General features: G+C 38.0%; 3 protein-coding genes across 8 annotated transcripts; all 3 read right to left on the bottom strand.

Moving 5' to 3' along the window:
• Positions 1-19251: 19251 nt before the first annotated feature.
• ankef1a (ankyrin repeat and EF-hand domain containing 1a) lies at positions 19252-59583 on the bottom strand. 2 transcript variants are annotated; one of them, XM_059025823.1, is made up of 10 exons: positions 59537-59583; positions 26084-26476; positions 25071-25270; positions 24629-24778; positions 24109-24232; positions 23045-23873; positions 22435-22661; positions 21695-21843; positions 21132-21275; positions 19252-20714 (listed from the first exon to the last, which is right to left on the bottom strand). In XM_059025823.1, exons 2-10 carry the CDS (start codon positions 26433-26435, stop codon positions 20562-20564), a joined length of 2328 nt encoding a protein of 775 aa, XP_058881806.1. In that variant the 5' UTR covers positions 26436-26476; positions 59537-59583; the 3' UTR covers positions 19252-20561. The 2 variants fall into 2 exon arrangements, with proteins under 2 accessions (XP_058881806.1, XP_033875018.2); XM_034019127.3 differs by lacking the exon at positions 59537-59583 and adding an exon at positions 31582-31797.
• On the bottom strand, positions 34097-42242 carry zgc:113142 (uncharacterized protein LOC503524 homolog). Its single transcript, XM_034921774.2, is given in 6 exon segments — positions 34097-35301; positions 36105-36203; positions 36205-36239; positions 40050-40202; positions 41959-41992; positions 41994-42242. Coding segments are annotated over 6 exon segments (945 nt in total). The 3' UTR covers positions 34097-34926.
• A 9172-nt stretch (positions 59584-68755) lies between the features above and the next one.
• LOC117411346 (peroxidasin homolog) lies at positions 68756-141070 on the bottom strand. Of its 5 annotated transcripts, none has more exons than XM_059025820.1 (23): positions 141015-141070; positions 116181-116252; positions 115035-115106; positions 102926-102997; positions 99748-99819; positions 99364-99435; positions 97962-98131; positions 95204-95321; positions 94616-94785; positions 94043-94315; positions 93242-93358; positions 92697-92855; positions 91366-91478; positions 90343-90499; positions 89422-89530; positions 86381-86541; positions 83951-85457; positions 81616-81750; positions 80590-80798; positions 74546-74666; positions 73588-73729; positions 72406-72519; positions 68756-71321 (listed from the first exon to the last, which is right to left on the bottom strand). In XM_059025820.1, exons 1-23 carry the CDS (start codon positions 141035-141037, stop codon positions 71196-71198), a joined length of 4284 nt encoding a protein of 1427 aa, XP_058881803.1. In that variant the 5' UTR covers positions 141038-141070; the 3' UTR covers positions 68756-71195. The 5 variants fall into 5 exon arrangements, with proteins under 5 accessions (XP_058881803.1, XP_033874603.3, XP_033874604.3 ...); XM_034018712.3 differs by lacking the exon at positions 141015-141070 and adding an exon at positions 139930-140357; XM_034018713.3 differs by lacking the exons at positions 102926-102997; positions 141015-141070 and adding an exon at positions 139930-140357.
• Between the last annotated feature and the right edge of the window lie 1693 nt (positions 141071-142763).

The raw sequence follows: 142763 nt of genomic DNA, 5'->3' as shown, positions 1-142763 counted from the left end.
CTGCACTCCACACGGAGCACTTTTACTGGATGCACCACACGGGAGCCCCATTTCTTTGGCGATTAATTTTTTTTAACGTGGTTTAAATCGCACTCCTCTGTCTTGACCCTCAGCGTAACTTACTGTAATTCATTCCCTGGGGCACCATTTTAACATACAGGTCGTGTTCTTGCAGAGCAGATTTCCGCACATCTGCACAGTTCTACACAGATGCGCGTTCTTCGAGGGCTGCTGCGTGACGTCATTAAGCTCCACCTGCTGAAAAAAGTTGCTGCGGGAGGCTGGATATGGCTGTGAACATAAGAGACGATGCAGAGATCATGAGTGACCTGCCAATCGTAATTCAAATAGCTACTAAAACTGCTGCTGCCCCCTTGTTTTTATGCAAAGAAGGGCGAATAGCCTTGTCAACGCTATATTAAATAAACGGTAACACTTAAAAATAAGTGTCTGTTCATATTGTAGCGATCTCGGTTCCCGCAGGCAGGCGCATCACACAGGGTGAGGCAATCCACACACAGGCGGAGAACGGGCGCGAACCCGGGACCTCTCGCACTAAAGCACAGCGTCGATACCGCTGTACAAAAGAGCCGGCTCCTTGCAAAGAGCGTATATCAGGCTTATGTCTCTGGGTGTGATTACGTCACCTACCAGCCCTGCTGCTGCCTTCCCCATGTAATTGAGAGATAAATATGCAAATGTATTGTAGTAAAATGTTTGTTATGATAAGGCTTCATTCTAATTTATATTCCAGTGGTTGATGTCTGCTGTTCTAATTTCACAGAATTCTATAATGACTGTGCTGGCAATAGCAGTAACCGGAGTCTAGTATTGCAAAGGAACTCAGCCACGGGCTGCACTACTTTCTTTTGCTCCTGTTTGGCAGCCAGTCATGATGTTCTGCATGGCAATGAATCAGAGGAGTCATTGCCACAACAGAATGGAATTCACCCACACCAACAAAGAATAGAATTACTGCCAGGCTCTGCTCCAAGCAACTTGATTGACTGTTGTTCTTTTGCCACAATTTCACATTTTAATATCTTACTGCAGGTACACTACTCTACATTAAAAAGTGTTGAGGAAGGGAACAGCAATTTCATTATCAAATGTACACAGTCCAACATTCACTTATGCCTTTCCTAATCGAACCAGCATGTGGTGTTTTGGAACAGAGCTCCAAGAATGTATAATATACTGTGCATATGCATTGTGTCTAGGATTTCCAGCTTGATTGAAGCAATTATCATTTTAAACTACATTTTATAATAATCAAGATGTACGCCTTATTGCATCGTAAAGAAACGGTTAAACGTATACTTTAGATTTGTATTTTATAAAACGCACTAGAATCACTATTGACAGTGACAGTGACACTGTAATTAGCAGCTCCAAAAGTGTGGGTTGCAAAAGGTCCCAAGGTGGGCCTCTCTGAACAGGGAGGGAATAGTTAAAATGTAAAGGACAGCATTCTTTTTTCATTTTTAATTAACAAAAAAAAAACACACACAACAAATCACTAGGGGGTCCCCGAGAGGCTCATCCAGTTAAAGCGCTGCTGCTGGGAGAGCAGGATGAGTCACACAGCTTGGACCACACTGGTTCATGTCTGGGCTGTGCAAAGAGGCCGAACCTTGCTGGGGACTCCGAAGGGACTCACATTGGCTCTGACGCTCCTGGGGTTGGGGATGGGAAATGGCAGGGACTTTTTCTCCTCATCGCGCAACCCTACTGGCCAGACACCAAGCACATTGAAAGTAGGTGAAAAGCAGGGCTGATCCCTGTTCTTCAGGATCGATAGCCCGCCCACCTCTGCTCTGGATTGCTCGGTGTAAAAGCGATTCTGGCTTTAGGCTTGTGAGATCGGAGGACTCTCACACGCCCTCAGACTGTCTGTGCTGTGTGGGGACTCACTGAGGTGAGGAAAAAAAAAACATAATTGGACATTTCAAATTGGAGGAAAAATAAATAAAAATAATAATTGGTCACTCTAAAAAAAAATAAAATAAAACATAAAAATCTTTTTACAAATAATTTGTTTAAAAATTCCCAGACTCAACCACAAATACCATGTGGGATATTATTACGAAGCTATGGTGGCTTATTGAGGCCATCAAAAAAAAAAAAACTTTGTTATGTCGAGATCACAAGATCATTGATCAAATTCTTCAAATTTAAGGTAGTAGTATTAGGTTAAGCCTGCATCACTTTTCCAATGGCAGTAAAACAGTTTATGTAACCATAGAGACAAGCTGTAAGCGTGATTTTTATGAGAGCTTCATTTATTAATTGTTTTGTAAGTTCTCAAGCTGGACCCCTCATCAGTCTTACTCCCAAAGTGGTCAAATAATTTTCAAATACTTGGCTTTAAGAAAGTCAGATTTTACACAATTCAGTTCTATCTCCAGATACCTGTTGTATGTATACAAACACATAAACTAATGGCTAATTGTAAGAATTTGAGGCGATTGATTAAGGACTGAGTTAACATTAGGTAGTCGAAGATTAGTACTAATCAGGGTCTGTGAAACCTTAGACTAGTGTACACTTTTGGTTTATGGATAGTACAGCTTCTGAAAAAAGTGCTTGTAGCCATATTTGCCAGTAATTTTCCCTGCCAAACCGCGTAAAACAAGATGATATGATATATACTCAGTACATTGTTTTTATTCAATTACACCGAAATCTAGACAAATTAAAAAAATGTATTGAAATGAAAGCCATGAAAACATAAAATATTAAAGGCTTACCCAGTTATATTGCTATAAATGAAAGTGGTCCATTGAGTTTACATCACTGGCCATGATCTAAATGATCTCATATTTTAAATGTAACATGGGATATAATTGGGTCTTTTTTAAATTATCTAAACAGTGGGTACCTTTCTGAAGTATTAACCTTCTGGTGTTTCACCCTAGGGGTGACTGATTGACCACCTGTTTAACGTTACTAAATGCAATGTAAATACATTGAAAGAAGATCTGCAAAACATGGGATTTATACATTTTAGGACAGTGTTTAGCTCTTTAAAATGGACTCCATTGTGCTCTTATTGAGCAGGGATTTTATTTTCACCTTGCATGACCTCAAATCTCCACAAGGCCAGAGACGGAGCCTCCAAACCCCTATCAGCAGGGGAGGACAGCATGATCAATCTCTTTCTTCCTGCAGCATCTGGTCAGAATGGCATTTTATGAGCTGTCTTGCTTTTCTAACAACCTCAGTGCAATTGATTTTACACATGTGAGCGTCACAAAGGACTGGGCAAGAGTCACATCCATTCAGAAGTACTGCTCCTGGAGGTTCCCTCTATTCATGTGTGGTACGCTTGCTATGTGTGGAACACACAGTCACTAATTAAGAACTGGAGTTTGTCTCACTGAAAACTGCTCTGTTTATGAAGTACACCATTTCAGTTTTAATGAATTCATGTGAACCAAGGGATCTACCTGAAATCTGTTTGTAGCCTTAAAGTCGGCTAAAGTTACCTGCAATGAACTGTGTTTTTCAGTAGATGAGTAAAAAGACTATAAAGATGTTTAAGGTGTTTAATATGGTTTGATGATGGTGGTGAATTAACAACATGCCCATAAAAGGTATTAATAATGAGGTCTTGTTTAGGAGGTTTTGTAATTTTAATATGAGGTTTTATTAGGTGTCATCCTCTCTAATCATTAAATCTACTGTCATCGCTACATTTTTTCAAGTTATTTATTTATTAATGTATTTATTTAAATGTTGTAATTCATATCCTGTCATGTATGTTCTTTAACTTACAGCTGTAATTCATATCCTCTCATGTATGTTCTTTAACTTTAATTTTTAATGAACACCTCACTTTAGCAGTTTAACTTTTAAGAGCCCTTTCTAAAGCAGAAGGTTGTCAAATTATTTGTGATGGAATATAGTTAGTAAGCTAAATCATCTAGGCAATCATAGCAATTGAGAATTATACTGAACACAGATAATATATTATTCAGATAAGAAATTCAATATTATAAAAATGTAGATTATATAAAGTATTCCTTTAAGATAATATTCCCTCGATATTTTTTGGCTTTGCTTACTGTAAACATTGCAGTTTGATTAGTATATGAGATGCCTGTTAATGAGGACACCATCTGGCAAACAAAAATATGCCTTTATCAGACTTTTTATACATCACTGTCCATTTTTATTTATTTCAAGGGCAAGATTTTTTTTTTCATTTAAATAGATCATTCCCATTATAGCGTCTTTGAGAATATTTTGAAGTTGTAAGCGCATTAGAAATTAAAGGTGAAGCTTAAAAATGCTAGAATAAATATGAAATTCCTCTTGGAAATATTAAATTCCCCAGTGGATTTGCTGGCTCCTTTCTCCTTGCTGTGTATTAAGTGTGAGAAGGAGGAACATAGCTGATAGATAGATAGATAGATCGATAGATAGATAGATAGATAGATAGATAGACAGTTGTATTGGGTTTGTTTGTGCCACAGTGACCCCTACTGGTCAGGACCAGATGAGGCCAGGGGGAGACTTACAGGTTTCCATGTCTTAACATAATCCTCTGCTTAGCTTGTCTGTTGATCTTCAAGCCTCAGTACATGGTTTGCAGTGGAGACGTGTTAAATAGTTTCGACTCCAAGGCATTGATAGACATCAGTAGCCAATGAGATCACTGAACTGCTATTGATACATTGGCAAAATGCCTTCACTAAGAAGCAGCATTTTCATGGATTCATAAGAAACATAAGAACATAAGAAAGTTTTATTGAGCTTTATTGAGATTTAAGATGTACAGTACAGGAATGGATGCCATTGACAAGTTTGTTATACTGTGCTGAAGGAGCCTTGTGTTAATGGGCTTATTCCTATGGTCAGCCAGATATAAAATTTGACAGTACTTTTACTTCTCTTTCTGTGGACAGCAGTGCTCTCTTTTCGCGAAGCAAACTCACCTCTGAACCTGAGGATTACTGCAGTACATTCTGTTATGTTAAGGATGCTGCTATAAGAGGTTCTTCACACTGCAGAAATGAGAAACCCTGATACCCCCAGACCGGAGTGCCTGCGTTTATCATTATGCATTCCTTCTCTTCTTGGCAGAGCCGCATACAAAAATACATGTGCATTAGGAGTAAACATTTCTCCAGTATTATTTATGTGGAGTAACATTGTGCTATGCAACAACCATTAGGCACATTTCCCAACAAAACCACAATTCATAGGTGGGTAAGAGCCTGGCCCTACTGAAAAAGCTTTGAATATTCATTATTCATTAGTTTATGCATATGTCCTTGGTACAGTATTAGCAGCCTTTGGATCAAACGTGGGCCGATGCACCCGTGAGAGAGAGAGAGAGAGAGAGAGAGAGAGAGAGAGAGAGAGAGAGAGAGAGAGAGAGAGAGAGAGAGAGAGACTCTGGATACTCGAACATAAATCACCCTGAGATAGTCCATAGGCAGAGTCAGACAGAATGTTTTTTTAAATTGCACATTATGGTGAATTTTGAGTTTTTTTTTTTTTTTATCACTACTCCACTCATTGTTTACTTTGTTTAGCAGTCAGACCTTCAGTATTACTTTTGTTGACAATACCGTTATACATCTGTGCGGTTTCATTATTCAAATGCAGCTGCAGTTTATAGTGCTAAGTGAAAGAGTGATTATTTATGTTGACCCAATCTATTGCTACCACAGAATGTTAAACAAATCAGCAACTTGCTGCATCATTTTGAAGATACGTTCCTGTCTGCTTTCAAATATACAAAATAGCAGACTACATTGCTTGAATTAAACAGCATTTATGCTAAATTAGGGTAACCAGACGTCCTGGTTTCCCATCAAAGGTCCCGGTGTGCCGACATTTTTCTCAAAATCTTAAAAAAGTCCCGGTTTTCAGCCACTACCTTTTGTCAAAATAAGGTAAACAACCGCTTCCCATATAACTGAGTTCATGGGCACCTGCAGTGAAAACTTTAGTATTTAAAAGTACTAGGGTAATCAAGAACATTGTTTTTTTATAAAGTGATTAACACAGACAGACATGTGCTTATTCCTCAGTGTGCCATGCGTTTTCATTTAGTTTATATTCAGTATGAATCTACAATTATGTGCAATATGGTAATTTTGTAGCTGTTCAATTCTGGCATGATTTAGCCCAAAAATGCCAAAACATAAATGTATTTTTAACAATGATAGACAGACTGTATTATTATTATTATTATTATTATTATTATTATTATTATTATTAATAATAATAATAATAATAATAATAATAGTAATAATAATAATAATAATAATAATAATAAAACAGTACCAAGGCGCATATAACACAATGCGTCAGTACCAAGACGCATATAACACAATAAAAAAGCTGGTCACCCTAGCTAAATGCTTAAAATACCTGAAGCATATTGGAACGCCCCTGGCCATGGCATCTGTGCTGGACTCTGTTTGTCTCGAGTCAGTTTGCCATGTCTTGTTCAGTGTTGCATGTACTGTACGGTTATAGGGCATGCGTTAGTGTTAGTGTGTGTGTGTGTGCGTGTGCCTATGGTGTGTTCAAAAAATAAATGGCATTGACCTGCATTTTTACAGGGATACTGTTCTTTCTTTTACAACAATAAAAAAGCAACATGTACTGTAGTAAGGCCCTGTTCCAGACTCCACCTCTCTCCTTTCAACAGCGACAAGACTGCCCCCTGGCCACATCACATGATACACTGGGCACTTGTTTTCTCTGATAATAATTCACAAATTCAGTTAATTCATGGTTGGGTCATATGGATTGTAAATTGTACTTTGCTTTAGTATATAAGAACTCTTTGCTAAAGTGAAATGCCCATGAGAGAATTAATAATAGGAATACAGAATGCAAACTAAATGGATTGATGAGGCCTGACAGAATATGGCAAATACAGTTACAGTGTTCTCCATTACTCATCAGTTACAGTGTTCTCCATTATTCATCAGTTACAGTGTTCTCCATTATTCATCAGTTACAGTGTTCTCCATTACTCATCAGTTACAGTGTTCTCCATTATTCATCAGTTACAGTGTTCTCCATTATTCATCAGTTACAGTGTTCTCCATTACTCATCAGTTACAGTGTTCTCCATTACTCACCAGTTACAGTGTTCTCCATTATTCATCAGTTACCTGGGAACTCCATTGCTATTTGGCTGTGTCAACTGGCTTTGAAAAAATTCTTCAAGAGACCCACCAGATGATGTAATGTTCTTTAAGACTCATTTCACAAACCTCATCAACTTGAACCAGCATACTTGATTGGAAAGTTGTTCCAGCATTTGATGCAACTAATTTTGAAATGAATACAGGTTGTCAGTATGTATACATGCCAAGTGAATGGTTTTCCGCAGCAGCATTGTAGTGGACTTCTGACTTTGCATATAGGGTTGTCCTACAGATAATGTATGGAAAAAATTGCCACTTCAAAATGTAGGTTTCTGAAAGATTTTCTTTGATTGTCTCACGGTAATGTCTTGTGCTATCTTTATTAAAAGTAAACAAATGTGCATAGTACCATTTTTACACCCTTAACATGTATGCATTTTTAAGAGTGTCACCACTTTTAGAGTTTTTTATCAATATATTTGTCTTCTTCATTTTGATGAATATGTCAAAAAAGGTCAGATTATTTTATTATTGAGGTAAATACATCTTAAACAAAAATATTTATTTGTAATATGTAGCAGTACTACAGTGATATGTTGCAAAATGTCTAGGCATGTTTTTAAAATGTGTGAATTATAGATCATGCCCATGACAGTCCAGTAACAAAACAGTATTTAAAGCCTATAAATATGTAAATGAATTTGTTCTTCACACGTTTTTCATTGTGATGAACTGCTCATTAAATGAGAAATATTTAAGCAGCGATTAACTATTGAACACATAAAAGAGATGTAAAGGATTGGTCAGGAGCAGATTTGATCTTGTGACAGAAGTATGAGAGAACAAGCAGGATCAGGGGCTTGCTGCAATCAAGCTGTGCCCACAGTTCTTGGTCTAACAAATCACTGCTGTGTGGCAGAATCGATGCATTGCACCACTGGCTTGGCACTCACAGTGACAATCTCTCCACTGCAATGCTTTTCTTGAGGGGGCTCCTGGCCTGCTCAAGTAGTCAGACAGAACATTAACAGCATGCTAGTTATTTCATTGTGTTTTTTGCTAATGCAAGCTGTTAGGCTCCCTAGTTATCTGCTGTAATATGTGCATGAAAGTGAAAATGCTTAACATGGCGTGGCCTTTGCAAATGCTGTATAATAATCTAACAATGCAGTGATTGATCTCACACAGGGTACAGTTAAATACCTGTGCTCTGATCATTATAAGCACTGCCTGGAGATCTTAACTATGAAATAGTGGTAAGAGCTGGTGCCATGGAGAATTGATGCAGCATTTTAATGTAGTGCCTCCCTGACTTTTAAACTACATCACTGGGCTTGCATTATGCATACAATTCAATAACACAGATGTAACAAAACTAATACATGTAGACACTGCAGTAAGATGTATTTCAGGAATCAATTTCTAATGCTGTGCAAGGGTGAACATCCCTGAATGACTTGGATTTCAATAATGTGGATGAGGGAAAATACAGAACAGCCTGTCATCCTTGTGCAAAAAAGTGCACAACAGATTACCATGTAAGGAGTCAGTCATGCAGCAATAAGAGTTGGTAAGCTAATTCATGTACTTCAATTTCTATATAAAAAAAACATATCCATGTGTTGTTCATAGGTGAATATCTCTCTCTATTGCACAATTGTTTTTATTGGCTATATTCAGCCGTCTATATATATATATATATATATATATATAAAGGTAAAAAAATATGTCTGCAGCAGATCACGTAAAGCAGTGTCCAGCAGAGGTTTACACAGTGATGGAGGTAAGCTCTTCTGTATGTCCTGCAACGTTACTGTAGATCACTACCGAAAATCGTCTCTTGACAAGCAAGTATTCACCGAAGAGAAAGCTAGACATCCACAGCAAAGAAACTTCCAAGTCCACTGAAAAGCGTGAAGCACAAAACACGTTATATTTTGACCTGACAGAGGCGTTTATTTCCTCAAGTAATATCCTTCTTGAAAAACTGTATAACCAAAAGTTACCTAAATTCTTCAGACTGAGTGTAGCAAATGGTGGAGTGATTCTTTCATCAGCCCAGCTGAGACGTGAATACTTACCTAAAGTTGCCGAGTTTCACAAGCAGGAGATTATGGAACTCTTAAAACAGTCTGGTGGTCACTGACGAGTCGTCTAATGCCCAAGATCAATATGTGTTACACATTGTATCTGTTTTGCAAGGCCTAAATGGTGAACATGCAGCTGTCCTTGCAGATTCACTTTACCTACAGGCTGTTAATTACAACACCGTTTCACAAGCTATTGTAAAGTGCTTGAGTAACTTTGACGTTGATTTTGATGCAGTGCATTTATCTCTCTATTTTTTTGTGTTGTTTTGTTTTTTTAAATCTGTACACATAATTTATAAAATAGCGCACATTCCGCGAATAACGATACTTTATCTGTGACACTGCCATAAATTTAAAAAAAAAACGAGCTGCTGAGCTTTCTGGTAAAATAACAAAACCACAGACCCATTATCCCCGGTGGGTGTTATATTATGCACTTGCTAATGCCTTTGTACTTTACTGCCTGGGGCTGAAGCTTTTATTTTTTTATACCTGTGGTCCATTTTGCATCATTTTGTGTTCTGTGTTCCCACAGATGTTTGAATATAAATTAAAATGGTCATTAACAGTAACATTTAATTATTATCACTCACATGTGATTTCTGTCATATGGCACAAGGCAATAAAGACATAAAGAGTTTAACACGCCTCATACCTTGAGTATCCTGGTTGTTGAGGAAGAGTGAGTATATAGGTGGCCCCCAAAATATGGCTTGGTATAGTTCCCAATGCAGGGCTGGATTAACCAATATGCCAATAACACCATACGCCATAATATGCATAGGGCCCCCAAGATACAGTGCCTATAGTAAGTATTCACCCCCCTTGGACGTTTTCACAGTTTGTTGTGTTAAAACCTGAAATCTTGATGTATTTAAATGGGATTTTTTTTCCTTTGATTTACACAACCTACTCAACACTTTCAATGTGTGAAAAAATGGGGGGATGAAAAAACAAATCAATTAAAAATAAAAACCTGAAAAGTCTTCATTAGATAAGTATTCACCCCCTTTGCTATTGAATTTAAATCAAGGGAAGTAATGTTAAAACTCTACAATGCATTAGTAAGACCTCACCTAGAATATTGTGTTCAGTTCTGGTCACCTCGTTACAAAAAGGATATTGCTGCTCTAGAAAGAGTGCAAAGAAGAGCAACCAGAATTATCCCGGGTTTAAAAGGCATGTCGTATGCAGACAGACTAAAAGAATTGAATCTATTCAGTCATGAACAAAGAAGACTACGCGGCGATCTGATTCAAACATTCAAAATCCTAAAAGGTATAGACAATGTCGACCCAGGGGACTTTGACCTGAAAAAAGAAACAAGGACCAGGGGTCACAAATGGAGATTAGATAAAGGGGCATTCAGAACAGAAAATAGGAGGCACTTTTTTACACAGAGAATTGTGAGGGTCTGGACCAACTCCTGAGTATTGTTGAAGCTGACACCCTGGGATCCTTCAAGAAGCTGCTTGATGAGATTCTGGGATCAATAAGCTACTAACAACCAAACGAGCAAGATGGGCTGAATGGCCTCCTCTCGTTTGTAAACTTTCTTATGTTCTTCTTATGTTCTTATGACACTCCTAAATAAGCTCAGGTGCAACCAATTGCCTTCAGAATTCACACAATAAGTTAAATGGAGTCCATCTGTGTGCAATAAAAGTGGTTCACATGATTTCAGATTAAATACACTTGTCTCTGTAAGGTCCCACAGTTGGGTAGTGCATTCAAAGCAAAGATACTACCATGAAGACCAAGGAGCTTTCAAAACAACTCTGGGATAAAGTTGTGGAAAGGCACAGATCAAGGGAGGGGTATAAAAAGATTTCAAAGGCATTGAATATCCCTTGGAGCACAGTCAAGTCGATCATTAAGAAGTGGAAGGTATACGGCACCACCCAGAATCTGCTTAGAGCAGGCCGTCCTCCCAAACTGAGCAGCCGGGTAAGAAGAGCATTGGTCAGAGAAGCCAGCAAGAGGCCAATGACAACTCTGAAAGACCTACAGCCTTCCATGGCTGAGATGGAAGAAACTGTCCATGTGTCAACAATAGCTCAGGTACTCCACAAATCTGGCCTGTATGGAAGAGTGGCAAGAAGGAAGCCATTTCTGAAAAAAGCCCATGTAAAATCCCGCTTGGAATTTGCAAAAAGGCATGTGGGAGACTCTGAAAAGATGTGGCAAAAGATTCTGTGGTCCGATGAAACAAAAATTGAACTATCTGGCCTAAATGCAAAGTGTTGTGTCTGGCGCAAACCCAACACAGCACATCACCCAGGTAACACCATCCCTACTGTGAAGCATGGTGGTGGTAGCATCATGCTATGGGGATGCTTTTCATCGGCAGGGACTGGGAAGCTTGTCAGGGTAGAGGGAAAAATTGATGGAGCTAAATACAGGCAAATCCTTGAGGAAAAGCTGCTTCAGTCTGCAAAAGACCTAAGACTGGGACAGAGATTCACCTTTCAGCAGGACAATGACCCCAAGCACACAGTCAAAGCAACACTGGAGTGGCTTAAAAAAAAGCCTGGACTTGAATCCGGTTGGGACATGAAGATTGCTGTCCACCAACGATCCCCATCCAACTTGACAGAGCTTGAACAATTTTGCCAAAAAGGATGGGCGAATATTGCATGATCCAGATGTGCAAACCTGGTAGAGACTTACCCCAAAAGACTCACAGCTGTAATTGCTGCCAAAGTTGGTTCTACCAAGTATTGACTCAGGGGGGTGAATACTTATCTAACCAAGACATTTCAGTTTTTTTTATTTTTCATTAACTGTTGTTTCACAATAAAAATTCTCTTGCCTCTTCAAAGTGTTGAATAGGTTGTGTAAATCAAAGGGAAAAAAAATCCAATTTAAATGCATTAAGATTTCAGGTTGTTGTAACACAACAAACTGTGAAAACGTCCAAGGGGGGGGGGGGTGAATACTTACTATAGGCACAGTATGGGTTAGTGTAGGGCCCTCACATCCTTTAACCCAGCCCTGGTTCGTGGTATATACACAGTGTTTATGATTTCAAACATTTGAAAGTTGTTATAATACAGTTATAGGTTGCAATAGTGCTTCAACTACCAAAGAGCAGCTCCGTCCTGAATTTCAGCAGAACATCACTGGACTGGAATGTAAGCAAAGACGCATTCAAACCCGGTAAGCATGTTATTCCACTTATGTTATTCCACTTATATATACAATTCATCACATCTATTCCATATGTAGTCTTTTGAAGGTATAAAAAGATCTACTGTAAATATATACCTGTTTTGAAGGGTAAACTTGACATTTTACAATTCAAAATGGCAGATACATGGTTGCTGCTGATTGTTACTGAACGTGTAGTAAAAGATCCAATATTGACGCAAAATGATGTTAAGGAGAGGTAGAAAACAGCGACCTCCAAGCTACTGCCAATTACCCAGGAGCTCGGCAGTGGGTGTCTGCGAGCTATCAGCACCTGGCCAATAGGGGGCTCTGTAGTGAGGCGCAGTGAAACTGATTTCAAAACAAATATTGCAATTCAAAGCTCTTGCTGCAAATATAAAAACAACCACATTCCTACTCCATTATTGGAAATGTTTTGAGACTTTATGCCATGTTTTACTCAGCTGTGCTTTTACATCACTATACCACAGTAGACATAATAACTTTTCTTTGCTAATGATGCTTGATTTTAAACCTGTTGTGTTTGTTCTTCTTGTAACCTGCATTGTATTACAAGCTGTTGACCTCTCATGGCCTTAGACAATATCTGTAAGGTGAGCTTTCTCTGAACTTGTTCATTCATTTGAACGTGTGTCTCTGTAGCTTACATCTTCTAACACTGATGGCGTTTTGAATGCTTTGTTTCTCATAGAATTTCTATATTGTGTAAGGTCCTTGTGTTCTAGAAGGATTAAATACAGTACTTTGTGAAGAGGACAGGCCTACGTGCTGCAGCTTGTGTTATGTAACAGTTAAAATGATGAGTAAGCTGCATGAAACAAAACACTGCAGTGCTTAGGGACCTGAACAATTCGAACTACAAACCTGAGCAATGTATTCTGGACTGGCTGGCCTATGCACATTAAATATAACACCATAAATGCCCCTGATTGATCAAAAGTGTTAGTGTATATCACAGAAAAGCATATTTTACAATCACTTTTGCTTTTCTTTATGGTCACCCTTCACACCAATTAAAGGTTTACATTTAATACATTGAACAATGAAATAAATATCTTTACTTACAGTACATTCATACTGTCCACATTTTACACTACATACCTTTGTTCAAGTTGAGAATCTTAGAATTAATTTCAATCATCACTGCCACTGTAAAAATACAGAAGGAAACATGGTGGATGCGGTCGTACCGTCCAGTACTACTTACTTTCTTCTCTTTTGTCTTCGTTGTGCCCCTGTACAATAGCTGCTGGTGGCACCTCCCTAGATCCTCTACAGCTGCTTCTGTCTTGAGCCATTAGCTCAGATTCTGGGGCCATGACAACCTTACTCTCCATTTGTGTTTGAACGGAACTCCTTCACGTCATCCTCTCTTTCCATGAGCTGTAAAATGGTCTCCATGTGATGTCCTTCTTTTCCTCCAGAGGTGATTCATTGTCCCTTCTATAAACGTCGCAAAAATACAGTAAAGAAAACACTGTAGAAAGAGACCTGTGATATAAAAGTAAAGGAGTTTCGGGATATTTAGACCCATCACTGTTTAGATAATTGAAATAGACTGACACATCTCCACTTTCTCCTGGCAATATCCACCATGATATCTTTCTTGTTCTTTCTCTCTGAGTTTCCAGTTGAAGTTACCATAGCACTGCTTTCCAACATTACATTTACTAAATCAATGATTAGCCTTTTCTGCTTATTGTTGCAAAAGAGATTCCATTGACATCAGGAAAGTTAATGGTTACACCTGATTTTCTATTGAGCAAAAATCTCCAAAAGGAGAGTTTTAGTGCCCTGTGTCTCAACTACCAATATGGTAATTTATTTGTGTGTGAGCTAGCACACTGTATAGCTACAGAGGAGAAAAGAAGGACTGAAAATACATATTCATGAAATAATGAAATAATGAGCTCTCCACAGAAATCAGGTGCTGACAATCAGGTGAGGGTCACTGGTGTTGATTGGGCTGATCTACCATTCAAAGTGAAACAAGAGAAGAAACAGCTGCTTGGGTTTGTGAAGATTGCTGCTTTTCTTTGAAGGACAAATAATTGGTTTGCACAGCTCTAGTATACAAGTATAAGCCCCTTATCTGTTCTGAGTATGATAAAAGACCATACTTTCTAATTTCAAAATCCTCCTTCCAACCTGGGTCGATAAACAAAACCACTCCCTGGTGTTGCAGGATCTGTGCCATTTATTTAGCATAGCACCCTGAAAATGAATACATTCACAGGGAGACACATCTATTTCCTTTTAACCACCTGTCTGTCTACAGAAAAACTGAGTATTCAGAAGATCAGTGCACACACAGACAGGAAAGCAGAGTTTTATTAATTTGAAAGAATATGGTTGGCTTGATCAGGTAAAAAATCTAATCTGCAAAGGTAACGATAAAAAAATCAAAAAGGGAAATATATACCAAAGCACTTCATTGAAACAGAAAAAAGTGTATTGATTTAATTAAACAGAACAGAAAGGGAAGCAAAGTGAGGAGTAACAAGAACCAGTGCTGTAGGTTTGGATTGAAACATATAAGCTGAAAATGTCATGAGCAACCTCATCCACATTTTTGAACATTTCCTTTTAATGACAACGATGACAATGATCTGCCCTTTCAACACCTCCTCCTTAAGAATAGAGTTCGTATCCTGTCAAACTAGGGGCAGGAGTCCGAATTTGGTCAATCTTAAGGTAAATGTCAACATTTACCTTACCTTAAGTTATTGTATTTCTTGCTCTTATTGTATTACTTGTATTGTAACACTTGAAATGTATTTGCTTACGATTGTAAGTCGCCCTGGATAAGGGCGTCTGCTAAGAAATAAATAATAATAAAATAATAATAATAATAACATTGACCAAATAAAGTGGTAAATGTCTGAAATGATGAAGAAATAGATTGTTTTTTGGACATTTGCTGGTTAATCTTAAGATTTACCAAGGCTTATTAAATGTCTGAAATGATGAAGAATTGGATTGCTTTTGAGACATTTACCGGTTAATCTTACAATCTTATTTAAATTGTCAATTAACAAAATAATCATTAATGTTGAACAAGATATGTATTTCTGCGTACGCATTTGCTTATTAAGAAAAAACATTGCCTAGCAATATATTTATTTTTGCATACGCATTTTACATAATGAAAAAAACATTAATGTTGAACAATATATGTATTTCTGCATACACATTTTCCATTAAGAAAATAATCATGAATGAGCTTACAGTAATGCATAATTGAGCAATTTAAACTAGTTCAACATGGTACTGAACAACATTGTGATCCACTTATGTAGAACAAACAACATTCTGGTAAATTTGCATATAAAACAATTCACAATGGTGTTGAATGATATTGTACTCCAAATACGCAGTAGTTTGATGAACAATAACATTATGTTAAATGCAAATTAAATCATTTAGGACCTTAGTGTTTTTCAACTGAATATTACTATTTGGTTATGAAACAGTATTGCACCCTGCTGGTACAAACGTCCTAGGAGTTACTGACTCCTCAAAACTGTCTAAAGGAAAAATAAAGCCTGTCTCTCCACCTTGATTGAAGTCTGTTAAATGTGCTGTATGTTCAGTTTGGACTTGAGGATTGTAATTTATAACCAGTTGGTGCAGCAAGAAAAGCCTTAAATACAGATTATGGATAGGTACCATGTTTCTCCCTTGATATATTGGGGTAGGTGTAAAGATACGCGCAAAGTTATTTGGGGGTGGAAAACCTGCGGCATAAAGAATGGTGTTCACCTGCCGTTCTAAGCCTGCTATCAAATTTGCGCTTTGCCATCGTTAATACATTAAAATTACATTGAAATCCATTAAAATAATGAAAAGAGCATGCAATTGGGCGGGATCTGGTTACGAAGCGGGCGCAAACATTATAATGTGATGTAAGGATTTTGACCCACCAAAACGTCACACCTCTTCTTACAAGGTGCAAACCATGGTGGAAGCGTGCAATTAAAAGCTGTATAAAAGCACACACCTGCAGAGACCTGTCATTGGCTTCAGGCTGCTGTGGTACACTTCCTGATGAGGCGACACCTGTCTCTGTTGAGGAGAGGCAGGAACACATTTGGAATACCCCGCATTTTTAAGGCCGGAGCGAACTCTCTTGAATTTAAAACTCTTACTGTGTGTCAGTTCAAATCGAGTTGCTGTCGCTCTGTTTTCATTCGACATCAATATCTTGGCACAGAAAGACATATGTATGGCTTGAAGGCTGACAACACACAAATTCAGTAGCTTTTAGAACTCGCTTTGAGCACATATCTACAAACTACATATGACAATCGGTGGGTCTCAATGAGTAGGTTAAAACGTTCTTTTTAACACACTTTCTGGTACATGGCTTTTGTTGTATCGTTTCAAACTTAATGTACAGTTGTATTGTGTCTCTTATGACGAACTTATCACAACACACACAAATCATATTCAGCGCACTGAATAACAAGCGTGACAGCTTTCCATAGAACAGGAGATAGCTGGAAACATTGCATTTGAGATAGCCAAATTACCTCTTGTAAGCACAGGTTTAGTCGATGCTCCAGGGTTCTGTATAGTGTAAACCGATAGGGTCAGACTCCATTAAGTCCAGTTCATGCAACGCTTATTTTCAGTTTTCAATTGCTGGCAGTGTAAAGGCTAGATGGTAACCAGGTCTTGTTAAAGTCAGGGTCTTATAATGAATGCAGGTTCTGTTCTACTAATTTACACAATCAGTAATTACATTGTTATTTTTAGCTATGGAGGGTAAACAACAGACAACTGGCTTAAGACACCAGTAGGGCAAACCTGGCGTTTGTTTGAAATAAAGATTCTGCAGAGATTGCAGGGGCTTACACCTGGCTGTGAGAAGATGGCTGCTCAACGCATCCACAACAGAAGGTGTGGGGGGAGGTGGTGTGAGGCCGTGCCAGCGCTGCACTGCCAAAGCTAGGGAAATGGGTTGCTAGGAATTTATCTAGCTTTCAGTTTCACTGATGAGCCTAATCTTTCAGGGGTGTGCCTGGGCACAGAAAGCAAAGGAGGCTGTGTGGTCCAGTGGTTAAAGAAATGGACTTGTAACCAGGAGGTCCCCGGTTCAAATCCCACCTCAGCCCCTGACTCATTGTGTGACCCTAAGCAAATCACTTAACCTCCTTGTGCTCCGTCTTTCAGGTGAGACGTAGTTGTAAGTGACTCTCCAGCTGATGCATAGTTCACACACCCTAGTCTCTGTAAGTTGCCTTGGATAAAGGTGTCTGCTAAATAAATAAATAATAATAAAAAGAAAACACAGATCAGTGCAATCTTAATAGTGCAAATGTAATCAATAATGCACATGGAATGTAGATTCTTCTTCTGCAACAATCAAGCCCAACCCGGTAATCATAAACGCATAGTAATTACCATATTATATTATGTGATCCCATGATCTTATAATAGGATCATTGTGTTTGTAATTATTCTAACAGTTCAACCTATTAGTACTACAAGAAAATGTATATATAGAAGGAAAAAAAGAATGACACAGTAAATCACAAAAAAGGGAGACATTTTCATACCTATCATTAGCATACCAACATTCTTAAAAATCCCATAATTACATGTCGACCTTTTGTTTTCCAGACTTTATGTTGAGCACCAACTCAGATGAAGCCGTTTTGTTTCTGTCACAACATTATAAATTCACTTCTGAAATACAGGTAATAATACCCCACCAAAGCACTACAATGATATTGTATTCATCATGACATTTTCACTTATTCATTTTATGATCCTATATTCCTCACTGGAGTGTGAAGAAGACCTTTGTTCAACTAACTAAGAAACCTATAATAAAAACGAGGAAAGGTTACCTGGTGTTGAGATATGGATTGATTCCTGAAGTGCTGACATTATATTGAAATTGGTGTGATATCCATTGGGAAATAATAGTCATCATAAAGAGGAAGCAACTGCTATAAAAAGGAGCATTACTAAGAGGTTATGCATTTGGGGATCGACTTGTTCTTCTGAAGCAGTACCATGAGTGCCAGGTCTGCTTTTTTTATCAGAATGGAGAGTTATTCCCTTTTATCTTTGCAGAAAATCAAAGATGTTCTTTTCTTTTCTTTAAAAAACAATATTCCTTGAGCCATAAAGCATGAGTCTCCCCACTTTTGGTCTTCCCCCTTGGTGAGGTCAGCATTCCTTAAGAACCATAACATCACTGAACCAAGGTTCCATGAGTTTGAAACTTGCTGTTGACTGCTTCTACCACCTGGTGGAAGTAGGAAGGAACTGAGGCAATAAGAAAGTTTAGTGGATAACCATGCATGACAATACATGAAATTGGGACAGAAAGATACAAATATACGAGACTAATTGCAAAGTAAAATAAAAAAAGATACACAGTACATTTCCAAGTATAGATCACTTCAACCGGAAGCAAATAATTCTTATTGTTAGACTGATCTAAATTTAAGGAAAACAATATTGAAAAATGAATTGATGACACGTTAAACAATGAGAGGATTCACAGCCTGTATTAAAACACACGGTGGTGGCAGTATGGCAAAGAGCCGATGATCAATATCAGAGTTTCAGGGAACACCACTAAACAGAGGCCCGAGGGCATTCTTCATCTCTACTTTTAAATTCTAATATTTTAGTGTCATTCTGCTAAAAACTTTTATTTAATTTCATTCGTAGTTAGTTTCCATCATTTCTTATTCATGATCGACCACCGGCACAGCTGAGATTATAACAGCCAATGTCATATCCATCTTGCAATGATGAACTGCTCAACCAAGGGTTTGGGGACTGTACTAAAACTTTGCAAATTGATCATTTATTGCAATACATTTGGACGGGAATATACATCAATAGATCTATATAATCAAATGCATTTTACTGTCTTGGTGTGTATTATTACCAATATCCATTATTAACACATACAGTTAAAGTCATATAGTATATACAGTACAACCTGTCTTTTATATTCACTGTTCTACCTTGTTGCACAATATGAGTGGCTAATTTATTCAATAAACTACATCTAATACTGTACTGGACTATGCTTGATTCTTGTGATGAATGCTAAAGTCTCTCTAAATTCAGGGGTAATAAAGTAAACTCCATTTTCAACACACACACACACACACACAAAAACCTGACAAAGCAAACATGAAAATTTGAAGAAAATAACTTTCAGAATACGTCCCTTTTTTTTACACTTCCCATTTTGATAATCCTATTGTCAGTCATAGTTCAATTGCTACCTGTTCATCTTTGCCATTAATCTCTGGATCAAAATCATCATGCTCTATACAGAATATTAATTATAGAGGAAACATATTATTTTAGATGATCCTCATTGTTCTGCTTAACAATGAATGCCGACTTGTCAGTTTATTATTATTTGTTGTATTTCCCACCATAATTGCTTTTCAGAACTACTAAACCAAATGCAACATTTTATCAAAAGAAACAGCAGTACAGAATACAAAATTAACATTAACCTGAGTATTTAAACAGGGATCAGTTCTGAATGGCCCTTATGCTGTGTTCAATTAAAATACCTCTAGCGCCCAAGGTTATGCACTGTTCTTTGTAAGTACTTTCTCTTTCATGTGATATTTAATGGCATTGTTAAATGATTATATCACAGTATAAAAAGCAACATGTGTCGGTTCTATGTCTTAGGGAAGCACATCAAAATCAAGATTCATTAATCATTCCAGACCTTTCGTACCAGACATCACAAGGTAGTGTGAATAAGTTACCACATTTATTAGTTTTGCATTGGACTACTACCATTGCCTCAAGAAACACATTTTTAAATGGTGTACGATTCCTTGTTATCTCCATTGATCACTATTAGAAATATGTAAACCATGCGAGGGAAATGATCACTTGTGGATATAGATTACAGTATTAAAATGTTACATTGTTTGGTAGTGTTGTTGTCCTGAGGTGCATTGTATTTATTAATAACTTTAAAAAATGAGCTTACACTGTCATCTCTATTTAAATAATTTCCCTAAAAAGTGTATAATAATTATTTTACCCTGTTTTAAAGCATCGCAGCTATTTGTTGCCTTTGCATTAATAATTGCACAGTATTTGCAAAAATGTTATCCTACAGTAATTTAATTGACAGTTGTGGCATTTTTACAATTAGCCATCTATTGTTTTATTATTATTATTCTGGACCCCCTAATTCAAGAGATTTCTCCATAATGTTCTTCTTAAATGGCATCATAAAATCCTCAAAATCCGATTCATAGGAAAGACGAGATCTGCGTTCTTCCTTCTTTTGAATTAGGTCTTTAGTTGTTGGCTGGTTAGTCCAAATCTACAGCAAAGAGAAGAATACACTGTAATGCAAGCATTATGTAACAAACAACACTGTTTAAGAGAAATATTGAGTTATCTTAAGTATGCTTACTCTTTAGGTTCACTTTGTATAATTTTCTGTTTCAGTCACTGAAACAGAAAATTATGGTCATGACTTTAAACCTTGTTTAAGACCTGAGGCATGTTATCAACACCACATATTTTAGCATTTTAAAGCTCAGAACACTAATGTGTACTGTACGTCTGTTGGAAGGACCACTAAACAGTGACACTGTAGATTTAACCTACATGTAGATAGTCACCCAAGCTACGTGTATTCTTCCCTTCAAGCAAATAATCCAAGTCATTTACCCAGTAATTAGGAGTTCCTGATTCATATAGAAACTCTACAGGTATATAAATTGAGAACACATACTGTTTTTGGCACAAAAGTGATGTCTATCTTCCTAGTAGCTCCACTGGCTATTCTTGCATTTTGATGCGTCACACTCTCCAAAAGAAATTGTTTCTTTAACCCTGTATCTGATGGTGATGGGGAAGCTGGTTTTGGAGTTGGTTCCTGTTGATACAAATGCACAGAGATAAAATACCCTAACAAGGTCAGTGGTGTCTACGAGTGTCTGTGGTGACAGAAGTTGCACAGTAAAGCACAACAAAAAAGAGTTAGACAAATACAATACTAATATTTTGAATAACAAACTAAAACTTTACATTGAAGAAATCATTGTTCAATAACCCTTGCCAAACAGACCAGGCTGCCAGCTGGAATGGTATGGTGTCATGTTCATATTTTGAAATACTAATCGTATTACAGGGGTATGGACTTTTACACACTAGTAATCCATTATGGTCTCTTGCTACCATATTGGTTCAAACGTGCTTTCATTCCAGCGTTGAACCGTTGCTAGTAAAGCTGTGATTTTTCAATAGTTTCTGCAGGATTTCAAGTTTTTCGTATTAATGCTTTTGAGTCTATACCTTGGGTTTTGCAGCTGTTTTTGGCTTAGCAGGTGCTTTTCCCTTTCCTTTTTTCTCCTTTGGTTTAGGAAGAGTATCAAACTTTGCTTGCACCAGGTCGACAATTTTAAAATCAGCATATGCCTTTGCAGTGTCCATTGCATTTTTCTCTGCAAAAACAATTATGTACGTGTTTTGATAAAAAAAAAAAAAGAAACATAACTGTCTCTTCTTCAAAAACATGCTAAATATTTGTCCTTTTATTTTACTCCCTCAATGGGTTTCTGCATCGGTGACCTAAGATGATGTTCTCAATAGGTCATTATAGGTGTAGAGGTATAATTTGTAATGCTAAAATTAAAAGCTAAGGTTGCTGATTTTTATATTTTTAATCAAATGCTCTTAATTAAGTGCTTATGATCATTATTTCCTGGCATTATCAGCATTGCAGTATACATTGTAACATGTTTTTTGTGACAAACTAGCATGGGGGGAAGGTTATTTAACAAATAGATACAAAAAAGTATGTTTCTTTCTTACTGCATTTGTTTCGAGGGCCAGGCAGGTGATATGGGAGCTTCCCCTCGCATCACAGCTCTGTCAGCGAGCACACCTCAGTCCTGACCTGAACCCCATGTCATTCAATCCCAGGCCTCTCTCAAGCAGAGACACCCAAAGGTGAAAGCTTGTGAATTAGCCTGCTGTGCCACCTAGTCCCTACTTGATTTGATGATTATTTTAAACATCCTTTGAACCAATACCTTGCTTGTTTTGAATCTGAACCTTTGCACCAGCTTTGATCAAGTATTCAACACATCCAGGCCTACAACTTTCTATTGCTCTCATCAGAGGAGTTGCTCCATTAATTGCAGCAGCATCGATTTCAGCACCAGACTCTACCAGTAGTTCAACAATATCCTGCTGCCCTGCATGACTTGCATGATGAAGTGGAGTCCACTTAAACTGGTCACATGCATTTACATTAGCTCTAGAAGAGAGAATGAAAACATATATATATATATATATATATACATATATATAGAGAGAGGGAGATATTCTCTTGCCTAAAAAAAGCTTAAATGCACTGCAATATACAACAGATTTTCCTAGGAGATTACAATTGGGACAGTTTTTTTCCATACAAATGAAAGCTCATACAAGCAGTAGAAATACAATCAACTATTCAAGAACCTTAAGGTCTGTCTTACGGAACATTTTCTTATGGACTGTGTTTTTTGTTTTTTTTTAAATGAGGTTTAACTATGCTTTGAAAATGTGATTATACTAATAAATCATATCTAAAATAGTTGTAAAGATTTCTGTGAATAAGTGCAATGGTATTTGTAAAGAATCTCAGGACACTTATCTTACCCCTTGCTTATAAGATATTTTGCAACATCATACTTTGCATGAGCACAAGCACACATGAGGGGCGTTTTGTAGAATTTGTCCAGGACGTCCACTGGTACTCCTTGGCTGAAGGCTAGATTTAGGGAGTCAAAATCCCCAGTTTTTACACAATAATTGATATTTGTGTAGAACGATTGTGGTTTATCAATGTACCACGCTGAATCATCTTCAATGGGGTGTCCAGGGGGGTGATCCCGATCAAACCGGTTTGAATCTGTATAGTGCTGATAACTTTCAATCATGAAGTGAGGGGGGCCACCATCATCCCGACGAAACATCATCTCCTGAGGAACAGTGCAGATCGGCATTGGGATTGAAAACTTGCCCTTTTTCTTGCCTTTCTTGCCTTTTTTTCCTTTTTTCTTTTTGGGGGCATATGAGGACATCAGAAATGCCTTCTGCAGCAGCTTGGTTCCTTTGAAGAATTCAGTGATATTGATTGACCCTTCTCGGCTCTTGTCATGTGCCAACACGACTTTTTCAATGTTCTCCTGCTCTACTGGTGCCCCCTTTTCCTGAAGAACTGCAACAAAATTGTCCTTTGAGACAGTATCAGTTTCAGTTTCTTCTGCAGATTCGAAAGCACTACGAAGCTCTGCCTCGTGCTCTAGGGCCCAGTCATACAGAGTAATTGCCCATGGATCGTTGGGGTTCTTCGCTCCAGGCTTGGCGTACTTGGCATAAAGTCTTTCTGCCTTGCGAAGTTCTTTCATGACGGCCTTGTGGCCATTCTCTTTAGCAACCATGCTTGCAGTGCTTCCTTCCAGGTTTTTGATTTTAGGATTGCAACCTAAAAGAACCCAAAGCATTTTATTAATGACCGAAATATACAAGAATGCTAGACAGTATAATGCATGATAAGATTTTTGCATGCAGACAATGATATGCAAAGGAGAAAAAGGCAATGAAAACGAGCCATGGTTCATGAAGAATGAGGTCTTATAAGCACGATAAAAAAGGGGATTAATGAGAATCAGAAATTTAAAAAAAAAGTATATGCTGTAGCATTGCAATTTTGTTACTACCTCTCTGGGCCAAGAATTTGCAGCAATCAGCAAACCCTCCTTTGGCAGCAGGGTGAAGTGGTGTGTTTCCTTGCATGTTAACAACACACAGATCAGCATTATATGCAGAAAGTACTCGGATTACCTGTAGAAGGCAGTCAACATTTACTTCTATTGATGTGTCAGACAAATATTTACATTTCAGCATTTGACACATTAAAGACACATTAGCTTCATCATCATCAGCTGCTGCCTCCCAGCGTTTTTCCCTTCTTAACATTACAGAATATTATAATTATAGCAGAAGTCTGCTGAACTTTGAATCCTGAAACTCTAACAGTTACAGCAGCGTACATGTATATTTAAGAACACCACTGCCATGCTGTGTCTGTTAGGAATGCATTACAAACATGACTTTATATTAACAACATATATTCTCTAGTTTATCTATATATTTCATACAATTTTGATCAGAAAGATGACACAAGCAATTGTGTAATGTGACTTTGCAGTAAACTGGAGTTATCTGTAAATACCGCACCTCAAAAAAGCCTCCTTCAGCTGCAAAATGAGAGGCATGGTTTCTCATCTTATCTAAAGAATTGATGTTTCCCCCTCTCTGAAGGATAGCACGAACAAGCTCCACGGCCCCTGCTCTTGTTGCTTCCATTAACGCTGTACATCCTGTAGACTACAAAGTAAATAACCAACTAGAACACAAGCAGATTAGTTATAAAATGTAAAATCAATCCATGATCTATTTCTACATACCCAGCTTGGATGACTGTGGCACAGATTTTATGTTTATCACAAAAATAAAAAAGCATTAATCAAGCTACATAGCTAGTATAATGACCACTGTAAATAGTGATTTCATATAGTGGGTGTATAGATGGAGATCTGTCAGATCACTATAGATCATGTGATCTTTCTAAACATGTTCCTGAACAGGAAAGTGAACATACTGATTATTTTTTCCTTACCTCATCGGTTGCATTGGGATCAGCCTCCCTTTCTAGAATGTTCAGACACATCGTGGAACAGTTCACAGCTTGCTCACACGCAACCATAAATACAGGTTTTCCTCCTAGCGAACAATTGTTAACATCAGCTCCATGTTTCAGGGCAATCTGGGCACAGCGCAGGTGTCTTTTGGAAGGGTAAATACAATAAAATAAAATGCCTAGGAAAATAAAACAATAAATACATTTGTAACATTACCAAAAATTCTATACTATCTAAATATCTTACAAATGTTGTCTAAAATTATCTATGGGCCTCTATAGTATTGTTAAGAAATAAAACAATACACAATGGGCAAGTACAAAGACAATTTTTATAAAAGGAATAAAAGTAGGAAGAAACAACTTAAGCCTAGTATTACATTTGAACTAAAGCGCCACAATCCAAAAAGCAAAAACAATGATAAATGCATGTGATAATGTAATGCTAATAATGAATAAAATGACCTCCTCCCGCTAAATAAACATTACTTATCTTTATCACAATAGTCATTGTAGGTTTTTTTTATTTACAATTATGGCTTTTTGTTTTTTTTTAACATAAGAGGTCTAATAAAAACAACTTTGAAACAACTTGGATTTCATAAGCTTGTGATGTTCTGAAACCGCTCCAAAAATAAGTCTCTCACCAAGTATCTCCCATATGTAGAGCTTTTACTGGGTTTGTCTCACTAACTAAGTGGGATCTGAAATATAATAGGGCAGCAGTGTGGAGTAGTGGTTAGGGCTCTGGACTCTTGACCGGACGGTCGTGGGTTCAATCCCAGGTGGGGGACACTGCTGGTGTATCCTTGAGCAAGGTACTTTACCTAGATTGCTCTAGTAAAAATCCAACTGTATAAATGGGTAATTGTATGTAAAAAATAATGTGATATCTTGTAACAATTGTAAGTCACCCTGGATAAGGGCATCTGCTAAGAAATAAATAATAATAATAGAAGGACTAAATGTTTCAAGACTACTTATCGGTGTACCTTTTCCTTCATTGTCCACTATAGTCATGTCTGCTCCTGCCTCGGTCAGTACTTCCACGATGTTATCATGCCCCAGCTCAGCTGCTTTCATCACAGGGGTACAGCCGCCCAGGTCCTGCACATTGGCATGCGCCCCCAGTGACAGTAAGAAGCTGCACATTCCAATGTTGTTAGCCACAGAGGCTAAATGCAGGGCACTTTCCCCACCATTGGGTTCAGTTGCGTTGATAAGGTTGGGGACTCCAAGACCAACCATCTTCTCTATTTGTGCCCTGTCCTCTTTCCGTACACACTGGAGGAGCTTATAAACCTGCAGGACTTCCAGTCGCCCTTGAGTCTGTGGCTTTTTCATGGTCGCAGACAGTCTAACTTTCTTTTTGCTGGTGCTAAATTCTGTTAAATACAATTAAAAAAAGAACGCTGTTGTGCATGACTGAATTGTGGAACAAAGAAGGCAGAAGCACTGAAAACACTGCATTAAGGTGTGGCCCTACAGTTAGAAAAATGGTTTAGTTATTTTGTATTTTTTAATTTGCAAACCTGTGCGGAAACATGAATGCTTTCTGTAAAATGTCAGCAATATAACCAAAGGGCAATCCCTTTTTTAAATTTCGATTTCGCTTTCTAAACTGTAGGAGACCTTAAAGATATCCTTTATGATATTTTACTGCTGCAAGTAGAAGGAGCACGGCTTTCAGATCATAGGAGTAAACACGTGTTAATACAGGGGAGAACGTTTGTGCCACTGCATATACAGTTGTAGTCAAAAGTTTACATACCCCAATGGAAATTTATCATTTCTAGGAATTTCTCAAAAACAAATAATTATAGAAAAATCTTTCGTAGCAAAAGTTTGGCTTTTGTGGATGAGGAAAAAAAAGTTACAAGAAATAGATGTTTACAATTATTTATATCAGCAATTTTTTTGCAAAACTCCAAAAATGCTAATTCAAAAGTATTCATACCCTGACAAGAAAAATTAAATGAATAACTGGTCGAGGCACCTTTAGCAATAATAACCTCTTTTAAAAGATTTGAATATTTGTCAATGAGCTTTTTGGCATGATTCTTTAATGATCTTTGACCATTCTTCAACACAGAATTGTTCCAGTTCATTCAAATTCCGAGGACTTCTCATGTGCACAGCCTTCTTCAACTCATACCAAAGACTCTCTTTGACTAGGACATTCCAGAACCTTGATTTTATTTTTCTTTACCCATTCTGAAGTAGATTTTGATGTGTGCTTTGGATCGTTGTTGTGTTGAAATGTCCAAGTTTTGTAGTGGAGGGTTTCAGATGATTGGCCAATATCTTTTGGTATGCTATGGAATCCATTTTAACATGTACTGGAACTAAATTTCCTGTGCCATTAGAGGAAAACAGCCCCATATAAGGATATTACCACCTCCATGCTTGACAGTAGGTATGGTGTTCTTTTCTTTGCACGCCTCACCAGACTTTCTCCAAACGTAATGACTATCAGCATGACCAAATACCTCGAATTTTATTTCATCACTCCACAAAACCTTTGACCAGAACTCATATCCATCATTCAAATGCCATTTTGCAAACTTTAAGCGATTGTCCTTGTGACATTTTCCTAAGAGTGGCTTTTTCCTTGGCCTGCAACCATTGAGACCTTCACCATGCAATACTTGACCTTAGATTGAAATGGAAACCCCAGTCTCACTTGCAGCCAATTCACTTAGAATATCGTTGGCAGTCAATCTCGGATTGTTATTAACCTTCCTCACAATTCTTCTACTTGTTCTTGGTGAAAGAACTTTCTTTCTTCCAGACCAAGGGAGCATTGTGACAGTACCATGAGTCTTGTACTTCTTGATAATAGAAACAATAGTTGAAATTGGATACTCAAATGCAGAGAGTATTACCATTTTTCACATAGCGTTTACACTGCAGTTGTGCCCTGAGCCGGCTAAGCTCTGAATGCATGAGCATACCATCTAAACTACAATATGTGCTTGGTGACGTCATAACGACCACTAAATGGATGACGAGTTTTCCCCTCCCCAAACCACAAAGGCAGAAGAGGCAGAGTAGTATTATAAACAAACCATACAGTGTCGTGTTCATATTGCGGGGATTAAACACTTGCAGTCTATGAGAAAAATGGTTATTCGTTTAGACACTGTTTGACACAACATAACAGTTCCTGACCCATTTGTTATGTGAAGGAATTCACCTTGAGTAAGATACGTCAATTTGCTGTTTATTACCTTTTATTTTATTATTATTTAGTAGTCGGCAATTATTTTTATTATTTTTCTCCCAATTTTAGAATATCCAATTATTTTTAAGCTCAGCTCACCGCTACCACCCCCACGCTGACGCGGGAGCGGTGAAGACGAACACACGCTGTCCTCCGAAGCGTGTGCCGTCAAGCGACCGTTTCTTTTCACACTGCAGACTCACCATGCAACCACCTCAGAACTACAGCGTTGGAGGACAACGCAGCTCTGGGCAACTTACAGGCAAGCCCGCAGGCTGTTTATTACTGTAATAATAACGACCCTTTTGTTTTCAAAAAAACTCTATTCTGTTTCTTTACCAATATTATCTCACCGTGTGTATATATATATATATTATATATATATATATATATATATATATATATATATAATTGTATTATGCATAAGTCCTTTATTTTTAGTTAAAATAGGCTAAGCAGCCACAGGAATGCAGGAGAAAAAACATTTACTGTATAAAATTGCAGTTAACAAATTTTATTTTTTCAAATTAGCCTTGTTACAAATAATACTACTACAAATGAATAAATAATAATAATAATAATAATAATAATAATAATAATAATAATAATAATAATAATAATAATAATAATAATAATGTGTTATAAGTACACTGCCAAAATTGTTTGTAATTATTGAAAACATTTCGTTCCTTTTTAAAAAAACGAAATGTCAGGGACCACAAATTATTTAAACAATCTTTATTTACAACTTAGAACACAACATGTAAAACGTAATTATAATCAAAAAGTGCAGAGAGCGGGTTGCACAGATGTTTCGCCAGACCTGCGCTACTTCTGGGTATATGTATTTATTTTCTGCTTAGAGACAGAGTGCACTCTGGATTTGAGTTCCGCCCCACAACGCTAAGACAGCTCTGCTTTCTTGCTCTCTCCAGTTCACGCTGCCAATGTCAGAAGCAAACAAACAAACAAACAAACAAACAAACCCACCTTTTCCGTGTTTTTAAGCAAATCATTGGTTCAATCAAAATATTTATTTAAATAAACAATAAAAACAAACAACAAAAAGACAGTGTGTTAAAGTGTGTTTGGAACTAAACCAATAACTAAGTGGTTTTCAATAAAATAACTGGGAAAAACACAATCCAGGACATTTTTTGTATAAAATTATTTTTGATAGCATTTTTTTAAATTATTAATTAATAATTCTCAGCGATACACTCAAATATTACACTTGTGTTTCTTTGACGTCCACCAGCGTCTGCACCTGTTTAACAAAGCAAAAACGTTATCGTCAAAAGTCTACAAAGCTCAATGTATGGATATTTAGGGTATGTAAACTTTTGACGACAACTTAATAATAAAACACAGATATTTACAAATACTCCCCAATATAAACAGTTAATAAATTCAAATCTTCAGGACGCTTGTGTCTCAAGTCGTTCTTCTCATTTTGTGACGCTGCAACGGCACTGCAGCTTCTTCCTGTTTAGATTCCGTGGGGGAGGAGCCAAGCGGCACTCACGTAGTGCGTGAGCCGTCCTAAAGTCAGGTGAGTTTACACTGCCTTTCCGACGGACCTAAACTGGCGCTGAGCCACGTCTTTAGGACAGCTGAGAGTCGGCCATGTGCGTTTACACTGCAGAAAAAAGACCTGAGATGGCCCAAAGCCGTCCTAAAAACGGCCAGTGTAAATGGACACTAAAGCATTTTCTGCCTAAGGTCTTCAGATAGCTCTTTACTTTTTCCAATATTGACTTATTGGTAATGACAGTAATCTTCCTATGCCAAACCCTTTTATACTCTCTAAGAATGTTCACCTACAATCCAGCATTTTCTAGAATTAAGTTCTGCATTATCATACTGCAATTTCTAGCACCTTGTAGACAATACTATCATAGCATCAAAGAGTATAAAAGTTGGAGAAACATACACTTTACAAGAAACTATAGTTTACAAAATTAACTTAGATTGAGTTAGTATTTGTGTTTTAGAATTAGTTAAGTTAGTTAGACAATTCTGAGTTCAATATTGATTGCTGGAGCAGGAAAGGTGGCAAGGAGAAAACTCTGAAGTGCACCTTATGGCAATTTAAAGGGGACCCTGTGTTTTCTCAGAGATAACATTTTGGGGCTAAAACTTACAATCTCCTACCTTCCCTTAACTTTATGACGTTATGACTTTGTGAGCAAAACATCTAAAAGGCTTTGATGTTAGGTTCACTTAAAGTAAGAAAAAGAAAGAGGACCCACGTGGTCAATGATATTATTGGTTGATAGGAGGCCTGTAAAACTTGCATCAGTATGTATTGCATTTTGTGATAGGTTAAGAAAAAAACGGGTGATGTCATAAGGGAAGCCTATATTAATTCAAACATTGTATTGTCTTGTTGATTGTATTATAACGTTGCTTAAGGGAAATAGAGCACCCAGCTGCTCCACTGTAGCTAAGAAAAATATCTTTGTTGAAATCTACAACCAAGTTCAGAATCACAATTATTTCTACTCATGGATGCATGAAGGAGAGAAGTCAGTTAACAAACTTTAATTTTTGAATTCTACAATGAATACTTTTGAATTAGCAAAGAAAAAAAAAACAACAACAAAACCCAGCTGTAATAAATAATTGTAGACATCTTGTAACTTTTTTTTCCCTCATCCACAAAAGCAAAACTTTTGCTACAAAAGATTTTCCCTAAAATTCTTTGTTTTTGAGAAATTTCTAGAAATTATAAATTTCCATTGGGGTATGTAAGCTTTTGACTACAGCTGTATATGGTTAACAAAGTTTGTTTTCTAAAAACAAGAAAATCCACAACAATGACATTCTTTTACCATGAGTCAGGCTGTCTACTTTCTGAAAAGTAAAGATAAACTTAGAAGGTAGGAAAAACAGGCACAAACAATGAACAGTTTAAAATGTAGCAGGTTTAAAGAACAACATTAGGCTATGTTAAACAAGCTTCCTAAATAACAACCTACATTTGCACTTGATATTGCTGAATTCAGAAAATCATTTACTTGTTTTAGACGGTGATATCCGCTGTGATTCAGAATAACTTGTAAATCTTACAAACATCAGACAAGTGTGTTTAAACTTAAAAAGTATTATTATTATGATTATTAGTAGTAGTAGTCGTAATAATAATAATAATAATAATAATAATAATAATAATAATAATAATACTATTGGACAATTCATTCTTCGACCCAAATCAAACACATGAATAGACACAACACTGTAAGTAAATAAATAGCCACAACATACCTTCGCTGGAAACTTCTTTTAGGAATATCACACAAGTTTCGGCTTTTCAGTCGGAAATAAATCGTGTGCAAAAACATAATACTCAAACTATATAACCCCCCTTTACGATGGAATTATTAAACAAGCATGTTACACAAGAAAAAAAGACAGAAGTATGACTAAAACAGCTTTGTGTCCTGGCAGAGCAGCCAGCCTAGACAGTGTGTTAGATTTGTAGCAGAGACGCTACAGGATTGTATCCTTAGCAACAGAATGTGAAATCACGTGGGAGGGAATGTTGGGTAGTTCTTAAGGAGCTGAAGACTTGGTATGGGTTATAGTTCTTGATTTGAGGAAGCCAGCAGACTGATTTGATTACCGATAGTAATGCACCTCGTATGGAATTTCATCGGTATGTTTAGGTTACTGTAATTTGTGTTAATGAATATCCGGTGTCAGGGTTGGGGCGAAGCGATGTCTGCGCGGTTGTATTATTTTGCCAGAGAAGACTGGAAACAAACCAGAAACTGATTTGGTTGGCAGACTACCAATGGCACCATGTGATTCATAAGAGTATCGTATCGGAAAAGTGGATATAACAAGTCACTGAAATATGTTGAATTACTATATATATATATATATATATATAATATATATATATATATATATATATATATATATATATATAAAATTCGAAATAATACTCATCATAACTAAAAACACGTGTTTCATTTCGGATTATTGTCTTGTTTTGCCTGGCACTCATTTGACTCAGCATGAATAGATTATTGATACACACGGTTTTCAGCGTCCCTGTGTTCTCTGTCAGTGCTCCCAGTGAAAGGAGAGTTGGCTTGAACGTCATATCAGTACTTACACGAAATCCTTGCCTCCTCTCTGCAGCCACATGGCACATGGCACATGGCACAGGTCTGCTACAGCGTCACACTGTTACACCGCATTCCCAGAGTGAAAGGGGCTGCTGTTTATACCCCCAAGTGCCACAAACTAACAGACATGCTGTTCCAGTTTCTTTAATCTCATTAGCATACATGCCAACAGTCCCTATATGGTCAGGACAGTCCCGATTTCCTAGCAAATGTCCCGCGTCCGATGCAGAGGAAGAAAGTTGCAATATTTACCCATAGAAAACAGAATATATATAACAGTAGAGTTAATGAAAACCACACACTGTGCTTTTCGTGCGGCTGACACATCTGCTGATCACTAACTTATACAAAGGTAAGAACGCTTTATTGTGTCAATTTTTACGGTCATGATGGTCGTGTTGTGTTGAGTTGGGGGGATACGTCTATTACATGATAATGAGTGTTTTTGCGTATGACTCCTTCCATGTGTATGATGCGTATGGGATCACACAACTACAAAACGCTGTGTGGAAACCAATCAAATTGCAAATCAACCTCTATTCAATTTAACCGCACTCACCTGGTACTAATCACAAACAGTAGACCACCTAATTAAACACAACCTTTATAATGTTACTTAAATACAGCTAATATTAAGAGTTGGAATGAGGCCTCTAGTAGCCACTGGGAGAGATTTGGAAAAGGTCCTCACTCTACCTGTCCTTGCTCTGACTGCCACAGCTCAGACTGTCCTTGGACTTGTGGCCCTTAGATTGCCACAGCTCAGACTGCCCTTGGACGTGTGGCCCTTAGACTGCCACAGCTCAGACTGTCCTTGGACGTGTGGCCCTTAGACTGCCACAGCTCAGACTGCCCTTCAACAGCTGGCGCTTAGAACGGCTGGTGTTCTAAGACACTGTTTGCCAATTGATACTGTCCTGCAGGTCTAGAGCTGGTCCAGTTTACATGCTATCTAAATTCGCTTCAATCTACCACAGCTCTGAACACTTTAGAAAATTAATCCATTCAAACAGCTAATGTAGTTACATCGGCAACAAGCATTCAATTGTACTTACCAAAATCGCAACTCAGGTTGTAAAACATTGTTACAGTAGTAATGGAAAGCAAAAACAGTTATTCATGAACGGAAAATGTAATGTGCTGTATTACTGTAAGTTTTTTTTTTATTACTGCCGCATCCTTTTTCTGGATGTACTTGTTACCGACCTCTCTGCTACCACCTAGTGGTCAATAAAGCAAACTGGCAAAGACAATTGATTCAAAAAAATTAAACACATTATTACCTGAATGCCACTGGAAAAGCTGTCTTTTCTGGCTGGTGATCTAAAAGATTAAATTACTGCTGTATTGCTTCTTAGAAAAAAGAGGGATTAAGGTGTCTGTTATGCAAGATGAGTCTGTGTGACAGATCTTACTTGACAATGTTGATGATAATGTGATCAAATTCACCCTGCACCCCATTAGTTGTAGAAGCCCCAATTCATAGAACCTGACAAAACTGCACCCCAGTAAAGTATGTCCTTTAATTCAGAACATACATTACTATACATGCAAAGTAGGATAATCAATTCATTTTGGACAATGTGACAATATATCAGCAGTAATGCAAGACACTGTAAAAATGTTTCTTTTTCTTTAATCGGACATCAGACCATCAGAAATATAGGCAACTAACAAAATAAATCTAACAAAAAAGGAAATAACTTAAAAAGCAAGCAAGATGTGTTGCCTTAACATAAAAATGATATACAAAGTGATCCTAAACAATCAGTAGAATACATTAGAAAGGAAAAGGCTGGGGGCAGGTACACCCTGTAATGTTTAGAGATGTGCCTATGGGCAGTGTGGCCGTAGCTCGTTCTGAACTGGGGACGAAGTCAACAGGCACAGTGCAGCGCGCTGTCAACTTAATAAAGGGGCGTCTAGAATAGGGTATATTAGGGAAATGTCCAACTCTGTGTAAAAATAGGGCTTCAAAACAGAAAGCTGAAAAAAGCTTCATTATTCCCCGTCCAGATTTTTTAGGGTTGACCACTGCCTCTGAGTCAGTTGTGTTAAAGACTGAACCTATCCGCTGGAAGCAGTTCATATATTTACTGTCTTGCTATTCAATCTGGAACACATTCATGTATTTTGTATGAGTGTCGGTTGCACAAGTCTCCCTTGGATAATTCATCTATTGCACTAAGATCAGAAGGCACGCAAAGTTGAAACCACCACACTAACTGCACTTGTAGCCTAAGCAGATCTCCAGCCCAGGCCATGCCTGCCCATGACATTGCATAGTATTTTGTGTTATACCTTTACACTGAGCAGGTGGGGCCAACAGGGTTAAACAAGGGATTCTCCAAGCAGGTAGGGCCATCCAGGGAAATCTAAACACTATAGCTGAAGAAATGAAACCAGAAGCACTCACAATGATTGGAAACACTGTAAAAGGTAAGGGGGAGCTGGAGTGCACTTAAATTACTTGCAGCTACTGTACCTGTTTAGAGAATAACATAGATTTTCTTTTTCTGTAAATCCCACTACAGGCAAAAAATGAATCAGCAGCACAGGTAGGCAAGTAAGGAAACATGAAAAAAAACCTCTTATTCATCCTGTTGTCAACGAGGTATCTTGTGTGTGGTGTAGGTGATACACGAGCATCTACCATGGCATCTATGACCAAATTAATGTTCTTATTTCCAGCCCTCAACTGTGTGTTTATATAATCAGTAATGATGTGTAAATATTCTTGGTTAAACATTTTTTTGTGTTCGTCATTGAACTGGTTCCAGATCTCTTCTGCTGCTTTCTCCTGCAGAACCTTAGTCACTGATCCAAAGTTGCCAGGTTCAATGATACAAACCTGGAAAATGGAACAAATATCAGTAAGGACCAAGTTTATGTACAGGATATGTTGTTGCTTGTTTGTAAGCTGGGTCTTTTAAATCTTGCCGTTTTTATTTCTGTTTCCAAGTGGTTTTCACGAGTCAGTACAGAAAATACATGTTACTAATTCTATCCTCTTTGCAGCTAACAAATTAAAATCAAACCCGACATCAGTGGAGTTTTACCTACAGTATATCAAGAAATTGTGATGGGTATAGAGTGTATTATGTAGACATATATAAACTATTATTTAGCCCTATAATCTAGGGTTATATGGAGGAGCCCTGTCTGTCACACATTTTTACATATAGAGAAGAGCTCATTTAATTGTGGATATTCTTTAGCTATTTAGTTACTGAGAGTATTATAATCTGTAAGTATATCTGTCTGCTCGTCTGTCTGTATGCCAAAGTTACATTTTGCAAACAGTAGATGTACAGTGATCTACTTTTTCATGTTACTGATGGCTCTAATTTTGTATTTCTAGACATGCTTCTTCATCTAGGTAGAACGAACTAAGAACAGATTCTCATTTGCAACGATGATCAGAGGAAGGTGTATTTTGAGAATTAGTCCTAGCTTTATTGACCTGTTTTGTGATTGGCATTTGTATTCTAAGGTGACACCCCTGCTCATCTTCACAAGTGCCACGGGATCTTTAATGTCTACCTATAGTCATCACTTTAACATCTCCCCTCCTGCACCTCCTAACACTAGGATGGGGACTGGTTCAGTTTATTGCAAATGGTTATTAAAAAATACATGAAGTGCTCATTTTACCTTCACACCAAAGGTGGCCAGTTCAACCCTTAAACAGTCTGCGAAAGCTTCAACAGCTCTTTTGGTTACACTGTACACACTCAGATTTGGAACTTAAAACAAAAGCCATAATGCTGGAGACAAAAACCATGCGACCTGAAATACAAAGATGCAGGCTATGCTGTGAGTTGTGTGAGTTTTTCATGTACCCACCGCTATGGGCTCTGACATGGACCTGTTTGAGCACTGCATAGATATTAAACAAGAGTTTTATCAAAAATCTTCCACAGGGTCCGTTATTGCAAGATAACCACAATATCGACATTAACAAAGACAGGTGAAGAAAACATTAAATGGCATGTTCAACATATACTAATATTAGCAGCTCTGTGTCTTTCATGATAAACTCATTGTTTACCATTATATGTATATATATATATTTTAGCTCAAAGAGCCAGCTGCCCAACGTTTCGATATGTTGTACATATCTTTCTCAAGGGAGCCTGTGTTTGAATCAAAACATTGGAGGTATTTATAGGTTTTTGACGGCATGACAACTATTTCTTATTGTTTATATTCAAATCCATGATTTATTCTTACATGATGTAATGGTGTTCTATATATTGTGACATCATTTTTACTTCTATCTTTGAATCTGTATTAATTCTAATTAACACTACTTTATATAAACTTATATTTTTATTATATCATGCGATGCTGGCTCTGAGGATCAGTCTAGATTTGGCCTCCCCAGCGCATCAGCATGCACAACTTTTGAATGAATTTTGTTTATTTATTTAAATGTTATATATTTATTGAAGTTAATTAGTTCATTCTTTTCTGTTGAGTCCCGCTGGCATAATCGTGTTCAGTCTATTTATCCATTTACTTTCTTTTATTCTTCTATATGTCGCATTGTCTAATTTGAGCTGTTCTAATACTACAAACTTTACGTCATTTATGTCATGTCCCTGACTGGTGAAGTGCTGTACTATTGGTTCATTCATTTTTTTTATTTCTAATTAATGAAAGGTGGTTCTGAATTCTTTTATATAAAAGTAGTTCCAGTCTCTCCAACATATTTGATTTCATCACATTTTTCACAGGCTATTCCATAAATGACATTGCTATTTTTACAGTAGGTATTAGTTTTTAGTGGATATGTGGTGTTCTTATGTTTAATTATATTTTTACTTTTGTCTATGTATTTACACACTTTACATTTACTGGTGCACATGTTCGTAGAACCTATTTTGTCAATTATTCTTTTATGTTTACTGTGAACTAAAATATCACCTAAATTAGCTTCTCTTTTGAATGCTACAACTGGGGCCTTAAGAAATACTTTTTTTAATTTTTCTGAATTATGTAAAATCCGCATGTGTTTCCAAACTATCTTAGAGATATTGGGCAAAAGTTTAGAGTAAGTCATTACTAATGGGACTCTTTTGACCTTTTTATCTCTATTTTTATAATCTAGTAGATCATCTCTTTTTAGTTTATCCACTTTTCTTAGCTCCGTCTCTATAATTCTTTCTTTGTATCCTCTGTTTTTAAGATTTGTTTTTAATACATTTCTTTGTTTTACATAGTCACTTTCTTTTGAGCATATTCTTCGTATTCTTATTACTAGACCCTTTGGGATTGCCCTTTTAGTGTGTATCACATGTGCAAAGGACATGTGTAAATACTGGTGCATGTCAGTAAGTTTACAGAAGAGGTCAGTCTCAATTGAACCTTCTTCAAGTTTTACTATGGTATCTAAAAATTCTATTTCTTTCCTTGTCCATCGAAGGTCCACCTTAATATTACTGTGTATTTCATTTGCCATTTTATGAAACTGGAAAAGCGACTCTTCTCCATGTGTCCAAACCCCAAAAATATCATCTACAAACCGAATGTATTCTAAAGGTTCTCTTTCCGATTTTCTAAGTAATTGTTCTTCCCATTTCCCCATGTATGTACTGGCAAAATGCATTCCTAATTTAGATCCTATTGCTGTACCATCATTTTGTTTGTAATTCTTATCAACAAATGTAAAATAACTGCTTTCTAAAACTATGTTGATCATGTTCAGTACCTCTGCTGTAGGTATTGATTTATCTAGTCTATTATCTAGTGCTTTTTGACAAGCTTCTAAAGTTTCTTTACGAGGGACACCTGGGTACAAGGATTTTACATCCATGCAAAATAAAATTGTATTCTCTGGAAGGTTGTGTTTTATTGATTGAAGTCTTTTTAAAAATTGTGTTGTATCCTTAACATAGCTTGGTAATTTCTCAACATGTGACCTAAGTTGTTTTTCTGCTATTTCAGCTATTATGTGTGTTGAATTATCAATTGTACTGACTATCATTCGCATAGGGTGATTGTGCATTTTAGGATTTCCTCTTGCTAGGCCTGTTCTTGCATTATGTGGCTGCATGTATTTTTTTAATTCTTTTGATATAATTCCTTTATTGTATAGTCTCTCCGCAATTTCCTTAACCTCTTTTACCGATTTATTGATCTTATTGCTTTTAACTTCTTCATATGTATCTGTATTATTTAATTCACATTCTACAGATTTCATATAGTCATCTGTGTTCATTATCACTATTCCTGAGCCTTTATCTGCTGGTCTTATCATTATATCATCATCATTTAACAACTCAGTCATAGCTTGTTCTTCAATATTATTAAATATTAAGTTTACATCTTTTCTTTAGTCCTACTATTATTTCTTGTTTAACTACTTCAATATACATATCTAACCATTTATCTCTTCCATCCAGAGGAGTCCATGTGCTTGTACTATTAACCTTAATCCCATGCTCCTAATTACCCTCTGAATCTGAGATATTTTCATTGAAAAAATATTCTGCTAATCTCATGCGTCTCTCCCACTCCTTTAATTCAGTGGCCAGTTTATCGATGTATCTTTTAGTCGGTATAAACTTAAGTCCTTTACTCAGTACCGCTTTTTGGGATGTGGTTAAAGTTTTACTTGATAAATTAAATACTATGTCTTCTGTCTTCTCTTTTGTGTATTTGGTACCATGTCTATTTTTGGGTCTCCTATCTTTCTGTTTTGAATTCTCTGTCTTAGTCATGTTTAATTCTCTATTTTGCATTTTATTATTTACTTTAACCTGGTTTATTTTTACTGTTTTAGATTTATTTTGATTATCTTTCTTAATTATGCCACAGTATTCAGATTTTCTTCCGGTTTCATTGTCTTTAAATACAATAACTGAGAAATGGTTATTGTTGTATAAAAGATTAATTGGATCGTTCTTATTTTTAATATATTCGATTGTGCCTTCGTATTTAAAACAGTCCTTATTCTTCAAGTCTATGTATACGTGTATGGGCCTATTTAGGAGGTCTACAGCTGCCAGAACTTCTGCCTCTGTAGCCCAAGAATCTATACTCCCATCACTTAATTTCATTTTTTCAATATGGGTCACTGAGTCGATGTACATTTCATATTGTTTTATATTGCTTTCCATTAGTTCTGTTATATCATGTCTAATTGTTTGATGGTCATTTTGTGAACCATATAAAACTACACCTAAACATCTAAAGAAACAGTTCCCGTCCTTCTTTATTTGAACTATGTTGTAGCCGTCATAACTCTTATACTCGCATTGCTCAAGCATTCTATTCGAAAGTTTTTCAGCAGTGTTTTCCTTATTCTCAGAATTGTTAGGATTTGAAATTTTAAACATCTAAAGAAAAAGTTCCCGTCCTTCTTTATTTGAACTATGTTGTAGTCGTCATAACTCTCACACTTGCATTGCTCAAGCATTCTATTCAAAAGTTTTTCAGCAATGTTTTCCTTATTTTCGAAATTGTTAGGATTCAACTAATGCCCCAAATTAAACCGGTAAAAATTTTAATCGTGCGACAGGCCTAATATATTCATAATACACATGTGGGCAAGCTGTTGGGCCTCTCTTGCACAGACGTTTTATCAGTGCTTACCTTCTGATGCTCTTATCAGAGGGATAAACGGTAAAGTTGTTCTAATGCTCCCAAACAAATTTACATCCGCCATTTTGTGATACTGCTGAATGGTATTCCATTCCGTTTCTGACCAGTCTGAAATGCCAGTGTTGTTTACTACTCCCCAAAGACCTAGAAAGAATGTGAGCAGGGATTTATCAAGTTACGTACTTGTATTATATTCAGATTGAATGGAATTTAACTGATAATGAATATTATGATGTACCATTAACCTTTAGTTAAGCCAGATATGTTCCATTGGGACCAGGTGGAGCACAGTGTTAATGGCCAAGAGGTGTAAAAGCAACTCTATTAGGTTGATTCCGTACTGATAAAGAGGCAGTCGCAGACTTTTTTCCTCCAAGAGCAGCACAGTAGAGTGTGGTTATGTTGTGCTTCATGCTGCCTGTAGGTACGTGCTGAACCCAAATCAACAGCACTGCAAGGCATCAAAGTGCCAGTTCACTGTCTTGTGCATTTTGTGTGTGTTGCTACATTACTATACTGATGCACAATGAAAACGCGACAGACTACGTTTTACATCAATAGCTCATTGGGCACATACATAAAGTTTTATTTACATTTTAAATAGTGAGCAGATAGGTTTGTTGATTATTTGAGTAGTATTGCTCCTTGGGATAACAAAATACTGAGCTCAAGTCATGTGATTTCATAAAAACGCCAAGTGCTCAGTGGTTGGTATTTGAATAGAGTTAAAATTGCCAACATGAGTTGATTAAGAATCTGTATAACGACCCATTCGAAAAAAACATGATTTTAATTAACGCAAGAACAGAGAAAGATCTGACCATGCCCCACTTGATTAATGAAGATCGCCTGGTTGCTATCGGCATGATTGAAGGCAGCCTGTCTGTGAGAGAAGTTGCCCGGAGAATGAGATGTTCTCCTTCAACAAATCAGCAGACTAGTCCAGAGAAACCAGGAAACTGGCTCTGTGAGGGACAGACCACTTTCTGGAAGGCAGAGGGTCACCACATCGGCCAAGGGCCATTATGCTGACTGTTGCGTTGTTCAAGCCAACCGGAGGGGCGGTGGAAGTGTGATGATGTGGGGAGGAATCTCCTTTAACACAAGAACGGCTTTGGTGCAGATTGAAGGTCACCTTGCTGCTCAGTGATACATTGACAAAGTTTTTCCATTCCTGGAAGCCAATCCGGAAGTGTCGATTTTCCAGCAGGAAAATGTTAGACCATACAGTGCTAGGATTACAATTGCATGACTTCAATTGTCCATTATACCTGAGTGTTGCGTTTCTTTTGTGCATCAGTATATATATAGCAATGCTAAAAGATCTAAAAGGTCTGTTAATTAGGAAAGGGAAACACAGTCCTTGGCAGTGGACTTCTTTGGAATCCTGAACGGGGCGGTGTGGAGTGGATTCATAAGCAGTATTTATTAATAACTAGTATACACAGTATCAGTCTATTCAACTTTAAGGTCCACAGCCCCAAGCCTGTTCACATGGAATATTATAGGACAAACCATGCTAAAGTTTTAGCATTTTAAGAAAATAAATACAGGACTTTTGGAAGGTAAAAAATTATTTTTGGCCATTGACAAAATATTGCCTGGTGAATTTGTTGTACGCCATTCTTCTCACTTCATCAATGATAAGCAAACACAAAATGCCCACAGATCTTTGGTTGTAAGTGAGATTTTCAGTCATTTTGGCTCCTGGACTACTCCTGTGTTTGTGCCTCACGAATAACACATAGCTAAGTTAAAGATAAGGTTTAAATTACCAGAAGTATATTTTATAGTTATTTATAATAACTTACAATTTAAGAGTAATTATGGCCCTCCCCTATATATACATGTTAATTTTACTTCAAGTGAGAACAATGTAATTCAATAATGTTGTACGTACCTTTCTCGGGCAAGTTGTTTTCAATGGTTTTTTTTAGCTTGTTCCACATCTTCGTCTTGTGTAACATCAACTTTAATAACCTTTAACTGACTCAAGCATTTCCTCACCAAACTCTGTGCTCCTTCACTGTCAGGGAATAAACAGGCAGCAAACACGACGAATCCCATGTGGTCTAATCTTTTAGCAAGCTCATGCCCGAAGCCGCTATCACAGCCTGTGATGAACACAGCTCTGCCTTGTGGATTGAAAACACAGCTTTTCTTCCAAAACAGAAGGAATAACATAACAGGTATCAGGCTAAGAGCTGAAGTCTTATAACCACGAGAATATAAAATGATCCCTAAAGTTAATACTACAGATACTGCTACTATAACTGTCATACAACCCATTTTCAAACTACAGTAAATCTGTACAGAAATAGTCTAACTGGGTGTTGAAGAAGTCCCTTCTGTCTTGGGTTGCAACCTAAGTTCTGCTACTATAAGATTCTGTAAAAAAATAACAAGTGGTATGCTTGAAATTTGTTTTTCTCGTAGCTGGATGTATGGTCCGTGGATAAATGCGGAACCAACTAAAAAACAACTAATCCTGAAAAGAAACCAGAGTTCCTGGGAACTAATTGATTTTATGTGAAGACGTTATCATTCCACGGTATGACTTTTCAGGAAGAAATACGTTTATAAAGTTCAATACACTGTCCCATTCCGGTTTCCAGTTTCTTTCTCTGGCAAACTGCATCCTCTTTTTGGTAGTTTTTATTCTTTGTTCAATGGTTTCTACTGGTTTCTTTACCCTCTTGACCAAGTTCCTGCAGCCACCACAATGAGACGTTGCTCGCAGGGTTTTCAGTCACTTCTGCACTAACTTTTCTGAAGCGTGGACACTCAGCTTGGTGCTCTTCTCTGCTCCCTTATATCAATTTTTCCGAAGTTCCAGAGATGCCAATCGGCTCAGTCTTCTGTGTTGAAAATGAGTTTGGGTTCACATTTATATCCGTGGGTTGGTGGGACTCCATCCCCAATTGATAAAGTGCAAATGATCTCTTAATGGTTCCATTAAAAGGAATGTGTGTGTGCTAATTAACCATGAACAGTACATACCTGCCGAGGTGTTAATGGATAGTTAGTGCAAGTCACGGAGGCAAGAAATTCAATGAAATACATTTATTTTCCTTTCCTTTCTTGCCTGTGACAAGCACTAACTAGCCATTTTTCTGTGATATTAGCAGAACCACATGGGGGACACCCCTATACATTGTTGGCTGGGTCAAACAATATTGTGAATGCACTAATGATCTTTTCAGAAGATTGCTGTATTGATAACAACATGTAATTACAACAAGCCGGGCTGACTTACCCTGAAGTTGCATATCGGTACACAAGCAATTTAAAGAAAGCGTGTTTCAGTTTAACTAAGCCCTTTGACTGTGTCAAGTTCCATCACAAGGCCTATTTGGATTTATAAACAAACATGATTGTTGCCGAAAATGTCCTTGTGATTCACATTCCTTTTCTTAAAGGAACATGTGTTAAAAAAACAACAAAAAAAAACATTATATGGAGAATGAACAAATCATATTCCACTTTGAACCACATAGGCTTAGTAAATTATTGTATGCTCCTTATTTTCATCCAAAAACTCACTGATGTGTTGGTCTTGCGTACACATTGCTGTATGAATCAGACTTCTAACCATACCAGTACTGTCTAGTTTCATTCTTCTTAGTGATAGTATGACTATAACACCCGTTTTAGCATCTCTCCACTGGTTACCAGTGAAATATAGAATTGACTAAAATCTTGCTGCTGACCTTCAAGGCCTTGAATAGCCTGGTCCGTCCATCTTACATCAAGGATCTGCTTTTGCTGCTACATTCCCCAACGCAACGTGCGGTCAGCTAAACATCATCTCCTTTCCGTGCCAAGAACAAAATTACAAACTATGGGAGATCGTGTCTTTTGCTCTTTGGCCCCTCGTCCCTGGAACTCCCTTCCAAGGTCTATCGGGGACTCGAGTCTGTGTCTGTTTAAATCACGCCTCAAGACTCATTTTTATACACTGGCTTACTGCACTGCATAGTTTTTATTTGATTGTTTTATATATATTCATGTATTTTTTTTTTAATGTAAAGCGCTTTGGGATTTCTTTTAATGAAAGGCGCTATACAAAATAAACGGTAGAGATCAGTGTTACCCAAAGACGGTTCTTATTGAGAAATAGTGCGGGCTCCCTTCTCCTGAACAAACAGCCACACACACACAGGGCCACCGAGAGCCGTCATGGGCCCCGGGGAAGGATTGGTATGTCCCGCTGCCGTTCCCCCTCCCCTCATTGGTACTACATTCATCCGACTTTGTAGTATACTGTAGTCCAGGGGTAGGCAACCCTGGTCCTGGAGTGCCACAGACACTTCTGCTTTTTGTTTTACCCAAGCCCTAACTGATTGATTGGCTTAATTGGTCAGAATTACCATGTGTTCCAGGTTTTTACTAATTGATGATTAAGAGATACCTACAAAACCTGCAGGATTGTGGCACTCCAGGACCAGGGTCTAAACCAAGCTTCTAGACCAAGCAATGATACTTGCAATCTTAGCAGTGTCTGAGGAAGATCATTTCAACCGATACAGTATTTTGATAATGGTTTTGAAGGAAACTGTCAACGCGTAGAAGTTTCAATATCACAATTAAAATCTGCAGGAGGATAGTTTACTCTTTCTGAAAGTATTTCTGTTTAAGTTATTTACAGTATTCAAACTTTTTTTTTTTTTTTAAGGTAAGTGAATAAAAAAAAATTTGTACAAACTCCACGTGTAATAATCATTAATTGGAAGCTTACTTAACATCAAATAACATACGTTTTAGCATAAACTACATTTTAATGTTGCTATACATTATTTAATTTATCCCATGCCAAAAATAAACCACTCATCTCTGCTCTTAACTAATAACCTGTATTTGTAAATATCTTTGTATTTTAAGCAATATAACGGATCATTCTCTAATTGTGTTTACCACCAGCTGAAGAAAGTACTTTATTTATTTTACACGATACCATTTTTCTAACAAACTGCTGCACCACGTTGTTTTGAGCAAATTATAGATCTTAATAATAGAATAATTCATACTGTGGTATATATTGTGCAACTTTAGGATTATTTTAAAGTTTTTAAAAGTCTTTAAAAAAATACATACAATTGCTATGCATTTTTTTCAGCTTTTTGGTGTAGTAAAATATGAAATGTGAAAGTTCAAATCATTGTGTGAAAGGAAGTGTTTGACAGCGCCTGGATACACAATCATTACACCACAGAAGCACATCGGCTCGGTGTGCAGTACGGGAGTTTTTCTTTTTAATGTGGTGGCGGGAACGCAAAGGGTATTGTGCAGGGCTAGTTGTTTTAAAATATTTTATATATATATATTAAAAAAAAAGAAAAAGAAAAAAAAAAGTTCCCCCTTCATCAGGGCCCCCCTCTTCGGAGAGTTGGGCCCCTTTCGAGGCGTTGGGCCCTGGGGAAATGTAAACAGGGAAACAGGTAAAATTCTCAGTTTTACATAAGAACAAAGAAAGTTTACAAACGAGAGGAGGCCATTTGGCCCATCTTGCTCTTTCGGTTGTTAGTAGCTTATTGATCCCAGAATCTCATCAAGCAGCTTCTTGAAGGTTCCCAGGGTGTCAGCTTCAACAACATTACTGGGGAGTTGGTTCCAGACCCTCACAATTCTGTGTAAAAAGTGCCTCCTATTTTCTGTTCTGAATGCCCCTTTATCTAATCTCCATTTGTGACCCCTGGTCCCTGTTTCTTTTTTCAGGTCCAAATGCCTTTTAAACCAGGGATAATCCTGGTCGCTCTTCTTTGCACTCTTTCTAGAGCAGCAATATCCTTTTTGTAACGAGGTGACCAGAACTGAACACAATATTCTAGAGGCGGTTTTACTAATGCATTGTAAAGTTTTAACATTACTTCCCTTGATTTAAATTCAACACTTTTCACAAAATATCTGAGCATCTTGTTGGCCTTTTTTATAGCTTCCCCACATTGTCTAGATGAAAACATTTCTGAGTCAATATAAATTCCTAGGTCTTTTACATAGATTCCTTCTTTCCATATCTCCCATATGATATTTATAATGCACATTTTTATTGCCTGCGTGCAGTACCTTACACTTTTTTCTATTAAATGTAATTTGTCATGTGTCTGCCCAGTTCTGAATGCTGTCTAGATCATTTTGAATGATCATTTTTGAATGACTTTGCTGCTGCAACAGTGTTTGCCACGAATCCTATTTTTGTGTCGTCTGCAAATTTAACAAGTTTGCTTACTATACCAGAATCTAAATCATTAATGTAGATTAGGAATACCAGAGGAGCGGGACTTGGTCACAGGAATATTGCGCCGTTTGCACGTCCAGCTATCTTTGAAAAACTGCATCTGCACAGACATATAATCGTCAATTTAGGCGCAAATCTGTATATGTAGAAACAAACAAACAAACAAACAAAAAAAAAACGTTTCTGCCCCCCCCCCCCCACCCCCCACGAGTTCGGGCCCGTTCGCCTATGCGTTATCTGGCCCTGTTGACTGTATATAGTTTAGATATAGTCAGTGTTCAGAATTTAGTATTAAAAGTACCAAGTAATATTTGGTGACGTCCACAAGGTGGCACTGTTGTTAAAAGGACCACGACTTTGATCTCAATGTGATATTAATATAGAAAACATATGGCAAGTCTATTAAACAAAAAAAAAACTAGTAATCATGAATTGTAAATTGATACATTTAACCAATAATAAAATAAAACATAAATGAGCACAGGCTCATTTTGAGAAACGGTGTTGGAATCTGGGGGAATGAACTTCGTCATATCATGCTGTTTAAATATGACACTTGGCGATTCCTGCTGCTTTACTTTTAAAAATCATGTGCGCCATTACAGAGAATCTAAAACTATCTATACGAGAATTCTTGGGCTGTGTGCCTAAGTTTGGTTTGTTTTTATGTTCAGGTAACAGTCTTATAAAGCAGAAAGTTTAGTTTTCTTTAATCCCTAATTAAACTAAAAAAAACTAAAAAGAAAGCATGCACAATGAGGGGACCAGTGATAATGCTGCCACTATTAATAAACAATACAATGCATTTTAAAACCTTGGTTATGACTCCTGTAATGAGGAGACACATCAATTAGGCCTGGACTCGGTGTGTTAAATGAGGAAAACCTGTCAGAATGTATTCAGCTGACAGAAAGCAGTGTATATGAAGTGTACTGTAATTAGAATACATTTTTTTTTTTGACCCAGCTAAATGTTAAATGTATGACATATATTCTGTGACATATTTATGTTTAACATATGTTTAAAATAAAAAGCTGGCACTTTTTCTACATACAGTAACATATTCCTGATATACAGTATTTGTTTCTCGTACAGGTCACACCCCTGTTTAAGTTGTACTACAAGGATTCTTGTGTTATGCTGAACTAATTGGTTCCTTTTAAGAACAGCTTGTTTATTTGTTTTGGCTCCCATCTGTCTATATAGGAATAAAAGAATGTGACCTAGGGTTATCTGCCAAGCATTTCAGGAAATGAACACTGTAAAGATAACCAGTACTTCCTTTATAATTACATCTAAAGCCAAATGCTGTAGGGGCTGTGACTACGGAAATACTGTAGATCTCATGAGTTCACACATGACACGAACACATACACATAAACCAGCATAGCAAAGTACAAGATGTTTTGAAAACTAACTAAAAACCTAAAATGTTTTTCTGTGTTACTACCTTACAGCTGTGACAGTGTGACCTTCAGTAAAATGGCTAACGAATGCATACCAACAGTGAGAACTGTTTAAAACAAAACTGCTTATTTAGTTTTTTTTGTGTGCGCTTGTTTTAGTACAAACAGGATGACAGATTGGCTGGTACCACTCCCTGAATTGAAAAGCTGGCCCACGATTGAGCATTGGAATAGAGTCAGTTAAAACTCAAGCAATTAGACAAACCAGGAAGTATGGTATTGATGTATAGGGCCATTAATTCATGGGGCTAATTTGAAGGTCAGCAGTCTGTCAGTAACATCCTCGGTAATGGCTATAAATTCACTCCAAACTAGAACTATGTTTCATGAAAGATTAGATCACTATGACCTACATCCTCGATATGCACAAAAACACACAGGCGGAACAGACAGGCACCTCCTCATCGTTTTTATAACTCCTTACTGCGTTTCAGAGTTTCATAAGCAGTTCAGTACTTTGAACAAGGCATTTCTTACCTAGCTAGATGATTTGAATACTTCTGAAAACCAGGGGCTTATCAAGTAAATCCACAGACGCAAACTCCACCTCCAGTGAATTACAAATTACACAGGAATAACAAGCATTTTATGAGTTTTAATTAAATTAGAAATGTTTGTATGGAATTTGTGCTCATCCAAACCTGTGGTAAAGCTATAAGTTAACTATCTATTTTACTAACATTTCTCTCAACTTCTGGGAAAAGCAAAGCAAAAAAGGACCACCCACTGCAAGGATGACCCCGTAGCTACAAGGAAGTCACAGTGGTCTATTTTATCGGTGAATCATATTCTATGGTTTTTATACAAAGCTATGCAGCAAACTACAGTATATCAATATATATATATATATATATATATATATATATATAAGTTGTAAGAAATACTGTACCAAATACAACAAATGTAGTATTTCTCAAGGACAGTGGAGTCAGATCGTGGCTATTGGTCTAGAGAGAGGGCATGCTTGAGAGCCCTGCCCGATTCAGAAAATGATATACAATGTGACTAACATACTCATACCAAGTTATTTTTTAGAGTACCGGTACCTGTATAGTTAGGATAGATACAGATTGTAGCTGTCTGTGGGTCAATAACAGTTGTGAACGTCCAACAACCCCAAAGTCCTATTCATTTCAAAACAAACATACATTTATGAGGAAATGCATTTGATTTACTGGTATATGTATTGTGCTAAAGTGGATTAGAAAGGCCTACTTTCAGCCCATCATCGTGGTTGTAAACAAAGATATTTCATTTCAGACATAAAAGAGCAGTCTTCACTGACACTTACACTCTAGATAGGCAAGGCAAAGGACTGGGAAGATCAAAGAAGTGACTGGAATGAATTACAAGCACAGCCACTCCTGCTGTCTAGATGTAATGTAGGCTTATCACTAAGGATTTCCATGACAAAGAGCCTCTTTCTCCCTGGTCTCGTGTCAGCCTAAGTGTGTCTTTCATTTTGAGGTTATTGGGTGTAAGCTGCAGCTGTAGCATGCAGTAAAAGTTGCAAAGTGATTGAACCCTTGTGGCTGTATGTGTAAAGTTTTGGATATAGTGTATAAGTAGTGTATAATACCTCTTTTTCACTGTACAACAGAGCCGCAACATGGCCGTACCGAGCCCTCAAGGTGTGGTTAAGGGGAGCCTGGGTTGTTTTTCCACTGCAGAGCTGAGCCGTGCTACTGACGTCACACGCAACGAAAGACCGTTATTATTAATTTTTGTTATTAATTAACTCAGTTTGCCAAAAGATGCGCAAACAAATGGTATTCAAAAACAAATAGACCAACAATACAGCTGTATCATGTATCACTATATTTTGTTCATATTATAGTCTTTCTTTATAATCCACAAATTTTACTGATTATATCGATTTAATAAAGTTCAATTAGTTCTGTTGGAGGAAAAAGAAGATTTTAAAAATATGATTTACCAAAGATATCTCGTTTAAGGATAGTTGTTGTTTTTTCTTAAGTTGTTTTTTGTTTGGGGGCTTAAAAAAACAAACAAACAAAAAAGCTGCGCAAGCGCGAGAGCTGTAGTCGTGTGTATGGTGCAGCTGGATTTTTCTGTAGTCGTGTGTATGGTACAGCTGGATTTTTCTGTAGTCGTGTGTATGGTGCAGCTGGATTTTTCTGTAGTCATGTGTATGGTGCAGCTGGATTTTTCTGTAGTCATGTGTATGGTGCAGCTGGATTTTTCTGTAGTCGTGTGTATGGTGCAGCTGGATTTTGTTATTTTTGTAAATAAGTTTATAATTTTTTTATTTTCTGCATTTTTTCCCTTTATATTAATATAATAACGGTCAAGGATGAGACATTTGATAGAATTTTGTGTTTGAGTGTATGAGTTAAAGTGTACCGTACCTGCGGTTTATGTCCATTTGCTTCAAATCATCAGAAATTCGGGCATGAACTTTCTCATTTCTGACTCACAACTCCAAATCTTTCTGAACACTTCAATCTGCCCACAGAGAAACTAGAGCCTACACTTCCTCAGCGTCCCAAGGCTGTACCTTTCTCTCATCACACTCGCTGCATGCCATGTTTGTTATTATTCTTTCTGGAGTGTACTGACTGATGCAACGTAATGATGAAAATCCTTAACCCCGCCCCTGGCTCGGCTCGCAGCTGGATTCAGATGTCTTGTGAGGCTGGAGTTTCACAGTTTGGTTCTCACTCGGCTCGATAGATATCCAGTGGAGAACCACCCGTACCCGTACCGTACCGAGCCCTCATGGGTTGGGTGTGCCAGTAGAGAAGGTGTACATGAGGCATCTGAGCCTGACCGCATTGTGGAATTCACAACTGTTTAAAATATGACATTAGTGCGTTCATTAGTGACATTGTCTTCTTTACTTCACATGCTGGTATATGTATGCACGCTGAGAGAATAAAACACACAGGTTTGCCCTGTGACTGATTTGGTAGGGCACAGACATGGTGTGGGGATAAAATACAAACCAAAACATGTTCTGGTAGCAACAACATGCTAAGAAGAAACAACACAGAACCCTTACTACCATTTCTGAACTTTTCGCATCCCCAGAGACAAATATGAATCACGTTAAGAGCATTATAAACTTGATTTGGTGACGTGCCTTTATAAATAACAATTCTTTTACATATATGTTAGGTATGTAATGTGTATGTCTATGTATGAGAGCAGCTACCTTTTTCATTTTCTCATTTATATCAATGTTTCACCTGCTTCTTAATGATGCTGCAGTGGGGTAGCTTGTCAGACAGCAGGACAGCTTAAGAGGTAACAAACGTTGTTTGATTTTCAGAGGTTTCCTCCCCTGAAAGAGTTTTCTTCCTCTGCCCGGTCATGGAGTCATGTTTTTAATTCATCAATGTATTAGCACAAGGCCCTGTGCTCCCCTGAGGCTTCTGATGTTAGTTTCCCCTTTCAAGTGCCTTTTGAGGAGCTACAGGACCTACAAGGAACCTAAGCTTCCTTCCTACTAAAACAGCCGTTCCACTCTGAAAGCTTTAGTAGGACTTACACATATAAAGAAACAATCCTCTTAATGTATTATTGAAAACGTTTTTAAACTGTACGAGTATACTACACACTTCTTTAATGTTATAGGTGTGATATTCCAAAACCAATTTGCTAATAAACAAACGTTTACAGACCAGTTTAATCTAAATTTGTATTTAATCCACAAAAAAAAAACATGTGAAGAGAGGCCATCATTTCACACCCTTCTTTAGACTGAGGTGCTGGAAGAGAGTTAAAATAATAAACCTGACTTCAGGTTTTTATAGTTGGTTAGGTTATATATTGGCAAATGTAACACTCCACTAGCCAAAGTAAGGACACTGGTTCGTTAACATGAATAATTTTGTCCTGCTAGACTCTAACCAGTTCTCCATCTGTTCAGTTTTCTTAAACAGGAAATACACATTGTATGTAAAATTCATTAACATTCTGTAGGGGTACATCACTGTAAAGTATGGTACCAGTACAGTACATTTCAAAGCCTTAAACAACAGTGCAAAACAGCATTACTCAAGTACCTGAAGTTTTTACTAAACCTGTCAATGAGTTAGATGTGCTACACAAGATAAGGTTTGGGATTTTATCAAATATATTGTTGAAAGTGCTGGTTAAAACTGTTTTGGAAGTACATCTAACTATACAGCATGAATTTAAAAATAGACTAATTTCAACAATTATGTTAGTAAAATAAGGTCCATGTACATGACCATGACATGCATCCAAAATCAACATACTGTGCATATGGACAGGTATCTCCATATCTGCTCAGATTTGGATATTCCCAAAATGCTGTGGTTAAAAACAATGACCTAAACAAATTTCGACACAATAATTACTAATCAAATCCTTCTCTCTAGAAAAATATGACACCACAGGCCTGTCTTTAACAAGCCAGTATCACGTCCATATAAGTTACTGTATATGGACGCGGATATCTTGAAATAACTTTCAGTACTTTATCTCCGATTTCTCTCCCAGATTGGTGGTATGTTTCCATTATTGACTGCAGTCCCAGTTAGTATATTCAATCTCTCACATTGAGATTCCCCCCGAGCTCGCTGATACAGACGGTAGCTGCTCAGGTTGCTAGGGTCTGACTGACATCATGTGCAGCAGTGCCATCTGGGATGAATGAACGCAATGGCCTATTAGTTTTAGACATGTTTCATTTTTGTATTTTTTAGAAACCATTAAAACTACATGTTTTAAGTTTTATATATAAAAAAAGCCAAAATGCAACGGTAGTTGTATGCAGTAAATTGAATACCAAGACTGCTCTGGTTGTGAGCTGAAATGAGAGCCAGTGTTCGCCTGTCATCTCCAAAAGTTCACTAACTGCACAACTGTCATTCCAGCATTTTACAAAGACGATTTATTCGTTACTTAATTCTTTACAATACCATTAGTGTAATAATGTAACATTACTGCAATTACTGTAATGATAAATACTAAATAAGAAGAATAAAAAAATACTTACAAACATTAAAATATCAACCAACTCAAAAAATATATTTTTGTATATTTTGGCAGCCATAAATAAAACAGAGCAGCATTTCACTTTCCTTTTTTTATCCTTGCAAATGAATATTCTAATAAATAAAAAAATATTTTATAAAAAGCTAACCCGGGTAGGCCCCCGAATGGCGCACCCAGTAAAAGCACTCGCTAGAGTGCAGGATGCACTCTATAACCTGGACGTCGTGAGTTCGAGTCCAGGCTATTCCACAGCCGACCGTGGACAGGAGCTCCCAGGGGGCGGCGCTCAATTGGCCGAGCGTCGCCCAGGGGGAGGGAGGGTTAGGTCGGCCAGGGTGTCCTCGGCTCAGCGCGCACCAGCGACCCCTGTAGTCTGGCCGGGCGCCTGCGGGCTTGCCTGTAAGCTGCCCAGAGCTGCGTTGTCCTCCGACGCTGTAGCTCTGAGCCGGCTACACGGGGAGTCTGCAGAGTGTAAAGAAGCGGGTGGCTGATGGCACACGCTTCGGAGGACAGCGTGTGTTCATCTTCGCCCCTCCCGAGTCAGCGCAGGGGTGGTAGCGGTGAGCTGAGCCTAAAAATAATTGGGCATTTCAAATTGGGGAGAAAATAATAAAAACTAATTGGCAACGACTAAATTAAAAAAAAAAAAAAAAACTAACCCGATTGTCATTCTCCTCCACCGATAAGGTGGCAGTATTGGAATGACAGGTTACTTCTATTGCAGTGAGCAGGTACATCTTGATTCCGGTAGGTTTTTTTAAATAATTTGGTGTTGTTTCAATTTGCACTTTGATGACTGGAATTGTATTTCTGGAATGTAAATCAAAACTGGTTTCACCGAAATGGGAAAACAAAAGAACAGCAAAACACAGAAGAACTGAAAGTTTTTAAGGTAAGGTACAATTGTTTATAATTGAAAAATAATGAATGTACAACACAATGAAGGTTAATCTATGATACTGGGTCTTTAAGGCTAGGCCATTTTAATTATCCACCATGAACCCCAAGATAATGGGGCCATATTTCTACTTAGCATCCAAACATACATACAGTACATATTCATTAGTGTTTTCTGAAGCAGACTTTCCCCAAATCTCAATAACTGTAAACAATTGTATCTTCATTTTTAACCTGCGCATTATCTAACTAGTTTACTTGCAGTAAGAAATCTCAAAAGATTAGTTACCATAACGATAACTAAGTCACCATGTGACCAAAAGAAGCAGTGCTTTTGCAACATGCCTCAGACCTTGTTCTTTGTTTATATAAGTCCATTGTTCTGGACTGTGCATTTTTTTTTTGTTTTGTCAACATGACTCATGGGAACACGTTTTGCTGAGCTTCTCATCTTGAAAAACAGATTTAAAACATAATACAATATATCCAGCCTTATCATCTCGCCACTGGTTTTAATAAGGCCTCTAACCACAGATCTGGGCTCACACTGTCATTGAGGGGGATGTTCATGGGAAACTGCAGCTGTGTCTTGTGTTTAAAAGAGTGAAAACTATGTTGAATACTTTGCTTTGTAATAATGTAACACTTGGCTGATAAACCTGTGATTGTGTAACTTTGTGTGAACAGAAGACACAAGGTATTAGTGTATGTAAGTGTTTAAACACCGTATGAACTCCCTTTGAAATGGCTAGTTATTATTAAATTGTGATCAAACTTGGGCAGGACAATTTAATCCTTTACTGGCAGATCACATGGTAAAACACACGACTGATGCGCAAAACAAAAAGTGATGTAAAGAGTAAAGTTCGATTGTGTCAATAGTTTCCATTCCTTGAAGTAAGCTTACAACATTACCCATTTCTAAATAGGCCACTACAACAGAAGTTATTCAATGTAGACCTGAAGCCTGGTCAGTTTTGGGCTTATTTCCTTTATTACACCAGTCATTACATTCAGACTTCTTTACAGCCTTGAGTCTAGTCTTTCTTCAGGAAATTAGGAAGCTCTTTTTAAAACCTTCATGGGGTCATACAGTATAGCAACAAAATTAATTAGTTGATAAAACAACACTTTTTGTGTGTATGTAGGAAATGGAAGTTTCCATGTCAGACCTCTACACACTACCCCTGTACTGTTCCTGCAGCTGTTTTCAAACCCATTTTTAATTGTAGATGAAATATTTTCCAGCTGAGAAGCATTGCCTCCTGATGCCAGTGTTTTATTACAGCCATGTGTGCCGAGATCATAACAAGACAATTGCATTGTTTTTTGTATGTGTTAATCTGCATTTATCCCCATGTGTTGATAACATTTTAAACAGCAGCATGTTCTACAATAGGCTACATTTTGTATTTAAAACAAATCTTCTGTAAACTTTGATCTCAGTTTGAATTTGAAGAATTATACAATATAACTTGCTTTTATACAGCGCTCTTCATGCGAAGCATCCCTGGGCGCTTTACAATAAAACCAAAAAATTAAAAGAACGCCAACGGCCAAGCAATCCAGCTAAAAATAAGCTAACAAAGAGATTTTAAAATTGATTTAAAAGTATGATTTGGGATGAGTCCAAAGGAAGGGTATCTCAGGGTATAACTAGGGGCATAAGGTACCAACAGTTCCTGTAAATAAAGTTCCTAAGCCATGAAGGGCCTTTTAAGTAGCAAGGAGGATTTTAAAATCAATCCTGAACTTAAGAGAGAGCCAATGTGGTGGTTTAAGAACCGGAGTAATGTGCTGTGAACGGCGAGTGCGAGTAAGCACTAGCTGCAGCATTATGAACCAGTTGGAGCGGCAGCAGTTTAGAAATGACCATAACACAGGTGCTAAAGAGTAAGTAGCGGGGTTCCGAAAAATATAGTGTTACACATCCCCACGTGTTGCTACAACTGTTTAAATAACGTACATTTTTGTTATAAGTGTAAAAAGTTGTCAGGATGTTAATGAAAAGAAAAATTACAGGTACGTTATTACAGGTAAGGTGAGGAGTGAGGACTACTGACTAAATACACAATAAATGCTACATTTCCTGTTATAGACTGCTAAGGGTCTTTCAGCCAATCAGAGTTAACATTTGGTTGCTGTGTTCCGGGACACATCACAGAGAAATCCAATTCATGAAATCATTCAGCGTTTTCATCGTGCTGTATTCTCCATATCATACACGAGGCACCCTTTGGAAATCCATTCAAAACGGTGACTTCACATTCAGCCACTGAACAGTATTCTCTTCCTCAACCTCTTTCAATGAAAATAACAATAGACTAAATAAAGGTTGGTAATAATTAGAAAACACATATAGCTGTCTTATATTAATAACAATCTGCAAGTGTCTGTGTATGTGTTATATCAGCACTCGCAACACGTAAACAGACTTCAGTTTTCAGCCTCTGCCCATTCACTTCTACCTGTGCCGATATTACCCTCGTACACAGGTGTTTGCTGTCCTGTACCTATACTCACACACACATTGTACAGTAATTGAACCTTCAGCCTTAATGCAAAGGGACATTTAGATATATATATATATATAAATTGGCATCCACCATTGTTTATTCCATATTTAATAGAAATCAGACTTTGCTTTTGATTTTTTATTCAACATAATATTGTAAATAAGAAAACAAATGAAAATGGCATGGACAAAAATGATGGGACCGCTATCCTAATATTTTGTTGCACAACCTTTAGAGGCAATCACTGCAATCAAACGTTTTCTGTAGCTCTCAATGAGACTTCTGCACCTGTTAACAGGTAGTTTGGCCCACTCTTCCTCAGCAAACTGCTCCAGCTGTCTCAGGTTGGATGGGTGCCTTCTCCAGACTGCAAGTTTCAGCTCTTTCCATAGATGTTCGATAGGATTCAGATCAGGACTCATAGAAGGCCACTACAGAATAGTCCAATGTTTTGTTCTTATCCATTCTTGGGTGCTTTTATCTGTGTGTTTTGGGTCATTATCCTGTTGGAGGACCCATGACCTGCGACTGAGACAGAGCTTTTTGACACTGGGCAGTACGTTTCGCTCCAGAATGCCTTGATAGTCTTGAGATTTCATTGTGCCCTGCACAGATTCAAGGCACCCTGTGCCAGGCGCAGCAAAGCAGCCCCAAAACATAACCGAGCCTCCTCCATGTTTCACTGTAGGTATGGTGTTCTTTTCTTTGAAAGCTTCATTTTTTCGTCTGTGAACATAGAGCTGATGTGACTTGCCAAAAAGCTCCAGTTTTGACTCATCTGTCCAAAGGACATTCTCCCAGAAGGATTGTGGCTTGTCAATATGCATTTTAGCAAATTCCAGTCTGGCTTTTTTATGTTTTTCTGTCAAAAGTGGAGTCCTCCTGGGTCTTCTTCCATGGAGCCCACTTTCGCTAAAGCAACGGATGGTGAGATCAGAAACTGACGTACCTTCACCTTGGAGTTCAGCTTGTATCTCTTTGGCAGTTATCCTTGGTTCTTTTTCTACCATTCGCACTATCCTTCTGTTCAATCTGGGGTCGATTTTCCTCTTGCGGCCGCGCCCAGGGAGGTTGGCTACAGTTCCATGGACCTTAAACTTCTTAATAATATTTGCAACTGTTGTCACAGGAACATCAAGCTGCTTGGAGATGGTCTTGTAGCCTTTACCTTTACCATGCTTGTCTATTATTTTCTTTCTGATCTCCTCAGACAACTCTCTCCTTTGCTTTCTCTGGTCCATGTTCAGTGTGGTGCACACAATGATACCAAACAGCACAGTGACTACTTTTCTCAATTTAAATAGTCTGAATGACTGATTACAAGATTGGAGACATGTGTGATACTAATTAAAGAAACTAATTAGTTTGAAATATCACTATAATCCAATTATTTATTATCTTTTCTAAGGGGTACCAACAAATGTGTCCAGGCCATTTTAGAATATCTTTGTAGAATAAGCAATAATTCATCTCTTTTCACAGCTTCTTTGCTTTATTCTATGACATACCAAAGGCATGCAAGTATACATGATAAAATAGCTTTTAATTTCATCACTTTTCAGGAGGAATGAAGCATTATTTCAATGAGCTGTAAGGGTACCAACAAATTTGAGCACGTCTGTATATATATATATATAGTAATAGTAGGAGTTGCAAGAAGGAACAGTTATTGTTCTGCTTCTTTATGTTTTAAGATATTTAAATGCTAGCTGGCTGGGAGTTTTGCCAGTTGTTTAATCTGGAACTAACATAGGGTATATGAACTTGTCTGTTGCCATATGTATTTTCCATTCTAGAGCCATCTTTACATCATCAGAGCTCATTTAGATTAGTCTTGAAAACAGATCCATTTGTGCCCCAAGGTTATGAAAACCGACAACGCTTGATAAACAGTACATGCAAGTCTCTGTATGTAGCTTTCAACAGGAGGGTCCTATTTTCATTAGTAAAATTGTAACCGCTTAGATTCACTGCTATTGTATGAATACATTCTCTTATACATTTCTCTATCCGCTTACACAGTGAATCATTTTAAACTATACCCAGAGCATCTACTTACGGATATTGTGTCTTGCATGCTTGTATAAATCCCTGTTTAGCCTTATTGGTGAAGTGTAAAGTGTTGTAAAGCATATTCAAATGAAAGCACTGTAAAGTGTAGACAACCATTCCTATATCAGTGCGAGTCCTGGTTCCAGCTGTTTTTCAATCAAATCTAAACTGGATAAAGTTGAGAACACAATGGAATGCTTCAGTCTTTATTGAAAAAACATTGTAATTGTCTGATGATGTAATACCATAAATCATCAGAGGCACTAAATAAATGTACTTCCAGATGACTTTCCCCTCCACAGACATGTATTAACTCACCCTGGTACAAAACCTTAATTACAGAGGGCTGTTTTCCCATAGGGCTTGATTGAAAGCTCAGCTGAGTTCTCTGAAGTATGTCAACTTTAGTGGGAATTTTCCATCCCGAGCAGAAAGCTTGGCAGATGGAAATGAAAACACCCAGCACACAGCTAAACTGTAAACTGAATCACCTGCAAAGCATTTCATTTTCACAGAGAATGCCTTTTATCTGTGCGCCAGGAGTGATACTAGGACTATTTGCAGTATTGTATTATGTTTTGGCATTCCTATATAAAATGACTTGTGAAATTCTTCCTTTCTCATAGAAAACATTCCCTATGTTTTACTTGTACAATGTGTTTCAAAGGCTTTCATATACAGACTGTGAAACCCTTTATATCTGCTGCACTTTTTTTCAAGAAGCAGAAAGTTAGACGACATATTTTTGATGGAAATCAGTAAAACTATTTCATGTGTTAAACAGTAAATTGAGCAATTAGCCTCAATTTAAGTTCACGATTAATGGACGTTGCAAAATGTACTAAATCGGCATACGAATAAAAGCGGCCATTACAACAGTTCACTGCAGACCACACATAGAACACCATAAATGAACAAAATGAATGTGTTTGTACTACTAGCCTTAGAAAATGCTAATTGTACCCATTCAATTATCAACATACAAAAAAGGGTACTTAACATTTGTTTTTCTCAACAAGGTGCTACATACAAATGGAATACTGTATTAACACACCTATAAATGCAGTAATTGATAAAGTTAATTGTTTATTAGTATTGACCCAAATTGGGATATATCATCATTTTCTAGATCAGAAGATCTCAAACAAGGGCGGTGCAGACTGTATCACACATAAAAGTATTATTTAACCATTTTATTTCATTGATTGGCGTTTTTCTTTTTCTAAGAACCCGATTAACAAATGTATTAAAAACATTCAACAGCTATAAATCAAGAAAAACAACAAATCCACAATCTGTGTACCCTCTCTCGTGTGCACTACTCACCTTTCTTCACCTGTTTCCTCTCACCAGCCAAACTGTTACCGGAAACTATATCCTGTTTTCAAAAAGTGCACGCATCAACTAATTAAGAAACATGACCGTCTTTTTTTTTTTTTTTTAAAGGACTACATACCTAAAAACAAATTTAACACAAAAAACATAATAAACAGGAAAACTGGCTTAAATAATTTGATATATGTATATATACAGTATATATACAGTATATATATATATATATATATATATATATATATATATATATATATATATATATATATATATATATATATATATTTCTTCCACTCAGAATGTGCTCAAACGGTACCGAATGCTATTTGCATGCTGCATTAAGCACTATTGGGATTATTGTGAGATATGCGCATGCATCAGTGTGATTTATTGCATTTTTTCCATGCGATTACTTACTCTGTTATTAATGTATTTTTTAAAATTTTTAACTTTCAGTATTATAAATGAGATGCACTTTTAATACATTAAAACACGTCTCAAAGTAATGCAGCATTCAGCATGACACTGTACTTAATACTTTTAGATGTGTCGTGCATTTATACGCAGAAAAGATTAAATTACTTCCGGATTGGCTAGCCTGCGCCCTGAAGTATAGTAATATTCCAGTTTTGAGGTGGCTGATGATGGCATGGAACAGTAAAACAATATAACAAGACCTTGTTTTTCTCCATTGATATTGTGAAGCAAAAGTTAGTTATTGCTTTTCTTATGTAAATATCTGTTTAACGTCTGTATGTATATATTGTAACGGCAGGCGCCGCCCACTTCTCCTAGCAGGGTCTTTCCAGGATCCCTGGGCTGGGGAGTTTCCCATCACCATCTGTCAGGCAGGGTATTTCCAGCCATGTGCGGATTGGCTGGGGCGGGCGCTGCCTCCCTCCAGCTCCCCTATAAAAGGGGCTGTGAGCAGGACCTCGGGGCGAGCCTGGAGAAAAATGAACTGTTACAAGAACCTGGATTGTTTAAACTGGTTATTTTGTTCGATTTATTTGTGTGAGAATAAACCAAGTGTTTACTTTAAGCAACTCTGTTTAGGTTCCTTCTTGACATCGCCACAATATGTTTCATATTGCATTTGTGTTATTATAATTCTGTGTTTTGGAAGACTTCTATATTATCGATATCGAAATACGTGCATGATATCGATGCCCACCCCTAAGTGTATATATATATATATATATATATATATATATATATATATATATATATATATATATATAAACAGCGCACATCTTAACCTATACCGTATAATGGGCAGAATTTATTGTGGCTTTATTAATTGGCGGTTTTGATTGGATCGCCAATAATACCTCCACCAAGCAAAGGGTTACATAAAGTACTCCTAGTAATCACACCCTCTGGCAGACTAGTATCCAAGAAACACTGAAGGAGGGAAAAAATGTGTCAGATGTCAAAGTGGATATGAGAATGGCAGTGACGAAGCCAATTTGCTTGAAAACATTAAAAGTAGACTGTACATTTCCATCAAATGATATAGTAGGACCGTTCTTTTTTATGTGAAGTCTATTTGTGTTACTTAATTGAACCCTTTAAAAAAAGTAACAGCCAAAATTGTTTGTGCCAGACTTGTTAGAAAGTCTGTAACAAAATGGTTGTTATTGTCGATATGACTATTACTAACGACATGTCGTGCTGGTATCGCACCATATAAAACTGATCTGATTTTGCCAGTGCTTGCTAGTCTATTAACCAGTAAATTAAAGCATTTTCGTTTCGGCTTTATTGTTAAAGTTTTCACACGTGGCAATACTGTCCTACAATTGCTACATGATACTGTGATCATTCCACTGTGTTATGTTGTGAACTGCTAGGTTTTAAAATTGAGATAAAGCAAATGCTTATCGTAAAAGTTTACCGGTACCTTAAAATTAAGGGCCATATAAGTACGATACATACTGTAACTGATTAGGTCTTCTTTGCTGTTCTCCAAGTTGCTGCAGTGACATTTTAGAGCCTATAACAAATTACTGTAAACGAGATACTGTTTAGCAGACATATTTCAGTAAGTAAACATTTATTTGAATGGTTTTTGGAATGAAAAGTATAAATGCAAAACTGTGGCATTTCTCTTTGTCAACGTGGCAAGTGAAATATTTAAAAAAAAATTGTCAAAATCCCCCAAAGTAGCAAATCCACAGATTTTAATACCAGACAAAATTTCCCGTTATACGGTATATATTAACTTAAAACAAATCTTTCTGCTGACACCTCCAGGCATGTCAAGGTTTGTAGATGGTGCTGTGCATCTTTTAAGCTTGCATATTTTTTGGATGAAGTCCGCTGCCATCTGGAAGTGGATGTTGTTTATTAGTACGTGATATGCACGTTAGTAAGGGTTTGTCACAATCGGTAAACTGTAATTTGCAGTGTTGTTTGCTCTTATTACGATGGATGGTTAGTGCAAAAGCAAAAAAAATCACAACAGCAGTGACATACAGAGAAACTAGAGGCAGCTGGATTTTCTTTTCTACTGGTACAAGTGTGTGTGTGTGTGTGTGTGTGTGTGTGTGTGTGTGTGTATGTTGGGGGGGGGGGGGGGGGGGGAGGTCAAATACCACAGATAAGAGGAAGGGGGTGAGGTCCAAAAAGTTTGAGAACCACTGATATAAATTACAGTATGCCCCCATCTGCTGTTTGCATAGTGGAAAACAGGAACAGTGTACATCCCATTCTACATTGCATACCAAATTTATTACAGTTGTACAGTGGCTTTCCTTTCAAAGTTGTGCATGTTCCAACTGAATTCAAATCCAGAATTGGTTATCGGTAAAGTGGATATGTACTGTTGACTAGAAAAGAAAGGTCATATAAATATTTAAATGATATTTTGTTGCAGAAATTCTCAACAGACCAAAGGGTTACACACACAATTGTAGGCCCCTCTGCAAACTCATTTCACATTGCTTCCTGTAGAACAGAACTAGAAAAAAAACAAAAACCTTAAAAGGCTCCCTGTAGGAATTTACTGGACTAAACAGAAAACTCCAGAGTAAAGATAACCGATTTTCTTTCATATGCGTGCTGACAAACCATGTTAACATTTGGGGAAAAAGTATCAGACATTAACCATTAAATACAAAGCCTTGTTTGTACAGGAGTCATGAGTCACGAAGTGGCACACTTTAAAACATGGGGTTAACAGAATCCCATTGCATTCAATGTAATGAAGTGGAAGCTAACATTACCAGGAACAGAAAGCATTTTCAGCCAATTCTTGAATTGGAAAGCATTTTGTATCTTTTTCCAAACAAGTCCACTGTGTCTGTGAAATAAATGTGCTGTGCAACCCCTGCATCTGTCGATGATGTCATGTCCTGTCTGGGGTTTATTTTCCCCACTCTCAAAACTAAATCCAAAAGGCACCAACATACAGAGGTACCCTTATTACATACAAATTGACTGACTTTGCCCATGTGCTTTGCCATTACTACAAATAATAAAATGTGGTTCTTTGGTATCCAGTTAACAGTAATGACAACAATAAAATAATAAAGGATGCATGTCCCTCTACTGTAAATGTTATTAAAATAAGGAAGGATATTTTCATACAGCACTTCTCTCCTGACACTTAGGGCACAGGCCATGTGTTCCTGTCAGTTCTGAAACGGAAGTTCTGATTAATTTCAGAATAGTTTCCAGAAATTCATGGGAAAATAAGAAACTACTGTAACAGTGTTTGCCAGTTTTGTAAACTCTGTACCACAGACTGGGCTATTGAGTAAAACATAAATTTAAAACATGTGATTTTGACTTTGGATGCTAATAAGGTAGTTATTGCATCGGAGGCATAAGGTCTCTGTACATGTGATATCGTTCTGTCACAACAGCTAACAGGAGCCATTCCAAGACCACTTATTTTTAAGTGCAATCCCAGGACAGCTACAGATAGGTGGTTTATGTTTCCAGGGTGATTCCCCAATGCTGTAAAAATCAAGCCATGTACAATAGCAACCAAAGACACTATATAGGTTTCACTCTTTGGGGCTCATCAGTTGGGAGTTGTTGTGCTCCGATACGTGAAAATGTTCCCACATACCGGTAAATGAAAAAAAGGAAATTAAGTAGAATAAGGCAGCATCTAAGCAATATATATATATATATTTTTTTGCAAGTTATCACTATGGCATGGCACAGTTCACTATCTGTATCTGTGTTTGTGTTTAAATATACAGAATTAAAAAGTGTCATAGCACTGGTGTAGAAAACATTTAAACGGCTGGATTAAATGATGGCATCCATCAAGGGGTGCTGAGTGTCCCTGAGGAAGTTCTGCTGTATAGAATGTTATCCCTCAGATGGAATCATTCCTCCTGATGATTGGGGATCATATTCAGCAGGGTGTACAGCAGCAACATTACTATCCCCTCCTGTAATTATACGGTGGTAGTCCATGTATATATATTGGTCTTGAACCCGTTCACTTTGGACACCTTCTGGATAGTCTTCAAGTTGCAGTGGTCTAGTGACAGTTCTTTACAACATTTAAAACAGTAAAATTAATGTAGAGCCCTTCTACAGTATAGAACATTTACTGTCAACATAAAGTTAATTATCAAATTGTGCAATAAATGAGGGAGCACTGTGGGGATGTATGTATGTATAAATTAGCAAAAAACTTCATTAATGCATCAGTTAGGGTTGACATTGAAACGACAAAAGTAGGGAAATGCGAGGTTAGTGTTTTTAACACCAAGTCTGCATTCCCTCCCACCCCTTTACAGTGGAAGGGGCAAAGCAACATAAGCAACCACAGACGAACAACATACAACTATCTGCAGATAACACAAGAGACATCCATCTGCACTGCATAAGGATGGATATTTACAGAACGCATGTGTATGCTATCTGCCGACATAATCCTAAAACACTGGAGAATACAGAACATACTGGTATTACAGCACAATGTATACAACTGTGACGATGAGGCCATCCCTCCCATTAAGCTGTATTCTGTTGCTCATCCAGTATTTGAGAATACATTTATAGCCAGAAAGCCTGTATAATTCTATTATGGAGCACAAAATGTAAAACAGACTATATTTGTAAACTTGATTAAACACGTCACAGGTAAAAATGGGCACATCCATATCATAACTATTCAGAACAAGGAGCACGACAACATTTTATTCTGAATGACAACACCTTCCATAGTAACAACAATAAAAAGTCCTACTGTAAGTTTGTTTTACACAGACACACCCACATCATCCTTAGCTTTAAAAGACAACTCCTTGGTTTGGTCCATCTAGTGTTTTGTAGAATTGGGTTTTGGATAACCGCATGGCAGCTGTACCTGCATTCAGATATACTGATGCACAAAAGAAAGCAACACTTAATCAAATATTTTAAACATAAACATCAAACAAAATCACAGAAAATGTGAGCAAAAATACAGATCAGCGAAGTTTTCAGTATGAAACGTGACACACTGTCAAAATGAAAACATTACAAAGTTAGTATCGGGTATGACCTCCCTGACCATTATCACAATCCTGGCAGCGTTGACACATACAGTGCCATGAAAGAGTATTTGCCCTGTCTGATTTTCTGCATTTTTGCATATTTTTGACACTGAATGGTATCAGATCTTCAACCAAAACCTAATATTAGATAAAAGGGACCCTGAGTGAACAAATAACACAAGAATTTGATACATATTTCATTTATTTATTAAAGGAAGTTATGCAACACCCAAAGCCCCCATGTGAAAAAGTAAATCGCCCCCTTAGACTCAATAACTGGTTACGCCACCTTTAGCAGCAATAACTGCAACCAAACGCTTCCTGTAGTTATTGATTAGTCTCTCACAGCGCCGTGGAGGAATTTTGGCCCACTCCTCCATGCAGAACTGCTTCAACTCAGTGACATTTGTGGGTTTTCGAGCATGAACTGCTCGTTTCAGGTCCTGCCACAACATCTCAATGGGGTTTAGGTCTGGACTTTGACTAGGCCATTCCAAACTTTAAATTTCTTGTTCTTCAACCATTCTGATGTAGACTTGCTTGTGTGTTTCGGATCATTGTCTTGCTGCATGACCCAGCTGCGCTTTAGCTTCAGCTCACGGACAGATGGCCTGACATTCTCCTGTAGAATTCTCTGATACAGAGCAGAATTCATGGTTCCTTCAATGATGGCAAGGCGTCCAGGTCCTGATGCAGCAAAGCATCCCCAAACCATGACACTACCACCACCATGCTTGACCATTGGTATGAGGTTCTTACTGTGGAATGCAGTGTTTGGTTTTCGCCAGACATAACTGGGCCCATGTCGGCCAAAAAGTTCCACTTTTGACATCTGTCCATAGAACATTGTTCCAGAACTCTTGAGGATCATCCAGGTGCTTTTTGGCAAACTTGAGACAAGCATTCATGTTCTTCTTAGTGAGCAACGTTTTCCGCCTTGCTACTCTGCCATGAATCCCATTTTTGCCCAGTGTCTTTTTGATGGTGGTCATGAACACTGACCTTAGCCGAGGCGAGAGAGGCCTGCAGATCCCTGGATGTTGTTCTAGGGTTCTTTGTGACTTCCTGGACGATTTTACGCCTTGCTCTTGGAGAGATTTTGGCAGGACGGCCACTCCTGGGAAGATTCACTACTGTCCCAAACGTTCTCCATTTGGACAATATGGCTCGGACTGTGGTTCGGTGGAGCCCCAGAGCCTTAGAAATGGCTTTGTAACCCTTTCCAGACTGATAGGCATCAACAACTTTTTTTCCCAGAGGTCTTCAGGAATTTCTTTTGTTCGTGTCATGATGTGCCTCTAGTTAGTCAGATTTATATTGGGCAAGGCTAGCCCAAATCAGGCCAGGTTGTTAACCAAAGTACTCAAACAGCTGACCCTAATTATCTCTTTAATTTGGTTGAGTTAACTAGGGGGGGCAAAAACTTTCACACCTGAAGATTGCATGTTTGATTACCTTGCACACCAAACAAATGAAAGCAGCACCAAACTTTGGTGTCATTTTTTCTCTCAGACTCCCTCTATATACTACATATACTACTACAACCCACAAAATAATCTGACCAAATACAATGTGAAAAATGCAGAAAATCACCGACAGGGGCCAAATACTTTTTCACGGCACTGTAGACCTGATCAGCCTCTGGATAGACTGCTGTGGGATGTTCCGCCACTCTTCCTGTGGAGCTGCAGCCAGCTGGTGAAGGTTGGCTGGTCACGGTTGTCTCCTGAGGATGTCACTGGTGATTTGGTCTCACAGATGTTCTATTGGACTCAGGTCAGGAGAAAAAGCTGGCCACATCAAGACCTCAATATTGTTTTCTTGAAGTTGTGCAATTATAATCCTAGCACTGTGTGGTCTTGTATTGTCCTGCTGGAAAATCGACACTTCCGGATTGGCATGCAGGAACGGGAAAACGTTGTCAATGTATCGCTGAGCAGTAAGGTTGCCCTCAATCTGCACCAAAGGCATTCTTGTGTTAAAGGAGATTCCTCCTCACATCATCACACTTCCACCTCCCCACCGGCTTGCTTGAACAACGCAACAGTCAGCATAACGTTCACCATGACGTGGTGGGCCCGTGTGGTGACCCTCTGCCTTCCAGGACGTGGCCTGTCCCTCACAGAGCCGGTTTCCTGGTTTCTCTGGACGTCTGCTGATTGTTGAAGCAGAACATCTCATCCTCCAGGCAACTTCTCTCACAGAGAGGGTGCCTTCAATCATGAAACCAGGCGCTCTTCATTACTCAGGTGAGGCATGGTCGTATCTTTCGCTGTTCTTGCGTTAATTAAAATCATTTCTTTTCAGATGGCTATTTATACAGATTCTTAAGCAACTCATTTTGGCAATTAACTCAAATACCAAACATTGAGCACCTGGCATTTTTATGAAATCACATGACTTGAGCTCAGTACTTTGCTATCCCAAGCACAATACCACTCAAACAAAATCAACAAACCTATCTGCTCACTATTTAAAACTTTATGTATGTGCCCAATGAGCTATTGATGTAAAACGTAGTCTGTCGCATTTTCATTGTGCATCAGTATAGTAATGTAGCAACACACACAAAATGCACAAGACAGTGAACTGGCACTTTGATGCCTTGCAGTGCTGTTGATTTGGGTTCAGCACGTACCTACAGGCAGCATGAAGCACAACATAACCACACTCTACTGTGCTGCTCTTGGAGGAAAAAAGTCTGCAGCTGCCTCTTTATCAGTACGGAATCAACCTAATAGAGTTGCTTTTACACCTCTTGCCCATTAACACTGTGCTCCACCTGGTCCCAATGGAACATATCTGGCTTTAAAAAAAAAAAAAAAAAAAAAAAAAAAAAATTATATATATATATATATATATATATATATATATATATATATATATATATATATATATATATATATATATATATTTGCGAGTTGGAAGAAACCAAGCCATGCACAATCATGTTTTAATGTGAAACGAGTGGGTCAGATTTGCATTCCCACCCCCTCTCTTTGGGATGTGGATTTTCCCAGAACTCTTTCTAGATAGGCTACTGCATGTTATTTATGTAAAGCTTGCTTAAAACTACTTCACGTGGTAACTTGAAACAATATTTACAATGAATTATGACTGCAGTATTACAGTGTACATATTCCTACTAAATGACAATGTGTAGCAATAAACACAAATTTACAAAAAGAAAAAAAAAAACATTGAGTATTTAAGCACATCCCAGGCATTTCTAAATAACGCCTTGTGGCACGGCAAAAACCCTGCCGATGCACGTGTGTGTGTGAAATACTGAGTGGCAGGGCCAGGGAGAGGGTTAAATTCCTCCCTGCAAAATCACGTGGTATGAAAAGGGAGATCACCGGTGTTAGTTGAGAATGAGTTTAAGGAATTAATGTTGGTGATAGAGGTGGAGGTCTGTGTGCGGTGTTGCTGTGTTGTGTATGTCTGTGACTTTTGTATAGACGTTTTGTTTTGGCCCTTGTGCCTTTTGTTTTGTTAATGTGTTTTGTTTCATCCACTGTCTTTGTTTATCAAGAGTGTGCATTTGCGCTTAAACTGCAGCTTTCTGTGTTCTGTCTCTCTTCCTGCCATTAACAGCCTGGTCGTGACACTAACCCTGTCACAATCCTCTAATGTAGAAATGCATTCCCTGCATGCGATCCTGAAACCTTCGGACCAAATTCCAAGCACAGAAAAGGAGTGCAATATGTTCATTTAAAATGCGGCCTATTTAATTTGGTTGAGAGGCATACATTACAGTGCAAACATTTCTTTGGCAAACAATGTTTTACAATACAAATATCAAAAGGTATTCGGTTAACTCTGTGTCATTTAAAAACAGTGTTGCTAAAACAATTTCACGCTTGCAGAACAGTGCATTCTGTTGACAGAGTGTGGAGAACAGGCTCTGACTTTTAGGAATTGGACAACACATTTTCAAAGTTGCCCAAATAGTCCTGTGATGAATTGATTTTATAATAACTGATTTTATGAGAAGAGACCACAAATACAAAAGCACAGGCAAAAGCTAGAACAGTTTCATACACTTCAAGCTGAGGCCTGGTCATAAAAGAGAAAGAAAATGTGAAACACAGATGCCAGGGGAATGTGAAAAGGCAGACAGTGCACACAATGTGTATTACATGAAGACAGTTAGATCCGAAATGCAGAGGGAAGCAGTTGAAGAAGTAGACCAGTTGCAGAAGCAAAGAGACAAATAAAACAATGTTAGATTAAATATTCTCTAGGCAGCCCAAACTATGAAAACTCTTCTTTGTTTGTATCAAGGGGAAGGGGGTCTAGTTTGTTTTTCAGCAGTCTAGAAATCTCACTTACTTATTTTTTTAAGATGGAATAAAACAGCTGCTGTTTATCTGGTTAAGAAGAAGTTGGCACTCGTGACTGAATTAACCTACTGCCTCAACATGAGGAAAGGTTGTGCCAAATAAACGTATTAAAAAATGTGTACTAGGCTACTGGTCTTTCAACGTATAGCTGCATGAACAGTTCTAAAAGCATGCAATAACTTCTTGTAAAAATATTAAGACACTAAATTGCTAAATGAAATCGACGGAGTTCTGCGTTTGATTTGAAACATTCGTTATTCTCCTTTCTCAATAAAAAAACAACAAAATAAATAAAAACTGCTCGTTGGAGAATCTAGAAAAGAGGATATGCACTGTTTAAAAGGTATTCTTTCTGAAAAAGATCTGAAGTGCCTAACTTACCTTTTGGACAATGTGAATCATTTGCAACTGTAAATATAGTGATCATATAAAAATGTAAGACTCAATAGCATTTTATAACATCTGGTTTCCATTAGTTGGAAATTAGCAGGCTGGAATTTAAAGCAAATCATCTGGAATGCAAGGATAATAAGAGCTACATAACCCTGCTTCTCTGATGTCATCACACCACACTGCACTGACAAAACTACAGGGGGCTCTCCGGTAACATAGATAAAAAAAACTGGTAAAGATTAGGACATGTGAACACATGTCCTTTCATCACTTCATATGTATTGTATTGCAGAATTCAGCCGCTTCTTAAAACCTGTAGATGTAGAATCGCCATGTACTGTAAACAGTCTGATCTGAGGTATGGTAGTTGTCCTTCAATTAAATGTTTCATAAAAAAAAATCTTGTTAATGTATGAAATAGCAACTAATGCATAATTAATTTTTTTTCTGTAACAGTAAATACTGCTTTGATAAGTCAGTCGGTAACCTACAAGTTAAGGCAATGCAGAAATTACTTTAAAAGCAAACCCGAATTTATAGTGGTACGTAATTACATTTTTCCATTTTTAAGGAGGAACCAAAAAACAAAAAACAAAACCAAAAAAAACGCCACAAAAAAATCCCATACCTTTCATTGAAAATGCCTTCAACTCCACAATACTGCAGTTCAAATTGTTAGCAGAGTACACGGGCCAAAAACTTTGGAACAACAAAACACAATGGCAGAGGTCGGGAAGAGAAATTTACATAAAAACAAAAAATCAGTAGACATTTTTGCATACAAAAAAGGTTAAAAAAAAGTCTCTTCACATTATCTTCATATGTAAGCCAGTATAATTTGTATAGAAGCACCTTAAACATTAGTAAAAGAAGCAGTAACTTTTGTCACTTTATACGTAAAATGTCTTAAGAGTACTTTAAAAAATATTTTCTCAAATGTGATTCAAGAATAAAGGCACATAATGTATATATGTAGCTATGCATATTTTGACCAAAAAAAATACACTTAAGGGGAAAATAGTAGCACCAATATTTGGCATTTCTAACCTGAGAAAGCTTTTATAAACAATAAAATATGGCAGACACAACAAAACCACCCTGTCACATTAACTACCTAATTCCCTTTCATACTCATGGCAGTTGTGATTCCCGCCTTAGTGACCAAGCTTGTGAATATCTGTAATAGAAGGTAACAGCACGTACACCACAACATTTAAACGTTTCCATGGTAACTGGCCTCTTGTGGGGAGGCCTGCAGGACCTCGGGCACCGCTGCCCTGTAGCGGCTGCATCAGACCTGCTCCCTTTGCGATTGAAGAACAGAAACAGTTCTGGAAGGGTTTCTTGTTACCAATTGAAACACTCCGACACAGGTGGCTGTAAAAAGGCAAGTCTTTCTGGTGTTTGGCTTTATACGTTTTCGTTCTTGCTCAATGCTGGGTTCAAGCAGATTGGACAACACGCTCCTTTAAGTTTCACTGGTCTTGGACATTCAACTGCCGGACAAGTCTCCACGAAACAGGTCACTTGTCCTTCCTAAAATAAACAAATAAATACATACACATTTAGAAAATAACTACTACACACACACACTTTGTAACTGAACAAGTATCAGAATTTGATCTCAACAAGAAGTCTTTAGCAATGTCATCAAGTCAAATTGGCATAACTCACAAGCACCTCATTGTTTTTGCTGTTGATATTTCACCTAGACTCAGGCTATTTTTTATGTTCACCTACTGTGTTACCTACTGTGTTAAATGCAGTAAGATCACACACTTGTAACTTGTATAATGTAATCTCCCAGAAGTAAAACAAACGGGCTATATATATCTATATATATAGATATATATAAAGCAAAGCTGGTTATTTTTGTATTTATTACACCTTTAAACATGGGAAAACCCTTAGATGCATCACCAGATAAATTGCCTCAAAGGAGATATACTTCAAACAATTAAGGGTTATATCAAGATGTGTACAGTATTGTAAAATACTAAAACCCTGTAATGATATCATGATGAACTATCCCTATGGAGTTTGATGTGGTGTCAGGTGATGGTAATATGATAGGAGGCTGTGGTCCAGTGGTTAAAGAAACAGGCTTGTAACCAGGAGGTCCGCGGTTCAAATCCCAGTTCAGTCGTCTTCGTCTTCTTCTTCGTCTTCTTAAAGTCTATGCTGGGAAAGGGGGTGCCAGTTGTCCACCCTCCAATATGGTGTGTGATCCACCAAGGACACTAATACAGACCTGGTAACTGTTATACAAGTGGTGCATACAGGCACTCATCTTCCACCAAGCAGATACATCTCTGAACATTAATTTATTAGAGCAGTGTATATTTTATCTTGTGCGCCTGACATTCGAATGAATGTTCAGACACTTTAAAAGCATGGTCTGATTCAGGGGAACAGGATAAGAAATACATCAGAATCTAAATTGAAACACAAGACAGAGGAAGGAAAAACAATACGCAGCAAAGGCACAGAGGGATCTGTTGTAAAAAGCCAGTCTGAAGTCAATTGAGGTAATTGCATTACATGTGTATACATCATTTGGTAGGGAAAATAAATAAATAACAGAAGAGCAAAAAATAAATAAATGAATACATGTACATACTTTGCATTCACATGTGGTACAAAGATCCCGTTTCCAACTCTCTGTACTGGATCGCTCTCTCCCAGTTTCATCAGTGCAGTCCGATTTACTCAGGCGAGACTCAAGCTTCTTAATCTAGTTCAAGATCAAAAGCAGACAGTGACGTTATAAAGCAGGTCTGTGATACTATAAAGCAGTCAGTGATATTATATGTTCATGCTATCAAGTTTTAACTCATTGGGCCTGATTTTGATAATGGAGCAAAACACATTTATCCTTGATTTTGATAAAAAAAATCAAGGTAAAAAAACAACAACCACAACTCTGCAAATGGGAGCAAATTGCCTTTGCCCTGAAATGCAATGTTAGTTGAGCGATTTTGATGATGGTGCAGACGGGTGAAAAAATACACTTGTGGTATAACCAGAATACTTAATGATCGTTCGTGGTATACTTGCAAATAAAAACCATATACCATGAACGATCATTCAATAGCCTCTATATGTACACTACAAGATAAAATAAATGTTCAACATGTACGGTATGTGCAAGATTTACATGAACATTTCAGATTTACTATGCCTTGTTCCAGTGTTACCACTGAAGGGAAGGACAATATTATGTAATCAGAAATGTTGTAGGTTTAATAATTCAAGTTTAAAAGTTGCTGAACATACCAGTACATTCGTACTCCTTGGGGACCAGAGGGCCTCGAACATACCGGTACGTTCGTAATACTCAAAGGGTTAATATCCCTTAGTTGAGTGACAACAATCCTTTAACAGTCAGATTTAAAACTTCAAGCGGACCGATTATTTATTTCTAAGCTCATGGCGACAACTAAATATTGCATTTAATATTAATGTTCAAAAGACATCAAAATCTTACTTTAGGCCAATGACAGGAAAACCATTGGGTGCAGGTTTCTTGTATTTCAAGTAGGAAGCAAGAGATTTGTGAACATAATGCTTGTTTTATATTTATAGCGCAGGTTTCTTGTATTTCAAGTAGGACGCATGACATTTGTGAACATAATGTTTTATATTCTAGTTTTCATGAGCACATTAATTTAAAAGCAATGCCCAAGGGCAGACTCAGTACCATTAGTAAACGAAGTTGTGTTAATTTAAAATGCAACAGAACAATATTAGTACAGTTACTTGCTTTAAAAACTGCATTGTATTTATTTCTAAATGAACTTACCTGCTTTTGTAGACTTGTGATTGTTTTTTGCATCTCTACCACAAAGTCTTTAAAGTCATTAAATGCAGTTTCAGGTTTTTGTTGGTCAGGACTTGTTGACAAGGTTACATTATTCATTGTTTCTGCACCATCTTCCACAGAGCTGCACAGATAAAACACTGAACAGTGTGAATTTACAGTCCACACATTATAGTCTAAAGGCTTCACTCGAGAAATAATTACGAGGAGATCTAAAACTCATTCTTCATTTTTATTTCAAAACACAAAAGACTAGAATATAAACCTAATGGACGAACTGAATTAATCCGACACGATTGCACAAGTCTTTCCACTCTGTTTTGTAAATATAAAAGCCAACTAAAAAGGAAATGAGTCTGAATTAAATAATTATAAAGTACTTGGCAATTGTTATGGTGTGGTTTATTTAACCCAAGCCTATAATGCAAATATGCCCATTAGCTCTACTATAGTTTAAAAAGGCGAAAACGCTTCTGTATTCCACCAGACACAATTAGGTGTTCAGGCAGACCAGATTCTGGGGATGTTTCCTCCATTTATGGTTGATGATACTGTACATAAACCACGTGATTTAGAGAAAAGGGTTCCACGGTAGGTGACACCAAAAGAAGAGCAGCCCAAATGTTAACAAATTCCATTGTGATAACCTTTGAACGTCTTTCTCCTTGAGTGGGGATGGGGGCCTAAACATTGGGATCGTTTATGAAACAACTAGACAAACCTCTGGGATCAATCCGATACTATGAACCGCACAGTCACTGATGGCCTTTGTTCATTTGTAACTTTTCTGAAATTATTCTTGAATAACGCCAGTTTCAAGGCCTTAGCTTGTAAGCTATTGAATCATGTGGTCGAGCACCTGAATTGGAATGACCCATTACTGAAATTTATATGCAAAGTTTCACACCAAAATCATCCATTAAAAATAAATAAATCTTACCTCAGACTGTTACTTTTGTCCTCTTGGCTGGAAATGTTTTCGTCAGCAAAACTGTATTCTGCAGAGCGTCTGCCACGGAAATGAAAAGAGAGGGCATTAAACTGCCCTTTGGTTTGACAGTCTAGAAAACAAAACAAAAACAGTTCATAACTAAAAAATACCTTACATTCTCAAACAACCCCTGGGGGCAAACTAAATATTTCCAAAGGCTGTTGGATCTAAAAAAAAAAAAAAAAAAAAAAACACATTACATAAGCAGTTGTCCTAAATCTGAAAGTACCGGAACGTGAATTAAAATATACATCTTCTAAAACTAAAATTATACAAAATTCCTGTTTTATTTGTTCATTGAGCCTGAGGTAACATTTAATAGGTAATGCATGCATCTCGCATGCAACTTTTATAGGCTACTCCCCCAGTCAGTTTTCCAGCCAAATTTGGCTTGTTTTGAAATAATCCAGCTGGTAAATACTGTCTTTGGTGGTTTGGTCACCAGCGCAGAACTTCTAATCACCACAGTGTCCTGTATAGTATATCATGTCCCCACCCCTGTCCTTTCTAGAGCTCTGCATCCAATAAAATTATGAATCATACAAACACTGTTATATTTTTTAAGAACTGTATCAGAACAATCTGAATGGTTTCAAAATGTATTTTTAAAAGACTGTATCCTCGGACACAGTTACATTAAATTAAATTTCACACGACATTCTGAACACATTTTCAGGACCTACTGGATTTGATCTCAGATAAAAAAAATAAATAAAAAAATAAAAAACTGTTTGTGAGAAAAAAAGCAAAGCAGATAAATAGTTTATAACGTTACTGTTTTTTTTTTTTTTAATAAATGTGTAGCACTTATTTATGCTTTTGTAATATATATTAAATCTTAAATGTAAGTGTGGTTTTTGGCTGATTTAAAAAACACAATTTGGCTACTTTTTGGTGGGGCGTTGCAAAAAAAAAAAATCTGCCACTGCTACCCTTGATGACGCGAGAAAAACATTGTCACACATTCTAGCCCATCGGCACCTAATTCCTCTCCCACCAAATCATAGCTTAGCATTTACTTTTTTCCCCTGCAAATTAACAATGTTGCCCCCAGGGTATAAAGTGCCATACTAAGCCAGTTGCAAGGGCAGTTGTTCATTCCAATACAGGGTTTAAACTGTAGTACTGTAGTTTGTAATAGAAGTTCCTAATTGATGGCATCACAAGGACGACTGACTGAAACATACAATTGTGGTTATCAGGAGATGTGCAAACATTTCAAGTTAGCTGATGGACAATGCTGTCGCACGAAGTCACCAACACACACCTCTCTGCAATAAACAGTGACTGCCCAGCAAAGCACAGCGCTCTGACCAGCTCATTAACACAGTCATTCTGCGCTATCTTTTATTAAAGCGTATAAAAGCCACATAAATGAATTGCTTGTCTCTCAGTTCACTTTTTTGTTATAGTTTAACGTGTCGCTTATTTTTCGGTAAGCTCATTTATTTTGTCAGCGCAAACATGTACCTCAATGCAACAGTATTTGCAGCGCTGTGCATCCACCTGGCCCACTTCTGCTATTTGGCTTTTTTATACTTCAAAACATATGTTTCTTTTGAATATTCATAAACTTATTTACATGTCGTGTAAGTATTTCAATTTAGTTTTTGATCAAGCTAGTTACTACGCCCAGCAATTCCCACAATAAATCAGACTTTGATTGGCAAACAGAATCAAGGGATAATGTGTTTGCGAACAGACAACCAATGTGCAACGTTTGAACGTTATTTGATCCTCCGACATCTAAACATACCTGCTGTATTCTAGGATGCAATGTAAGGCTGCTTATTACAATGTAAGAGTCAATATAAAAACAGCATTTTAAATCAAGACATTGTGTATTTCCTAGAAAATAGTACCAGGAAAGTATTGAATAGTAGGCAATAAAATCGGTTATAAAAATCAGGAAAAAATGACGTTTAGTTTATATAAAAAAAAAAAAAAAAATCCTGTAATTTTTCTGTAAAATTCGGAGCAAACCGGAAATGTGTAACTCTAAGTATACTGTATTTGCTCCAAAATGCACATACACTTTAAAATAACTTATTCCATTGTTATGCTAAGAACACATTCAGGTTTTAAAACGTTTTTTCTGCTACCTGCTGTTAAAAGTGTACAGAGGTCTTTCCTGAAGAAATCAATTTACTAAATTATTTCACAACTATGCAGTAGAATCCTGACACTTTTGCCTGCTACTGCAAACAGAAGTTAATCCGATTTGTAAAAATCTGATACAACGCCAAAATTGATTGTATTTAACAACATGGACAACAAACCTAACAGTGTTTTCAAGTAGGAAAACAAGCAGGGAACCCAAGTGCTGAAAGCTTGACCCTGGTCTGACTTAGATCATCATCATCATCATCCTTAAATTTAACAACTGTAAATAGTAGGTCTTGTGACCACTTAAGAGTTAAAACACTTTGAGTGGCCACTGGGACAGGATGGCCTGTTACTCCAAGAACCTTTCCTCCTTCCTGTGTGTGTATGTGATATGCATGAGGAATTCATTCTTACTTTTCCCCAAATCACTTTACCCAATGAAAAGTCAAATTTCAAGACCAGTGTTGAAAGGGTAAATTAAACTGATAAAAGCTTGGTTAAATAATGATAAAGCAAAGAGAAAAATACAAGGTAAAAGTTTGTTTCTCCTTGTTGCTAGTGGTAGCTTGTCACCTGTGTATGAAAATGGCTGCCAATGCCACCTCAGCAGAAACAAGATGGCCACTGTGAGGTTAAGGGTCACTGAGGTCATAGCTGATATTTAAAAAGTGAAAAGTGAACTTTTCTTTATTTTGTTGTATTATATATATATATATATATATGTTTATGAATTTGGTCAAAATAATGTTTAAATGACGCTATTGAAGCACTTTGGATATGTATGGCTTTTTTTCCTTTTAAAAATGAGAGATGCATCTTAAAAAGGAGAGTAGCCTTATTGGAAATTGCCACTATATGTAACAGCCTGAAAATGCTCAGGGTTCAGTTGAGCTCTAGCCTTGAAGGTGGACAGACTCTTAAGACCCTGGTGTGTTTATCATCCTTTACAGGCCCGACCCAGTCACTCGCCCTGGTAACAGCCACAAATCCATCTCTAAAGTTATGTGGCACTGGACTTGACAACAATATTTCAAAATAGTGGAGTGTAATAACCCCCCAACCCCTGTCCAGCTGTCACAAAACAATATCTTGCCAGAAGCCTATTTCTCCAGCAGATTACAGCAAAAGATAGAAAAACCATACCCCATTAAAACGAGTGCATAAAGTCAAACAGGAATCTGAGACCTAAAGTACTTTGGGCTTTGTACTGTATTAACAAAAAAGGAAATGACAGATCCTGTCGTCACTGGCCAGCAGTATAGAAACTCACACATTAGGGAGACAGACCAACGAATAGTGAATGCACTGATCTTTTTAATGAAAAACTAAAACCAAGTATATCATTAACCCCTTGACACTGCTGTAGATATAAGACAATAACCATGAGTATCATGACAAAGTAAATCTCTGTGACCTACATCTACCGAACGTACCGTTCCTCTATATACATCTCCATAATCTAATGCTCTCAATAACTTGAGGTAAGCCAAGCATTGTTTATTTCATTTGCGTCTCTAAAGCACATGTTCCGTTCATTTGCAAATAAAATTACCAAAATATTTATGGTAGAAATTCCACGACCAGAGACTTTCACGTTGTTTATATTCTGTATAAATAAGGAAATGGAATAGACTGCTTCTGCAGTTAATGTACACAGCAATTTATAATACGAGTAATAACATGCAGATCTCTGAATAAAAATGTAGTTCACCATGAACTACAGCTAGATTAAAAGCTGCTCCTCTATTACTGCTCTTTACTCTACCACAGAACAGAGTTGATTTTATTTTTGCCCTAAAATTGCCAATTGTCTGTGACAAGTCAAGTTTGGAAGGAGTTTGTATTTTTTAGCCAAAGATTAACCAAAAAAAAAAAAAAAAAAAAAAAAAAGAGTTTGTGAAACTAATCTAGAACATAAGAGATAAAAAGTCAACCATACTGTAACTTTGAAATGCTCAACGAATGAGAAGGTAAACCTGATAAAAAAAAACTAAAAGTCAAGTACATAAAGTGCATGTTTCTCCAACGCAACTTAATAAACTATAGTTTAAAAGATTAACTGTTTAGTTTTAGATTGAGTTAGTAAAAAGACAATTTGGGTTTAATATTATTTACTGGAGCAGGCAGACAGATGGTAAGGGGAAAGCTTTGAAAGTGCACCAAATGGCAATTTAAAAGCAGACCCTGTGCTTTGTCAGAGATAACACTTTGGGGGCTAAAACCTTCAAAAGCTTAAGCAATCTCCTTCCTTCCCTATCTTTATAACATCAGGGTTTCCTGAGTGGAAGATCAAAACAGGCTTTGATGTTACAATCACTTAAGGTAATAAAACGCAAGTGGACCCATGTGATCAATAATATTATTGGTTCATAGGAGGCTTGTAAAACTTGCATCAGTATGTCATTGTCTTTTCTGGTTGGTTTAGAAAAGGTCATTAAAGGGAAATGTCTTTTTCTGATTGGTTAAGAAATGGTATAACAATGTGCACATATGTATTCGATCTTTGATTCTGTTATGACCTGTGCTTAGGGAAAATGGAATACCCAACTGTTTGACTGTATTAAATAAAATATCTACAACGGAGTTCGGAATCACAATAATTATTTATACTCACAGATGCATGAAGAAGAAAAGAACACTAACTTCTAACTAAACTTATTTTAAAACAACAAGTTGTAACGTAGCAACTCAGTATCTATTAAATAAATAAATGTAGAAAAAATAAAACAGCAGATTAACATTGATTCTTAACGGTTAAAGCCAGTAACAGAGCTTGCAGTACATGTTCAACTATTTTACATTTGAAAGCCTAATTATAAACAGTTACAGCTCAGCACTGCAATGCTATGTTCGTGTTTTTGTCTACTCTGTAAGCTCATCTTGTCCTTTCACCCAGTTTCTTCTGATTCCAAAACACTCAAGACATGCAACAAATCAAGATGATACGTCCTGTTGTTAAAAGGCTCCTAATGTTCCACAAATTACGCTCAAAAAATGCTCAAGACATGCAACAAATCAAATTATTATTTCCTGTTGTGAAGAGGTTCTCTAAAATAATTTGTGTAAGAAATCGTGTCCATCAGCCCTTTGCCATTATTCACATAATTATTTATCCTAATTTAGTAGCGAGGCCTTCATATCTATCAGACATCATACAGTGCCGAGAAAAAAGTTTGTGAACCCTTAGGATTTTCACATATTTCAAACCTAAGATGTTATTATAGCTTAATCTAAGTCCTAATAATAAATAAAGATAACCTGATTAAACAAATGACACAAAAACATGATACTTTTTCAACATTTATTTATCCACAAATGATTCAACATTCAATATCCATGTGTGAAAAAGTATGTGAACCTTTAGATTCAGTAACTGGTGGCAGCCCCTTGAGCAGCAATGACTTCAACTAAGCGTTTCCTGTAACTGTTGGTCAGTCTCTCACATCGGTTTTGAGGAATTTTGGCCCATTCCTCCAGAAAAGACTGGTTTTGATTCAAAGAAGGCTATTATGGTAAAACTATGGAATTTCCATAATTATCATTGGGTTCACAAACTTTCTCGGCACTGTATAGGTTAACCCATATAGATTACGGGATTGTACGTTTAAAAATGGCATGTTTTGCTTTTGTCATTGGGGAAGTTTCCATGTGTGGTTATTTACACGTGAAGTGACGATGCGCATGCACGTTTGGGTAAACAGCTTGGTTTGTGGTGGAAAACTGCAACTAATGTATAGGGCAATTTTTTATTTGGCTTGAGCACACTGTCTCCAGTAAAATTAGAACACACATGGAAACTCCCCCATTGTTCGAGTTCCTTGCCACCCAGGTTCCACTGGGAGGCCTCACTGTGTCTTTGGTAAACAATTGCAATATAATGTACGCACCTTCACAGCAGTCTTGCCACATCCGCAGGTCCATTCTGGGTATCTCCTCACAGCTGACATATCCATGTGGGAACTCTGCAACCTGGAAGACATCAGGCTGGACCCTGGTGATGTTGTCACTGTTGTCGCACACAACTCTCGCGAGAGAGGTCTGTTTGATCTGCGTCAGCTGGCCTGGAGTAAATTCACCAGGGTTTTCATACCAGAACCTGTTGCCTCACAGGAAAGAGGGCAGAATGGTACATTGGAATAGTTTAGGAAGAACATGTCGGTGTTGCGTTCCAACTTCATTCAAAAACATGCTGCAACAAGTACTTCAATTTTTATATACAAGCCTGGCAACAGTGTTAGGATATCAATGTAAATAAATAAATAAATAAATACATACATATATACATAAAAAAAAAAAATCAGACAGTGTGAAAACAACAAACTTTGTGAGCCATCAAATGGCAAGAATACACTTCTCACTGATCCATACTAAAAATGGGGTTTCTGAGTTTCAGGGTCACTTCAGGAACATGTTCATTGGTAGAAAAGCAGGCAGACCTGATGACCTGATATATACTCCAGTCTTGGTCTTCCAGCAGGTGCCGTTATTATTGCAACTTTTAAATATATGTTAGGACCACAATGAAACTCAAGCAGTGAGCATCAACGTTGCAGTGTGCAGCAACGTCGAAATGCGCATCGGTCTTCCAAATAAAGCTACAGTACCACATTAGCTGGGCAGTACTCAACAGAGTACCATTATTTTTGCTCTATTCAGAATAAAATAACACATCAAAAAGCAACCTAAACATTCTACATTTCCTTAATTCTAACAAATAATAACATTAATAAAATATGAATGCTGCAACAATTCTACATGGTCATTCGCAAGACAACCCCACCCCGAACATGAAAAGATTTCAGGGTTCTAAAAATTGTACTTAATCCTGACCCCATGTGTGGTCGACCCAATCTAGATGGGGGCATATTTCAGGTTAGGGCCCCAAGATACATAGCAGTACAAAGAACACTTACCTGTCCCCATCTCGGAGGCGTTTAAACTGAGTTGCAAGCAAACACATTAGAGTTGGCCCAAGTCTGCTGCCAGGGACCAGTTCTTCCACCATTAAGGCAGGGAATAAGTCAATATTCAGAGGTGTGCCGTAAAGTCTGGAAGACAAAGCCAACAGAAATATTGTTACAGAAACAAAACTAGCGCAAAACAACCACACTACAGGAAAGAGTAGCTAAATTGCAGGCATTGTTCTCACCATTTTCATACAGTTTATTATTTTATTCCACTTAGAAATGTTGCCTTTGCACTTGTTTCAAAATAGGGCCCTATATACTAATATTTTTTACATAGAATACGTACAGCAGACTACTTAGGTGCTATGTAATGAATGTTTACATACAGGGCGATTAGAAAGTAAGTTTACATGAGATATGGTGCACTGATGTGGTAAACTTACTTTCTAATCACCCTGTATATATAATATATATATATATATATATATATATATATATATAATATATATATACAGTGCCTTGCGAAAGTATTCGGCCCCCTTGAACTTTGCGACCTTTTGCCACATTTCAAGCTTCAAACATAAAGATATGAAACTGTAATTTTTTGTGAAGAATCAACAACAAGTGGGACACAATCATGAAGTGGAACGAAATTTATTGGATATTTCAAACTTTTTTAACAAATAAAAAACTGAAAAATTGGGCGTGCAAAATTATTCAGCCCCTTTACTTTCAGTGCAGCAAACTCTCTCCAGAAGTTCAGTGAGGATCTCTGAATGATCCAATGTTGACCTAAATGACTAATGATGATAAATAGAATCCACCTGTGTGTAATCAAGTCTCCGTATAAATGCACCTGCACTGTGATAGTCTCAGAGGTCCGTTTAAAGCGCAGAGAGCATCATGAAGAACAAGGAACACACCAGGCAGGTCCGAGATACTGTTGTGGAGAAGTTTAAAGCCGGATTTGGATACAAAAAGATTTCCCAAGCTTTAAACATCCCAAGGAGCACTGTGCAAGCGATAATATTGAAATGGAAGGAGTATCAGACCACTGCAAATCTACCAAGACCTGGCCGTCCCTCTAAACTTTCAGCTCATACAAGGAGAAGACTGATCAGAGATGCAGCCAAGAGGCCCATGATCACTCTGGATGAACTGCAGAGATCTACAGCTGAGGTGGGAGACTCTGTCCATAGGACAACAATCAGTCGTATACTGCACAAATCTGGCCTTTATGGAAGAGTGGCAAGAAGAAAGCCATTTCTTAAAGATATCCATAAAAAGTGTCGTTTACAGTTTGCCACAAGCCACCTGGGAGACACACCAAACATGTGGAAGAAGGTGCTCTGGTCAGATGAAACCAAAATCGAACTTTTTGGCAACAATGCAAAACGTTATGTTTGGCGTAAAAGCAACACAGCTCATCACCCTGAACACACCATCCCCACTGTCAAACATGGTGGTGGCAGCATCATGGTTTGGGCCTGCTTTTCTTCAGCAGGGACAGGGAAGATGGTTAAAATTGATGGGAAGATGGATGGAGCCAAATACAGGACCATTCTGGAAGAAAACCTGATGGAGTCTGCAAAAGACCTGAGACTGGGACGGAGATTTGTCTTCCAAAAGACAATGATCCAAAACATAAAGCAAAATCTACAATGGAATGGTTCACAAATAAACATATCCAGGTGTTAGAATGGCCAAGTCAAAGTCCAGACCTGAATCCAATCGAGAATCTGTGGAAAGAACTGAAAACTGCTGTTCACAAATGCTCTCCATCCAACCTCACTGAGCTCGAGCTGTTTTGCAAGGAGGAATGGGCAAAAATTTCAGTCTCTCGATGTGCAAAACTGATAGAGACATACCCCAAGCGACTTACAGCTGTAATCGCAGCAAAAGGTGGCGCTACAAAGTATTAACTTAAGGGGGCTGAATAATTTTGCACGCCCAATTTTTCAGTTTTTTATTTGTTAAAAAAGTTTGAAATATCCAATAAATTTCGTTCCACTTCATGATTGTGTCCCACTTGTTGTTGATTCTTCACAAAAAATTACAGTTTCATATCTTTATGTTTGAAGCCTGAAATGTGGCAAAAGGTCGCAAAGTTCAAGGGGGCCGAATACTTTCGCAAGGCACTGTATATATATATATATATATATATATATTTTATGGATACAATTCAGTTTTATATTAAAATTAATTTATTTTTAAAAGGTTTCAGAATTACTGGATGCACTAATATACTTATATTACACCTGTAGTTACACTGTAGCCATTTTCTAATAATTTTACAACACTGACTTAAACCCCCCAAAATATGCACTATAGGTCTACGTACCTCTCAAGTTTTTGCCTTACATCAGGATTCTTAATCTCATTCTTCAGATCCTCAAATGTATTGGCAGATGAGAGATTGCAGAAGACTCTGTAATCATTGTATGGTGGGATTCCATGGTCCCGGCCTCTCTGAATGTTCATGGCAGCCAGATCCAAAGCCACCGAGTGAGCCATGGAGAACAGCCTCTCGGTCAGCTCTGTGTTCAGCAGCTGCGTCGGGACTCTCATCTTCCCAGCTTTTGCAAAGAGACCCCGCAACAGCGGATCAATGCCCCCTTCGTTAACAATCCGGAATGGAGAGAAGAAGGCTTTGTGAAGGGGGAGGTGACCCTGGGGAATGGGGTTGAAGTTTTCATCCAGCCGGTACAGGGTGGGATTAATAAGAGTGTGACCAAAGCGAAAGGCGGCTGTGGCAAAAGCGTTGAATATTCCAGCATTGACATTGGGGTCGTAGCTTTTATAGTCCCCTATCATCTTCATTCCCACTTCCCCCAAGATCTTGGGAAGCCAGTGGCTGTATGTAATGTGTTGCATCTGAGCGCCTACGATTTTGCGGGCTTCGTGGTAGATGGTATCGCCGTCCCAGTGAGGGTTGAGCTTGAGCAGCTCTGTGGCAATCCGGTTGTGCTCCCTGAACCACAGTGTGTGCATAGTCGTCAGTCCCAGCTGCTCGTTGGCTCTGTGATCGCCAGCGAAGAAGCAAGGGATGGGGCTCTCGTTCTCATCCCTCATGCACTCAGTGGGAGGGCCAGTGGCAAAGGGTAGGAGCGGCTTGCCAGACCGCTGGACAATGCCTTGTCTCAGCAGGCCCCTCTGACTGGCCAGGTCTCTGATCTCCTCCGAATCGTGATGAGAGTTCCCATAGACGTTAGAGGCATCGATGTAGGAGGTGAGCTGGTTGATCTGCTCCCGGGGGAAGACTGAGTTCATTAGGATTGAGGTCATGCCACTGCCACACACAGGGCTAGAACGGACAAAGAACATGCAGCGAGCTGCATTTCTAAAAGTCCTGGGATCATTGGGTGGAAACATGATGGGGAAGCAGGGAGGGTCATTGGTGCAGGCTGTGCTGCAATGCTGCCCATCGGAGAACCTCGACTGACTCAGGGCAGCCACTGTGGAGTCAAGGTCATGGTCCAAAAACTGACCCCACTGCATGAGTATGTGGGTGTACCTGTCGTCTGGGGTTATAGTTTCTGTCCCAATCATGCTGGTGGAGACGAAACGTGGGAGGGGCAGGGGGTGACCATTGATCTGCCTCGCAGGGTTGACCCCCCTGGGCAGGTTGAAGCCATTGTCATAGACCGACTTGAGGAGCCGCTCAAAAGCAGTCAGCGAGGCTCCCCACATTGGGTGCTGCAGGTTGTTGCAAGTGCCGTCATGGCTGCGGAATTTCTGATGGAAGCAGATGTCGGAACAGTTGTTAATTCGTCTGTGGGCCGTGCAGCCGGACAAATTGGCAATCATGTCCAGGAATCTTGGAGACACCAGATCATTGTAACGAAAAGCTTAAAAGTTGGGGAAAAAAAGGGAAACCTTTTAGGTTCAGAATTTTTTTAATATAGAATAGTAGTAACTTGTCAGTATGCAGCAGTTCAATTATTGTTCTTCGTGGGTTCTACTTTTATCCTGGTTTTTTTTTTTTTTAAACTCCTCTACATCTGCCTTTGCACTTCCTACAAAATGGGGCCCTCTATGTTTGAATTACCCTGATTTACCAAATTATTTAACCTGGCAGATTCTCATAAAGCAATGAAACAATAAGGTTCTGTTGCACTAGTTTACCAAAAAAAAAAAAAAAAAAAAGTTTGGCAATGTTCATGCTGAACCCAGCATCTAGTGCTATTGCTCTGCTGGAGAGAATCTAAACCCCCTGTCAGCAATTAGCTAACTGATTAAATACCTCAGGCTTTGGGATTCAGTGACAGCTAAAAATGATAGAGGATAATCCCAAGCAGTGGAAAGATAATATAAAACAGCCAGCATTGTTTTGCTGACAGATGAAATCCTCTGTGTTCTGTCAAAGACCAGTACAACAAGCAGCCCTTGCCTGTTGTCATAACCAGTGCAAACATTCAGCCTTGTGATCTGGAGCATTACACGCCATGAAGTCTTGCAGTCCAAACATAAAACAATGTATTCTCCTATCGCACTGCAGTGTCAGAAGAGACTTGTTACTCCAACATCTATGAGCTCAACAATGTCAGTAATGTGAAAAAGAAAGCTCTCCCCTCTGATTTTTCATCATGAGGGATAGAGGCAGAATTAGATTTGTGTTTCCCCCCACTGACAAGAAGAATACAACACAAGCTTGGATAAAATGGTTAGTATTTATTTATTTATTTATAATCTAAAGTTTTTCAATCTCAAATCACCATAACATTTGGACATTTAACACAAGTTTATACATGCAAACCACCTGTGTACTCACCCGTTCCATTGGTGTCGACTGTAAGACCTTGGTTTACATGCTCTTGAATGAGCTGTAAAGCTCGCTCAAAGATTTCCCCAGCCCTTGCCTGCTCAAAAGTATTGGGGTCCCTCGGGTAACGGAACAAGGCAAGCAGATCACTTGGTGTCCGAGGATTATTACTGAAAAGGAAGAGCAAGCACTTCTGAAAGGTGCAATACACCAATTACACTGAAACATTTTACATCAGAATGAAAACCCACAAAAACATATGTTCATCTTATTGGAATTGTGTGTCCCAGCCTAACCATACAGCAAACTGGAATATCACACCCACATTGCACGTCTCTATTTAGAACATCTTTTCCCAAACACAGTGGCTATCCAAAGAAGCATGTTGCCAGCTAGAGTTTCTCCATGTCCACTCTATTTCCCTTATTGGTGCCAAGGTAAACAAACCTGCTTACTCACTACATTGTCATCCTGTAGCTCAATTTTCCAATTTCTCTCCTTTCTGCACAATTCATTTTCCAAATATGGTAGTCATTGTTCACTGGGTTTATCATTCTCTAACTTTAATGGGACATTTGATAACTAAAGTCTATAAATCTATCTAGCAAAACTTTCCCTGGTTGCAAAACTCTGCATTTGATTTTCTTGCCTTTTTTTTCTTTAGCCTGGATTCAATGCCAATCCTTATTTTTTACAGAAATATAGATTTAACTTTGCATTATATTTTTTAAAGCAGTACTCTTAAATGCTCCATACAATTTGATTTACATAATGCAGGCTGTGTCCCATTTTGAAATGAAAACATGTAGAACATTTTAGCTCCATTGTTGCTTCCTGCAAAACATAATTTGTATAAAATACCCTGTCATGGACTGCAATTTGGAGAGCACATAGCTAACATGATGTTATTAAAAGCAGGTCGTCAGGGAATTGAATTTTAGTGGAAAGTTAAACATGATGATTGCGGGACACTGCAACCTACAGAGAAACAGGGCTGGGAATAAGACTTGTTGAAAGAGAATTAAATGTGGAAAGAGAAAGTGACTCAGGGTGCTGCTCACCGTACTGAGAACAGCCATGAGGACTGCTGTCTATCTACGAGGATTGTAGCAGGTTATCAGTGTGTGTTGGCAGGCTGGAGCTAATGCATACTAACTTTAAAATCTGCAAAGTTAAAAAGAATGAGATACCTAAAAGCAGCAATTGAATACAGACACTGCCTAGCACTGAAACCTCTAACAGTCAGTATGCAAGTCATGCACGTGTTCTATGTTGCATTGTCATCTCTGATCCTGCTTTTCCTAGACCATAATCGTTTAGTAGTTGCCAATTGATTTTTACACCACTTTTCTCCCAAATTTGAAATGGCCAATTGCATGATTTGGGGTTCAGCGCATCTCTACCACCACACGCTGACTCGGGAGCGGCGAAGAGGAAAACATGCTGTCCTCCGAAACACTTTTTTTTCCCCACTCTGTATACCCGCCATGCAGCTACCTCAGAGCTACAGCATCAGGAGGACGACACAGCTCTGGGCAGCTTACAGGCAGGCCCACAGGCGCCCGGTCAGTCTACAGGGGTCGCTGGTGCACGGTGAGCTGAGGACATCCTGGCCGATCCAAGCCCTCCCCACCCCGGGCGACTCTTGGCCAATTGTGCGCCACCCCTTGGGAGCTCTCGTTCACGGTCGGCTGTGGAATAGCCTGGACTCGAACCGGCGACCTCCAGGCAATAGGGCGCATCCTGAGCTCCTCGCGGAGCACCTTTACTGGATCCGCCACTCGGGAGCCCCCGATCTATGATATTTTAATTACGATTTTCCAAACATTATTCAAAAGGGGTTCCTCCTGTCCCACTGCTTTTGAATATGAAATAATGTGCCTTATTCACAAAACTTTGTGAATGTAGAAAAATTTCATTCATACTAAACCTTAGCTAAGATCTAATGAATAGTGTATAATGAAGTTAAATGGAGGAGACATAATGGCAGTGAAGGTGAAAATACCATTGCTTCACCACTCATTACTACACCAGCCTTTCTTTCAACTGCATTGGGTCCAAACTCCCCAATGGTCAGTTGGCTACTGCAGATTGAATACATTATATATCACTGAAGTGGCTATTTTTCAACACCCACATGTCCTCTGTAAATTACTTAATGTAAAAATACGGATTTTATTAAAATACAGTACTAAATGTGCACAGTGGAATGTGGAACATGGAACAGTATGGAGGCAAGAACAGAATACACACTGTCAAATATCACAAACCACAGCGTTAAGTACAATTCTTGCTAAACCAACTCATTACCTATCTCCATTGTTGGCTTGTGTTTAGCACAACACAGGCACTGTTTCCTAAGTTACAAAATACACTGCTGGTTGCAATAAGAATATAAAGCCACTATTTTGAACTTTTTTGGATACATTTTTGCTTATGATTCACAGGGTTCTTGCCATTTAGTCAGTAATAAAACGGGTTGCTTTCAGTAAGTGCATCTTAAATTAGGTCCAAGAATTTGGCTACCAAACAAAACAATTACTCATGAAAAAAACATGTATATATGCACCGGTACATAATCAATAAAGCATCCTTTAAGGGATGAAGCACCCTCATTTCCAATTGATTTTTATGGTTCACATTGTGAAGTACATTTATCCTTGTTAGCAATATTGGCACCAGTTACTTATCTTTGCAGGTAAATCAATCTTAGAAATTAAATTTAAATAAGGTTTTAAATATTGGATAAATGTCCCAATATTAAAAGAATACCAGAATAAAACCCAGCTGGAGCTCACTGGTTACCATTAGAAACCAATTAGCGGGGGCCAACAGGAAATCTCATAGGGATACACAGCACTGGTAATTAGTCCAAGTACATTTAACTTAACCTGAATGCAATAAATAGCTCATGATTTCCACAGGGGATTACGTAATGGCACATTGTAGAGTTTAACAAGCACAAAACACCACATAAAGTAACAGACATTACAGTATGGCCATTTTCTGTATTCCTACTCATGCCACATGAGGCAGGAAGTCGATCATACCTGTCAAACAGATTTCTCCGAGTTGTGTCGATAGCACGATCAACAGTGTCAATTGCTTCTTTGATCGAGATTGCAACAAATGGATCTCCATTTCGACTGATTTCATGGACTTCGAAAGGGGAATAAAAACACAAACAATAGTTTCAATGACATGGCTTTGAATGGTATAAGCTTTGTGCATTCTGTTTCATCACTCCTAGGTTAACTTCTGTTTCCTTCACAAGAAATGTACTTCTAAATCCATGCTGGAGTATATTTCATCCACAGCTGCACATTCAAGATTAGAGCTATCAGTATGATGAAAGTTGATGACTATGACATAGCAACAGTATAGTATAGGAATGAGGAACGACTTTTTAAATTACAATTTGCTAAATGTTTTTCAAAAGACCACTGCTACAATATCCCCTTTGCAGAATTTCATCCCCAGCGAGGGAACATTTGTGAAATTTGCCGAAAAGTCCAAAGACAACAAACCAAAAGCATTTTTAAATTTTCCTCTAGACCTTTACCTCATTCTCAGGCCACCACCGATTTACTGCAATGCCTTTAGTTCACTCCAAACCACAGACTTGTTTAAAGAGCAATGAGTATGGTGGAAGAATCCTATGTGTCCTTATGGAAGATGGTTAGTGGCTAGACAAGAACTCCTTCCTAACAGAGGGTGCAAGATAAGGGCAAAATGGCAACGATGGTACATTTCCTAAATCCTGAGGACAGACGAAGCCTACGGAGTTCCCACTTACATCTTCCTCTAGGTCAAGTTAGGCGCATATGTGATTTGAACCAGCAACCTGAAGTAACCACTATACTACATGGTAAATCCCTCTGAAAACCCAACACTAAAGCAGTACATGAACTTTTACAGCTAATAGCCTAGTGAGGTACTCATGCATAACTTTCTGAATAAAGGCAGCTTACCCTGAACTGTCAGAACCATGCTAACAGAGGAGTACCCGATGGTGTTCCTGGCAACACATTCATATCGCCCTTGATCTGCTGGTCCCACATCCCGAATAGCCAGGAAACCCTCTGGACTGACATGAAACTTTCCACTTTCTGTTACCTGAACACCATCCTGAGGGCATGAAGAAGAAAACAGCATGTTACACGCAGGCGTGTTAGTGAAGTCACAAGAAAACAGCATACATTACACTGAGACGTTTTAGTGAAGTCACAAGAAAACAGTATGTTACACTCAGGCGTGTTAGTAAAGTCACAAGAAAACAGCATGTTACACTGAGATGTTTTAGTGAAGTCACAAGAAAGAAACAAAAACAAAATAGACTTGCAAGTCATGTAATTACCTGCTTAATAACCCTTCAAAAAGGGACTGAGCATACATTGTGACACTAAGAGGAGTGACATTATCAGGGTTCATCAATTAACCTAACAAACCCAACAACCGCATACACAATTTAAACCAAATGAAGTTCTCTTTTTTAGCAGTAGAAACCACTTGAGAGCTGTGACAGGCACTCAAAACTGCATTCCTCTTTTTAAGATTTTTGCAAAGAATTTGTAATTGAAAGTAAAGAGTTTGCTTTTTTTTCTCTCGCTCCTTTCTCGAATAGAGCAGTTATTTCAGCCTTCATAGCTATCTTTAGATATTTTAGTTTCGCAGGACTTTTTCATTTTAATATGCAATGGTCAAAAAAACATTTAAAACACACACAACTTCTGATCTCCATGAGTCAATCAGGGGGATCATGTGACCGCGTCTGTTCGTTGTTTACAGAAAGTTGGAGCAAAGAAAAATGAGCTGACAGCGGCACGCAGGTTTTACAGCTGAACTACTACGTAGCATAGAATACAAAAAAAAAAAAAAAAGAAGTTTTAGTGTACCATTAAAAAGGGATGTTGTACACTGTAGTAAATGCACTTAATTATTTAAAACAACATTCAGAACAAAAACTTAATTCCAGTCTTTGAACTACTTCTAACCTTGTTCCATGTGACCACTGGCTCAGGCTCTCCCTGAGCACTGCAGGGAATCTGTACATCACTGCCAGATTCCACCGTCAAGTCCCTTGGAGCACTTGTGAAAACAGGCGTTACTGACGATTTAAAAGACATATGATAAAAATTACGTTAACGTCTTTACGCATTCTTTTTAGGCTTCATATTCAATGATTAAGCTGATGTTGCACAATATTTATACTAGAATGGTAAAGCTATCATGCTCTTCAAAAACACTATACTGTTTGTGTGTAAACCCTTAGGCAAATATTTGACTGCAGATATTTCAGCGTCCCAACCATAGTCAAAACCATAATCCCTTCCATGACAACACTAGATCCTTTCTTCCAACTCGGTATAATTCAATACAAACTTGGATAAGCCTTCCATATACAACACCTTTGTCTACTGACATTTCTGTGCTCTCTGCATAGGACCTCCAGACGAATAGACGTTTCGAAGGAAGCAATTGGAGTGTGTGCTTTAAAAACATCTTCACATCCATTAGGACACGCACAACACCTCAGAGCTGTTTGCAATTACAGGGTTGCTCTGTGGGTCTTGCATTGCAGTAGAGGAGCGAGCCAGAAGTATGTCATTAGTGCTTTAAAACAGCCATTGTTTTGTGTATGGTAGGTTTTCATCTGAATCGGTTAGCCTAGTTACAGTCTGGATTTCTCATCTCTCACACTCAAATTCTATAATGCAATCAACCCCAAAGCCTTTTAGCATCAGCTGTGCTTTTAGTCTGTTTACAAAACAATGTATATTTTTGGTAGAGCCCCTTTTTATGTTAGGACTGTCATCATGGTACAAATACACAACACTTATTAATAAACTGTTTAGTTGGAAAGAAAAGGTAATAAAAAACTAGATTATAACCTTAAGACAAAATACACAGTACATGTTATTTAAGATATATTTACTTGGAGGATCAGTAGCTTTTTGGAAACAAAGATGCTTATTATCAGCACTTTCAACATCATCTTTATTGAAGTATAGGCAAGGGGCGTGTTAAGTAACTGAGCAGCTAAGCGAAAGAACCCACTTAACTGCATGATCAGTTCCGCTCCCCCTGAGCAGCTCAGAGCGCTACAGAACAGATTTCATCAGTGATCTAGTCTACCCAAGATCAGCTGAAACTGTTCAAAATTATATCCCAACTTCAGGATCAACTCCATATCATTCTAATTAATTAATTAAAAAAAAAAACTAACACAAAAAAACTTGGTTAGATCTCATCTCCTTAACACTACATACATGACAATGCAGAATGCCAAGCAGCGTTTGAAATGACAGAATAAGTGAAGGAATACCTCTGTGTTGTACAGTGAGCTGCACTGCAGTTCTTACAGAGCCCACGATGTTGATGGCTTGACATTCATACTGGCCTTGGTCATGAGGGGCGACCCTGGCGATTCGCAGTGTTCCCGTCGACAGAACCACACGTCTTCTGTCAGTAGGCAGTGGACTTCCTAAAGGAAACAGAAGGCCACAATTACTTTAGGTTTCACTCTCAAGATGAGCCACTAGGGACAGTAGTGTGTGACAGTGGGTCCTGGTATGGGGAGATGAAGTTACTTGACAGATTCCAGTCACATGGGACTTCCATACACAGGTCTGAATCAAACACAGTGCTTATTTAATTAGCAACAAAACCAAAAAATGACTCATTTCTGGAGTAAAAAGAAGCCCAGAATGCCACATCTGCTCTTAAATGCATGGTGCTGATGGAAGAACAGGCTTTTACTGCAACTGCTCTATCTAGTGCCAACCCTAAAACAGCTGGTGACTCACTGTGTGTGCATTTCAAGACAGAAGCGTGTACAAAGAATGGGGGAATACAAATGTGTTTCCTTACCTCCTCTGGTCCAAGCTATTTCAGGACGTGGATAGCCTTGTGCCTCGCAGGTCAAGTCCACAGTGTGCCCCTCCACCACTACCTGATCCTCTGGGATGACTGTAAACTGAGGCATGGCTGTAATTGCACACAATAGGAGGGTAAAACCAGATGACCATGAAATAAAAGTGAAATCAATTAAAATTAACAGAAAAGAAAAGAAAGAAACACCAGGCTTATACTTGATTCCCTGTTTCATGTGTGAATTTAAAGTCAGTAGGGATAAGACTTCAGGGATAATAGTCAGTCATTAATAAATAGTTCAGATGGCTCACATTGCCAGTGTTTCACCATGATTGCCATGTCTCAAATCATCCTCACAGTTAGACTAAGTAAAACAAAATCTGACCAAAACATTTATATGTGCACATTAAAAGCCAAGCATGAACAAAGGGATCAAGTAAGGAAAAAAAAATCTCAGTAAAAGACGGTATATAAAAATAGCAACGTTAACTGGACAAAATATAGACAAGCTTGACCCCCAAGTTAACCACAGTTGGGCTTTGTTTAACTTGTTTTGACTGCTTATTTATCTTAAATCTATAAAACACATTAACTTGCTGAAACATATGAATAATGCATTCCAACATCTGGAACAGCTGTGACAACGGGGTCCGACATGTAGATTTGCCAAAAAGTTTGATCTTGCATATTGACATTTTTCTTACAGGTAAGATTTATCCGACATTAATCAATCCCTGTATATTACTTAAAAATGCTACAAATAATGCAAACCTCCATTTGACATGTATTTTCCTTTACCTTGTACTATGATGTATGCTGCTGCGTGGATCGTATCGACATTGTTGCTTGCGAAGCATGTGTACTGTCCCCCATCGGCCTGATTGATATTCTGTATGAAGAGCCCCCCGGAGGAGGTGATGGCAATGCGGGAATCGCTAGGTAAAGGAGTGCCATCTCCTTTGGTCCAGGAGATCCGTGGATGAGGCTGCCCTGTGGCACTGCACTCCAGAGTGACGCTCTCTCCAACCAGCACCTCAGTGTTCTGAGGCTGGATTACAAAACTGGGCCTTGCTGCAAAAATAAATCCATAAATTAATACATACATACATTACATACATAAATAAATAAATAAATAAAAATAAATAAACTGTAGTAGTGTAATAAACTAATCTCCACTATAAACTATGAAACAAAGAATTCTGAATTCTGACTAGATCATTAAAGAACACATGCTTAGTTCCTTACTGCTAACATGTTCCCCACTTGTATTAGTTACATACTGCTGGCGGGTAGAAATAACTGTATTTCTACCAGTGCTATATATTAATCTATTAACTGATGAATGTTCAAGGAGACAGCAGGTGGACTCACATGGAGCACCAAAGTACCGAAGGGTGACTTGAGAAGTCATCACCTCTCCCGCAGCGTTTTTTGCCATGCACTGGTAAACTCCTTGGTCAGTCTCACGGGTATCCTGGATCATTAGGGTGCCATCTTCTAGCAAGTTTAAACGCGAGTCGTCCCTCATGTCCAATTCATTGCTTGGAAAAAATAGATATACAGATTGTTTACAAATTTAGGTTGGTAAAATCTGTAAAAGATCAGTGATGACTGCATTTCGGACACTCGTCAAAAATTCATGCCTTACTCATGCTATATTGTTCATATCCAAATGAACACCAAAACGTTTCAGCCCTAAGTCAAAGCATTAATTGCACTGATGTTACTGGTGTTCAGTAAAATGCAGCTGGGAAGTTACTGCACATTTAAAGTTGTTTTTCAATCCAACAGAAAAGCAGAATTTTAGAATGCTGTACATTTCATTTTATTATTATTATTATTATTATTATTAATTTATTTCTTAGCAGACGCCCTTATCCAGGGCGACTTACAATTGTTACAAGATATCACATTATTTCACATTATACAGATATCACTTTGTTTAAATAAAAGCCTTACTTATTCCGTAGCCAGATGATTTCTGGTTTGGGGTTGCCTTCTGCTCTGCAGGTGAAATAAACTGTGTTTCCTGAAGTAACATCCACATCCTGGGGTTCGGATGTGATTCTTGGGATCTCTGGGAGACATAAGAAACAATAAGCAATATGTCCAAAACATAACAAATATACACAAACACACATAGACCTACATGTGGTTGAAAGCATTACTGTAGAACAATACTGTACAATAAGAAATGTATTTTCAGTTTAAATTTATTAAAGGAATATTTGTCATTTCTACTGCAACCTTTATGTTGGTCCTGTGAATACATATTTAGATCCTTAGTCAGAACCAACATTAGAACCCATGCCAAACCTATCCTGGAAATGTTATAAATAAAAGGATTACATGCCCTTGCAACTACAAGACATCAGATCATAAGGAAAAAAACAACAAAGTTAGCCGTCCCAGACAAAAAGGAATGCCATTAAGGAACTGCAATCTGGTGCAGGGTCTCGGAAGAAAGCATATCAAGCTGTGCTGGGACAAACGTCCGAACAGACATTGCTTGACATGTATTCAAAAGGGAAATATAAAATGTCAGAAATTACATAAAATTATAGAAAAATCACAAACAAGTATCACAACGTGTTTTGGTCAGCTGCTCCTGACCCACTCTTTGAAAAGTGTTTGACAGCACGACGTACACAGAGCAGATCAAGAGAAGCACACAGCCAAGCTGCTGAACAGAGATCTCTTACTAAAATGCTTCACATTTGGGAAGAGAGTCAGAATGCAGGTAGTCGCTCAAATATGCCTCAACAATAATAAAACTATTTGGCACAAACTTAAAAATCTTGTGGGCCTTTGTCATGCAAACACTAAAAGCACCTGGGTTTATGAAACAAGCATATTAGGTGACACGCATCACCCATCTGCAAATGCAAAATAAGCACAATCATTAACATGACAAATCGATCATGACATGTTCACTGTAATGACATTTAAATGTAAAGGCTGATATACAGACTGACATAGGATGCTTCCATACACAGTATCCTCAGATTCTGATAGACTCAACAAATGTATGCAAGACATACGACAGACAGGCAGTCAGTCAGAAGGACAATCAGACAAGACAGCCTCTATTTATTGCTATCTCGCTACTGTAATGACACATTTTATTACTGTATATAGTTTTGAAAGTTAATAGTAAGGGACTAACACCTGTCTTAAGCTAGAAATTACAGTTATCTTATATTATAGGCTCAATCCTGATGTATAATAAAGTAACAATGTGGTTTTATTGGTACCCACTTTCCCTGTGTCTGTCTTGAGACATTTTTGAAGCAGACCCATGTACTCCCTCTGGAGAGGAGATGCACTTTTGACTATTGCTTAGCCTGCATCCCATCCACTTCATGCACATACTTTTAGAGGATCATGGTGCTGAAAGCTGAGTTTTACAACAGGGCCAACTGGAATGATACCAGCACCTGGAAAGCCATCCACAATTAAATTTGCTCTGGTTTGCTGAACCGTGTGCATAAGTATTAACCAATGAGCATCACTTCCATGAGAAATGGATGAAGTCGGGTAAGCAAAGTAGCAAAGATACATATCTCAGTGCAAGAATCATTACAAGGAGACCTCAATTGCTGTCCACATTAGTGTTCCAGGCATCTCAAACAAGAGGAAGAAAAGAAAATAAAAAAATCTGCTACACCATATCCAACTCTATCAATCCAGTTAAGAACAGGGATCCGTAATGCAACGTTGTACGCATCAGCAACATCAAGATTAATTAGAAGTGTGGGGTGTCATTGGCTCTTCTACACTAGATGCACACAAAGCCCTAGCTCGGTATTCTAAAAGCACCAGCTTCTAGACAGCATTCAGTCTAAGCCAAGGCTATCATAAATTGATGATTATCTCTCACTGGAATAAATTCCTAACTCCAGAAATCTCAGCCCTTAAGCAAAACATGTATAAATATGCCTATACAACAGATTGCTGCAGCTGCTTACCAAAACCTTTGCAAGAATGTATATGAGTTTCATACTTTCCCTTTGAAGAAAAAAAAAAAAAAAGTAAAGATGAGAAAAGTTCCCCAAAAGAGTACTCTTTGCAGGAAATAATGTTCCTGAAATTCTTAGGTTTCTGCAGCTTGCAGCATTTCTCCCCTGTGCCTCAACAATGTGCACTTTCAGAAATAGAGCTGGTGCAGGTAGCTCAAGTGCCAATAGGGCTCACACCTTCCAATGGTTAGACAGCCCGTGTGTTGATCGGTTTTGTCCTTTTTAACTCATGTTTTAGCAATGCTTAATTTAAATGTTGTCCTAATCTTTTTTTTTTTTTTTTTAATTAAAAAACATGCCTTGCCAATCTAGGTCAGCAAAATGACAACCTAACATCCTCGAAAGCTGAAGTTAAGAAATTGGATGACTGGCTCTCAAGATGCTGCTTAAAATGTGTGACACGTGTACATACAGATGCCTTATGTCAGATACTCCCTGTTGTTCAAACAGTACCCAATGAGAACACTGTCCGAGTCCTACGGTGATCCAGCACCTTTATGCATATAACTTGCAAGACAAAAAAAATTATAAAAAAAACTACCCCCTCGAGCTTGTAAAAATAAATGATCATTAAAAAAAAAAAAAAAAAAACCAGGAGATGTGTATGTCAAGTTACCCGAGGAAAAAAACATTCTAGTGCATGAGTGGAACCACAGAGTGCCAGTCTTTGCTTTTAATATTGCAGGTGCAGAACTCACCACAGTTGAGCTCTTCAGCAGTCAGGGTGGCGACAGACCGGCCCTGCAGACTCCTGGGATACTCGCAGGTAGCAGCTGCCTGTGCGTTTCCAGATTCTGCATACTGCTTCAGCAGGGCCGCCAGCCAAAGGAGTGAGCAGTCGCAGTTCAAGGCATTGGAATCTAAACGGCTGGCAGAACAGAAAAAGCAACAACCAAAAAATCAAACAGCTGCATAACCATGTGGATGAATATGAACACAACCAATGCATTGCTAAATGACTGCAGAAAATCTGCTTGTTGACCGCGGGTGTCACACCGCGTAGCTCAGACACACAGTTCTTGAGAAAGACAAGACAGCTTTTTCTACACATAGTGCTGGCACAGTAAAGGTTTTAAGACACAGAAAACAAGCTTGTCAACATTCTGCAGAACCTCTTAGCTGAAAAAAATTTTGGATAGCCCTCCATGTCTTGATCCAACTCGCAAACACTGTCAGCATGAGAAATCCTTCAACTGCCGCGGCCAAAATGAATCAAAACGTTGCAGGGATAAGAAACTAAAACCTTGTAATCTGAAATAGGGTTTATTATAATTACCAACAATTTAATGTTTCGGATCCACTTTGATTTTTATTGTCTCTTGTCTCTTTATTGACTCATAACAGAGGCTCTACTGAATGAAACCTCAGGAGATGTTTCTGGATAAAGAAATGTAGCTTTCTGTGAACCCTAGAAGAAAAATTACATAAAAAAAGGATACATCTCCACTGTAGTGAATATTACAGAGGAAGACATTTCTTTTTTTTAATAGATGAATTCTGATGTCGATCTGGCATTTCTTAAATGAAAAACAAAGACACAGAGTATACTGGTATATCCTGTCCTGAGTATATATAGTTTGTTTTGCTTTTAAGAGTTAATCTAATTCCTACCCTAGTTTATCTGGAGGTTTAAAGTACATACAGTTAACACAATATTTCAATAAATCTTTCATATCCTACACATTTGTTAATTAGATTTTTTAAGGCATTCTAGAAAAGTATATTTAGGGGATTTTTTTTTTTTTTTTTTTTTAATTATTCAGAAGTGTCAACAGTTGTTTCTTTACTACACCTCACAGTTCCAAATAGAACCCTTGTATTTTCAACTGCATTCCTAAGTTACCGGAAGAGCAGGCTTGAAGATGATTTATTAGTTTGCTAACAGCTGTGATAGAAAAGTGAACAATCCAATACATATTGATCATAATGTGTGCACTCTCAAAATGTGGGTTCTATAAACTGCAGGTAATCATTTGAAGGTAAGATTTACTGAAATTATCTCGTTCGCTCTTTGTACTCAACCAAAGAAATCAACTTTAACATTACAGCACTCAAGAACTGACATGGACAAACAAACAACAACAATATGCTTTAACTTACAGCCTTTTCATAGACTGCAAGTGTGAGAATGTCCCCAGCTCTAAATGTGTAATTCTGTTGTTGTGCAAAAATCTGCAAAATAATGGAAAAAGATTATTTTGTTAAAAACCACCCCTCTCAATATATATGCACTCTACTCTTTTTATATAAAACAAACAAACACAGATAAAAGTGTACAGTTTAGTACATCATATCTGTATTGTATCATGTATTGATAGACACACACTTACAATGCAATTAAAGGGAACATTTGATTTTAAAACCCGCCATACCCACTAGCCTTTTCAATTTATATACAAATTTGCATGTATGCTAGAAGCGAGTCAAACAAACTAATTTAAAACATGCCTTTAAATCACACGGTACAAAGGAAGACAGACTTACAGTCTTTCAAGTTTTGGAAGGTGAGTAAAGGATTCTGGCTCCAAGGTTTCTATTTGATTGAAGTGGAGGTACCTGTAAAACAAAAAGTTCATCACTGCAAAAAAAAAAAAACAAACAAACAAAAAAAACACAACAGAATAAAGGCTGTAAATTAAAGTCTACCAAGTGGAGCTGTTTAAAATATGTGAGCACAGTCCTACAATAACCACGTAATTGGTTAAATAGATATTACTACAGTACCGCCTCTTAAACTGCACAACACTAACACTTGTATTCTTGTTATAAGGCGGAACACAAATAGCATTTGATTCAACAGGTAACATTCATTCCTAAAGCTGTCAATTAAAGCTGGCTTATTTAATTAAATATGATTTTAATTACAGCAATTATTTTACAATCATCAACAAGTAATTGAAAATAAGGATTTTGGATACCCTTACTAAAAATGTTAGGCTTTTAAGATTTTATTAAATGATGGACAATACAAAGCATTCAAGTGTGATAATAACCAAGCTTAAACCTTGTAAGGTCATAGTAGCGTTGTCATTGGGGGCGTTTCCCTAACAATCAAGAAACAAATATCCAAGAAACTTGTACATAGAAACAAAAAACTAGGTCTACTAAAGTAAGTAAGACACCAGACTTTTAAACAACACTGATTCATTTTGCTTTGTTATACACACGGCAGAGGCTGTGCAGAGCCTGACTCGTTGAGTTGAAACAGAAGATGCAATGTTTAGAGAGCAGGGAGAAAATCAACTGGAATTTCACATCTGTAGTCATTACACTGTAGGCTTTAGCGTTTATGGACTATCCGACTGCCTAGTACTTGAAAACTAAGCAAACACTAGCATGCTAGCAAGATACACTTCAAGACAGATTGTCCATCCCGTAACAATTGAAACATTCCTGTTCTGGCAGTAAGCTGTACTGGCTTTTCATTTTTTATTTATTTATTTATTTATTTATTTATGGTTTTTTTTTAAATCTAGCTTGTGACAACATTTTTCTGTTTGTTTAAAATTGAACAGAAAGGCTTTGCCCCTGTGCATGACCTTATCATATGGCCTGTCACTTCACAGGTGTTAATTCAATGCTGGATTAAAATGTGATCATAGAGAAGGGCTGGAAAACAAAGGCAAGAACTGTGAGAAGAAGAGAAAACACACACACACGCACACACTCTGGAATGAATGTTAGCATGAGGGTAGGCCTGGGAAAAATGGCAAAGGGAAAACAGCAAAGACAGTAATATTTAGAGCTAGCATTGAAGCCTACATTCTATTTTTATTCAGGGAGATGTATTTTAAAACTTCCACGGCAATAAATAAATAAATAAATAAATAAATAAATAAACAAAACAAACCCAAAATGAAGTGACCAGTATGGTAAAATGCAATTTTGTATAATAATAATAATAATAATAATAAATAATAATAATAATAATTGAGGGAAGAATTATAACAAAGTGGAAGGACGGCTACAGGAAAACTAAATTATTTGCCATACAACCTTATGCCATTAATAACACTGAAAAAGAGGGGGTGGAAACAAGCCATTGTGCTCATTGGCGCCTATCTGTACTTGCATGCTTGTTTCCCAGACTTTAGCTGGTATGTCTGGAACCTAAACTCATTTCAGATGCAGCAGGATTTCAAATATTAAGCACACGTCATAGGAGAGCACTCTCCTAAAGGAAAATGGTGATAGTTTCTTTCCCATTTCAAGTACAGCAGGGAATTTGACTCAACAAACACACCTGCAAACTATGACAGCTACACATTATCAATAATGCAGTACATATCCAGTCGATGAAAACAGTAACCTAATCCAATACAGCAATCTCATCAGCAACATTAGTTTATTATTGAACAGAGAAGATTAGTTCAGAGATTGTAGATCCTACCAAAGTTTTCGTACACTGTGTTGTATGTGCTCCGTGCGCTGCCATTGCTGGTAGTGTCACATTAGCTGTTCAGTGTGTTGACTTGATATGTAAATAAATCCTGTTCGCCTGCGGGGCGTATCAACTTCTTCCATCTCTACGTCGAAGCAGAAATCTGGATTGATCACTGAACAGCACGTTTCTCCATCTTTGTATGGGCCATACTCTATTATGACACCACTGAAGTCGTAGTCGACGATGTTGCAGTGTAAGAATCACTCCTCTGACTGGCCTTGCTCGGATACCTGCCTCCCGTAGGCGGTTTCTGACAGTCTGGTCGGAAATTCAACACATTCCTGGTACTGCAGATGTTGTAGAGGTTGCAGTGGTGAACCTGTCACGTAGGCATATAAATCTGTCCTGGGCTGCCGTCGTCACACATGGGCTACCGGATCTTGGGCGGTCAAGTGCTGTTCCACGTTGCTGGTATTGGTGCCACAGCCGTCCTATAGTGTTCTGGGAAACATTCAGATGCCGTGCCACGACGGACTGAGATTCGCCAGCTTCCAAATGTCCAATAGCATTATTTCGTTGAGCCTCGGTAAGTCTAGGCATAACTTCAAATGTGTCTATAGCGAACACCAATAAGACATCAAGCTGAGAACCTTCCACTTTCATAGCCACATCTCAGCATGTCTTGGAATGCACATGAATATTGAAAGTCTTAAGCAAATGGTGTTCATTTTGGGAATATTCACGTGCTTTGTCATGCGCTTTCGTGTTTAAATAATACAATTATTTTGTTCAAATTTTGTTGCAATTTTTAAGAGATTATATATATATATATATATATATGATAGATAGATATAGATAGATATAGATATATATATATATAGATATAGATATATATATATATATATATATATATATATATATATATATATATATATATTACTACACACACACACACACACACACACACACACACACACACACACAAAATAAAGATATTAAAATTAATGCCATTTAATCCCATTTAGACTCAGGGAAGGATTAAGTGTAGTTTATGTAAAATAGCTGTTTCTAATTTGTTTTCACATGTCGTTTACAGGCACTAAAATCACAACATTTTATGTGTTATGGAACATGCTCTTTAACTGACAAAAAAAATTCAAACTGAATTGTGACGTGACATCGTGACATGCAAGACATGCAACAGAAAATATGCAGAACAAGCACAGATGAACATGATGGTGCTAAGAGGTTTAGAACTCAGAAGGAAAAGGCACTTACAGTTGCTCTAGAGAGACAAGTCCCTTAAATGCTTGCCTGTCAATTGATGCGATTTCATTCTTGTACAAATAGCTGAAACAAGAAATAACCAGTCATATTAGTAAACACACAGGAGCTCAAATAGGGCAGGGGAAAAAACAAATCGCATTATTTTGGAATACAAACGTTGAGATGTTTATTAATGTACTGTAGTTATTTGATGGTGGGCAATGTATATCTCTGGCCAACGGTTTTGCATCACCCTACAGCAGTCACACATTTTGCTTCATAAAGTCAAGTGAAACCTGCTGAATGTTAAATTACCAGATTAAATTACATAGCGCTCTGTAGTTTTACATATACTTAACAAAAAACTGACATTGAAAAATGTGACATTTCAAAATCTAAAATGCAATACTGTACTACTGTTCTGGCTTCTGGTAGACTTTTGCAATATCACTGTGAAGTCACTTCGATTACATGACGTTAAATAAAATATCAAAATTATGTTCATATTAGTTTGTTTTATTAATGTCTCAATCCTAAAATTCTAGGTGATTTAAAACTTTTAGCCATAGCTGTATATTAATCTTCCAATATATTCCGTTTAAGATTTACATATTTTAGATTTTAAAATCTACAATACTCTCATCGGTCAGCAATTAGTTTTCCAAATAAATCTTGAATAAAATATATATATATATATATATATATATATATATATATATATATATATATATATATATATATATATATATATATATACACACACACACACACACACACACACACACACACAAAATTGAAGGCATATGAAAGAAAAGCTTTTTTTTTTTTTTTTTTTTTTTTAAACTACACAAAAGTTTTAAAAAAACAGCTAAAGGCCTTTTGCCTGAAACGTCCTGAATATAAGATTTTTATTTATTTAATTTTTTAAAATATTTTAAACCTTTTGTGTACATTTTTAAAAACCTTCTTTCATTTATACAAACTAAATATATATATATATATATATATATATATATATATATATATATATATATATATATATATATATATATATACACACACATACATATATATACACACACACACACACACACAGTATATATATATTTGTTTATTTTGTTTATTTAGCAGACGCCTTTATCCAAGGCGACTTAAAGAGACTCGGGTGTGTGAACTATGCATCCGCTGTAGAGTCACTTACAACTACGTCTCACCCGAAGGACGGAGCACAAGAAGGTTAAGTGACTTGCTCTGGGTCACACAATGAGTCAGTGGCTGAGCTGGGATTTGAACCGGGGACCTCCCGGTTACAAGCCCTTTTCTTTAACCACTGGACCACACACACACACACACACACATATTATATACACACATACACACTATTTCCATATTGTATACAATTGAGAATTGAACTATATTCTAAATAATGCAATCCTTATGATGCAGTTTTTAAAATAAATATATAAATAATAATAATAATAATAAATTTAATAATAATAATAATATTTTTAAACAAGTGTCAAAGTCAAACAGGGAATAACAGTTCACAGTTAGCCTGTGCAATGCCCAGGACAGTCTTTTTACCCTGGCAAAAGATAGGGGACGAAAAACGCAGACATTAGAAAAAGGAAAAGCTCAGACCCAGTTATATTAAAAGAAGAGGAGACAGGCTGGGTAACTTGTTACAACACACAACTTCCAGCAGTTTGTTAGCATTACTAATTGAGGTAAGCGAACAATGACAATAGATTTTCCCTTTAAACAGATTCAAACTACTGCTTCCATTTAAAAGAGCATCCAACTTGAAATACAGAATAGAGTATAATTATTCACTTTAAATAAACTGTAGCTTACACTGTCACAATACTATATTCTAAAAAAATGCTTTTTTGCAAATGCAATTTGATTCATGGGCTGATCAACAGAAATACATAAAACTGTGTAAGGCATGTACAGGCACACTACAGAATACCCTGTTGAAGGTAAGTGTGTGTGTGTGTGTGGAATAACCATCGTGTGTGCATGCAAGTTTACTATATTTGAAAGCATACAAGCATTTATTTTGGATAAATGCCATGCCCTAGTCCAATGACTCAGAGTCTGTCTTTGGTTGTGCAGAAAGTACAACAATCTTTCATGGAGCAAAGACTTGGTCTAACATTTAATGTGTGTGTCCAAGAAAACCTCCCATTAAAATCAGTGCTGTGTAATGCACACAGTTAGCACCTATCTGAAGCGCTCGCTTGCCTGCTGTAGAAAATGATTACAAGGGGAACATGCAGATGCTGTTTAAAATGAAGGCAGGATTTCCAGAACATGATTATGGGAAGCCCCACACTGGCCTGGAGACTTCTCCTCTTTGATCCCTGAAGTTCTCCGAGATCAACTCCAGCAACAAAACATGCCTTATAATTTGGGGATGTGAATCACTTTGGAGAGCCCACGGCATCCCAATTACTACACAATAAAGGGCTTTACACATCACTTGACAAGCAAGCTTCCTCACAGTCTTTAAGACAGGATGTCTGGTTAACCTTATGACACAGAAGCTGAAAAACCCCCAGTCAAAAGGACTATTCAGAGAACTATGGAACTAACGGATAGAGGCCTGTTCCAATTACATTTTAATACTCAAAGCAAGAATGGAAGAGTTTTAAATGAGCACAATTTTAAAAAAAATATTAAATATTAAAAAAACCACACACACACACACACACACACACACACACACCACTAAATTATATTTCTAGAGTTGTTTTCCGGACAGAAATTAACACATTTTCATATTTAAAATATCGTAATTAACAAACATACTACTTAATATGCTGCAACAGGTTGACCTTTTAATGAGCACTTCAGGGCACTTAGCTAGAAACTAAATGTCACCTTTCCCACAACCTCACAAGGTTCAGCAGACATGTCCATCTCTCATAAGCAATATGCAAGTGGCTCTACTTTCTTTTTACTACAATACATAGTATGTTTTTTTTTTTTTTTTTTTTTTTACTAAACATACCACAAGCTGCTGATTAAATCTTTACAGTACTTAAGTAACTCAAGTTCAGCACAGTGGAACTCTGTTCATCCGCACGGGGGGATAGGTCCGCGGATGTGTGAAATCCACTGATAAATGAGGGGTCATTGCATGTGACTAGAATGCATGGATAAAATACAGAAACTAGTAATGTAAACCAAATTAGTGTTTACTGAAGATGCAAGATGAAGATGTATATTACAAAGACAGAAGAATGTTTTAAAAATGTGTTTACTTTGACAGTGATACTCCTAGCAAAATCTTTTCAAAATGCGACACACCTCCAACCCCGTTTCCCTAGCTTTTTCTGTTACATTAATATTAAATTATGGTAGCTTAAGTGTTGCAAGTTTTCTTGGATTTAAAAACAAAACAAAAAAAATCTATTGAATTTTGTTTAACTTTAAACAGTATGTTTCTCAAACATCATTCTTTTCTAATCTAATTAATCTAATCTAACCCGGATCCGGAACAAAGTCGGCAACAGTTGCTATATGATGCAATTGCTTGAACTCAGTCTCAAGCCATCTTCAGTATCCATTCATTTTTGATTGATAGTTTGTTGTCCAGTGATTATATAGGCAACACAGAATTACACTGCATTCTATTATTTCTGTAATATAATATTATTGACATCATGTGTATACAGGGCTGTACTGTGTGTTTTCAGGTTTAGGCCCATGTGTAGGGCTGTGCTGTGTGTTTTCAGGTTTAGGCTCATGTGTAGGGCTGTGCTGTGTGTTTTCAGGCTTAGGCTCATGTGTATATAGGGCTGTGCTGTGTGTTTTCAGGTTTAGGCTCATGTTTATATAGGGCTGTGCTGTGTGTTTTCAGGTTTAGGCTCATGTGTAGGGCTGTGCTGTGTGTTTTCAGGTTTAGGCTCATGTGTATATAGGGCTGTGCTGTGTGTTTTCAGGTTTAGGCTCATGTGTAGGGCTGTACTGTGTGTTTTCAGGTTTAGGCTCATGTGTAGGGCTGTGCTGTGTGTTTTCAGGTTTAGGCCCATGTGTAGGGCTGTGCTGTGTGTTTTCAGGTTTAGGCTCATGTGTAGGGCTGTACTGTGTGTTTACAGGTTTAGGCTCATGTGTAGGGCTGTACTGTGTGTTTTCAGGTTTAGGCTCATGTGTATATAGGGCTGTACTGTGTGTTTTCAGGTTTAGGCTCATGTGTATATAGGGCTGTGCTGTGTGTTTTCAGGTTTAGGCTCATGTGTAGGGCTGTACTGTGTGTTTTCAGGTTTAGGCTCATGTGTAGGGCTGTACTGTGTGTTTACAGGTTTAGGCTCATGTGTAGGGCTGTACTGTGTGTTTTCAGGTTTAGGCTCATGTGTATATAGGGCTGTACTGTGTGTTTTCAGGTTTAGGCTCATGTGTATATAGGGCTGTACTGTGTGTTTTCAGGTTTAGGCTCATGTGTAGGTGCTGTACTGTGTGTTTTCAGGTTTAGGCTCATGTGTAGGGCTGCACTGTGTGTTTTCAGGTTTAGGCTCATGTGTAGGGCTGTGCTGTGTGTTTTCAGGTTTAGGCTCATGTGTAGGGCTGTGCTGTGTGTTTTCAGGTTTAGGCTCATGTGTATATAGGGCTGTGCTGTGTGTTTTCAGGTTTAGGCTCATGTGTAGGGCTGCGCTGTGTGTTTTCAGGTTTAGGCTCATGTGTAGGGCTGCACTGTGTGTTTTCAGGTTTAGGCTCATGTGTAGCGCTGTGCTGTGTGTTTTCAGGTTTAGGCTCATGTGTATATAGGGCTGTACTGTGTGTTTTCAGGTTTAGGCTCATGTGTAGGGCTGTGCTGTGTGTTTTCAGGTTTAGGCTCATGTGTATATAGGGCTGTGCTGTGTGTTTTCAGGTTTAGGCTCATGTGTAGGGCTGCGCTGTGTGTTTTCAGGTTTAGGCTCATGTGTAGGGCTGCACTGTGTGTTTTCAGGTTTAGGCTCATGTGTAGGGCTGTACTGTGTTTTCAGGTTTAGGCTCATGCGTAGGGCTGTGCTATGTGTTTTCAGGTTTAGACTCATGCGTAGGGCTGTGCTGTGTGTTTTCAGGTTTAGGCTCATGTGTAGGGCTGCGCTGTGTGTTTTCAGGTTTAGGCTCATGTGTAGGGCTGTGCTGTGTGTTTTCAGGTTTAGGCTCATGTGTAGGGCTGTGCTGTGTGTTTTCAGGTTTAGGCTCATGTGTAGGGCTGTGCTGTGTGTTTTCAGGTTTAGGCTCATGTGTAGGGCTGTGCTGTGTGTTTTCAGGTTTAGGCTCATGTGTATATAGGGCTGTACTGTGTGTTTTCAGGTTTAGGCTCATGTGTAGGGCTGTGCTGTGTGTTTTCAGGTTTAGGCTCATGTGTAGGGCTGTACTGTGTGTTTACAGGTTTAGGCTCATGTGTAGGGCTGTGCTGTGTGTTTTCAGGTTTAGGCTCATGTGTAGGGCTGTGCTGTGTGTTTTCAGGTTTAGGCTCATGTGTAGGGCTGCGCTGTGTGTTTTCAGGTTTAGGCTCATGTGTAGGGCTGCACTGTGTGTTTTCAGGTTTAGGCTCATGTGTAGGGCTGTGCTGTGTGTTTTCAGGTTTAGGCTCATGTGTATATAGGGCTGTACTGTGTGTTTTCAGGTTTAGGCTCATGTGTAGGGCTGTACTGTGTGTTTTCAGGTTTAGGCTCATGTGTAGGGCTGTGCTGTGTGTTTTCAGGTTTAGGCTCATGTGTATATAGGGCTGTGCTGTGTGTTTTCAGGTTTAGGCTCATGTGTAGGGCTGTGCTGTGTGTTTTCAGGTTTAGGCTCATGTGTAGGGCTGTACTGTGTGTTTTCAGGTTTAGGCTCATGTGTAGGGCTGTGCTGTGTGTTTTCAGGTTTAGGCCCATGTGTAGGGCTGTGCTGTGTGTTTTCAGGTTTAGGCTCATGTGTAGGGCTGTACTGTGTGTTTACAGGTTTAGGCTCATGTGTAGGGCTGTACTGTGTGTTTTCAGGTTTAGGCTCATGTGTATATAGGGCTGTACTGTGTGTTTTCAGGTTTAGGCTCATGTGTATATAGGGCTGTGCTGTGTGTTTTCAGGTTTAGGCTCATGTGTAGGGCTGTACTGTGTGTTTACAGGTTTAGGCTCATGTGTAGGGCTGTACTGTGTGTTTTCAGGTTTAGGCTCATGTGTAGGGCTGTACTGTGTGTTTTCAGGTTTAGGCTCATGTGTATATAGGGCTGTACTGTGTGTTTTCAGGTTTAGGCTCATGTGTAGGTGCTGTACTGTGTGTTTTCAGGTTTAGGCTCATGTGTAGGGCTGCACTGTGTGTTTTCAGGTTTAGGCTCATGTGTAGGGCTGTGCTGTGTGTTTTCAGGTTTAGGCTCATGTGTAGGGCTGTGCTGTGTGTTTTCAGGTTTAGGCTCATGTGTATATAGGGCTGTGCTGTGTGTTTTCAGGTTTAGGCTCATGTGTAGGGCTGCGCTGTGTGTTTTCAGGTTTAGGCTCATGTGTAGGGCTGCACTGTGTGTTTTCAGGTTTAGGCTCATGTGTAGGGCTGTGCTGTGTGTTTTCAGGTTTAGGCTCATGTGTATATAGGGCTGTACTGTGTGTTTTCAGGTTTAGGCTCATGTGTAGGGCTGTGCTGTGTGTTTTCAGGTTTAGGCTCATGTGTATATAGGGCTGTGCTGTGTGTTTTCAGGTTTAGGCTCATGTGTAGGGCTGCGCTGTGTGTTTTCAGGTTTAGGCTCATGTGTAGGGCTGCACTGTGTGTTTTCAGGTTTAGGCTCATGCGTAGGGCTGTACTGTGTGTTTTCAGGTTTAGGCTCATGCGTAGGGCTGTGCTATGTGTTTTCAGGTTTAGACTCATGCGTAGGGCTGTGCTATGTGTTTTCAGGTTTAGGCTCATGTGTAGGGCTGTGCTGTGTGTTTTCAGGTTTAGGCTCATGTGTAGGGCTGTGCTGTGTGTTTTCAGGTTTAGGCTCATGTGTAGGGCTGTGCTGTGTGTTTTCAGGTTTAGGCTCATGTGTAGGGCTGTGCTGTGTGTTTTCAGGTTTAGGCTCATGTGTATATAGGGCTGTACTGTGTGTTTTCAGGTTTAGGCTCATGTGTAGGGCTGTGCTGTGTGTTTTCAGGTTTAGGCTCATGTGTAGGGCTGTGCTGTGTGTTTTCAGGTTTAGGCTCATGTGTAGGGCTGTGCTGTGTGTTTTCAGGTTTAGGCTCATGTGTAGGTCTGTGCTGTGTGTTTTCAGGTTTAGGCTCATGTGTATATAGGGCTGTACTGTGTGTTTTCAGGTTTAGGCTCATGTGTAGGGCTGTGCTGTGTGTTTTCAGGTTTAGGCTCATGTGTATATAGGGCTGTACTGTGTGTTTTCAGGTTTAGGCTCATGTGTAGGGCTGTGCTGTGTGTTTTCAGGTTTAGGCCCATGTGTAGGGCTGTGCTGTGTGTTTTCAGGTTTAGGCTCATGTGTAGGGCTGTACTGTGTGTTTACAGGTTTAGGCTCATGTGTAGGGCTGTGCTGTGTGTTTTCAGGTTTAGGCTCATGTGTATATAGGGCTGTGCTGTGTGTTTTCAGGTTTAGGCTCATGTGTAGGGCTGCGCTGTGTGTTTTCAGGTTTAGGCTCATGTGTAGGGCTGCACTGTGTGTTTTCAGGTTTAGGCTCATGTGTAGGGCTGTGCTGTGTGTTTTCAGGTTTAGGCTCATGTGTATATAGGGCTGTGCTGTGTGTTTTCAGGTTTAGGCTCATGTGTAGGGCTGTGCTGTGTGTTTTCAGGTTTAGGCTCATGTGTATATAGGGCTGTACTGTGTGTTTTCAGGTTTAGGCTCATGTGTAGGGCTGTGCTGTGTGTTTTCAGGTTTAGGCTCATGTGTAGGGCTGTGCTGTGTGTTTTCAGGTTTAGGCTCATGTGTAGGGCTGTGCTGTGTGTTTTCAGGTTTAGGCTCATGTGTAGGTCTGTGCTGTGTGTTTTCAGGTTTAGGCTCATGTGTATATAGGGCTGTACTGTGTGTTTTCAGGTTTAGGCTCATGTGTAGGGCTGTGCTGTGTGTTTTCAGGTTTAGGCTCATGTGTATATAGGGCTGTACTGTGTGTTTTCAGGTTTAGGCTCATGTGTAGGGCTGTGCTGTGTGTTTTCAGGTTTAGGCCCATGTGTAGGGCTGTGCTGTGTGTTTTCAGGTTTAGGCTCATGTGTAGGGCTGTACTGTGTGTTTTCAGGTTTAGGCTCATGTGTAGGGCTGTGCTGTGTGTTTTCAGGTTTAGGCTCATGTGTATATAGGGCTGTGCTGTGTGTTTTCAGGTTTAGGCTCATGTGTAGGGCTGCGCTGTGTGTTTTCAGGTTTAGGCTCATGTGTAGGGCTGCACTGTGTGTTTTCAGGTTTAGGCTCATGTGTAGGGCTGTGCTGTGTGTTTTCAGGTTTAGGCTCATGTGTATATAGGGCTGTACTGTGTGTTTTCAGGTTTAGGCTCATGTGTAGGGCTGTGCTGTGTGTTTTCAGGTTTAGGCTCATGTGTATATAGGGCTGTGCTGTGTGTTTTCAGGTTTAGGCTCATGTGTAGGGCTGCGCTGTGTGTTTTCAGGTTTAGGCTCATGTGTAGGGCTGCACTGTGTGTTTTCAGGTTTAGGCTCATGCGTAGGGCTGTACTGTGTGTTTTCAGGTTTAGGCTCATGCGTAGGGCTGTGCTATGTGTTTTCAGGTTTAGACTCATGCGTAGGGCTGTGCTATGTGTTTTCAGGTTTAGGCTCATGTGTAGGGCTGTGCTGTGTGTTTTCAGGTTTAGGCTCATGTGTAGGGCTGTGCTGTGTGTTTTCAGGTTTAGGCTCATGTGTAGGGCTGTGCTGTGTGTTTTCAGGTTTAGGCTCATGTGTAGGGCTGTGCTGTGTGTTTTCAGGTTTAGGCTCATGTGTATATAGGGCTGTACTGTGTGTTTTCAGGTTTAGGCTCATGTGTATATAGGGCTGTGCTGTGTGTTTTCAGGTTTAGGCTCATGTGTATATAGGGCTGTACTGTGTGTTTTCAGGTTTAGGCTCATGTGTAGGGCTGTGCTGTGTGTTTTCAGGTTTAGGCTCATGTGTAGGGCTGTGCTGTGTGTTTTCAGGTTTAGGCCCATGTGTAGGGCTGTGCTGTGTGTTTTCAGGTTTAGGCTCATGTGTAGGGCTGTACTGTGTGTTTACAGGTTTAGGCTCATGTGTAGGGCTGTACTGTGTGTTTTCAGGTTTAGGCTCATGTGTATATAGGGCTGTACTGTGTGTTTTCAGGTTTAGGCTCATGTGTATATAGGGCTGTGCTGTGTGTTTTCAGGTTTAGGCTCATGTGTAGGGCTGTACTGTGTGTTTTCAGGTTTAGGCTCATGTGTATATAGGGCTGTACTGTGTGTTTTCAGGTTTAGGCTCATGTGTAGGTGCTGTACTGTGTGTTTTCAGGTTTAGGCTCATGTGTATATAGGGCTGTGCTGTGTGTTTTCAGGTTTAGGCTCATGTGTAGGGCTGCGCTGTGTGTTTTCAGGTTTAGGCTCATGTGTAGGGCTGCACTGTGTGTTTTCAGGTTTAGGCTCATGTGTAGGGCTGTGCTGTGTGTTTTCAGGTTTAGGCTCATGTGTATATAGGGCTGTACTGTGTGTTTTCAGGTTTAGGCTCATGTGTAGGGCTGTGCTGTGTGTTTTCAGGTTTAGGCTCATGTGTATATAGGGCTGTGCTGTGTGTTTTCAGGTTTAGGCTCATGTGTAGGGCTGCGCTGTGTGTTTTCAGGTTTAGGCTCATGTGTAGGGCTGCACTGTGTGTTTTCAGGTTTAGGCTCATGTGTAGGGCTGTACTGTGTGTTTTCAGGTTTAGGCTCATGCGTAGGGCTGTGCTATGTGTTTTCAGGTTTAGACTCATGCGTAGGGCTGTGCTATGTGTTTTCAGGTTTAGGCTCATGTGTAGGGCTATACTGTGTGTTTTCAGGTTTAGGCTCATGTGTAGGGCTGTGCTGTGTGTTTTCAGGTTTAGGCTCATGTGTAGGGCTGTGCTGTGTGTTTTCAGGTTTAGGCTCATGTGTAGGGCTGTGCTGTGTGTTTTCAGGTTTAGGCTCAGGTGTATATAGGGCTGTACTGTGTGTTTTCAGGTTTAGGCTCATGTGTATATAGGGCTGTGCTGTGTGTTTTCAGGTTTAGGCTCATGTGTAGGGCTGTACTGTGTGTTTTCAGGTTTAGGCTCATGTGTATATAGGGCTGTGCTGTGTGTTTTCAGGTTTAGGCTCATGTGTAGGGCTGTACTGTGTGTTTTCAGGTTTAGGCTCATGTGTATATAGGGCTGTACTGTGTGTTTTCAGGTTTAGGCTCATGTGTAGGTGCTGTACTGTGTGTTTTCAGGTTTAGGCTCATGTGTAGGGCTGTGCTGTGTGTTTTCAGGTTTAGGCTCATGTGTAGGGCTGTGCTGTGTGTTTTCAGGTTTAGGCTCATGTGTATATAGGGCTGTGCTGTGTGTTTTCAGGTTTAGGCTCATGTGTAGGGCTGCACTGTGTGTTTTCAGGTTTAGGCTCATGTGTAGTGCTGTGCTGTGTGTTTTCAGGTTTAGGCTCATGTGTAGGGCTATACTGTGTGTTTTCAGGTTTAGGCTCATGTGTATATAGGGCTGTGCTGTGTGTTTTCAGGTTTAGGCTCATGTGTAGGGCTGTGCTGTGTGTTTTCAGGCTTAGGCTCATGTGTATATAGGGCTGTACTGTGTGTTTTCAGGTTTAGGCTCATGTGTAGGGCTGTGCTGTGTGTTTTCAGGTTTAGGCTCATGTGTAGGGCTGTGCTGTGTGTTTTCAGGCTTAGGCTCATGTGTAGGGCTGTACTGTGTGTTTTCAGGTTTAGGCTCATGTGTATATAGGGCTGTGCTGTGTGTTTTCAGGTTTAGGCTCATGTGTATATAGGGCTGTACTGTGTGTTTTCAGGTTTAGGCTCATGTGTATATAGGGCTGTGCTGTGTGTTTTCAGGTTTAGGCTCATGTGTAAGGCTGTACTGTGTGTTTTCAGGTTTAGGCTCATGTGTAGGGCTATACTGTGTGTTTTCAGGTTTAGGCTCATGTATAGGGCTATACTGTGTGTTTTCAGGCTTAGGCTCATGTGTAGGGCTGTACTGTGTGTTTTCAGGTTTAGGCTCATGTGTAGGGCTATACTGTGTGTTTTCAGGTTTAGGCTCATGTGTAGGGCTGTGCTGTGTGTTTTCAGGCTTAGGCTCATGTGTAGGGCTGTACTGTGTGTTTTCAGGTTTAGGCTCATGTGTATATAGGGCTGTGCTGTGTGTTTTCAGGTTTAGGCTCATGTGTATATAGGGCTGTACTGTGTGTTTTCAGGTTTAGGCTCATGTGTATATAGGGCTGTGCTGTGTGTTTTCAGGTTTAGGCTCATGTGTAAGGCTGTACTGTGTGTTTTCAGGTTTAGGCTCATGTGTAGGGCTGTACTGTGTGTTTTCAGGTTTAGGCTCATGTGTATATAGGGCTGTACTGTGTGTTTTCAGGTTTAGGCTCATGTGTATATAGGGCTGTGCTGTGTGTTTTCAGGTTTAGGCTCATGTGTAAGGCTGTACTGTGTGTTTTCAGGTTTAGGCTCATGTGTAGGGCTATACTGTGTGTTTTCAGGTTTAGGCTCATGTATAGGGCTATACTGTGTGTTTTCAGGTTTAGGCTCATGTGTATATAGGGCTGTACTGTGTGTTTTCAGGTTTAGGCTCATGTGAGTTTAAGGTTGTGTTAATATCTGCCTTAGACTGTGTTGGTGCATTCATTAACTATATACAAGACCCTTTATTTTCAGGTATAACGTTTAATTAACATTTCCCGGGGATTCATCAATTTCTTTTTTTTTTTTTTTTTTAATTAATAATTTGGGTGCAAATCATTCATTCCCAGTTTTACAAGTTAATTTCAGGGCCAATTTTGGTGAAGGAACGAACACTCTCTCACCCTCTTCTATTTGTTGTGAATGCCAACAGCTGAGTGACCATGTAAAGTGGGTGAAGCTAACCTGCAGCCGTACTACAGACTGAATGTGAAGTCCTGGATTCCTTGGTATAAAATCAGTACTGAAAATAAAGGGCTTTGTTGGCATAGAAGTACTTGATACATGAATAACACATTAAATGAAGAGGACTGTAACAAAGTGATGGATTTTGCAAGATCTCTCCCCTCACTCACAGATATTTCAAGTTCTCCAAATCTTCAAATACTCCTCTTGGAATTCTTCTAATTTGATTATTGTTCAGGAGCCTACAAGAGAAAGATGAATCATTTAGGAACACAAAAACATAACACTGCCTTTTTTAAGGCATATTTAGATCTAAAAAGGTGTTTTACACAGTGGGGACGACCCCACAACGTTGTTTTTTCAGGAGTTACTTTCTTTGTGGGGACATTTTATTTGCAGTTTTGTTATGATACTGTACTGTATGATAAAGTAGAACCAGATACTGTACTGTTTCTGATCTCATCTGCATCAATCTACATAAATGGGGTTTAAAATATAGTGTGTTTTTTTTTGGTAACCAATCACTTGTTTTATGGAAAGAATGTACAGTAGGAAATCTGCAGTCAAATATTTTTAAAAGATTACACACCCCACCCCCAAGTACTGTTATTATTTAGTGCTGTACAAAAAGATAATTTGATGCAGGTGTACACATTTATTAAAATCACTGAAAACTCCTTTTCAGAGTTATGGACATTTCAGGCTTATGAACAGCCTCAATTCCCAAGGTGTTCGTAACTCTGAGTTTCTACTCTATGAGGATCTAACAGCCCAACTGTTAAATGCATTGGAATAGGTCTATGCTTGTTATAGCTGCCGATATTATGTCTACTATGTCAAAGAGGAAGACATTGTTTTTGTCATTCTTCTCCTTCTACTTCAAGCTTTTGATTGGCACAGGATATAATGGAACAGATGGAATGTGATATGCTTTAGCATGTGGGTAAAGGGCTCTAGACATCTACTGAATATGGGGGCAATAGCTGAAGGGAAAAGGTCAGGATGGTCCACAATATAAAAGTATAGGGTCAAAATCAGTTTCCTGCTGAGATTACAAGAATGCTCAATACAAGGCGTAGAGCATTTCTAATTCAGAAGATGTTTCTACATAGTTATAACAAAATCAAGTAGTAGAATAGTAAGGTATGATGTCTGTGCATCAGAAAAGACATCACAGAATAGAGACCAAACACAACTGCTAAGCAGTCTACCTGGTCACTGCTGACCAATAAGAGAATGATGGCTGTCGAGGACGTACACATTGGAAAAAGACAGAAGTATTGAAGTGTCAATACGACACAAATAACGATACTTACAGTGTGTTGAGATTTTTAAGTCGTTTAAAAGAGCCAGGCTGAATATCTTTTATTCTGTTAAACCTCAAGTCACTGAAAAAAAAGGAAAAAAAATATACATTGGTTATATATCCCTATATACAATAAAGACATGCACGCTTATCATGCTTCTGTTGTCATTAAATAATGAAGTTTGAAAGCAAGATCATTTGCATTGTGTTTTATTGCCAAGTGGTCAGATCAGTAAGCATTGTGTTTACTTGAAAAAGAATAGTTAGTTAGTCCTTCATACTTACAACAAACTAATACCCCAGGGCATCTCAAAGTAACAATACTATAATTTACTCTGTAAAGACTTTTTGCTTAAATGTGCAACAGTAATATACCTGCAGGGTTGCAGGTGTGAGTACTAGACTAAAAGCTTTCCAGACGGCACAAATGAACACATTTCACAACAAAAGGCATTCATCTCTAGGTCTGATGAATAAGATGTCTGCAGTGTTACCATGGTGTCCCATGTCTGCACCACAAGTACTTAACATGCACAGAGCATACTGAATGATTGTTCGCGGTATACAGTTTTTATTCGCCGCAGGGGGGTGTCCCAGTAAATCACAAGCCCCGACAGGAGCGAGTGGTTTATGTAAGGTCATCCTCCTAAGGGGAATAACAATCACATACCATGAACAATCATTCAGTATTCTGTTTATACCACAAGTATATATTTTAAATAAAATGTGTATATTTTCTATATTAAATCAGTTGATTAATTCAGGTATTATTTTACCTGGTGGATCTTTACTTTCATTGTCAACAGACTATGCTTCAACACAGATAAATTTCAAACCCTGTTTATGGCCTCTTCGTAACTGTCTTTTTAGATAGAACCAGTCTGCCAATTTGCTGCCTCTCTGTTGTTTCCTACCGTTACCAGTGTTAAATGAAAGGGGTACAGACCCCATATCAGACGCACGCAGATCGGTTGCTGGCATTTCTTGACTAAAGGAGTCCAAATCAAACCAACAATAGAAATCTGAAATGATTTCAGACATTAATTTGCACATGTATCGGTGGCAGCATTGTTTGAACTACCAAAGAGCAGCTCTGGCCTGAGTTTCAGCAGCACATCACTGGATTGGCATGTAAGCAAAGACACATTCAAAACTAGTGCCGGTAAGCATGTAATCCCACTCAAGTGGGATAACCAAATGTATCCCACACTAGATATACCCACACTTGTGGTAAAAACATTGTACAATGAGTTCCAAATGTACAAAAGATCAAAGTTATACAAGCGCAGGGAGACGGCTGTCTAAAAGTAAAGTTACAGTGATTATAATTATCCATCTAGGATCCTTAGCTTGAAACAAATAAAAATCATCTGTGCTGCTTCTGACCAGAATCCAAAAATTACTCAATCACATCTGTTTCTGAATGAAATAAATTAAAATCATAATGGATTACTAGGTGGCTTTTTCCATTTTTTTATTCTTCTAAATAAGTTTCATACATACACACAAAAAAAAAAAACACACATTCAAAAAGGTAAAAAATGTCAATCACTCACAATATTGCAAATAATTTTCATGCAACACATTTAAACTAAAACTTTGAAAATGATACCGAATTTCTTCAACTAGAATGCAGTAAAAAGGTATACATGTTTATTTGAAAACTACAACAACATTTCTAGAGATGGTCTGAAAATAAAATGATTTAACTGTATCTGTGATAAAGTACTGGCATGCTCCAGTCTAAAACTGCTGAAACCAGATCATATTCTTTGAGCAACTTCCCAAATATCGATTTGAACAATATTAGTTGGTCTAACCGTGTGAGCATTGGGGTTAAAACAGCATTTACAAGTTCCCAAACACAAGTATGGCACTGGAGTTTTGAATCGCATAAAGCTGCACATTCTCTTTTTCTCTGTTGTTCACATTTTAATGAAAAGCTTCAGTTAATTTTAAGTCATATGTTAAGGAAATAAATCATCCGCCCAGTAAATACTCAGCATGTGGCTAGAATTAAATAATGAGTGGACAAAAACAGATGTTTGCTATTGAGGAGACCAACATGGTTTTACATGTCCTGAACTGTAATACAGCAAATCAGATATATATATAGGTTTTTTTGGCAGATGTACACAAAATGTTAAAAAAAATAATAAAAAATATGTTTTTCATTTTTGCACACTGCACTTGCTCTTATTGTATTACTCTTGCTCTTATTGTATTACTTGTATTGTAACACTTGAAATGTATTTTCTTACGATTGTAAGTCGCCCTGGATAAGGGCGTCTGCTAAGAAATAAATAAATAATAATAATAATAATAATAATAATAAATAATAATAATAATAATAATAATTATACCTCCTTTCAAACACACACACAGACATATATACAGCTGGCTCTGAGCTAAATATATATATATATATATATATATATATATATATATATATATATATATATATATAAAAATTACACACACACAAATTATATTATTTATAGTATAGTTTTTGTATCCATAGTAGCAACATTCACAATAAATGTATTTCAAAAATGTTTGTGTGATAAATGGCTATGTAAATGTGAACATATAATATGATAATTATTTTGTACAGATAATGCCAAAGATAAATAAATACAATCAACTTAGATATCACATTTATACATTATTCCATTACAAACTATATTTTTAGCTATTTTATAAATCAGCGGCAGTTTATTCTGTGATCAACACACCCATTATGGATCTGCACAACATTTTTGATTAAAACGGAAGACATCATGTTGGTTGAATTTAATTCAGTGAAGCTGAAAACAACAATTACAAACACACACATTCTCCAAAACTAGTACATAATTGAGAAAAAAAAAAACACATACACTAATCCTAATCTGGTACCTTAACTTCTTTTTGAAAAGTAAACATATCTGAAGCCACAAGGTGTGCTCTTATGTACAGAAGCTTCAACCTTTAGCTGAGATTTTAACTGTTGGAAATCCATCTGATCCTTCTTGAGTAATGAGACTATTAGCTTTTTCACACTACAAACAGTGATCAGCAGACGACAGGACCAGCATTAACAAGCGCCTCAGGTTTCAGGACGCTCCAGCAGCCCTGTAACAGTATCCCTACAGAATTCCACGAGGCATGCTGGGGCACATGCTTTCCTGGGACAAAAACTCCATCTGCAGTAGGAAGAAACCTATACATGTTGGGCCCAAGATAATTATAAATAAATTAAAATCAGAACCAGGTCATTTCTAAACTTTTCTATATTACGTTTAGCCACGTGCAGGTTTGTGGTACTCCGTATTTGGTGCCGGTTTTACCCCACTCAGATTGGTGTTTAAAAGACGAGGCAACTTTCAAGCAACATGCTCAAAATCAAGAATGGATTGCTTGAATCGTGCAGAGCTTTTAAAAATTGTCACCTGAAACTAGTTGCCTCGTGTTGCCATGACCTGAAGTCGATCCATCTCTATGGCACATTTGCTAAAAGCAGCTTAAAATGCTACCTTGCTCAATACAGTAATAAAAGCCCTATTAATGTACAGTAAAGATTCGTTAGGAATGTATTTCTTAGCTGTCCTGCAATCAATGTTTCCTACATTCTTAAACCTCCACTTTCCAGTGATAGTACATCAGGAACATGCCAGCATGACTTCATGCCTCACTAAGCAACACTGACTTCCTATGAACACAAGACTCTTTTGTCCCTTGTTTTCCTGAATTGAGCAGTAAGGGGTTATTTCAGGCAAAATAAAACTCCTGCTGAGACACTTATACATGACATCACGTCTACCTAAAACAAGGTCTTTAAGGAGATTTAAAAAAACACGCACACACACACACACCACTTAACAGTGTCAGTGCTCTAAGTAAGCTTTTTATTTTAGGCGCCAGCAGGTTCCTATTATTTTCTTCATGGTCGCCAGAAAAAGAAAATGGTTGCCCATAACTGCACTGAAATTTATTAAATATAAATACAAACTATTGTTCAAAATAATATAATATTAAGGTATACATTTTTAACAAACAATAATGCGTGTCTCTATATGCAGCACTTTTGCAGATTTGTTTTTCTGCACAGAAAAAAAACGAATTCTTTTTAAAAAGGCAGTCCAAAACAAACTTTAGAATAGGTAATAGTGAACAGTAATTTCATTACTATGCTTGCTTACAATACCTGCAGTACATTACGCCACATGCCTTAACTAATCAGTTGAACTGTTGGCACCATGATGGCTGAAATCTCATGGGAACTTTTGGTTGAACACATTCAGAACACAAAAACTCCAGTCGTGGGGTTACAATTTGAACTGTGTTCTTCTGTAATTTCTGACTCACTTGCTTTGTTTGTATTGCTGCTGCTTAGAGATATTGGTGTAACTTTCTTTGTCTGAAATAAAAGACAGCATTTTTTGCTGCCTGTTTGATGACATTTTATTAATCTTCTAATAGGTTTGCGTGGACATCCGGGTAAGTTGGTGCGCACACACGTAGCCTAGGAGCCGCTGAAAACAAACAGCTGTCAGACACTGTCTCCATAATTGGCGTGCTTTTAATTGTAATTACAGTACAAGTCATTTTCCCAAAATGACAAGGAGTTGTCTGGTTGTGGGATACCACTACCACGACTGTATTAAAGACAAGCGGCTGTCATTTTTTGAACTTTAAGCCCAGATAGACGAGAAAAGTGTCTGGCTGCTGTACATCGGCAGCTGCCAAGATGGATCTCGAGAACCATCTGCAGTATTTATCAATAAGTAATTACATGAATGCACTCTAGTATTATTATTATTATTATTATTGGCTGGGATTTTGTCACAGGTGTCACGGATACTGTTTTTTTTTTTGCTCGTTACTTGCAATATATGTGATTTTTGTTGACGTGTCTGTGATTTTTCAGTTAAGTGAAAGCACTCAACTTTACCAACACGACTCGTGTAAAATGTACAATACTATAGCAGGCGCTCCATAAAGCCAGGAAACATCTCAATGTAAAACATGCTGTGTCAAAAATAATATGTAAATAAAAAAACAAAACAAACTTCTACGAGGACAGAAGAAAAAAGATTAATTGTTGTTAAACTATTTTCAAAAGGTATGCAAAATCTGCATTTTTTAAATTTATTTTTATTTTATTATGTTTCATTTTATTTGTGCTGTCCTGTAACGCCAGGACGAAAACATGACGAAAGTAAAACAAACTTTTCTGATTGTACAGTAGTTGAAGGCTGTGAAGCTTACCTATTTAAATACATGCACGTTAAGTGAACCGTTTGTCACTTCTATTTAGGTTGGCCAGGGTGTCCTCGGCTCACCGCACACCAGCGACCCCTGTAGTCTGGCCTGTATGCGACTAAAATAATATTTACAGTCGCCAAAAGAAAAAAAAAAAAAAAGTCGCCATAGTGACTAAAATGGCCGCTACTTCGAGTCCTGCAGTGTAGTATTTTCCTCTATTATTAAAATGGATGTTGCCCATTTTCATGTGCCCAAGGGCCTCAGTAGCACAGCAGGCTGTTTCCATGGGCCTGGCAGAGCTGGTCTCTTCTCCAGCATAGATGACTTTTTAATCCCCATGGCAACAGCGTTTCTGCCCATGCAGGCAGGATTAACCAGCTACCCTCTGGACAAACCGGCTGCACCACAGCCTTAGAAGTGTTACAATTAGATCTAGCTCGAGGGAAATCCTGGCTGAGGTTCCAGTCCACAACCTCATAATAAATCCAACACTGTTACCACTGGTAGTTTAAACTCACATTTTTCATTTGAATTACATTGGCTAACTCTCTCTCTCTCTTCTCAGTCTATAAAGGGCCAGCGAATCCAAAGAAATATGACAAGCAGAAGTATTTATTGTTTTACAGATTGTTCTGGTAAACTGCTGACACAGCCAGATGGTACTTCGCACAGCTGGCTACACTATGGCCCTCTGGCTATAATGTAGCTACTACAATCTTCCCAGGACCATTTAACCCCAATGCTGAAACCCCATTGGTTCATCAGAATTATTAGAAATCAACCAATCAGTTAAGTATTTGCCACAATTCCAGTACATCTTATCCTGTGTACAGATGTCATCCCATGCATAGAAACCCTATGTAATTAAAATGTTAAAAAACACCACCACCACCACCACCACCACATACCTGGTACCTTTTGTAAAATGGATCATCGTATTCACTTCACACTTACTTAAATTTATAGGAACTTGACACTAGTTTCTCACAGAAATGTGACCAAAATTGTTACAGACTTTTAAACACACATGTTTTTTTTAAATTTCAGACTGAATCATTTCATGACCAGGGAAGGGGAGTATAATAGTTATGTTTTACAAAAATTCCAGTGTGTGATTTATATTAAGTGAATACATTGTATGTAGGGAGGCTCTATTATTGTATAGGAGATGTGCTTTTGCATGGTTTGAGCAGCCAGAAACGCTTCTTGCTCTTTCCAGTTTACTCTCCTTCACAAGATCATGTGCAACTTATCATATGTCACATCATTGCACAATACCATTAAACTCCCATTTTAAGAATGAAGTGTTCATAGGGTTTTGATGTACTAAAAAAAAAAAAAAAATCAGTGGCTGGGATTGCCTTGATGAATTAAAGAATGCAGAAAGCCATTCAAGGCAATACAGCCCTCATCTCTGCTCTGGATGCTTTTCAAGACTTAAAAGGCGCTCTTGTATTTGTAAGCATACTCTTTCCATGACATGATACTATAAACAGCAGTACTGAAAGTCAATTTTATATAAAGCTTCCAAATACCCAGTAAATTACCACTGTATAGACGGTGGGACAAACTAACAGCAAAACATGTTATACATAAAAAGCGCCCAGAATGCATGAAAATCAGATATGTTTATGGCTTTATAAACTTACTCTGACATCATTCAAACTGCTTTTAAAACTAATGAGAAATATACAAATCATGAATCATTTTGTATCGTAAAACATCATTGATCACCAAAAAAAAACTGTTCAATGTCTTTAATTTTAGAATAGTGTTAGAAGAAATTACTGGCCCTGTGACTCAACCGTTTAATCCATGTACCATGCCATTCATACCGTAAACTGATTCTACATTTGTGATCTACAAGAAATATATATTTCAAAATGTCGAGCTATAGATCTTTCTAACCAGCCTCTATAAACTGCAACTGTTTTAGACAGTTCATTACTTCTGCTCCAAAAGTTTCCTTTCGTGTCACAGCCTTGCGCATGCAACACAGGATTTGACATTGACAAACTGACATTCCAACTGCCAGACTCTTTCAACAAGATTCTAATTCCAAAGTCAAAGCTGCATGCAAGTTATTTAGGGAAAGGTCAAGATTGTGAAGTTGTTTGGTTTTGCCAACAAAGCAAAACAAATATATAACACTCTAGTTTGCTGTGCACGTTTGGCTTTTATAAATAGCATACATGGAACCTGCAAAATACACAGGAACCTGCAAAAGTCTGTATTTGTTGCACAGGCTCCCTAGTATTGGTATAAAGGTGATCAACAAGAGCAGTTAAAAACGCTACCGCGCAGTAGTGAATCCACAGTTTGTGGTGTGGGTCACAGATTTGGTTCTGATGCCTGCTTCACCACCAGTATTATCAGACACAGAGCACTAACTGTAGACATCAGTTTTAACCCACACAATCACACACCCAGTTTGAACAGTAACTCAAAAGATAAGCGTAATGATAAACACCGTTCTCTAAAACACAAATATAAAATTATATTGGATGTAATTGCAATGATCTGAACAGTGGTTCTTAATACTGCTGCCCCAAAACTTGTAATAGTTCACCCCCTGGGAGAAACCCCAGCAGGATTAAAAGGACACTTAAAGCATTTCTACCAAGCACTGGCTTCTATAGTGCTTACGGTTTCTTAGTTACATTATATTGTAGATACCAAATATTTCGAACAAGAGTCCAGAAAACAAGGCTGGTAATTAGCACTTCTCCCTGGGGCAAGGGGTATTAGGAATTTACTTCTAATGCCAAATAGTTTGACTTACATTTTATGGCCACAACAAGCCGTGGTAAATCCCCAAATAATTTGCAGACTATTAAAACTGTTCAGCAGCAATTGTTTATTCTCAGAGAATTTATAACAAAGACCACCCCCAAGTCACCAAAGGCAATGCTTTAAAACCACATGCGAAGCCCGAGGTACAAATATTGGACGACAGATACCTTCCACAAGCACTAAAATGAACTGATTCTGATCTGTGTATCCATTGCCAGGGCATCATACATATTTAAAAAAAAAAAAAACAAAAAAAAACAATGGATGTTATGTACTCCATTGCAGTAAACTTTTAAAAACAGACATTTAAAGAGTTGGATAATCACCCCCAGCCCCCACTCCCACCCCCACCCCCACCTCCCCACCAGCATCTGGAGTTCACAGTTCTCTAATGTTTTGACTACCTGTTGGTTGTTATCTATATAAACTCCAGTTTATGAGTTTGCTGATCATTTTTAAGCTACAGAACAAGACTGGAGAGTTAAAAGAGATACTGTCTGAACTAGTATTTATAACCCCCCCCACACACACACACAAATTAACATGTTAATTATTTATTTATTTTTTGTATTTAACCCTGTGTTGTAAATCGAGCCCAGTACACAGTAAAGACATTTGTCATGCTTTCTTATTTCTCTTTTGAAAAGCTTTGGACCTTTGTTCAGTATAATGAGTTTTGACACATTGTGTTACTGGCCTAGTAAGGTCTTAAATGCCTTTATGAAAAAGGCTTACCTGTTAAAAATGTCCTGATGGGTATGCTTTTGCGTCTTCAAAATATTTAAGCCCTTCTAATGCTTCTAATAATTAAATAAGTTAATTAATTAATTAATTAATTAATTAATTAAATCTGTAAATATATATCTGTAAATATAAATATATCTGTAAATATAGGCTATCTCTGCTGTTATTTATTATTCATAAATATTGTTATTCATTCTTATATACACTGCGGAGCAAAAGTCTTATACACATTCAGGAGTTACAATATATGGATGTTACGAGTCTCCACTAGTGTTTTCCACTATTATAACAACTTTGACTATTATTAATACAGTGTAGTTTGCATGAGAAGAAACCAAGCTTGTCATTTAGCAATCTTTAATGCACATTGATCAGAATCTTTAAAAACTTGTGATCACAACTCAAAGTAAACTATACATGAGCCGCTAATTTGTTGTAGTAGCTAATCCAATAGTAAAAATAATGTGCAAAAATAAACGTGATTTATAGTGTAAAATCAAAAAGAAAACAAAATCAAAAGTGACCAATCAAACAGTGAATCAACTACGTTAATAAAACCTGCCTAATTGACGTGAGCAACCCCGTTACATATATAAAGGTTATTTTTGATAAAATGGTGCAAACGTTATACATTGTAGCCTACTGAATTTTGTAATATATAAGAATATTAATAATAAATAACAAGAGATGTATATTTACAGATTAATTAATTGTTATGTAAACAGGTAAGCAGGTTCATCTCCCTCTCATTCAGAACCATGAACACCTCGTGTTCGCAACGTTCATGCTTGAGCTCTGCCACTGCAAAAACTAGGCTATGTAAAATATATCAAATACTCTTTAAATATACATCTGTATCTGTAAGCAGCTATTTATTACTAAGTATTTGTATGTGTATCAGACCGAACCGGACGGGACTAAAAGTGTATTGTAAAGGTTTTAGTCAAACCTGTAAATTAAACTGGATTGTTGGCGCAGTCAATAGGATTTCTAGTATTTTGGTTAAATATGACGGCGTCAGAACAGGCTGTACACATTCTTTCCAGAAGTAGTGTTAAGAGAATTTCCTTTTGGCATACAGTCTTGTGAGACATGAAACGTGGCTGAATAAACCCATATGATAACATGGAGCTGAAATCGATCACACGCACACTACGGTAGTTGACAAGTCAAGCAACAAATATAGCCTCATTTTGTTTCACATTAACTTCTGTTACTATATTCATCTAACCTCTCAAAAAACATAATTATTATTATTATTATTATTATTATGCATTCTGCTGAGAGATACATATATAACACATGCTATACTATGATCCAAGGGCCCTTACAGTACTTCCTGGAAGTTCTATTGAAAAATACGAAGCAAATTACAAGACTGTTTCACAGGAGTGATTGCAATGTGACTTAATACATGTATTATTCTCTGGGTCTTTATAAACAATGGACACTACTCTCGGTTATTTTCTCAAAATAAATAAAATAGTTAATTCATTCATTCCACTATTACCAGTAAGAAAGAAAATGCGTACCTGACAAATTTAATTCATGAAATAGAATCTGCTTATATCCACTCGTTTCGCAACGCGATTTTTTAATTGACGACGAGACACTTCAGCAGTGTCATGACCACACACACCAGAAGCAACACAAAGGCGATGCGACAGGTTTGGAAATTGCCAGATCTATACAACTGTTAAAAACTGCTATTGACAAACCTATGATCAAGACTAATAACTATTGTCAACATGATGTAGTAATTAAGAGTGCCATCTCTGACTGTATTTCAACACATATGGCGATAAATCATACATACCATGCTTATCCAGTTCCTTCGAAAGACTCCCATATGTGGTCTTTCAAATCTGTATCTTTATAATTGTGATGATACTGCTTCACACTGCTGCACCACATGAATTGAAGCTGTTCTCCGATTGCTCAATGCCCTAGTTGACATGTGTCAAATCGCGAAAAATAGGATTCAATCCTATTTATTTTGTGTCGCTCTGGTGTCACTCTCGCGTCGCCTGTCGCGTTGCCTCTGGTGTGAAAGGTACTTCTGAAAAGTATAGGTTCTATTTATTTTGAAGCATCGCTGCTCAGTTCCTCTGGTAGTGAAGCCGTTCCGTTTTCAAAGATCTGCATCCCAAACAAAGGGCACTGATCCTTTACTGAAAAAACATTCACAATAGAGATATAAACAGCACAATACCTCAGCATTCTGCACCTTTAAGATACTTGTTTTTAAAATGCATGCTGTAAGAAAACCCCCTTATTGACAACCCCTGCGCATGATACTATTTCACAGGGTGGGAACCAGGGCTGCGAGAGGAAAGGAGTATTTTTTGCAACTTAGGATTGGAGGCTTGGCCTCAAGACAAGGGAGAGAGAAAAGGATGGGTCGGACTCCAACTGAGCGAGCCTTCCCTATGGAGTCGTGGCTAGCCCTAATGGCCTCCGGGCCCCTGAAACACAGAGTCTTCTGACTTCTGAGTGTCGTTATAGGCTCGGCCTCGCAACTGGGTCCCAGTTACCGACCGGGTTTGACACTCAGAGGACGGAACGGCTCATACGAAGCCTTGACGTAAGGAAGAAAAGAGAATCTGAAAGAACACAAATAATTGTTAGTTATGGGACTCAGGCACCAAGAGTAAGAGGGCCATGTCCCAGGAGGGTAAAGAAGGAAGTAAGACAGAGCCTTCTTTCTTGAGGCAAGATATAGAGCATGAGCTGCGAAAGAATAGTGGGGCCGGTGGTCCCCTCTGACCACACGAAGAACCTGCAGAGTTATTGGAAGCGAGACTCACTATCCCCCCAGAGAGGTCCAACAGAGGTGAAATTAGTCAATGATGATAGGCAGGTGAAATTATGGAAGGGGTGAAGCACTGGCTCACACCCCACGAACTCCACTAAAGTTAACATATACTGTATAGCTTAAAATAAACAAACAAGAAAAACCCTGGAAATGCTGTAGTTGCAATATTTTGTTTTCTATAACTAAAAAGGAAATGGTTAACATTCTAAAAGACTAAATCTAACATTATACTTGTTCTACTATAAACGCTATGTAGCACCATTGTAATTTAACAATAAAAATTAGTTAAGTAAACCAAGATAACAAAAAAGCATCTTAATAACTTGTCCATTTCCACAGGAAGAGGCAATCATTTTTCATTTCAACAGCTATCTAGCCAGAGCCTACTAGTTCGAATGACAAAGCTTTAGGGATTTCTGGCTTTACATTTCACAATACCACAAAAGAATGAAAGCCTGACTGCAGCAAATTCCACACAATAGGAGTTCTAAAAGACACTGCTTTCGTTTGTACTTGCCACTTTAAACTACAATTTCAAAACACAACAATAAAAAACACAGTATCCTCAGGGCATTAAATGCAGCTTGACTCCTTTTCGCTCTCCATATCTCTAGCTCAAATCACTTGACTTCAACTTCAATTAAACTGCATTGTTAAGGGAATTAAAACAAGCATGTCAGCAGCACTCATTCCATCCCCCTCAGCTGTAAAAACAAAATTCCAGCTCCACATAAATTAATAAATGTGACACGCTCAATATCACAGCTGGACAAAGGGGTTCAAGATATATACAAAACTCTAAAGTTGAGATACATATGTACAGACACACACACACACACACACCCCATTGAAATACTGCTTGTTTTATTCTGTCAGACCTGATGGCAGGTAGAGGTTCACAGTTTCTACAGCTGTGTATAATATGCTTGGTAAATAAAGAGCAGCTTTCCTTGAAGTAGATTACTGTTAAAACTGCTGACGACTCCATTTAGGACAGGGTTAACCAATCCCAGTCATGAAGTCACATGGAGTGCCCACCCCTGCACTAGAACCAGACACCCGTGGGTAAAAAACAAAACAAAAAAACAAAACACAAGATATATATATATAAAAAAAATACAGCAAGATTGAAAAATCCTGTTTGTCACGCAATACTTAGAAAACATGGGAAGCGAATGCTAAAATCATGCTTTCATTGTTCACACTACATCCACAAACTAAGTAGGTTTTGGAGGCAATTATCACACAGGTAGATTAAGGTATATACAAGGAACGTGGTCAAAAGCCTTGGACTTTTGAACTCCAGGTCAAGGTCATAGAATAACAAGCTGATTCTCTCTTTTTGACTTTTTCACAATAGCAGCAAAACTGATGATCAGATTTGGATATTTTTTTTTTTTAGAATTCGGTACAAACTTGGTTCCTATTACATTTGAAGTAAATATATGTGTTTTTACTTCAAATGTATTTCCAAACCATCACACTCCCACCACCATGCTTGATGGTTGGGATGAGCTTCTTCTGTTCGAACACAGTGTTTGGTTTTCAGCTGAAAATGTAATAAAAGAAACAAAAAGAATAAAGGCTTCCATTTCACCCAAGAACTGTTCCAAAAAAGCTTATTACTGCACAAGGACTCCAAGTCTGTTTTTCCAGATGGGGAGGGAGAAGGAGAGTCACAGAATGCTGGAATCGTTAGACACTCTCTAATCAGAAGCTGTCCATTGTTCACATAGAAGAAAGGAGCATGTATGAAATAATATCATAAGCTCTTACTATGTAAAGGTCCAGAGAGACAGCCTTTAAATCCAGCATAAAATCAGGTGGAATTAAAACAATTTAAACATATGTAATGCCTAAAAAAATAAATGAGAGACAGAGATATAGTAAATATGGACTGGAGAGTAGGGCTATAGTAGAAAACTCTTGACCCGAGGGAAGACTATTGTTACAGACAACAGGCTATAGTGCCCGAAGCCGCAGGCGGAGGGCATTGCACACGGAGGTAACAATAGTCTTCCCGAGGGGCATTTAATTTTCCACTATAGCTGAGTCTTAGCACATATTTAATATATGAATCAGTCAAGAAAATAAGTGAGGCAAGGTTGGATAGTAAATACGACTTGATATAGTTTGTTTAAATAGAGCTGTGTGGCAAAGTGGTAAGTGGTACGTGCAGGTGCAGGGGTGATGCAGTGCAGTAATGAAACACAGAGAGTTAGAATCCAGTTTGAAACTGTTATTTGTATACGGGTCTGGTGACCAAATAATCTCCGGCAGTACACAACAATGTGTAGAGAACGGAGTAAGTAACAACAGGGTAGCTGTCTCAAATAATAAGCACGAATATCAGTCCCACAATACACTACCACGGTCAATTAGCATTTTGAGTTTTGCAAAAAAATTGCTGAAATAAATAATTGTAGACATCTATTTCTTGTAACTTTTTTTCCTCATCCACAAAAGCAAAACTTTTGCTATAAAATAATTTTTCCTAAAATGCTTTGTTTTTGAGAAACTTCTAAAAATTATAAATTTCCATTGGGTTACATCAATTTTTGACTGCAACTCTGTTTGTGTGTGTGTGTGTCAGAGCTCTAGGCATTTTAGCACTCAGGGCAGGCAACCATAATTGTGCATCCCCCCCATGTTTTTTTTCTTTTTGGGTATTAAAAGTTGGAATATTTGCTCACATTTCATAGTTTTGATTAACTTGTTATTTCAGAATCTCTCCTTTAACATGTTTGAAAGGAAGAAGACATTACTTAAAATGGAAAGGAACTTGTTAACACGTGTTCACTGCAAGGCGGAGGGCACTGCCTCTACGATTATATTCAATCCACACATTTTCAGTACCAGCCAATGATAATGAGTTTATTTTACGTATTGACATTTTTTTGTTAAGTCATGGCTGGAGTTTAGTTTTTGACTCCACAGTAAAAGCAAAGGCAGACATCGAGCTATGTGCTTATAAGAAGGACGATTAAACTGTTTTCCTTTTTCTGATCAAATTAAAAATTGATCAATAAGTGCATGCATTTGTGGAATTTTAGCAGTGTTGCTATAAACAATAAAAACTACAGTATTTTAGCAACACATTAACCTTTACAATATCCTTGTATATATAACTTAAGTTCATGTGTGGCGTTCCCATAATCATTGATTGGCGCTGTAAAAAAAGCACGGTTTGAAAATAATCGCAACACAAATGTGGATGCAATGACTTAATGGCTTGAAGCATATTCAGAAAGACAAACTTGCATTTCAATCTATATTGCTAGCAAAAATGAAATTCTTCTGTTTCCCTAAAGCTCCAAAGCAATTTAGAATTTAACAAGAGCCATGCAGGTTTATATGCTACTTAAACAAAAAATTAAGAATTATAAACAATAACTAGATTTTATGTTTCTTTATACATACATATTAACACATTATAAGAGCTACGTAATTATCAAATAAACTTGTTTTATAATGGTGCTTTTAAAAATAGCAAACAGGGGGTCATTTGTTCTGATTTTATTCCAATATATAAATACTGGTACCACATTTAACATCTAGTAGTTCAGGATGGTGAATTTTAAGTGCCGTTTATCTATTTGCATTTTCTTACTTGCCTATCCTACGGTAATGTTTTTGGTTTACCTTTATTACATAGGTGCCTTTACATTTCATTACATTTATAGCAGTGCTGGTCCAGAAGGCTGCAGGAGAGAATAAATAAATAAGCAATGCACACCACAGGGGCCGCGAACGACACAGATATGCCAGAGTAACGAACTGGCGACACTATGGTGTTGGTTTGTGTAGAACCAGGTTTGTCATCGTTAAGACGGTTGCTAAGGAAGTGACGCATTGCCTTTTCTACTGCAGAGGCGCATGCGATCTTCAGACTATGATAGGGGGGTGCTATCAGCTGACAAATGAAAACATTGAGAACCACAGAACAAAATTACTAATCGAGTGGCAATGCATTTAAGACATTTTTCGATCCCCCCCCCAGCGGGTTTGCACCCTGGAAAGCTAAAGCTTGTACATTTGTATCTCAGATAAACTAAATGGATAACGACACAAACGTCTGTACAGCATTAAAGACACTATTTAAAAAAACAAAAAACAAAAACAAACAAACCCGAACTGTACTGCTGAACCTCGTTTTCTTTAATATTAGCATCACAAGGGTATCCATGTATTATAAAAAATAATAGCTGGGCCTTCAGTGAGTTACAGAAAAACAATTCCATCTCGGCTATCTGTGACAGTAAAAATTACTCGACCTTCAGTCTCGTAATTTATGATGGTCACAGAAACCCTGGATGAAATTATTTTCCTGTAACTCACTTAAGCCCCTCTATATATCTATATATAGGACTAGTGCAGTTATAGTGCAGTTATTAAATGGTACTTTTTAGTAACGTATGCCCTGAACATTTTTTTTTTTTTTGTTCACAGCAGTTTGAATACTTTGCATGTGAAAATTAGCATGAGCACACAGGTTTGGAATTTAATGAACACTAGTTTTATGAATCTAATATTTGAATAGTGTTTAGAATCAATAGCTACATTATAAAGGAAATCGAGACTCATTCATTTTAAAACAGCAGGCAAACTCCAAGTATGCCAAACATGAAATATATGGCAACATTTCCACAGCTAACCTCTGTATTATTGGAACAGTAATACATTTCAACAGCAAACATCTGTATTATTGGAACAGCGCTAACATTTTTCTAGATTAAAAAAAAGTTATCCCTCCCAACCCCCTCAAAACAGTCACAACACATTATAACAGTTATTAATCAAGGCAAAAACACGAGGACCCTCATTATCCATTATTCTAAGCAAACACACAACAGACTTGCTGTATTACTGAATAATATGGGCATCCTTACTTAAACATGACTGATGACAAAAATAAATGAATGAACAACAAGTTCCAAGAAAACATTTGAGTTTCAATGTAGCAAAACAGTGCGATACAGCGATGGAAACAATATATGTAATGTACTATTAGTGCTCAGGGGCCGTCTCGTATTCTGACCAGGCTCAATGTCAAGGACGCTTAAGCATATTGCCACTATAATTACCTACACATGCCATAAATAAATATGAAAATGTAGGTTCTGCGAATGTGCTATGTGAACACCTTTAAGAGCAGACTCCAAAGTGGAATGTCTGACCTCACTATTCAAATCGGTACAAAAACTGCTTTTTCTTAGTTTTGGAAATAACCAGCAACTCAGTGGAAGGAACGCAATGTGCTCTGTGCCCACCTTAGGTATTACTCCTGGGATCGCTGACCTTGGAAATGATGCTCATTAAGCAACATTTCAATTCTGAACATGGTTGCAACCATAATGACATTTGAACACTTTCTGCTTGCAAGCAACACTCACCCTCTACTGCTGCTTTCTGTACTTAAGCTACACTTAATTAGTAACATACACATCCCTATGACATGACTGTACATACTTAATTAGAGCGACCAGTATCAAGAAAAGAAAATCATAAAAGTGACATATGGAGGTATGGACCGACAGGCACCTTCATATACTGATCCCTATATTAACAATGCCCTTATCAAGTTTTACAGCTTCATAAAAGCAGTTTAACAGGAGGTGCAACTTTTAAAGAAACAGTCAAGTTCATTTTAGTTAGTGATTTCAGTACTGATTGTTTTGAAGTTAGTTGATTTTATTCAGTAAGTGTACAGACTTTACCAACTGCAGAGCCAAAACCTAACAGAGGGTGTGCCTTCAGGATACTGTCACACTCAAAGTTGTATTGTTTGGATCACACTGCTAAAAGCACTGTCTCTCTTTACTTAGAAAGGCTGATGTGTGCGGCTATATTAAAATATAAATTAGCATGCACCAGTAAACTCAAGCAGTACTTAGAATGGGTTTACTTGTTGGGGACTCCATACTGAGAAACACAGCAAGTTCAGTTCGCAGTTTGGACCCCCTTACTACAACAGTGTGCTGCCTTCCAGGAGCCTCAGTCAAGCACATCACTGAGAATGTGGACAGGCTCCTAGAACGAGCAGGAGATGACCCGGTAGTAGTCGTCCACATTGGTACAAACAACATTGGAAGAGACAGGCCAAGATCCCTGCAAAACAAATTCAGAGAGCTAGGAAGGAAATTAAAAGACAAGACCAAAACTGTGGTATTTTCTGGGATACTGCCGGCGCCTTGCAAAGGACCATATGGACATCTGGAAATACAAAATCAAAATGCATGGCTGAAATCGTGGTGCACACAGGAAGGCTTCACCTTTCTTGAACATTGGAGCATTTTCTACAACAAGGACTATCTATACAGGTGGGACGGACTGCACTTAAACAGAAAGGGAACCAATCTACTCGGAGAAAGGATCCTTCAGGCGGTACAGAAGCATTTAAACTAGAAAGGAAGGGGGGAGAAAACAAAAAAACAGAAGGGAGACTACATCAAAACAAGGGCAACAACTCAGGTAAGACCACTATTAAATGTATTTATCTTAATGCTAGAAGTCTCAGAAACAACATGTTAGAACTAGAAGCTACTGCACTAACAAGTAACTACGATGTGATAGGTGTTACAGAAACTTGGTTGTCTGAGAGTGATGGAGACGAATATAATATTAGTGGGTACACACTGTATAGGAAAGACAGGCAGGACAGAAGAGGCGGAGGGGTAGCGCTATACATAAGAAATAGCCTTGAAGCCCAGGTGTTAAATCAGGACAAAGAAAACAATGCAGAATCAATATGGGTCAGAATAATGGACACAAATTCAAAGGGCATAATAGGAGCATGCTATAGACCGCCAAATTCAGACGCTGAGCAAAATAATCTGTTGTACAATGACATTCGAAATGCATGTAGAAAAGGAGAAGCCATACTAATGGGGGATTTCAACTTCCCCTGTATAAAATGGGAAAACCCAATGGGGGGCACGACGGACGAAATTGAAATGGTGGAAATGACAAATGACTGCTTCCTAACGCAATTTGTCAAGGCACCGACTAGAGGGGAGGCATGCCTTGATTTAGTCTTTTCAAATAATGAAGACAGAATAACTAAAACAGAGGTCAGAGAGCCATTGGCAAACTCAGACCACAACATGGTCTCATTTGAAATATTTTTTAAAACCCCAAAAGTAATGACTAAAGCTAAGGTTTACAATTTTAGAAAAGCAAACTACGAAGGTATGAAACAGAGACTAATAGAAGTAGATTGGAGTAAAATAGAGAAAACATCCACAGAAAAAGGGTGGCTGTTTTTAAAAAATGTAGTACTAGAGGCACAAAACAATTACATCCCAAAAGTAGACAAATCTAAATCTAAAACAAAATGGCCAAAATGGTTTAATAGATCAATTAAAAAACATATTCAGCGAAAAAAGGCACTTTACAGAGCGTTTAAAAGGGACCAAAAACAAAGCACACAGAAAGAGTACTTGGAACTGCAAACACAAGTCAAAAAGGAAGTTAGAAAGACCAAGAGAGAGATAGAAATCAATATTGCTAAGGGGGCTAAAACCAATTCCAAAATGTTTTTCCAATATTATAACAGCAAGAGAACATTCAAACAGGAGGTTAAATGTCTAAGAGACACAAATGGCAAAATCATAGATGAAGAAAAAAAAAATAGCAAATATATTAAATGATTACTTTTCACAGGTTTTTACAAAGGAGGACACGGACAAAATGCCCCACACGTCGACCTGTTCCTATCCAATTTTAAATAACTTTAGCATAACAGAGGCAGAAGTGTTAAAGGGACTAGGAGCTCTTAAAATAAACAAATCCCCTGGGCCAGATGAGATCCTCCCAATAGTACTCAAAGAAATGAAAGAAGTTATTTACAAACTGCTAACCAAGATCATGCAACAGTCTCTTGACACAGGGGTTGTACCAACAGACTGGAAAATAGCAAACGTAATACCAATCCACAAAAAGGGAGACAAAACTGAACCAGGTAACTACAGACCAATAAGCCTGACTTCTATTATATGTAAACTTATGGAAACTATAATAAGATCCAAAATGGAAAATTACCTATATGGTAACAATATCCTGGGAGACAGCCAGCATGGTTTTAGGAAAGGGAGATCATGTCTAACTAACCTACTTGACTTTTTTGAGGATGCAACATTGAAAATGGATAACTGCAAAGCATACGACATGGTCTATTTAGATTTCCAGAAAGCTTTTGACAAAGTCCCGCATAAAAGATTAATTCTCAAACTGAACGCAGTAGGGATTCAAGGAAATGCATGCACATGGATTAGGGAGTGGTTAACAGGTAGAAAACAGAAAGTACTGATTAGAGGAGAAACCTTGAAATGGAGTGAGGTAACCAGTGGTGTACCACAGGGATCAGTATTAGGTCCTCTGCTATTCCTAATCTACATTAATGATTTAGACTCTGATATAGTAAGCAAACTCGTTAAATTTGCAGACGACACAAAAATAGGAGGAGTGGCAGACACTGTTGAAGCAGCAAAGGTCATTCAAAATGATCTAAACAGCATTCAAAATTGGGCAGACACATGGCAAATGAAATTTAATAGAGAAAAGTGTAAAGTATTGCATGCGGGCAATAAAAATGTGTATTATAAATATCATATGGGAGATAGTGAAATTGAAGAAGGGAACTATGAAAAAGACCTTGGAGTTTATGTTGACTCAGAAATGTCTTCATCTAGACAATGTGGGGAAGCTATAAAAAAGGCTAACAAGATGCTTGGATATATTGTGAGAAGTGTTGAATTTAAATCAAGGGAAGTAATGTTAAAACTCTACAATGCATTAGTAAGACCTCACCTAGAATATTGTGTTCAGTTCTGGTCACCTCGTTACAAAAAATATTGCTGCTCTAGAAAGAGTGCAAAGAAGAGCGACCAGAATTATCCCTGGTTTAAAAGGCATGTCGTATGCAGACAGGCTAAAAGAATTGAATCTATTCAGTCTTGAACAAAGAAGACTACACAGCGATCTGATTCAAACATTCAAAATCCTAAAAGGTATAGACTGTCAACCCGGGGGACTTCTTTGACTTGAAAAAAGAAAAAAGGACCAGGGGTCATAAATGGAGATTAGATAAAGGGGCATTCAGAACAGAAAATAGGAGGCACTTTTTTACACAGAGAATTGTGAGGGTCTGGAACCAACTCCCCAGTAATGTTGTTGAAGCTGACACCCTGGGATCCTTCAAGAAGCTGCTTGATGAGATTCTGGGATCAATAAGCTACTAACAACCAAGCGAGCAAGATGGGCTGAATAGCCTCCTCTCGTTTGTAAACTTTATGTTCTTATGTACTTAACACCCCCCTCTCCTCCCCTTTGTCTTTCTTTTACAATACATGGCCTGCAGAGGACCCCAGCAGACCTACTGGTACACCTGGGAATAGTTAATCTCAGTAGCCTGGAGTTCATTTTGGCTATTTGGCTTTATCTCCAAGGCTTATTCTACCCTGCATGTCCTGGTGGATAAATGCATGATACAAAATCCATGTTATATATATATATACAGTTGTATGCAAAAGTTTGGGCACCCCTGGAAAAAATGTATGTTTCAGTGAATGTTTCATGAATCTTTCAGTGAACAGAAGTTGACCTGACCTCTACATGGTACAAAGTTAAACATGACACCTTTCTGCAAATTTTAATACAGGATTACTATTTATTTGCATTTATTATAGATTCAAAATAATAAACAAAAGTGAACATGGCACGTGCAAAAGTTTGGGCACCCTGTCACTTAGTACTTGGTAACACCTCCTTTGGCAGATATAACTGCTTCCAAACGTTTCCTGTAGCCAGCTAAGAGTCTTTCTATTCTTGCCTTTGGAATTTTTTCCCACTCTTCCTTGCAGAACTCTTCCAGCTCAGAAAGATTCTTAGGTCTCCTGGCATGCACTGCATGTTTGAGATCTCCCCACAGATTTTCAATAATATTCAAGTCTGGGGACTGTGACGGCCATTCCAAAACCTTTCTCCTTCTTTCTTGTAAATATTTCATGGTTGATGTTGAGGTATGTTTTGGATCATTGTCTTGCTGAAATATCCAACCTCTTTTCAGCTTCAGTGTCCTGACTGACTTTAGAACATTAGCTTCTAGGATCTGTTGATATTTAGTTGAATCCATTCTTCCTTCCACCCGCACAATATTTCCGGTTCCACTGGCTGCCTCACAACCCCAAAGCATAATAAAGCCACCCCCGTGCTTAACAGTTGGCAAGGTGTTCTTTTCTTGAAATGCTTCACCCTTTTTTCTCCAAACGTACCTTCTTTGGTTGTGGCCAAACAGTTCAATTTTCGTTTCATCAGTCCAAAGAACATTGTTCCAAAAAGCTTCAGGCTTGTCAAGGTTTTCTTTTGCATACTTTAGACGCTGACTTTTGTGATGAGGTCGTAGAAAAGGCTTCCTTCTGACAACTCTCCCATGCAGATCCTTGTTGTGTAAGGTACGCTGTACTGTGGACCTGTGAACAACTACTCCAGTGTCAGCTAAACTGTTCTGAAGGTCCTTTGCAGTGACCTGTGGGTTCTGTTGTGCAGATCTGACCAGTTTTCGGGCAAGTCTATGTGATATTTTTCTTGGTCTTCCAGATCTTGCCTTGACTTTAACCGTTCCATTTAACTTCCATTTCTTGACAATGTTTCTGACAGTTGAAATTGCTAGCTGGAAGCGTTGAGAGAGTTTTTTATAGCCTTCTCCTGTTTTGTGAAAGTCAATTATCTTCATTTTCAGGTCCTCAGACATCTGCTTAGAGGAGCCCATGGTTTTTGAAACCAGACAGAACAACCATCACAGTCTAACAGATTAGAAAGTATGAAGTTACTTCAGAGTAATAGTTCAACACTGGAATTGACTTCACCTGACTAATTGAAGCCCTAATGAGTGAATCAACCTTTCTGGACCTTAGTAATCATCTTTTTAAGAAGTAATTAAGAATGGTCCAAAAGGGTGCCCAAACTTTTGCACGCGCCATGTTCACTTTTGTTTATTATTTTGAATCTATAATAAATGCAAATAAATAGTAATCCTGTATTAAAATCTGCAGAAAGGTGTCATGTTTAACTTTGTACCATGTAGAGGTCAGGTCAACTTCTGTTCACTGAAAGATTCATTGTAACATACATTTTTTCCAGGGGTGCCCAAACTTTTGCATACAACTGTATATATATATATATATATATATTATATATATATATATATATATATATATATATATATATATATATACACATATATACACACACACACACACACACCTGCAAAGTACAAAGTTAAGCAGAGATACAGTATATATAGGGGAAAGTTTACTTTACATGGATGAGGTAAGCATTCCTAAATACAGCTAAAACAAACCATATGCTCCCCCCACAAAAAAAGAACAAACATTAATCAAACTCATCATAAACTTAGTAAAATGCATTGAATGGCAGTTATACTAAAGAGTTTACAGTTAATATGCACAAGCTGAAAACTACATGTGTTTGTTTTTTCATTTCATTTAAACGATATGCAAATATCAGAACATTTCCAGCTAAGTATTTCTACAGGAAATCACATTTACAGATCGTAGCACAATAACCGAACAGCTTTTGTATTCCTGTTTTTAAAAGATGCAAGTCTTTTACTTGGACTGTATCACCTCAGCGGAGCACCCGCCGCCACCACCACCGGCTGTACGCTCTGCACTTGATGTGAGCCTTGGACTTGCTACGTTTAAAGCCTTGGCAGGTACCGTTTCCGTTTCAAAATACACTAAAACCCACAAGTGAAATCAAAGCCTGCCATTGTGTTTGCGGAAAAAAATTAATGAACTTTTGGAGTTGGCACAGACTGCCAGAAAAATACATAAGATCGACTACAGATAGCTACGTTTCATGGTTTCGCCTAAACCAAAATGTAATGGAATACAGAATACAGAAAACTTTATTTAACTTTAATTTATTTTACACGTAACACTATAACTATTCACGTGAGCAAAAAATTAAAAATAAATAAATAAATAAAAATACAAATATCAGAAGTGATTTTTGACAATGTATTAAACGGTGCTACCATGCAAAACGAAAACTGATTTTTTTTAGACGACTTATTGTTCTGTCGCCCGCTTCTCACCCCTCAAAAACACACCAGTTGCTTTCTCTTGCAAATACTTACAGGATAGTCGTTTGAGGAGACACAGCAGGTACAGATTCCAGCATTAAATGCATGCATCTCACGGTGGTACGAAAACACAAGCATCGGCTGGGGCACGACAGGACGGGCTGCGGGTTAGATGCGAGGAGAAACACTCCAATTGTTAATAATAACGGGAAAAAAGATTTGGCAGTCCAGAGCGCCATTGTGAGCGTGCAGCAGTGCGAAACCACACTGCCTCCAACTCCTCTCACAGACTAACTAACATCCGAAACTGCAGCTCAGAAGGCATTCCCAAATCAATCTGTAGCCCCCCTCCGCCTGAGAACAAGGGCAGTGTTACCATTTTTGTTTGACGGGGAAAACAGCCAATCAAAAAACGCAGCCTGATTTTTTTTTTCTATTAAAAAAGGAACGTTAGTTCCAAACTATAGTTACCAATCAGCGTGGAGGATCGATATTGTTCCGTGTAAAGGTAGGTTTCCCTGTCCATTTATGAACTTACTTCTAACTAGAATGTTCATGCGTGCTGTGCCATAGTCTTCAGCGTCCTAGAAACAGTTACCAGGTTTCAAGCTGAGGTTTCATAAATATGTTACTGATAAATTTAGAGAAATTAACGAATCTCTACACTTCATCATGTGTACAGGACAAACACTTAAACAGTGTGTACTTCTCCTCGTTATTCCTTTCATTATTTACAACCATTTTAAATGTAACTAGATCTTGATGCCATGAAGGAGGGAACATTTCTTGAATTTATGCAGCTGTTCAGTCGGGATGGCGGTGCATCGTGTGCGTTTAAAAAATATCTATACAGTTTATTGAAGTTAACGCGGGCTGTTGCCAATATTACAAACTCCATACTGTCTTTCTACATGCATGCCACAACATTAACGGCTGGCTGGTTCCACAGACCTCAAATTAGCACTAATCTGAGACTACATACCAAAAGTAACATTAGGTGATGGTGCTCATCGGTCTGTCAGACTAGCAGTCAAATAAGTAATTTACAAGAAGTGTGTAAGATAATGTTGAGTAACACACATAAAATAGATACAGTAAGATGTTAGAGCGTTGAGCAGGTCAAACAAGTAGACACTCACAGCCTGATTTTCAGAAGGCGCATTTTTAGAGAGAAAATAGAGGTCGCAATGAATTTGCGCTGCGTGTTCTTTTGCCACCTAATTATAAGGGAGACTGGGGATAGTTGTAATCGTCGCACAGGTGATTTGAGCTAGTTTGACCAGACTTTGATACAAACAGCTTACATCTGCCCTCTATCAATCCCCATAGCTATCCTGTTTTAAGAGCTGATATACATACAGCAAGAGTTCTTGAAATGTAAGGTGTCTGATGTTACAATTTACCCCATGGCCAGGGTCAGTTGTAACAGGGGGTGGGGTCAGATGTAACATCCTGTGAAGAATAATTAAATAAATAACAACACATTTCATTTAACTCAATAATTGAATGTTTTATTGAATAAGATCAATTTTCACATGAAGGAAATATGTTTGTTTTTATTTAACTCAAAAACTGAATATCTTTATTGAATGAAAAATAAAAATGTTCACATGGCAGTTTTTTTTTGTCCTACTTTTAAAACTTTTTAACACCCCTAAAATTATAGGCCTTAACAAGCAACAGTATGTCGCATTAATATGCGTTTGTTATATTTTTGAATGGTCATGATAATTATGTAATATATTCTAAAATTAACCAGCCTCCGCTTCGAAGCCCCTGTTTGAATTTTCTGAACAAGGCACTCTTCTCCACGATAAATGAATCGTGGCATGAGCAAGGGTACTTAGCAACTACATCCGTGATACATTGAGCATTACATAAATCTTGCACAGTTAAAGAATGATGATGATTTAATTCCTTGAATCTGGGGATATTGCAACATGTGCAATCCATAGGCGTAGTTTACATGGGGGAAATGTCCCCCTCACTTTTTCAATGATGTGGAAATGTCCACCTCACATTGTAGGAGTCCTAGAACTAGATAATTTAATGGTATAATCACTAGTCAGTATGGAGGGCAACGGGAAGAAAAATGGGATCGGATCATGAGATGGTGTTTTACTACGAGGGTCTGGATCAGATCCATAATGTTGATCCAATCCTGGAGCTGCGCACGCCTTAGTAGGGAAACTGACCAATGAGAAGTGAACATACGTGGCGCGTAGTTTAAAGACCCCCGCTGACAAATTGTATTTATCTTAAGTATTTCAATTGTGGGGAAACCTCAACATTTCTAGAAATATATTACAAGGGCAATTCTCATCCCTCATGTCACACTAGCTCTAGCGCTCAGCGCTGCCTCAGGGGCCTGTTGTACTAAAGCAGTTGTTCTCAATCCTGGTCCTGAGGGAACACTGCCCTGCTGGTTTTTGTTCCAACTGAGCTCTCAATTACTTAATTGAACCCTCAGTTGAACTAATAATTTGCTTAATTTGACTTTTTCAATTGTGTAGCTTATAAGAAAGTGGAGATTTCAAGCTCCTCATACCATTTTATACTTAACTTGAAATCTCCATCTGTTTAAAATAAATTAAGAGCTCAGATTAGGCAAATTATTAGTTCACTTAGGGTTCAATTAAGTAATTGAGAGCTCAGTTGGAACAAAAACCAGCAGGGCAGTGTTCCCCCAGGACCAGGATTAAGAGCCACTGTACTAAGGGATCTGATCGTGGATCCAGGCTCCGATCTGAGCGGAGCTTCAGTGCTCTTCGAAGACAAAAGTCATGGCCTCGTAATTCCATGACTCAGACGCGACTGAGCTATTTGCCACAATCATCACTCTTGACAACATTGTGCCAACAATGTATTGTTTTGAAAGATTGCCGCAG

Source organism: Acipenser ruthenus, chromosome 6 (assembly GCF_902713425.1).
Source record: "Acipenser ruthenus chromosome 6, fAciRut3.2 maternal haplotype, whole genome shotgun sequence".
NCBI classification, from domain to species: Eukaryota; Metazoa; Chordata; class Actinopteri; order Acipenseriformes; family Acipenseridae; genus Acipenser; species Acipenser ruthenus.
Note: the sequence above shows the minus strand (reverse complement) of the source record. Positions and strands in the feature narration are given on the sequence as shown.

Excerpts from the sequence above, each read along its gene's own strand:
- ankef1a (XM_059025823.1), bottom strand. The coding sequence starts at position 26,435 with ATGAAAAAGCCACAGACTCAAGGGCGACTGGAAGTCCTGCAGGTTTAT. Across the intron at positions 25,271-26,083 it reads AGTGGACAATGAAGGAAAAG|GCATTTTATTTTATTGTATT; the intron begins GTACACCGATAA and ends TTATTTTCCTAG. Across the intron at positions 21,276-21,694 it reads AAACAGCTGCAAAACCCAAG|GAACCAACTCCAAAACCAGC; the intron begins GTATAGACTCAA and ends TTGTATCAACAG.
- LOC117411346 (XM_034018712.3), bottom strand. The coding sequence starts at position 140,114 with ATGGCGCTCTGGACTGCCAAATCTTTTTTCCCGTTATTATTAACAATT. Across the intron at positions 94,316-94,615 it reads TCGGTACTTTGGTGCTCCAT|CAAGGCCCAGTTTTGTAATC; the intron begins GTGAGTCCACCT and ends TTATTTTTGCAG. Across the intron at positions 91,479-92,696 it reads GCTCACTGTACAACACAGAG|TAACGCCTGTTTTCACAAGT; the intron begins GTATTCCTTCAC and ends TTAAATCGTCAG.